This window comes from Lepidochelys kempii, chromosome 6, assembly GCF_965140285.1.
Source record: "Lepidochelys kempii isolate rLepKem1 chromosome 6, rLepKem1.hap1, whole genome shotgun sequence".
In the NCBI taxonomy this organism is placed as follows: Eukaryota; Metazoa; Chordata; order Testudines; family Cheloniidae; genus Lepidochelys; species Lepidochelys kempii.
In genome coordinates, this window is record NC_136385.1 from 98,730,831 (window position 1) to 98,875,009 (window position 144,179).

Below are 144,179 nucleotides of genomic sequence, written 5' to 3' on the forward strand. Positions count from 1 at the left end.
GCTTTACAAAAGGAGGAGCTGTAACAACCTAGGCTTGCATAACTCTGAAAAGTAAAGGGTTTGTTTGTCCCATTGTGCTTTTTGAAGAACAACAATGACAGGCCACTGGTAAAACAATGTCCAGGTACAAAATGGCAGGTTTCAGAGTAGCAGCCGTGTTAGTCTGTATCCGCAAAAAGAAAAGGAGGACTTGTGGCACCTTAGAGACTAACCAATTTATTTGAGCATAAGCTTTCGTGAGCTACAGCTCACTTCATCGGATGCATACCGTGGAAAATACAGTGAGGAGATTCATATACACACAGAACATGAAAAAATGTGTGTTATCATGACTCTCCTTACAGTGTGTTTGATAACACCCATTTTTTCATGTTCTGTGTGTATATAAATCTCCTCACTGTATTTTCCACTGAATGCATCCGATGAAGTGAGCTGTAGCTCACGAAAGCTTATGCTCAAATAAATTGGTTAGTCTCTAAGGTGCCACAAGTACTCCTTTTCTTTTCAGGTACAAAATGAACATGAAACAGTTCCCCTTCCTCCCCCATACATTCTGGTTTTCATACCTTTGAGTTTCCTTTCATGTTTCCTTCCTCATATTTCCTCTTAAGCAGGGGTTCTCAAACTGGGGGTAGTGACCCCTTGGGGGGGGTCACAAGGTTATTACATGGGGGGTTGCGAGCTGTCAGCCTCCACCTGCAAACCCCGCTTTGCCTCCAGCATTTATAATAGTGTTAAATATAAAAAAAAGTGTATAAGGGGGGGTCACACTCATAGGTTTGCTGTGTGAAAGGGGTCACCAATACAAAAATTTGAGAAACACTGCTCTTAAGAAGTGAGCTGTAGCTCACGAAAGCTTATGCTCTAATAAATTGGTTAGTCTCTAAGGTGCCACAAGTCCTCCTTTTCTTCTTACTGCTCTTAAGGATATGTGAATCATTGTCATTTACACCTTGCGCCTTTTCTTTTCCTTGGGAATATTTACCTTATTCATATTATTTACAGAGTAGCACCAAACCTTTGCATGGTGCTTCACAGACTTGTGAAAGAGGTGGAGTTCAGCCCCTCTCAGCCCTTTTATACGTCTCTCGTGGCACACAGGGGCCAGAAAGCCACCAGATTCTCCTTGCTGGGTATTACTTCATTATAGTGGGGAACTTGTATAGCCAGTTCCGATGATATACCCCTTGCAAACGTTCAGTGTACATGGTGTGCCAGGGATGGGAGGGGACATGCCAAGAATGCACTGCACTCCAGCAATTCCTTTTGGGCGGATCAAGTCTTGCAGCAACAGCCAGACAGACAGAGCTGCTCTGAACTATGCTAGCAGCTGGATTAGGATTTCCTCCTTCTTCTAAACCTAGCAGTTACTGGGCATAGCTGAGGGTTAAGCCTGAGGGCCCCATGATCTTATGTTCTATGTTTAGAACCAACAGCACAGGTGATAATGCACAAAGGGGAAGTTTAAAGGGAGGGGAGGACACAGATAAAAGAAGAAAATGTGATTTCTTGGACATGTGCATGTGCTCGGCCTGACTCTTCGTTCTGTTGCACCTTGGGCTATCATCCACACCCCAGCAAGGTGAGAGCAACATGGATATACAAGCTGATCTGGCAACATTTTACATTCACTTTGCACAGGTATCAATAATGTCCCAAGGTAGAGAAGAGGAGAACTGGGTGCCCTCTCCCTCTGTTGTTTACTTTGTAGCATATATCTGCGTGGTGTTTAAACAGGGCACCCTGTTCTATTGCACTGGTTATATGAAAAGAGCTGGGTATGGGATTAGGAGTGGAGAAAAGGGCAGTAGAAAGGAGGATAATAGAGGAGAACGGGTGAGGAGAGAGAAGAAGGTGGCATGATGAGACCCCGGGGGCAGAATACGATCATTTGGAGCAATGAGTAAGTCAAAGGGCAAAGTTAAAACTAATAATAAGGCAGAGAGTTAATTCAATGATAGAGATGACACAATTGCCAGGCTTAGTTACCCAAGCAGTAGCAATGGAGCAGTTGAGCCATTGGCAGGAAGGAGGCAAAAGCTTATAAGGGTAATTAAATGGCAGCAACAAGCAGGGAATGAAAGGACTGGATGAAAAAAACGGGTAACGTTCAAGCCATGGCAGCATCAGTGCTGTGTGTGAAGATGGCTGAGGCCAAAGTGCCAGCTGTGACACAGGCAGGAGGCAATGAAGATCCTTCCATCTGGTGCAGTTGAAACTGGGGGTTCTTATAGCCTGCCCAGCAGTGCTCGCGGGGCTGTTCCCATCCCCATGTTCCCATCCCCATACCCTCTTCCTGGTGGGAGGGTAGGGGAGTGATCAGTGGATCTAATTCACTCACCCAGTCATGCAGAGCTGGAAAGCAGTAGCTCGTTACTCTTATATGCTAGTATAACACAGTGATACCTTCTTATTGGCTTTGTGAACTCTGCAACAAGATGGGCTGAAATTCTGTGGTGAGATCCCTTCATATTTGAAGAAGAATGGCACCAAATTCTACACGAGGGAGCATAGGCTTGATGGGAAAAGACTAAACGCATAGTACTTAGCTAGCATGTTCCATCCCCAAAGTACTGTACAAGCATTAACTAAGGATTCCTCACAACACCCCTGTGAATCACCATGCCTCCACAAGACATCTCAAGATAAAAATTGCACCTAAAAAAATAACAAGGCTGTCAATGCATATTCATTCCCCACCCTCCACTGAGGTGGGAGAAGAAGTAGAGGGTAGGTGGTGGAAGAATATCCTTGCTCTCCACCTTCTCCCGTCTCTGGCATTAGGCATAAACAATAGAGAGGCCTGTCCAAGATGCTATATCTAAGGGGACACATGGCTAATTCTTCCAATTAGAAAACTGTTTGAACCAATATTAGGCTATTTAAGGGTACCTAATTTGTACCCAACTGTGAGATACCCTCCGCCTCCTGTACAGCCCAGAGCCATGAAATCTTCTGCACTGGCTCCTGCAGCACCTCCTCTGAAGTAGTATTTCAGCCAGTGCAAAGGATCTCAGGGTGTGGTTTTGAAGCATTGAACCTTTCCATTATCTAAATCACCAACATATACAGAGGCAACCTTGGCTTCCTATGGTGAAGGCTAGGTGGCGTGGACATAGTCGAAGTACTGCTTTCCATTTCTAGGGATTTTCCAAATTTCCTTCCTGCAGGAAAACGTGACACCTGACAGGACCCCCCCCCCCCAATCCCCCCAGGTATCCATACCCTCAGGACTCTTCCTGCTACAGGAGACATACAAATTGGCTGTGAAATAAATGAAACAAAAGATTAGTTTGGGTAGCAGAATTCTGTACTGATCTCTAAGATTCAGAAGTATCCCATCCTAGGCCAATGAAGATCTGTACAAGTACCTTTTCTTGATACTTTGCATGTATAAAACTGAATTGAAGATAGTCACACCTGGTAGTTGGACCAGTGGCAGTCAGGCCGAGGGTCAGAGCCAGAATCAGGCATAAAAATCAAGATTGGAACAAAGTAAAAGTAGAGGCTGGAATTAGGCTGCTGCGAGAGCAGGGCTGCCGCAGGATTAGGAACAAGACTGGAGTAGGATAAAGAGTCCATCACCACTCTTAAGCAGCAGAGAGTTCCAGGCCACAAAGCAACTGCTGTCTATCTTCTGAGGCTTATAAACCTGCTCTCAGAGTCACCAGACCAGCTCCTGGTTTGTGGATTGACTAGACTCTAGTTCGAGGATGACTCATCACCTCCCAGCACAGAGGGAAGAATGGCAGTGTTGATAGCAGGTGATGCATTCTGTTCGTTTGAATGTAAAATGAAAACCAGTGGCAGCTGGGGAGCGTGGGTGGGTGAAGTGCTAGTTGACAGGGAACTGGTGGCCAACAAAATTTGAAAAAGGAAAGAACAAAGAGAGAGAAAGAAACGAATGTGTGATGTTTTATTAAATTGCATTCTAGGGATGGGTAAAACCTTGAAAGACTTGTAGAGTTCCATCTCCTTTACTTATTGAAGAGAAGGTTGGAAGATCACTTGATCACAGTCTATAAGTAACTACATAGGGGAAAGATGCGAGAAGACTCTTTATTCTAGCAAATAAAAAAGACATGACAGGTTTTAATGGCTGGAATTTGAAGCTAGACAAACATAAACTGGAAATAAGGCACATATTTTTTAACCCTGAGGAAAATTAATCATTGGAACAGCTTATCAAAGGAGCAGATGTCTTTTTGAAAGATATTCTGTAGGTCAACCACATTTTATTGAGATAATTAAAGTATTGCTGGTTGAAATTTTATTGCCTGGGTTATGCTGAAGAGCAAATTAGATTATAATAATAGTCCCTTTCTGGCAATAAAATCTAGGAATCTTGTTTGGATAAAATAAGAACCAATACAAACATTTGCCCATAAGTCAAAATAGACGGAAACCAAAGCTTTTGCAAAATAGGAAAAATGTCCAGTTAAGTTTTACTTCACTTTTGTGATCGCCTCTGCTCTCCTTGATGCCAGGTAGAAGTGCCCCGAATACTATGAGAAAGGTCAACTCCATATAACAACAGAAGAAAAAATAAATAGCAATTGAATGTGAAAGAAAACTTGTCCTAGTCAGATTTCTAGCTGAATATTTCAGTCCCAAGGGGTTAGTAACCTTCTAGCTGGAGAAACATGAGAATATTGTGGTGTTCCTCTGAACCCAAACAATGACGCTCTCCTGCTTTTTAAAACACTTTGGGATCTACTGATGTAAAATGCTATATAAGAACTAGGTATTGTTATTATCAATTAAAGTGAAATTCCAAGGTTTTTGAAGTCAGCCTTATTGACTTGTGACAAATTTGCTTAAATCTATGTTAAAATAAGACATTCAAGACCATATCCTCAGTATGTGTAAATCAGCGTAGCTCTACTAATTCCAATTTACATCATCTAAGTTTCTGGACCACAATTTAGAATATTTTGCCCCCCTTTTGTGTGTTTTATCTGATTATCTCAAGCTTCTTTCCAAAAAGTCTCAGAATACTCCTGGGAAATAAGTGAGCATCATTATTTTCATTTTACAGATGATGACCCCAAAGATTAAGGGCCTGCTCTCAGAGAAGTAAATGGGAAAACCCACATTGACTTCAGTGGGGGCAGGAGGTACGTATCTACTATTTGCTTTACAGTAGCCTTCAAAGGCTCCATTGTGCTAGGTGCTGTACAAACACATGTTCAATGACCCACTGTCACACAACATTTGCCATCTGAATTAAGTCAAGACATAGCAAATGCTGTAACCAACACTTGGAGGGAGGGGCATCAGAGGGAGGGAGGACAACTGTAACATTACTATGAACACCTTTTATCAGCTATGGGACAATTAGCAGATGACATATTTATAATTAACTATATTATAAACCAGAATTACGAATTCTAAAAATAAACCCAAATCAGAAATTATATCAGCAGTCCTTAATCCTTACTGGCCACCTCTCTAACCATTGTTAGTTGATAATTTATCATAGGCATCACAGTAGAAGAGAGTTTTGAGGAAGGATTTGGAAGAGGTTTTGACTTCACCAGTTACTTCAGAGAGGGTGCTCCATGCGTAAAGGGAAGCTTGGGGGAAAAAATGGGAAGGTGTTTGTTTGGTCTGGGATCGCATGATTCCGACTTGTGTTGCTTAACAAAACTTCCTCCCTTCTTTTGGCAGATTATGTTAGCAGACTGGTCATGTAGATAAACATCAGTGCTATTAGTATAAACAATATATTTTAGTACATTTGCAAAATTAAAATACAAAAAAGCATCACCATGTTTCTGGTTTGGAACAGCTAGAAGGTTAAACACAGTGTTAATAACAGGTCAAAAAAATTAAAGGCAGAGAGAGCAGAAAGAAGTTAACAATCGGTAGTGGATGATGGAGGAGCAGTAAATAATGAGGAAGAATGCAGACAAATGCAGAAAGACATATAGCACATTCAAATGCTAACATATGACAGACAGTTCAATGCAGACAAAAGAAATATAATTATGACTTTGATGAGCCTTTGCCGCACAAGACTACTTTTTGTTCACAATGAAACATGAGGAGTAAAGAAATAGATTTTTAAATAATGTGGGGAGGCAAGTCATTGTGTATCCTTTAATGAATGATGAGAAAAAGAAAGAAGAAAGACAAAACAATGCATCTATTGAGTCTTAATAGCCCAATTGTGTGTGTTCATGTGTGTGCACGCACATGCTTCACAAAATATGAGCATTTAAAAAAACAGTTCAAAACAAAAGAGAACTCCTCCATGTCCAATTAATACAATGTGCCTTGCTGGCTACTCAACCGGAATAAGATCATCAATATCTTTGACTTCTGTTTCTTCACTCTTAGCTTTTTATTATTATTTTATTGTTTAATCCAGAACTGTAGCTTGTACAATTAGCCAGGTTCTTTACAGATTAGTGCACATTGCTCTTAAACTTCAGATACTGGCCATTTTCAGAAGTAGCAGGATGCTGTCCTAGGTGTACTAGAGGCCTGATCCATCACAGCAAAAGCTACGTTCTCTGCTGGTATAAATGGGCACAGCTCCACTGACTTCAATAGAGTTTCACCTACTTACCCCAGTAGAGAAATTTTCCCCATTTATCTGCACTCACATATGTATAAGTCCATATAGATGGTCATTACTAAGTTGACAGGGAATAACTGTAAGGACATCCCCCCCCCCCCAGATTCCTGATTAGGACTTTGGAACAATTAAAGAAGAAACTTTCCCAGAGAATCCATCCCAGTGTCTGGGACAAGATTTTGAGGCCCAGATTCAGTAATCATCTACCCTCATCAAGAATAAGTCAAGTCAAGTCAGTTGAGTTCCATCAATGTAAAAGCTGTGTAAGGAAGAGCAAAAACCAGACCATGAGAGTTTAGGCAGTGCTATGTGAAAACTCATATAGCGAAGGCATGATTTAAACAGTCTATGGTTCACGTATCTCATTTTTTATCCTCAGTGCCTTGAACTAAGAAGTTCCCCTGTTCCTTGAAACATAACAGCATCTTCAGGTAATTATCATTATACTGAACTGTCTAATGATGAAATATTTGTGGATATAGTTGATTTATAATGAGAAGATTTTCATCTTGGGGCATCTGGATTAAAATGTCAAGGTGGCCCTGTTCCTTGTGGGTGAAGTGATAGAAAATGCTAAAGATAGTAGTGAAGCAGCGTGCATGGATTTGCACACTGGCTACTGAAAAATAATTGAGAATCAGGGACAGATTATGTACCATGGTGATGGATAACTGAGAAATACCTGGGATAGAGATAACAGCAGAACTGCCAAATCCAAGCATTTACAACTCACATCTCCATAAATCATGAGACTGGATTTAAAATAATGAGATATTAAAAATAACATTGTCTGAGTTCTTTTTACTTGCCATCTGGGTTTTGAGCCTCTAGGGTTCACATTTTCAAGCTTTTCTGAGCAACAGAAACTTATTCTTTAAAAACAAGAGCTGTGATTCTCATATAATCAGCTGACTCCAGAAACTAGGGCTTTAAAATAAACATTAAATATCATGAAATTCATGATAAAATTGTGAAAGTTGGCACCAGTGCCTCTTAGAACTCTGAGTGTAAAGTATAGTAATAAAATAAATGAAACCTTTCCCTCTCTCCCTCCCTCCCTCCCATCATTTTGCCTCACGCAAAGTTCCAATAAACTATTAAATACTCAAGCCGCTCAGTTTTCTTCAGAAAGGACTTTATTGCCTCCTCCTGACCCACAAAAAAAAAAAAAATATTAAGTTCTTAGTATTCTTTCTGCCTGAGACAAAGAAAGGAAGAAGATTTTATGATTCAAATGAGAAGCTCAACTTATCCTGAGGATATTCTCATGACTGTTCCTAATAACTACTCGGCTTGTGACACAGTGTCTATGTAGTGTTTGACTAAATGAGCCCACTGTAATTCACTCCTGGTAACATTAATAGCTACCAAAGAAGCAGCACTAACTGAAGACAAAAAAAAAAAAAAAAACTTACTGTGATTTGAGGAAGATGCCTTTTGAGTTAAACGCAAGAAATCAGATTGAAATAAGTACAGTGTTTCACTGGTCAAGGTGATGGGGAAAAAATAATGGTTTGTGATCCATGTGAACACTACACATAGAACTGGTTTCTTTGAATATAATGATCCTCTCTCTATCACATATTGCACCAATGTATAAAATGTACAGTGGGAATAGGCTGTTCCCCAGAGACTTGTGGGTTTGGGAACTGCAGAGGCTGAGAGAAGAAGAAACAAGAGAGACAAAATTATCATTTGATGCCTTCCCGAAGCTTAATTAAGCTCACTCTAAGCTTGCAGTCCCGGTAAGCTTTTGTAAATGAGTTTGCTCACCAGACAGATTCTCTCAGTATCCCAAAGGCCAAATAAAATACAGCATCTTTCCCAGTCCCTTCTAAAGAATGGGAATGACATTATGAGAAATGTGATTCATATCAATGACAAAAATATTCTTCATAATATCAACACAAGTAGCCTCATACGTTTCAGCAGTGTATTTCCACTTCCATATAGTACTCATACCTCATTAAACTACATCCCTTCCATCTTTCAGCCATAAAGGAACATTTTCCTGAATGCATGATGAATGTTTCACTGGTTAAGTAGAACTAGTCAGAGTTCTAACCTCCTTCATTCTATCAACAGTTCCCTAAGTCTAAAATGCAAAATTTTCCTGGCTATAAAGAGACTATTAAAGTGGCATAAACGTTCTTTTACCAGATCTTGAAAACAAGTTTGGGATTGAGAGAAATGAAACCAGTGCATCAGCCAGGTCATTTGTTTTAATGCAGATTGAAAAGGTGCTGACTACTCTGACTACCTTTCTATCTCTCATTATCTACAAATTTGTAACATGGGTGCTTTGTACTGCTGAAAAGCTAAACAAATTGTTTCACAAGACGTTTTCATTACCTCAGAATCCTCTCAAAGATCTGAAAATTTAGTGTCAATTTATCAGGATGCCAAATAGATACCATCTGCTAGGTAATTTTGCTTGCTTTTTAGCTTTTCTTTCAGGTGATCAGTCTGCAGCAGAATGACATACTTTTCTGCCCTCAAGTAATAGACATTGGAACAGGGACCTTCTGGAGAAGCAGCATAATGTGATTCTTGTTTATTTATCTCTGTGCTCTGCTCTGTACTGGCATCAAATACCTCCTGAGCGATGCAAGTTTCAATGCTGTAAAGAGGCAGTTTAGACAGTGCTACAGTGCTGGGATCCGCGATCCCAGCACTGGTAGCTATTCCCCCCATGGAGGTGGTTTTATTACAGTGTGGGGAGAACTCTCTCCCAGCACTGGAACCGTGACTACACAGCCACATTAAAACATCGGCTGTATAGACATACCCTCAGAAGGGAAAGATTCTTGGTATGTGCTCTCTGATGCTCAAGTTATTTTCTTTATGTTTTCTTCTTAAGGAAGCTGACATTGTGTCTGATTTTCTTTTTCACCTGTTTTGCAGTAACATTTTTCTTTAAAAAACAAAACCAAATATAAAATGTCCACCATCTTCACAAAATGTCATCTGTGTTCTGTCATAAATAGGCAGTGTTCCAGAAAAGACTCCTTCAGAATGGATTTCAACATGAAAGCTATATTTTTTCCCCTGCAGACACTGCTACATAAGATTAACTATCTCTGGCACTGAATACTGGTTTGCCACCAGCTAGTGGAAAGAGCTCAATATTTCAGAAATCTCTCAAAGCTATGGGAAAACCCTGCTTGTCTTATGTCAGTAGGTCCATGGAAATTAGGATTATTCACATGAGTAATGCTAGCAGGACAGGGCTCTATACTGTATCTATAACACATTTCTGTTGATGGTACCACTTTGAAGAAGACCTTTAACATTCCAAGGGGGACTTTGGCCATACTGGTATTTTGAGGTCAGTTGTTGTTCTTCTGTGTCCTCTCTGAATCCTCACACTTCCTAACTGGTCTTTTAATAAGTAGAGACCTCACTCCTTCTTTACCCTTAACCAATAACGATGAGTACTGACCAATTTTACCTACCTCTGGCCAAGAGAGAGGAGTGATATAGTCTTAGACATATCAATACCTTGCCCCAACTAAATTAACTACAGCAAACACTTTAAAAAATTCTCTTCTGTAACCTACTTGCTATTAAAGGTCCAGTTTAGGGTTGTTGGTTTTTGTAAAGTTAAACTTTTAACAACTCTAAGCATCTGATAGGTTTCGGGAAACTATTCTAGTTTCAAAATGGACAAGACCTATTATTTAAGGCATTTAAAGATTTAAACTATGAATTATTCTTGTGGAACCCATAGTCCCCTGCCTACTGTGATCTTCTGCAGTCTATGTTCTGCCCTCAAAATGGAGTCTCTTTCTGACATTCTCAAGACATTCTCTTGACTCTGAGACGGTCTTCCTGTCTCAATCTCCCAGCTCACATAAAGGAATCTCCCCCTCAGCTTCCCAGGGAGAAGATGGGAATTAATCCTTTTGTGTACATATAAGGCCATTTCCTTTTGCTTACACTGATATAAATCATACATTATTCCGCGATGTCAATGGAGTGTAAAATGGGTGTAAGTAAGAGTTTTTATTAGAATACCTGGTGTTTGGTCAACAGTCATTTCCCTTCAAACTATCCATTGCTCCTAAGATGTTCTGATGCTAAGGGATAGTTTTGTTTCTTCTTTATTTCAGGATTTCAATGTGATTCAGTATGGTACTCCTCTGGAATTATCAGATGGAGTTTTCAGAGAAGCCTATGGGAGTTAAGTGCTCAATTTCCACTGAATTTAAATGGGATTTGCGTGCTTAGCTCCACTGACAATCCCAACCATTACCTTCATTGTATTATCTGGGTCTTCAGAAAGTGATATCTGAGTCACACTGGTTCAAAATATTTCAAAAGTACAATGAACATTCAAAATACCCCAGACCATTAAGACTTCAGTGTGTCATGTGACTTTTCCAACCTCATAGAGGAATCAAAATCATTATTCCTCAAATCTAGTAGTACAGCTTTTATCAATGCTTGTAGCACAGTTACAATATTTGACTCATAAGCAGAGATATATATACTTTCAAAAGGGGATTGAACTTCTCTCTTTTGCTTTGTTTACTGAGCTGTAAGCATAGTGGATCCTGTTAAATCATTTGAAATGTCCCTTTCATAACAATGGCCCCTTGGAAATACTAAAGTTCATTGAGATCAGCTGAAAACAGACAGAATGATACAGAAAAGAAGGAAGGATTTCTGCCTCTTTAATCTATGAATATGCAAATAAAAATGAACATGACTTTTTAATCAGTAGAAAATTAGAATCAATAGGCTTTTGAGATTATTTGGGAAGTAGGGCAGATGGCCTTGTTGATCAAAAGCTGGTGTTGTTTCTAGATCTGTACTGATTGTCTGTCTTCTAGCCCTTCTCCCCTTAAAGTGAAAGAGGAGAGATGAAGGCACAGGAGACAACATAATGAATTTGATGGAGTGACTTTTATTGTAGTTCACTTTTTCAGTTCTGTACATGGCCAGCAGAGTGTCTCTCTGATAGGCATGTGCTGGGTGGCTTGGTGAATGGATAAAGATTCCCTCACAGAGCCAGAGATGGACAACTTCCCTACTTAATTCAATGGCTTGTTTTAATAGATATAAGAGTTTCTATGCTGTTTCAGGAACAACCCACAAGGGCCATTTTTCATCATGGAGAAAGGGCTTTTCTTACACTTCCAGCTTCTACCATGCTAGGTAGTGAAGTAACAAATAAGCTCTCTTTCTCTCTCATCTCAGGTAGGGGCCATCTTGTTTATCAGTCTTCCATTTTCACTTGAGATTTTGGGCACACAAATAACACGCAGGAGCAATTCATATGCCTGTTGATTCTTAGCCAGCTTCTTGTCCTCACAAGCCAGTTATTTAGATAACTAAGTGACCTGAATTTCAGGTGCAAATTATTGGCCAAAACTGAACCTGTGATTATTTGAATACACTATTTGTTGCACAAAAGTGGACATCAGTGATTCTCTGACTACAATTTGTCCTGAGTTACACTGGGCACAAATCATGCCAGCTAATAATGGGTAAAGGGCCTCTCCTCAAACATAGAATCATAGGGTAACCGCAAGGGTCATCGAGTCTAACCACCTGCCAAGACAGATGGCTATCCAGCCTCCTTTTGAACATAATAACATTTTGCATTGTAGTCTAGTTTTATCTGTCTGGGTATCTGTCTAATTTCTAGTGTATCTCTCTTCACATACTATCTAGCTACATCTCTTCAGGCTTTAACAGTCTTTGACAAGGTGTCTCTAAGGTGTCCACAACAACTATCACTAAATAAATACAATTAAATACATATATAAATAAAAGCAAATATTTTCAGGAGACTTTGATCTTAGAATGACTTTGCCCAGCTTATTTCCTGGTTTTATTGGAAGAACAAGACTAACAAAGACATTGCAAACCGAAAACATTGAAACATTGAAACATTGTCATGCTTAGACAAGAGGACATCCACGGAACTCCCCAGATGCCTGTGTCTATTGGAAATAGATGGTGAGGAATGGCCTGAAGGCAATTCTCAGAAACAGGTTGTCATGATTTTGTCAAAAGCTAATTGCAGAAACCTCCAAGAGGAAAGAACGGAGGATCTCTGCTAGGGCAAACCCGTGAAGTGAAGTGCAGCACCCTAATGCAGTGTGCACACTATTACTTGGTGATACCAAAGTGACCCTTCCAGTCAATATATAGCAGATAACTATGAATTGGGAAGGCAATTAAGAAAAGAAAGAAATAAAAGCCTCCAAAATAGATAAATTTTATATTTGGAAATTGCAGGACCTTATCCTGCAGGTCAGTAATAGTTTACAGGTTCAGTATCAGATCCTGTCCTTGTTCACATAAATGACCCAAGTTCAGAACACAAATGGTACTTTTACATTACATTAATTCACTCTAAAATTAAGAGCTCAGAGAAAACCTGGTAATCCAATGCAGCCTTCCAAGTTTATATAACTCTAACCAAACTGTTTTAATGGAGGATAGGTCCATCAATGGCTATTAGCCAACATGATCAGGGATGCAACCCTATGCTCTGTGTGTCCCTAAGCCTCAACTGGTAGATATGGGACTGGACAACAGGGGAACGATCATTCAATAATTGCCCTATTCTGTTCATTCCTTCTGAAGCATGTGGCACTGGCCACTGCTGGAAGAAAGATACTGGGCTCGGTGGACCATTGATCTGTCCCAATATGGCCACCGTTATGTTCTTAATTGTTTTATTAATTTGCAGACAAACAGTTTTATACTGTCATTCTTTCCCAGAATTCAAAATACAATATAGTAATGATTAAAAAACATAATGGCCTGTCACTGCACAGATTTTTCTTCTTTTAGGTATCTGGGGAAATTACTGAATTCTTTTTCTTTCTTTCTTTCTTTCTTTCTTTCTTTCTTTCTTTCTTTCTTTCTTTCTTTCTTTCTTTCTTTCTTTCTTTCTTTCTTTCTTTCTTTTCAAACCACAGTGATAAAAGTAAAAAATGTTCCTAAGTAAAAAGCACATATTTTATTTGCCAGAAACTGACTACAGTCCCAATTTCCCCTTCTGTCTCCTGTGAATTCAGGATCCAAAGCCCATTGAAGTAAATGAGTACACTTCAGTGGATTTTTTATCAGATTCTGTGACAGAATGGAGTAAGCCTAAGGGTGACTCACACTCTGCAAGCTTCCACTCTGCAGGAGCCAAATTGGGGAGATACTTGAGTAAGGGTGGGGTTCTTAACTAGTTAACAAGGGGATTCAATATATCCAGTGGGCACTGTTAAAGGGTAGACAGGAAGGGAAGCTGTAAGGAAGGGTAAAGAAGCCCAGGATCTCAGTAGTGAGACTTTTCTTCCCACTCTTTCAGCCTGTGCTTGGGAAAAGCCTTGTGGGGCTGGGACATGAAGTTGAATGAGGTATTATAAATGAAGTACACTGCGGTGAACTTACAAAGAGTGTGTGAAGAATGTTTGCAAAGAGAAATCCAGGGTGAGGGAAGGCATTCTGTGACAGATTCATTTATTTGAATCAAGAGAAATATCTGGAGCTCCCTTTACCCTTTCTTCCACTTATAATGTACAAATATCACTCTAATGCCACCTCTTCAAAATAAGCTCTTTTGTTTTGTTTTTTTATGTTATATCGTTTCTGTCACTCTTAAAAGTAATTGCATCAGCGGGCCTTTAGTATGGATCACTGGCACATCACTCTAGGCTAGCCCCACTTATAATCACAGATCATTTAAGAAGTATATATTTCTGTGTTCTCCTTTCAGGTGATTTCCTTTACAACCATATAAAGAAAAGAAAAACAATTTTAGAAAAAGACACTGTTTAAGGTCTAAGCAATCAGGCTATAACCAAGATTAATCATTCAAAGGAGGGAAATAAATAAATAAATTAAATAAATAAATCAGCCTAAAATAGGTGGGGGGAGGTTTTAAAAGCTGGTAGGTTAAAGCACTCCTCAGCTATCCCACAATGTGTTCTTGAATGTTGATGTTTCTTGTGTTCCTCCAAGGAGCCTAACCCTGTGCTATGCTGCCACCTTGGCAAAGCAAAGAGACTTACAAGCAATTCCACAACAGCATAGTGCTTGTCTTGCTGTTTAATGCTTCTCTGGGCATTGATGTGTAATTTTTCCCTTTTAGAAAGCTTCCTGTTTGTACATAAGTGGGATGATAGAAATGATAATCATATTTGTGAGACTTGACTCATTCTGGCATAATCACAGTATTTATGCCATCCGCTTTTTTTTTTTATAACTGTCTCCGGAATATTTCATGCGTTTTATAAAGTCTTTCAAGGAGGCTTGTTTGATTTTGTGTATACATCAAAGACATTAAAGAGATGGGGGGATAAACTTGATCTATCCCTTGGCAAGTACAGCATGATTCCCTTCTGTGTTTTGTCCAGTCTTGTTTTAAAGTCTTAATGAAAAGAAAAAGCAGATTAGATGTATTGACCTGACTATCAGTTTGGAGTTCTGGAAAAGACTTTCTAACAGAATCTTTACTCCTTTTAATCGATGGGTTTCGTTCAACTGATGTTAGCTCTTTAAAGGGGGACACGATCCGTTATTGGGAAGTTGTTTTTAAAATGCACATTAAAAATCGGTGGAGCGTTGATAATGCCTCTGCCTGTCGGTTTCTTTCTCTCTCTTTTTCCTCCGTGTTTAAAGCTTTACAAAGCAGTGGAAGTGTCCCGGAGCAGAATCGAGCCCGGTGGGATCTAGTTTTGAAAGATTCGCCTGCCCCCGCGATTGTCTTTGTGACTTACACAAGACTTAGCTCTCCCATTTCAAAATACCCTTCCCCCCCCCGAAGGCAACGTGTCCCCACATGTTCAAGTTTAATGGTGGTGGTAAAGCTTTCCTTTGAACACTGGCGAATTGCCTACGTGGGACTCTCACTTTTTTCTTCTGGGTACTTTTACTTGTCCCAGTTGAAGCTACTATAAATAACCTTGAATGGAGCTTGAATGGAGTACTATTTCCAAATACGTACTTTCGGCTCCATCACCCTCCTCGATGGGGAAAGTGCCAGAGGTGGGACAGAGGGAGAAATAGCAAAGAGGGAGGACTTGTCTGAAGTTTTGCATGCTAGATTCGAGACCTCTCCCAAGCCAGGGACAAAAGATGTGGTCCCCACAGGGGTCTGTTTTTAACTAGAGGATCCAGTAAGTCCCTAAACACAGAGAAGAAATATTTGTCTCCCAAGCTAGAACGGAGTTACACTGTCTGTTTAAAGCAAACTAAGAGTAGAAACGGACACGCTATAAAAAGACATAAGCCAAGCATCTTTGCTGTTGACCTTCAATAGGCAATCCCAGCTGGGTTGGGGTTTCCCAGTGACCTGTGCGACTGCTCTTCTGTGAGGCTGCAAAGGGTTAAACCGCTAGACACAGTTTGAGGAAGACTATGTCTAAGGCTGGGTGCGCCGCAGCCATACGTTGGAACGCTGTCACACTCACTTAGGAGTTCTGCGGCTCTGCTTGTCACCAGTGAGTAATGATCACACATCGATAAGATCGCTCAGCCTTGTTGAGCTGGAAGCGCTGGGGGAAGGGGGAAGAAAATAAATAAATAAAAAAATTAAAAAGGGCGTTTTAACCACTTCAGCCGTGAGCTCGTCCGTGCCCAGCCAGTGGGGTGTCAGGGTTCAGTGACCGGCTGGACAGCAGCTCCGGAAGCTCCTTTCCGTCCTCCCTTTCCTTAAGAGGAAGCTAGGGTGATGGTGACCATTGCCAGCTATGAAAAAAAGGAGACCTTGGTGGTGATCCTTAAAACAATACCATGCAGGAGTCCCTCTCTTCTGTAAGTTTCTCTCTTTTCAACCTTCCTGACCCAGTGGGGTTTGGGGGAGATTCCCTAGGAGGAACCTCCGCTACAGCAGGTAACAGCTGGGTCAGTTGCATCTTTCCTTCTGGGATGGGATGAGCTAGAATTGACGACTGTGTTGGTCTATATACTTCTCTCTCTCTCTCTCTCTCTCTCTCTCTCTCTCTCTTTGACCTTAACTTGAGATGGGGGAACCAGACATAACTCTATGGCTACTCTCTGTGCCTACAAGTCAGAGCAGCAAGCTCCAACATTGCTACGCAAAGCAGATCTCACCAAGTCAGGCGGGGGTGTTGGAACAATTTGTGTAGTGGGGGTGGCTGAGAGCCATTGAACCAAACTGCAAACCCTGTCTAGAAAGGAAACCGCTTCAAGCCTGGAGGTGCTTCAGCATCTATAGTTCCAGCACCTACAGCCAGGCATTTGTGAAGAGCGGCTCTATCCTGGGGTGGGGGGCGCGGGGGTGGAGATAGTGCAGCAAACCTCCCTTGCAATTAGTCCCACTGATAGCTTTTTAAAAGAGGCTATTTGTAAGGGCTGGCAAGGAGAAAATGTCTCTCACCTTGTATCAGTCACTCAGCTTCAGTAAAACTAACTTTAAAATAATTACCTTTAAAAGCCCCCCATCGCCCTAACAGGGCTCCTGGTCCTTTAAAAAAGACTCCGAATCGAGCTTTGAAAGACTCTGTCCATTCTCTGGAATGTTTAGGTCCCATTTAACCCCTTAGGGCTGGCGCTACTTTCATTCCTCGGGGCCAGCATGAAGCTGCACGCAGAGAGTAGGTTTGATGGCGGCAGCCCTTCTCCTCATTAGTGATTATTTCCACCCTGCCTTGAACGGGGCCAGCTCTGCGCTTCAGCTTTCCCTGGCTTGCACAGTACTCCTGTCTGAGCCCGGGCGAACTCGCGGCACAAGCGCCTTGGCCATGGTTTGTGACCAGAATCCTACTGATCCCTGTGGGACTCTGGAGAAGACACCTGCTGCCACCCCTGTGCTGCAAAGGTAATAAAGCCGCTAGGCGTTTGCCATCATGCAGACAACTCTTGTCACCCCCAAGCCCCTACAGAAGGGCAGGATATTCTCGTCTCCCCCCTCCCCGGTCGCGGCACTGCACCGGTGTAGAGAAATGTGTCATCTGGAAGCAAGATCAAGGTCGGGGGGAGGAGGGTGGCGGTAACAGGCGGCTTCTGCTGTGCTCCGGAAAACAAAGCTCCGGCACTGGGCAGTGCAGTGAGCAGCAAAGCTTTGATGTGGCATCCGCGGAGGGAAGTTCCTGGCAAGATGGCACAGGCAGGCAGGCTGCCCTTCGCCCCTGATTTGCCCCTTGGCATTCTTTAGAGCGCACTTCTGCAATACAATCTGTCTGGGCTGCGGTCTACTCCAGGGCGCTATAATTGTAACCTTTCTCTACCCACCTTTAAGGGCCCTACACTGTGGGGAAAGGTTGGCGGGTGGAAGGGAAGGTCCAAGTGGTGGTGGTGTGTGACAGGGTTTATAAAGGAGAGAGGGGCACAGAGTAAGGCGCACAAGTCCATTCTCTAAACATTGGCCATCTCTGTTTAGTGCATCAAATAGTTTCCCCCATCAAGGGGCCTCAGGATGAGGTATGCCCTTGAAAAGGGGGGGGAATAATTTAGACCCCCAAATGAATTTAGAATAAGATTCAGAAACCGATGTCAAATGGCTCCACTTTTAAACTACAGATGAACAGACATTTCAAGTTCATCATGCAGTCAAAAGCAACGAATAAATACATCCCGAGACACTTCAATTGCCTTTCCCGGCTAATAGACACATGGAATGGATCGAATTCGCCTATTCTCCCCTCTCTTTTCCTCTCTACCCTCCCCTGTAATAACTTAAAACACAATCTGTGTCCTGCACTTTCCAGGTAGCCGTCCCCCCGCTGCCCGCCCCCGAAAGTCTATATTGTAACTTGCTCTTCAAAATTAAATAACACAGCTTTTATCTTTACTTGTTAGAACATGGCAGGCACTTACTAGTGAACTAGGAAGGGTTTGGTGTTTTTTTTTTTTCTTCTTTCCCACTGAAAGAAATGCAGACAATCTGGAACGTGTGCAAAAAAAAACAAACCCAAAACTAAAGGGGTTCTTGGCTCCGTCCAAGACATCAGTATGGGGTTTATTTGATATGCATGACAAGACATAGTTGGCCATAAAATACATCCCCAGGTTTCTCCAGCAGTTTTAAAGTCTGGCTGGCTGATCAGGGCAATCAGACAGAGTATTTAAAAAGATCCGTCTCTTTCCCCAAGGATATGATTGTATTGTTTTGTTGTTATTTCCCAGATAAAAGTTCTTAGAGAGGGGAAAAGAGAAAGAGAGAGAAAGAAATCGTCAGAGGTTGCCTGCAAGTGAAATAACGCCATGTTGGCGGAGAGGATTATTATAATTTGGGGGGAACCTCTCCTTTTGGATCACTGGCCCCGGGAGTTTCTTTTATTTAAACCAATCCCCATTGATAGGATCCAATAGCCCTCAGACAGGAGACAGGAACAGTCGCAGATCACACGGTGGCCTTATTCCTAACGGGGGGAGGAGGGGGATTCATTATGCAAGAATAGCGCTATGTTGCCAGTGTTACCTTCTTTGGCACAGCTATTTGGCGAGAGGGCTGCAAGGAGAGCCCCTCTTTGCCATTAAAACAACTAAAGCACGCACATCGGCCCGGATCTAGACTGTAACCCTTCTAGCGCGCTTCGCAATGCCAACGCTCCATATAGTGAGCTGCGCGTAGGCACTAATCTGATGGGGCAGACACCGCTTTCGGCAAGGGGTGGGTTAAAAAACAAAACAAAACAAAACAAAAAAAAAACACCCAACCCTCAGAGCCTGACTTTGCCTCTTGGAAAGCTCTAAGTTGCAGCCCTGCGCTGCCTTCCAAGCATTCTTTAAACTAGCAATGTGGGAGGGACTCCAGGAGAGGGGGAGAGAGAGATGGCTATCAACTGAATTCATTACTGTAAACATCTCCCTGGGGTGTCAGGCGGGGGGGGGGGGGGGGAGGGAAAGAGAGAGGAAAAAGCACGACTTACATTAGCAGGGAATAGTCAGATCTGGGGCATCATAACGGCTAAGGTCAGCCTGCAAGCCCGGCTGAAAGCAAGCCCAGGACGAGGAGCGAGAAGGAGACAGACGGACCCGCGTATATTCATACATAGGTGTCCGGTCCCTCCGGAGGCTGCACGGGGTCCTGGGTCTCTGTGGCTCCTCCTCATGCGATCCACGCGTCTCCAGCGGAGAAAAGACCAGGCTTGATCCGGTTCCTTCGGCTTCTCCTTCCCTTCCTTCCTCCCTTCATTTATTTATTGGGGGGCAGCGGGAGGGCAGGGAGAGAAGCGCGGAGAGCAAGCGTGCTGGGGATGCCCGCGCCCTGGGCTGCGCGTTGGAGGAGGAGGTGGAGGAGAAAGGGGGAGGATGATGCCGCTGCCTCCTAAGGGAGGAAGGAGAGAGAAGGGGAACGGAGCGCTCCGGGGAGGAGGCACAGGCAAGCGCCAGCCTGCGGGGAAGCGGAGCCTGCAGGGCGGGCTCGGGCTCCGGCAGCTTTTCGCCCGCACTGCATTGGATACTGCCAGAGGCGACCGGCCCGGCCACCACCACGGAGAAGCGCCGTCAGCTGCTGCAAAAGTTTTGGTGTGGGGGGCAAAAGGCGCAGAGGGGGATTATGATCGGTGCCGGAGAAGGACTCCCAGCCCTGCCAGGTACGGATGAGATTTCATTTCTCCCCTTTTCCTCCCTGCTAATTCCAGTTCCCCAGTAGTTTGCAGCTACCCCCAACCTCAATAGAAGGAGGTAAGAAGTTAATGATCCAGGATCGGGTTCTATACTAGAAATATCACCCTCCATCTCATTAGAGACCGTGTGTGTGTGTGTGTGTGACACACACACACACACACATTTATGAATGGTATGTGACAAGTGTCAGGAGGGATGCTCGGTTATTTTACGCCTGTTAGTGAATTGCAGTGTAAGTTTCCTGGCCTTGGTTTGTTTCAATCAGAGTGTATTTTGAGTAGATCTCAAAGCTTTCATCCCCATCATCGCAAATCCTTTTGATGACCATAGATTGTCCGCTACCATTTTAGAATCCATACAAAAAACAACCCCCCTCCCCGGGCACGTATGTGCACCCCAACCTCTCCATGATCGAGAAACAAGGCTCCAGCTTTCAACGGAAACACCTAGAAGATCAGTAGAAACGAACCTCTGAGTTATAATCTCGAGGGGTGGGAGTGGTGTTTGATTATTTTGGGGGGCAGCGGGGGGGATCTTTTTGGCAACTGGAATTTTAACAGATGAGCTAGGTTCGGAGGAGATAGCAGATTGCTCACTGCTGACAAGCATTAAGAAATCCAAATGAACAGCCAAGGGGAGAAAAGGGAACTAACTGTACAAGCATCAGAATTCATCAGATCCCTAAGGCGACTTGACCAGGGGTGGGTGCATGAGTAAGAGCAAGAAAGAAAAAAAAATGCATCAAGTCTTCCAAATAGACAGCAGCCTCGAATGTAAATAGTCAAATCATGATGATTTAAAAAAACAAAAACAAAACAAAAAACAAAAAAAACCCACCTCTCCATCGTGTGAGGATAAAAACAAAAACAAAACACCGGCTGTAAAGCAGATGCTGCTTTTTGGTCATGCAAAGCCACTGCTAAACAGCAAAGAAGAGTCTGGTTGCATTTTCTGGGAAGCGGGAGAGATACTAAACCCAGTCAGAGCGCTCTCTCTCTCTCTCTCTCTCTTTCTCTCTCTCACACACACACTTTTATCTACTGCATCTAACTTCTCAAAGCTTGCAAACTAATAGAATCTAATAGATCTCAAGCTTGAGTTAACGTGTGGAGCCGAATCCTGCAGTCTTTACTCAGAAAAAAACCCCAACAACCCCTAAACCTCCCATGCACCTCATTCATGGCTTCATTGAATAATGTGATTTTTACCCAAAGGCACCTTTTATTCAATCATGAATTCAGAGAAAAGTCACTGAGAAGTCTTTATATCTATATGGAAATGAAAGTGTGCATGGCGGCGGGGGGGGGGGAACAGCACTAGCCTTCTGTCATTTTTCCAAATTAATTTAAAGGTACCGCACCAATAAATCTTTTCTCTCTCTCTTTGAAATAAAGAGTCGTAATGTGCATGGCTGTCATTGAGGCATGGCTCTGCAGCACCCTGATACAACAGATGCGTCTAAAAGCCAGGATTACTAAATTTAAAAAGTGACTTGTAGAAAAAAAAAAAAATACAATACTGATTTATTCCAGGTTGATGTTGCTCTTGAAAATGAATCCAGAATGAAACATTGCAAAATATATATGTGGGCTATGATGGGGCATTGCATATGCACCTTGAACTTCTCTATTTGTAGAGGAATTTCTGTCTAAATTGCTGTTCTCCCTCCTGACTGGGTAACCAGGCAGTTAAAAGAATGATCATGCAGGCCAGAAACTGTGTAAATGAAGCAATTCTAATCCCCGTGCTAATGCAGTGCTTGTAAAATTATCTGTGATTAGAACACTCCTCACACTTTTCAAAGTCCAAGGCTGTAACAAAGAGGAATTGTGTTGGAATGCACATGGTATTCTAAAAAGATTCCCTCCTGACACACACACATACACCCTATATTTCTTATGTTGATATTTTATCCTGGTTTGCCTCTGTCTGGATCTAATCTGAGTCACTGTTACAGGTCACATTTATATCCTGGCCTGTTGGATAGCTTGATTTAGGATTTAGGCATATCACCCTATAGCAACTCTACACCCTCCCAGTTGGAATCTGCATTACATGGGGTATGGTTTCAATCCAGAATCAAGAATGTGCTAGTCTTGAATTGCTTAAAATAGCAGATCTCCAAAGTGTAGCATCTTATCAGGTTTGATTTTTCCATACTTTTTAACAGAAGAAAAAGGTAAACTGAGGTTTACAAACTCAAAAACAAGCAGGGGTTCAAATGTCCAACTCTATCAGGCTTTCCCATTATGGCACTGTCTGTTTAACAGACTGGAAAGAGGGTGGCTTTAGGATAACATTGTTTCTGTGAAGGTGAGGGCTTTTCTTAATCATCTCTGCTACCTCTTCTTTAATCTCAAAATGAGTTCATTTTCCCCTAGATTACTTCCATATAACTTTGCGGTTTCTACCACATTGATTCAAATTCAGTCCATTAGTGACCTCTATCTGTGAGAAGTGTAGGATCAATGGTGTGTGTTTTTTCCCTCTCTTTTCTTCTCTAAAGTAGATTGAAAACATGGTATATGAATTGCTTTGCTTTTTGATACCTAGAAGTCATCTAACTTTCCTTCAATCTTCCCAAAGTAGTGTCCTCTGTTGGTAATGTAATATAACAACTATTTAAGCAAACAAAACAAACCCAAGTCCCAGTCAGGACTGTACTAGTAATTTAAAGAACAGGAGACATCTAGACACCTATTCCAGAGAGCACTGAGAATACGATCAGCGTTAAAAAAATTAATCAAGTACTGCCCTATGTGAATAAAGAAAGCAGTGCCGTCCATCTGATGTTTTAATACTTACTCCAAAGCCTGATGATTGTAAGTGAAATTTTATTGCCCCAGAGTGCTGACATAACAACTGAAACTTGAGACAAACATTCATACCAGATATACTGTAGGTAGGACTTTATAGTATCAGGGTATTTATAAAAGGAAAAAAAAATCCAGCTGTGTCTATATTATGAATACATGTCAGAGATCAAGGAAAAAAGGGTCTTTATAAACAGATGGTCTCTTTTAGGTGATTGTTAAACACAGTTTCTCAATACTAATTTGTCTCTTGCTTGGATCCATATTCATATTTCATGTTTTAGTTAATTATTGTTAACAGCAACTGAGGATTTAGATTAGCACATTTCTTAGGTGGGTGGATACCATTGTTTGACATGTTCCGGATTGTATTTGGTGCATTAATGCTTGGTAATATGGTGGTTTTAGGAGGTTTTTTTTTTCCTCCCTCCCCTTGGGCAGTCTTTACTCAGGAGCTTTTATGTTTTTTTTTTTATTTATTTATTTGCTAAAGAAATTAAAAGAGCTTATATTTGCAGTAGAAATATACAGATCTGCATTTACTTGTGGAAAATATTTCTGTTCTTTATTTAAATGGAGCAGAAAGATACAACAGTAAAGTTACTATTTTAAAGAAGGCTAAATTAGCTTATATTGAAGACACTAGGTTTATTTCTCCTCGAGCAATGTTTTACTTTGTCCTTTCAATTAACTGACAAAGAAAAATGACCATTAAGCATCATTATTAAACCCTATTCCTTTTTTGAGCTGTTTTATTAAAACAAACTGATTTAAAAAACCCAGCAGAACCGCCACCACTAACCCTATGAAAAATATTTTAAATAAAAACTATTCTCCCTTCAACAAATATATTCTAGTTGCATCAAACAATAAAATCTTGTTTTAGTACAATAAACTTTTTTATTTTCAGTTGATGGCAAAGTTGTTGGAACCTTCATGTTCCCTCTCATTTTTACTTGTGATTTACGCAACTAACTGCCTTTATTTTCTTCTTTCTGACATGGCACTTTGAAGTGAATCTAAACTAAATACTAGAACCTTTTAAAACAAATCCATCATGCTGTGGTTAGGATTCCAGAAACCTTAATGATGCATAAAGAGTTCTGCAAACATCATTTTTAAAAAAGAAAAAGAAATCTTGTGCTCGTAGTTCTATTGCTTAAAAGTCTTCGGTATGTTTTACCTCAAATGTTATTAATGTATTTTAAAAGAAACTTTCTTTGACTTAGTTTAACATGAGGATGTATTTATATAAGTGTGCAGACCTTGTGGTTCATTCAAGAGACCAATGTCATTGAAATTGACCTCGCAGACCTTGTTCAGGTAAAACTCCCAGAAACTTCCAATAATGCAGGATCAGGTCCATCCTGCTCAATCCTGCAAGGTGCTGAGTGCTCTTCAGCCCCCATTGAAGTTCATGCAAGGCAAAGGGTATGCTGCATGTCACAGGAGCTGATTGGCACATTGGAGGATCTGGCCCTTACAGAGCATGAGTACCGAAAGGTCAAAGAAAATTTTCTGACATGGCTTTCAAGTCAAAAGGTCACCTTCGTAATTATTAATCATGGGCCAGCTATTCAACTGATTAATATTGTAATTCTCTGTGACAGTTATGGGTTAAAGACCACAGTCACAGAAATTAAAACAAAAAGAATAATTCTGAAATATATTTGGAGCGATAACCTTTAAATACCCATGATAATCTGATCCTGCAAGTCCTTACTCATGTGGGGCCAGATCCTGACTAAGAGTTAAGCAGGAGAGGACCCTTTGTTCCTTTTATCACTCTTCTTCTCAAATGGTACCATATTAGAACTACTTGGATTGAGGGGGCCAGAAGGTGTGTGGCGGGCCGGGGGGCGGGGAGAGGGATGATTTCTCCTCTGTTCAAAAGGCTGTTTTATGTATAATTTAATTGGGATTCTCTAAAAATAAAACAGCTCCCAGACTGGCAGACATCCAATCAGTTGCTTTTTGAAATAATGAAATAAGCCAATGGCCCTGTTCTGCACTTTTTGCTCAGGCAATATTCCTGTTAATATCAATGAATTTGAGTGAGAAGTGCAGGATTAGGCCACATGATTTTAAAATATCACCCCCTCCCATCAAAAAATTCCAGGTAAAGCTATTGGGCCTCTACTCGCAATGATTTCTGCCTAGAGTAATACTTGTGCAAGCTGGTGTTAGGCACTTCTCCCACAGCAGCTATTAAAAACTGTACACAAATATTACATGATCCATTAAAGCCAGAAAAGGTCAGATCCCTGCATGGAAAGCATTAACAGCACCTTATCAGGACTGAAATAGGCTCATACTGTAAGATTGTGTCTTTCCCTACTGAAGTTGGCAGCTCATATCACTGCTTAATCAAAAAACAACAGGGAAAGTTTAAATTAGAGCAAAGAGAATTTTTCACTTCTTAACCAAAGGCACAGTCTTACACCATTTAGTGACACAAATAGTTCTTAGCTGTTTGGGTAGTTCCATAGAAGTAAATGAGACTTCTCTAATGCATAAGGGTTACTTGTGTGAGATGTAGAATTGATTGCATGTGTTCTAGTATTTTATATAGATATTCAAGATGTAGATACACAGACACCAATCCTCAGGGTCATAGATTGCAACTTGATCACAACTTAGCAATCATAAGGTAAAATGCCCCCTCGGTTAAAAATTACAAACATTTCCCTCACTTTTACTCTCCTGTACTTTCTTCACATAGAAGAAAAGCAACTGCAGTAACAATGAAAGTGCAACCCTACAGTGAAGATATGTTTTTTTTTTCAAGAATGTCTCCTCTGAACTGTTCTACAAAACCTCTCATGATTGAGTAAAGTTACTGTCAGTTAAAAAAAAAATATTAAATTGATTTTGTCAGTACAAACGCAACCCCAAGAAAAAGATAATTTAGAAACATTTTTTTTTCTTTACTGTAAGTTTCCAGAACATGGTGTTGAGTCTTCTAGGTGCTGAACGCTCTCAGCTCTCATTAATATCAGTCGAATTGGGAGTCAGGTCAGCACTATGAACATTCCATCTGGATTTATGTGCCTTGCTTTTGGTGATTTATTTGGTAGACTCTCTAGAAAATGATACATACAACTGCTAAACAAAACTCTATGGATGAAAAACGATGTCGTAATTTTTTTTGACTGTGGGCCCCATCCTGCTACCCTGATATATGCAAGTTGATTTTATACTGGGATAGCTAAAGCAATACAATTCCCCTAGTGTGGTTACAGTAATACCAATATAAACGTGCCCACACCGACAGGGGAGTAATCTACACTGGCTCACGGCACATTTATACTGATATAACTGTGTCCACACTTGGGGTTATACAAGTATTTCAGTGAAATCCCACACCCCCTAACCAACAGAGTTATACCTGTACACAAGCTGTGTGTAGGCCAGGCTTTAGGTTTGCAAAGCTCTCTTTGGGTTATTTTTTTATTGGCAAGCTGGATGTAGTGAACTATTTTGTATATGAAATTATGTTAGTTAAAGAGCTGGAGTATCTGTAAAAGTGGGAATATTTGTCAGCAGTATTTTAGCATCTCATCGTAATTTTGTTTTTGGGAGTGAAGGCGTCCCTGAGTGTGAGCGATAGTTGCACCAGCACTGAAAGGTTTCTGCAGGGCTAAGTTATGCCAGTCTATGTGACTAGCTTCCTGGGCCAAATCTAGTTTGCCTCATTTTCATGAGCAATCCCCTAGAAAACAATGGCCAAGCTGGATTTGGCCTGTGATAGCTTTTGGTCTTATCCCTTATCCCTTCAGGGCTATTTACAAGCTCCATCAGGCTGAATTTTCTTTCTTAAGTCCTATCAGTTGAGAAAGTTAATGATTGCTTTATTACAAATAATAAGCATAGAAAAAATGCTTAAGGCGGTGTGAAATCAGTACTTCCAATGTTTGCTCTGGATCACAGTTAGAAGACTCCAACCAAATATAGTAATGTTCCAGTTGCATATTGCATCTCTCTTTACTGATTTACTACTGTTAGCCCCATATTATTCACTGAATCATAAAAGAGAGAGATGGAGAAGACCTATTAGGTCATCTTGTCTAGCTTAGGATTGTCCTCTGTAAATCATCCAGTCTTGTTTTAAATGTCTCAAATGTCACTTGAGACACTTTCCCCTCTCAAGTTCCCACAGAAAATGAATTGCACTTTTTAAATTTATGTACAATTATGTATTTGAAAAGGGTTATTGTCCAGCATACATTTCAGTAGCTTTAAAATGAAATTAACAAAGCCAGTCTAAAAACAAAGTTGTCTAATGCTGCAGATGTGTATACATGTAACACTGCATGAATGTAGCAGCACACTTACATGAATAAATGAATAAATAAAAGCCCTTTCAAACTGTGTCATTTAACTCTTTGTATCAAATTGGTATATGCCCAACAGTGACCTTTGAAATATCTGGCTCTGGCTCTACACCACAGTGCTTAGGGAGGACACTTTTGTTTTGTTTTGTTATTGTTTTTTAGTTGATCTGCAGTTCAGCGGAAAACTGTAAAATGCATCCTGCCAGTAGCACACACTTTTTGTCTGAGAAATTACTTTCACCTTTTGACAAAATTAATTTCAGAACCACTAGCTTTAGCAGTGGGGTATAACACAATAACAGTCTTTACTCAGAGAAAAGTGTCTACTATTATAGCTTTGAAAATAGGCAATAAAAGAATATAAGGTATATCTCTCTTTGTCAAATTTGTACTCTGAAGGCCGTGAACAGTGTTGGATCTCCCATCACCATATACACACACTTTTCATAATCTCTGTAGCAGACCAGCTAACGTACTATTGCTTTAATTGCTTTATCCATGAACTGTTTTAACAAAATCTTCCATGTATATGATATTGTGTGTACAGAATTATATTTAGGGCAGAAAGAATACCCTTTAAGCAAATTTGAATTACAGAGGCTCATTTGGCAAGTTCATTTCCTTCTGATTTTGGAGACTAATTAGTTCAGACCTTCCACATAACTGTTTATTGGACTAGGTTACATAGGTGTTACCACAGAATTTAGAGATGGAAAAGATGCCTTCAGTTTTGTCTATTCTCCTTTTTGCTCTACTTTGCTGTGATAGCCAATACAGGATTGCTCCCAAAAGTAGTACTTAGTCCAGTACAGTTTTAAATGACTTATGCAGCTGGGTTATTATCATTTCCTTTGGAAGACTATGGATCTGAGTCGCCTCCCTGATATACCAATGTCAGATTGGTATATTTCCACTGAAATCATATCACATTACATAGATGTAAAACCAGTGTAACAGAGTAGAGAATCGGGCCCCATGGAAAACTAAATGCTAACAAGCTTTAATTCCAAATTGGGATAGTATGATCAATATCCTTTTAACTTGATATTTACCATCACATATGGTGTGTGGGTATACATTCTGTTACCATAGCTGTTAAATGCTCAGCTCTACTCTCAGATCTACACAGTGGACCTTTATACATCTGGAATAAATGAGGTGTTAGAGTTCCTGCCAGCAGCCCTGGAAATAAAACTGTTATCTGTCCAGATGCTCTTTTCCTGCAAAAATTTCTTATCAGCAGATCCACACATCCTTCATGCTGTGATTGGGGATTTACAGATAAAGGGGCTGTTTGATTAAAAGTAGATGGATTGGGCATCAGCATAAGTAGATCATGCGCTACCAGCTGAAACCTCTAGATCTTGAACTACTATAAGTTTCAGCAGCCACCCTAAGGATAAGGAGTAGTCGGATTGGAATTTTTTGGTATGAGTTCTTTGCCCTTTTCAAAGTTGGAAGTGTATAAATAAGTTTCTAGGGGCAATGATGACTCTGAATTTCACAGCCACTCATATTTCTGTGACACTGATGGAAACTGTATTAAATCAAATACATGGGAATTCTAATTATGAGTCTCTATTATCCAGAACTTCCCTTAGGGCAGACTACCAATATCTCCTATGCAATCATATTTTACAAGTTGCAGGATGATGATTTGGTTATACATGTACCGACCAAGAGAAGATGTCCCACACCCTAACCTACTCCCTGAATATTAGTAAGAAAACAAACATAACCGAATTTCAAAAATATCGGTCTGAGTTCATAGGCTGCTTTGTGTTATATCTGGTGAGAAAACAGTCAGGGATTTTAAGGAGTTGTGTAAGTATAATCTATGTATTGGTTTGGGTTGAATGATGACCATGATTGGCAAGAGATTACCTTTGTGAACCCATCTCATGGCAGGCAGAAAGAAGAGCTATTGTGCCATGGAAGGAAACAAATGATAGGCTTAGCAGCCCTTACCATTAAAGGGGTGGAATTTATGTTCCTTTGCACTAACTGGGGTTAATTTATTGTTGCATGTTCATATTTAGATAGTATGACTCTCTCTTATTCTACACAACACAGTCTGAGACAGGACTTTGGAAGTATTTAGTTAGTTGTGTATAGACATCCAGCCAGAAAGGATCTGGTGAATAAAGCTGCCAGTTCTTTAGGCAAATTAGAAACCTCAATTAGGTTTTGTAAAGCCAAGTTTTTTACAAAAGCTAAGATAAAAATAAATATTTCATTTTTTATTTTAAATTCCAATTAAACAATCTTTTTATTTGGATTTAAATATTGCCCATGTTGTGTTTGTAACTCAAACACTGCAGCATTGTACCTGTATAGGATGAGAGCCAGCAGGGGAAAGTGGCTAGAAAATGACCAGGGAAAACAGGATGAAAGTGAGTAATCTGTAATGACTGGCCAAGCCCAGTGAAATGAAGAGGTAAACAATCAGCGTTCAAAGCAACAAGTACATCTGAGTTTCATAATGTCCACAGTTTTAATAATGTAAGCTGTTACTAATAATCCATTCGCCCCACCCCTCCCCAAAAAAAAAAGTAAAAGAAAAAAGGTTGGAGTCAAGAGAGGAGGAAAAGTCTGTGAGATTCCCCCAAATCATTCTCTTGAGGAATGAGCACATAGTATCAGGTTCTATTAACTTCAGATGTGACTCCTTACCAGGTTGGTGGGTTATTCTGTGTCCCCATCCCTAACCCTATTCTACCTCCTCATTCTCCCTTCCTAGGCATACTTCCTTGAAAGGTCTCTGTAGTATCTGGGACGTAGGGGGGATAATGGCAGAGATATAGCTGATCCCTACCTTTTCTTGAAAACATGGGAGATCTGTGTACAGAAAGTCCACCCCACATATGTGGATCAAAGGGGCATGATATGACTCATACTAATTAAATAAATATGTTATTTAAAATACATAATTTATAACCTAACAACATTTCTTGTCAATTGATTTCAGACTTTTGATGATTTTGATATATGTCACCTACTTTCCTGGAGCCAGGTAGATTTCTAGTGTCATTAAGCCTCTCATTTGACATTGAAAAGAATTCCATTTAAATCAGAAGAAAGCTGGAGATAATACACTGGGGCCGCAAAGGATGAAAACAATGCTAAAATTTGTAGTTACTGCTTCTTCTTTATAAGTAAATTGCTAAAAGAAGTTATCATCATGCACTTAAACATATAGCATTGTCATGTTATTTCCTGTTTCGTGCTGTCCTGTTGATTAAACCCCTGGTAGGTCAAATGTTGATCAAAATCTATAAGGATGTTATGAGATCTCTCTTTCCGCCCTCTCAGTTGAAGGTGAGGTAGAACCTGACATTGCATTCTGAACACAGTGAAGTGATGAAAAGTAGTGCATACAATGGATTAAATCTACATTGTGTGTAGGGATCTCTTTCTTTATGCAGTACAAATTCCCTCTTATGTCAATGCCAGTTATGGGTTCATAAGGAGAAGGGAACCGACCCTTCAGGAGTAAGGATATCCTATTGATGGATGTACCTGTTGTGCGTATGAGGCTTTGTCACTTATACGATTTGTGTGTTCTCCAGGGACTGTCAGTAGTATCTGGGACAATATGCATGTGTACTTGGTGCCAGGCAATCTTGTAGAGTGTGACCAGGATCCAGTTACTACAGCCCTAAAAGAGGTAGGGGGAAAAGGCCAATGGAAAGGTGTCACTGTGTGGGTTAATACACTAGCCCTTCATACTATGAGATCCATGTTCCAGGATGATTTAAATTACAAATGAAAAGAGTTTGGCTCATCTCAGCTAAGCCTGTAGTGGATATTTTCCTACATGGGAAAAGCACTTCACAAATTAGAACCATTGAACGGTTTCAAGACAGGTGTGTGACTGAGCTGCATTGGCAGTGCCTCAGGAAACTTGTGTACCTGGCCATACTATGCCTGATTCATTATTATGTGTCTCCCATTTTCAAAACACTAAAATGCACCTAGAATAGTTTTTTTTTTTTAAATCTTTTCATGTGTTTGTAAGAAACCTGCATTCTGGCAGATTTTCAGAAGTCTTCTCTTCTGTGTTCCATAAAACCAGGCATGAATAAAAAATAGAACAATATAAATTTTCTATATATTTTCTGTCAGTATGTTTTTCTTTAGTTCAAGAAAAGTATCATAACTGAACTTTGTGTTCAGTTCCAATGTTTCATCCACAAGACCATCCTTCCTTCGTCCTTAGTGAGGTGTATTTGCATTGGAGAGGAGATGTATTCTGGAAGCTTCCACTGCAAGTATTTCTGCCCTTTTTGTCCTTTAAATAAACAGAGGACTTTAGGCTTCAGGGCTGTGAATATAGCATCATTCTTTCACTCTAAACACAGTGGTTATTTGTCTGTTTTGTGAAGACAAACCCTTTTCCTCTTTTAAAGGCCATGGACTCAAGTAGATGCTGGGACTTTTCACCTGGAGATCATTTAAGATCAATTTTAACATTGTCCTAATAGTTTTCTCTGGGTAGCTTGCAGACTTCAGAAAGAAATGTAGAAATTTAGTAATTTAATTTACTGAGGAATCTTTGTATCTTTTAATTCATGTTTCTTATATCAGTTGTATAACAATTGCTAGATCCTTTGCAATTCATGGATTTTCTGTGACATTTTTAGGCTCTCCTTTAGTTGCTACATCTATTGAGTCTTGCTTCTCATGTGTGTTTGATCAGCATGGGCATATAATAAGCCTTTGAAAAATTTACTGGCCTAACCTTCATCTCCTTGTGTCAGAAGACTGCAGACATAATGATTTTATCGATGCAGCTCTAGACATTTGGCACTTGTATTAAATTGTAACTGATCGGTTTTAGTGAATTAAATACTTTGTCTTGCCATAGGAACACTATTGGGAGCGGCGGGGAGAGGAAGATAGCAGATGTCCTCTACTCATTTGCTACTTCCTTTTAGTTCAATTAAAACTGGAAGTGTCTGTATTCTGATATAGAGTTGTCTAAGTGAGATATTAATCATGTGAGCAACTTGCTGTTATGATGCTAAAGATAATCCATCTGTCAATAACACACAAAAGCAACTCTGCTACTTTGTGAGAGAATGTTTAACTTTAGAATTTAGGGCAAGACTTTGTATCATAGCTGTGAAACAGCAGTGGGAAGCAAAGCATGGGTGGTTTGCTAACTGGTAACTGGGGAGAGGGCTTAGTAGGTAAAAACTGGTTGGCCATTGCCATCACAGACTCAAATGATATCCAAGGTGTAGATAACCTAGGAGAGTGAAGATTAGGACATTTTGATTCAATATTGATTGTATAAAAACTACTATTTTCTTAGTCAGGGCTAAAATCATTGTAGCTAAATTAGGCAAATCCTGCTCTATTCTATTCTATTCTATTAGCTTCTTATATCATACTCATTACTGTAGTATCCTGATGCCACTTTGTAAAATTGAAGTGCATGGACCAAAAGAGTAGAATACTGGAGTATTTTTTATGTGCTGAAAGAATATTTTTTTCATCCCGAGTGTCATCTATATATGCAATGGGAAACCTATGGACATAGGCAGAGTTTTAAGGTCAAGAATCCCTTCCCTGCACTTGCAAGTTAGTACTGACAAGTATAAGACGGGTAGCCGTGTTAGTCTGTATCCACAAAAATAACGAGGAGTCCAGTGGCACCTTAAAGACTAACAGATTTATTGGGGCATAAGCTTTTGTGGCATCTGAGGAAGTGCGGGCTTTTTACCCATGAAACCTTGTGCCGAAATAAATCTATTAGTATTTTTATTGCCGACAATTATTTGTGGGAGCAATGGATAATATTCAGACACCTAGTGACCTAATAATAGACTGATTAGTTAGACATCAAATTACAGCTGTAATTATTAGTGCTCCAAATTCCTACTGTTAATCTTTTAAAACTAGAATGAACAGTATTTTTATCTTCCCCCACCCTCCCAAATTCACAGCACCTCCTGACTATCAAAATCATTGCATTCATAGCCATAAATATACTGGTCTTCTTGACAACATACAAGAGATCTGCTTACATGGACTTGTGATTTTGTCTATCCCACCATTTCTCATGTGTGAGAACTGAACCAGGAAAGAATATCCAGGATCACTTATAGATATATGGACAAAACTGGTTTAATGTACGCTGTTAAGAAAAGCTCTGGGTTGATCTGGCAAGAGGAAAATCTTTTTTTCTTATCTCTAAAAATCTAATTAATTGTTTTGCATGCAGTTAATTCCTTGCTTTGCAGGCTATTTCCACCAACATGCTTTGCCTCAGAGTGTGAGTTTTTGCGAGTATGTGTGTACAAGTGCATTTTTTAATTTTTTTTTTTATATTTATATTTGCTGCAACACAGAGAATGCAATGGTGCGTATTAATCACTTTTCTCATTATCTCGTAATACTTACCTGACACAGCTGAAAATTATTCTCTCCATATAATTTAAATCCTATGAGACTTCAGGTCCTGATAAAGGCAAAAGGCCAATAAGTGCAGACATGAAGGTAGAGGAGTGAAAACCAGAGTTTTGCTAACAATACTTAAAATCTTCTCTTATTTACAATGATGCAAATCTAGATTAACTTCATCAAAGCCTGTGCAATTACTTCAAAATTTACACAGCTATAATTGAGGGAAGACTCTGGCCCCTAGTTTCAAATCTTTGCTTAAAGAATAGATAAAAAGGAGCTTAGGGATCTCATCCGTGTTGATGGTGGATATGTATCTATATCAGAAAAATATTGTATAATACAGAAAAATTAGCAGTCTGACTCCAGGAAAGATTCAGCACTACTGGAGACTAGGACTGCAGTGCAGTAGCAGAGCTATGGGAAAGCCCTGAACTGGAATAGCAGGTGCCAATGGAAATACTGTGGGGCATAAAGAGAGGTGACAGGAGAGATGCTTATATGCTCCATATATTAAACTAATCAATGGGCTTGCAGATGCCGTGTGATCATGCAATGCATCAGTCATTTGCAAGCTTTATTTATATATAGGACCTACACATAATTTTCTTTCTATTTGCTTATTCAGTGGTAACTTTTAAAATTCAGTGGCAGAGTGACCAGTATTTTAAAATGAAGGGGTGTAGCCAAAGGCACATTTGCTAACAATGGACAATATTATAATTGGGATCTTACATGGGTGCACATGGGTCCATCCCTTGCCTGAGCAACAGGAGTCTCTGTGCTCTGGGAAGAAAAGATGAACTGCTCCCTCCATGCACTGCAATGGGGGCTGAGAGGAAGCAAGGATATATCCCTGTGTCCCATCCCCTTCCCCTCTGCTGCAGTGGGTCACAGAGCAGGCCAGGAAAACAAAGGAGCAAGATGAACAAACCTGAGTTAACCAGGGTGCTCAGTTCTGCCCTGTCACATAATACTTTCAGGAGCTTCCCTTGGGGCAAAGTCGTTCAGCATCACCAGTAGCGAGCACAAGGCTGCGCCTTAAAGAAACGATCTAGCCCAGAATATTCAGTTCAACAAAACTAATTTAAAATCATGCTAAAGCTGAGACACAAACGAGGCCAAGAAAGGCCTTCACAAACACATTAAACTGTGTACAGGACCTAAATATCTCAGCACATAGACTATGGGCCCTCTGTGGTTTGAGATAGAGGATGAAAATTGTAAAGACTCAGAAAATATGAATGGGTGTCGTTCCTATTATACAATGAAAGCAGATACTGCATGCCCTCTCTGTACAGAATTCTCATTGAAATCCAGGGAAGTGTTATACATAGATGTCTTCCAGGCACCATTCACAGCTGGTAACTTAACAGAATTACTCTTCCTCGGGAAGGGTCTATGTCTGGGAAACTGCTGCTTCACTGCCCTGGAGTTTGCAGTGCACAAGCAAAAAGAGGGCTGGTGGCATATGGGAGCAGGACTTTGTGTAACGGACCAGCAGCCACAGCAAAGACCTGGGGAGACCTTAAAAGAGGAATAATAATAATAAACCTTAACACTTACGTAGCATTTTGCATTGTGAGAGCACTTTATCAGCATAAAATAATTAGTGGAGCTAGAATGAGTTTCAGTGTACCTAAAGTTGTCACTGCTGTTTTCTCAAGGCCAGATTCTGTTCGCAGTTATATTAGAGTAATTCCATTGATTGCAGTGTACGTAGAATACTGTATGTGAGAATTTAATCCAAACTTAGTTTGCTTATGCCAGGGACTGAATTTATTGTCCATAAGCCTGAGCTGATTTTGCTTACACCAGAGACTGAATTTATTTCCCATAAGCCTTGAGAATGGTGCACCTACACTCATTTTTCAGAGCCACCAGAAGAAACAATCCTTTGTCCACAACTGAGCCCCAGTCATGCAGGATGCTGAGCACCTTTAACTCCAGTTAAAGTCAATCGGTTTTGAACATGTTAAGCAGCTCACAGGATCTGGCCTTTTTGATGTATTTTAAATTGCAGCCACCGCACATTATTTGCAATTGTCTTTATCATGTACAAAAGGTAACATTACACATAATGATGCCAGGTTCTCTCTGAGATAGATCTCACTGAAAAGCATTCATTCAGATATGCTAAATTTTAAATCTAAGCCTGTTTGAAATGGGGAGAAACCACTTCATCCCCCCTGCTAAAAATCCAGGTTTCTCATGAAAATGCCAGTTCGCTCTTTAATTGTAGTGGCATTACTGGCATGGACCACAAAATAACTGGCAAACAATAGGAGTCATAAGAAGAGAAAGTAAGTTGGCAGACATACAATGTGAATTAAAGCACAGAAAGATCTCCCTGGATGAATGTTGATCTGCATTATTAAATGAAACAGTGGTAAAATATAGACTACCAAAATGTTTTCCTTCCAGAAACATGGGAGGCATTGCAATATATTTTCAAAGGATAAGCCTTTCTATGTTCCTACAAGAGCTTTGTTTTTTGTTCGTTTGAAGCAAAATTACATTGTTACTCTTTCCCTAGCCTAAAGCTTTCAGCATGAAACCAGGTCACCGGACAAGAGAAGGGCCACAGATAATTTCCCAAATGAATATTGAAGTATTTCTCTGAGGGCTTTTGCCAGCTGATGCACCTCAGACCCAATGCCCTGGTGCATCCTGTTGAGTAGTTATATCAGTGCTGGATATTCTATCTCTAAAAGTAAGACCTGAGAGATTGCACTGCAGTATCTGCCATTGCCTTACTGAGTCAGTAATTTCATGAGTGGCATAAAAATATAGCAGCCAGCTACTGATTTATCTCTTGGTAAATCAAATAATTAGAGTATGCCTGAGTACACTCAGGAGAAGTGGATGTTCCAATACCCATTTCCAACTAATCTGATATTAGCATATGGACTGTGTAATTTACACATGTTAAGTCAGATTCTTAGCTGGTGTATATTGGCATACGTCTGTTGGCTTTCTGGAGCTATGTTGATTCACACCAGTGCAGAATCTGGCACTATGAATGTATGACTAGTCAGCTGCAAAATCCTCCTAGATTATTCGGGGTAGAAGAAAAAAGCATATAACACTAGTTAGGTAATTCTTTTAGGCCTGGTCTACGCTGCTGCTTAAGGAAATACTCTCCTGCTGATTTAGCTTCCGCCTCTTGGAAAGGTGGAGTACTGAAGTTGACAGGAGAGTGCTCTGCCATCGACTTATTGTGTCTTCACCACACTCGCTAAATCAACACTGATACGACCGATTGCAGTGGCACTGATTTAGCGTGCCAGTGTAGACAAACCTTTAGATTTACCATAAGGTCATCAATTTGACCTATGGTTTTAGCATAATGAGTACAGCTGGCTGAAAATTTTGTGAAAGAACATTTTTCTGTGGGAAAATGCCATTTTGTCAAAATCAAAACTTCCCATAGGAATGTATCACTTTTGTTGAAATTTTATTTTGAAACAATTTTTTTTAAAAGTGCTTCAATAAGGACAATTTCAGAATGGAACATTTTGATTTTTCATTGTGAAATTACTTTTCATTTAATATTTCTTTCCTTTTTCTTTTTAAGTCAAAAGACAATTGAAATATTTTGATTTCAAAATTATTTATTTTTCTTCTGATTTGGAATGAATTTTTTTTCTGAAATTGGGGAATTTTCTGTGAAATGGAATTTCCAGTTCCTGCACCGCACTAATTATGCATTATAATCATATATAACATTCAATCTTTTTCAATAATTAGTGTCTGTCTGTCTGGGCACATATCTGACCACCAGAACTATAATATATAAGTGTGAACTTTAAATTCATTATTTAACACAAGTGACAATAATCTGTGTTTCTGGAGTCAAAGGCCCTGAGTGAAATAATGGCCCCAATGGGTATGTCTACACAGACCACAAAAGTAAGCCTCCTAGCCCAGGTCAACAGGCTTGAGCTAGCAGGGCTCATGATAATATTCTAAAAGTAGTGTAGACAGTGCTTTAAGTTCCAGCTCAGGCTCTGAAACCAATTTCCCTTCCTAGGCTTCAGAGCCCAGCTCTAGCCCAAGCTGCTACTTCAAAGGACTATCTACACAACTATTTTTAGTGTGCTAGAGTGAGCTCTGCAAAGCCCGAATTTATTGGCTCTGATTGGGAGGCTCACTGCTGTGGGCTGTGTAAACATATCCAATAAGGTCAATGGACCAACTCACATGGACTTCAATGGTGCAATGGGGCCAGGATTTCACACCTTGAGTTCTTATCCTGTGTGTGGGATGGCTGACTATGACTTCTATAGGGAATTATAAAATGAGAGGCACTTTTACTTTGGCTTCTCCACTGTGAAAATTGTAAAACCCCTATTACTATATTATTCTCCCAGTTTTAATTGTAACCTTGTCACCTTCCACATCATTCATGAAATGCACTAAAAGTATAAAATCCAAGCAGCAGAAATATTTGAACTCTTTCTTTTATTAGTAATTTATTATAAAGGTTAAGACATTGAGTTCTTTACATTTTTTTTCTCATATGCAAAAGAGTATTCATCTGGCTGCTTTGTATCAGTAAGATTGTAAGTCCACTGCAAAGTTCCACCAGCCATCTAACAAGGTATACGTTATTCACTCCTTGATAACCATTACATTAATGGCACATATATACATGCTGAGACGAGAAGATACCCCAAAGTCAGAATGAAAAAAAGGTATAAAAGGTAGATGTAATCTTGACTGGTGTACAACGTTATTGTACATTTTTCAGAGTGTCAATGCCGGGTTTTTCTCAGCAACCGTCAACATACCATAAGTAACAATAATTTGGAACTTAACAGATGTTGGCCAAGAGTTTCACAAATGGGTGCCTAAAAGTAGGCTCCTAAGCACATGTTTCACCATAGATAAGCCCTGATTAAGCATGTAAGTCATCCCCTTGAAATAATTGGGACCCTATATAACCTAATTTTCAAAAGCGTTAGGTCTCCAGAAGATCACATTGAAATGAAAGGGAGCTCCTGAGTATTCAGCAGCTTTGAAAATCTGGACTTTTTTTCACTACAGTATCTCTGATTTCCTTCCTTTGTAACTGTTTTCAACTAAGCTGAATATCAGGATAATTTTCTTAATGGTGAGATCTGTGGAACAGTCTCTAAAGGGAACTTGTGAAAGCCCTATTGCTGGACACAATTAGATTTAGACATGGCAAAGCACTGGCAAACAGTGTTGGAAACAAGCCTGGAATGGCAGAGGTTGATGTAGTTGGCATACAAAGTCTAATTTCTATGATTTTATGATAAAAATGATTAAATCTATGTTGGTCATTTGGCGTAGCGGTAATGAAGTCTGTAGGATAGATGGTTTTCACAGGATTCAGATCTCCTGCTTCAAAAAGCCATGCCCGACCTTCAGTGTCTTTGTCTCCAATGAGAGCTATGTATGAGTAATTGAGAGAATAATGGAGCCAAGGAGATCATTGTCCTTTGACAGAGTTCTTCTCCAAACTCCAGCTGATATGATCTGTTATGTATATATTCCAGATCCAATATCCATGGGGTCCAAACAACCCACCATTTATGAGCACCCAAGCTCCCATTCACTTTAATGAGGCCAGGTATATGTAAGTAAAGAGATGATTGTGCTTCTGTTGTAGATATGCCAAATCCACCATTATTAGATTGCCATGCAGAATTGTGTAGCAATAAACTTAAGGGGAAATGTGATGGTCTTTTTTGTTATCAAGTTCTGCACACATACCCCCATATACACCTCTCTCCCTCTCTTTTTCTCTCATGGAGTTTAAATGCAATAAATCATTTTAAAACAGATCTTATTGCAACAGAAGTAATGCCTCACTGACATAAACTGCTACACTACATACAATATGTGGTGGTATATTTTGTACTTGCATACTCTAGATGGCATTAATAACATCAATATTTATATAGTCATAAACTTAGCTTGCTCCGTAGTGTCATTTATATAGTATTATATTTCTCACAAGTACTCTTCCTGTCAAATTCATTTCTGGCCCTTTGAAGGTAAATGTACAGTAGTACAAAGTCATGTGTGGAGTTTCCTGTTCTTTTTAATGTTCTACAGCCATCCATGACTTTATGCAGTGGCTCCAAATGCAGCAGTTCTTCAAGACTATTAATAGCAATAACATTATCTTAGTAATGTAAGCACCTTAGTTAGATTTAATGTCAGTGGCAGTATCAAAAATGTACCGCGGAAATATACCTGTCAGTGTTACCAACTCTTGCATTTTTGGTTTAAAAATATATGTGTTAAATAAAAAAAATCACTATTGTTGTTTGAAATACTTGTAGGGTATTTGGAGGAAAGAAAAGCAACTCAGTGGAAATGCTATAAAAGCAAAGGCATATGATTAGAAGAATATCATTAGTACTATCATAAAAGTCTTAAGGGCATCAAGGAGCCAGCATCCAGGTGGAGCAGTCAGTGATTTATATATGTTCTAAAACATTGGGGGGGGGGAGAGGGCTGAGACGTTTGGAGCTTGTGAATGGTATTTGTTCTAAAATGAGTAAGTTTTTAAAAAAAGAAGAAAAACTCAAGTGAAAAAGTTATGATAAAGGAGAACCTAGATAACTTTGTTGCTACTTGAAGAAGGAAGATATAGATCTCCTGGTAGATTTGAGTTTCTGGTGATGGAACAGAAATGAAATACCTTCACACCATATTTGTTTGTTTGTTTATTTTAAAATTTGCCAGAATATAGGACAGATTATATTAGTTTAAATCTTTTACAACGCAAACAAAACCTGTCAAAACACTGCTTAGTGAGGTACAGCAATTGTGTACACTATCATCATGCTCTTTGGTTCAAATAGCTGTAATGAGGTCTGGCTTTCTCCTCAGATTTTATTTATAGTTTACTTGGTTTTATTTTGTTTCTATACTGTCATTTTCATTCCCTTTAGTAAACTGATATTACAATGGAATTATTTAATGGATTATAGTGCTGGCATATTTTGACCAAGCTACTAGCCTAAAGTTCATATAGTTGTAATAGTGTGTGATGAGCACTTCTGTGAAATCATATTGAAAATACAATGGGGGAGGGTGGAAGGGATAGACATTTAAACTTATATTCACTTAAACAGATTGTGCTCTCGTGATTACACCAGGGACAGGATTGGGATTACTCAGGTGAAATCCTGGCTCCGCTGAAGTCAATGGGAGTTTTGCCATTTACTTTCAGTGGCCAGGATTTCACCCTTGGTTTTTATTCCTCCCTGTGGCACTGACTCATTGAGTTTACTTGGACAAGACATTTAACCTTTTGCTATCTCTCTTTACCCTTCTGTGAATTATGGTTAATAACACCAGCCTACAACAGAGTGGCATTGTGGGGCCTAATTGATTCATGTTTGTAAGAAGCTTTGAGATCCTTGTATTAAAGATGCTGTAAGTGTATTATCAATTGTCATTTATAGATATACATTTCTACAAGTTCACACAAAATTTAACTCAGTAGCAAAAAGATAAAGTTTCTATTAATCTCATTTTTATAAGGAAACCTATGGATCAAATAAGGCTTGGTTTATATTTCAAGCATCCACATTGAGTTTAGATATGAGGAGAAATTTAAAAGGTTAGGCCTATTTAGTTTTAGAAAGGAGTTTAAAGAGAGGAGATATAACAGAAATATATAATATAATGAATGGTCCAGAGAGTATAAACTGAATATTTCAATTTACCTTTTTCATTATACAAGAACAAAAAAACAATCAAATGAAACCAAAAGGCAGCACATTTTGAAAATACCTAAAATACCTTTTACACAATGGGGAATTAAACTATGGCGCTTACTGGCACAAGATAGTATTGAAGCCAAGAGCTTATGATTAAAAAAAAGGACAAGGCATTTATGTGGATAATGAGATTTTCCACAGTTACGTAGGTAAGATAAAAAATGCAAAGGTATTTCTCCCAAACTCATTAAGGTAAACAAACAGTACTACAAAGACATATATGTTTAGTATGTGTATATATATAGCCTTATGAATAACTAACTGCTCAGGAATTAAGATGAAATTTCCCCTACGGATAGCTTATATACGTGGTATTCCATTAGAGGTTTCTTGCACCTTCCACAATGCAGTGACAGGATACTGAACTAGATAGACCTCTTTTCTGAACCAACATGCTACAATTTTTGTTCCTATATTCCAGCATTACTCCATATATCTCTGATATTAAAGAATAGATTTTTGTATCCAGGTGCTGAAACTTGGCAACTGCATTATTTAAAACTTTATATTAGCTTCTTTTTCATATATTTTTAGCACTAATCCTCTCATTCAGTCTAATACCATGTAGCCTTTTCCAGTGCCTACTTATCAGGTTTAGCATTGATTAAAGCTCCTTTATTTGAGCTGCTGCTTTGTATTACATGCAGTTATCTCTTGCAGAGATGTTTATACATCTATAATGCTATACAAACTAGTTCCTTCATGTTTGGATTTTGACCAAACTTGAGCCAATATTATAGCGGTCCTTCCTTTTCACCTGTTTTAATCAATTATGAATCAATAGTAGCAAAATGATAGTCATTTTTAACACTATGGCATTAGTCACTGGTTCACAGGTAACATCAGGATATTTTATAGTGGTATGCAGTAGCAAAAAGGCACTGTAGTGTTACCAGCTATTCTTATAACTAGTAAATATTTAAATAAGTGACAGGCATTACATCCTACTGAGTCTCTGACAGACACAGTCTCAGAGTGGGATTATGTTAGGATTATGATGCTGCTACATCACTTATAAGGTGATACTGTTCTTAATGTTTTTCATACTCAAAACTTGACAAACACGAACACATTGAAACTCACAATACCATTGTGAGTGGGTAATTACCACTATTCCTGATTTACCTATGGGGAAACTAAAGAACAGAAAGGTTTGTGTGACCTCCTGCCAAGTCACTTCATAGATGCATAGATTCATAGATTAAAAGGCCAGAAGGAACCATTGTTATAATCTAGTCTGGCCTTCTGTATAACACAGGCCAGAGGATTTCCCTGGATTAATTCCTGTTTGAACTAGAAAAACACCTTTTTAGACAAACTTTCAATCTTGATTTTAAAATCACCAGTGATGGAGAATCCATCACAATCCTCGATAAAATGTTCCAATGGTTAATTACGCTCACTGTTAAAAATTGCACCTTATTTCCAGGCTGAATAATTCAGTGTCAGACCCAGGATTAAAATTCAGGCACTGATGACACTGATGACTACACAGCAAGACATGTCTCTATGATTAGTTGGTTATTTTCTGCTGAGAATCCATTCAACACTATCTACTCTTTCCTCAGTTCTTGGTTCCAGCTCTGACACAGGCAGGGAGGCGATGTTGGTTTTTCCTCTCTTCCTCTCATGACCCTTCCTTTTTGGTTTTAAGGTATGGAATAAAGAGGATAATGATCCTGTTCATCACATGTACTCAGAGCTGGTTCATGTGTTTTAGGCAAAACAAAGGGAGCCCTACTGAAAGCATTGGGTTTCACGAGACCTAGATTGTAAACTCTTATGACTGGAGACTGTCTCTCCCTTAAGGTATAGACAGCCCCCAGAACATTGTACATGCTATTGTACTCCTACTTCAACTACTTCAAATAATAATAAAGCTATCCACAGGGCCCTAAGGAGTTTCTTTTAGTAGAGCAACAAGTTCAGTATCACTGACTTATGCACAAGAGTAACCTGGAAATTCCTTTGGTAAAGACTATGTCGGAGGTCACCAAACATAATAGCACTATGTGCAGAAGGGCACACACCTGGTAAAAGCCAGTCTCAAATCCCTCTTCATCACTTGAAGAGCTTCTTTTCACCTGATACTTTCTCACATTTGCAAACAACTGGGCAGAAATAGAGAGAACTTTTGGGGCGAAGAATTGACACTGATGCGTGGATTGCAGACCTAGGTGGGAGGAAGAGAAGAGAGTGCTGGGGGTGGAGGGCTAGAGAAATGCCAAATCCTATGTCCACCCACTCTATGTTGTCAGTGGTGATGATAAACCCACTAGTAAAAGTGCTCATCTTCATCTTTCCACTACCGAACATGTGTGCTGGATTCTGCTCTCCCTTACAATGATGTAAATCAGTAGTAACTTCAGTGATGTCAAAGGAGTTACAAGAACATAAAACTAGTCTGAGAGCACAATCACACAAAAGTGAGCAATGGTCTGTGTTAAATCACACCCCATGCTACCTCCCTGAGCCTAATGATACTGTGTGAGGTATGATGCTACATAGATTTTGCCCCAGGGTATTCACAAGGGCTTGCTATTCTTTTTCTCAGGGAAACTCCTAATGATTTAGTTCAAGGAGGGTTTTGCCTGAGGAAGGATTGCGGGATTTAGCCTCATAGAAACAATAGTATCACAAAATATTCTTATTTCCACTGAAATTAAGGGTGATGGTTAACAGTAGCAGCATATTTATTGTATGATAGTACAGTATCTACATTAATAGCCACCACATAACAGTTGAAAAGCACTCCTTTTCTGTCTGGGCACATTGTGTTTGTGCATTAGCAAAGGCTCAAGAACAGGCTTTCATACAGAATCATGCTGTTGTAACAACAGCCTCTCCTGTACCATAGCTTCTGGCACTAAAACCCACCATACCTTCATAGATTGCTGATGGATGTGCTGTAGTATAAGCATTATGTCCTTAACCCATTTTGTGTTGGAGCCCTGGCTAAGTTTGTGTCTATGTTAAAGGTGAGTGCAAAAGACTTTAAGAGGGGAGGAGCGGACTGGTTCAAATCAACAATAGAATAAATGCATAGATTTCAATACTACAGTGAAATGCCTGAGATTGTCTGATTGTCCGCTCACACTGAGCATATTAGTGTAATTATGCTTTATCTACGCTGAGGTAAGTGAAAGGAGAATCAGACACCATGTATTTAAAAATCAGTTCCTTCTTCACTACCTGCCAGTTACACAGCCGAAGATCAGTGTTGCCTTCAAAAACAGCTGAACTTACAAGCACCAACTGATACAGAGCAGGGAGTACCAGTTAATGTACTGTTCAACTGTTCCAGGGCAAACCTCTCCCACCTTGACTACTGCAATGCTCTTTTCAATGGTGTCCTCAGACCCCAGTTTTTTCTACCTATCTAATGTTCTTATAATGTCATCCACCACCACCCAGGCTCAAACAACTCTACCGACGCTTGAGTCATAAAATAAAATAGCTACCTGTACATATGTGTGAAGAGGGTTAGAGTGGAGCCAGAATGATGGTTTATGAGAGGAGCCAGCTGGAGGTAACTGAGCCTGATTACAGAAGTTGGGGTAAACTTATGGCTCAATGACGAGTGGAAGATGAGTTTGAATAAATATAGAATGGTACTACCAGCTAGTGAAGTAAGAAAAAAAGAAGAAGAAAAAGAAAACAAAACAGGATAAGCCACTCAGGGCCTCTGTTTTCCAGTGACAACTCATCTATTGGTCACAGAAAATCAGATAACAAATCTCAAAATGCAGCACAAAAGTATTCCCCATCTCTGGATTTTTCAGCATAGGCTCACAGCTCTAGGCTCAGAGAATACCATTCTCCCAAACAGGCTCCCCCTTCCTTCTCCTGTACAAGCTGCTTTGATGCCCCTTCCTTGGAGCACCTGTTTGAACCTGAGTTCTATTCATGCCTCATTTGCCAGGGACATGGCAGGACCCTTACATTCTGTCACAGGTATATAAAAGGTTGGGAATACTGCATCACAAAGTGTGTAGTTGGACTGCTTTAACCTACACCTACCTATACCCTCCACACAGTTGTTTTTCCTGTTATACCTCTTGTATTCCTGTAAATTATGCCATCTTAGACTCCTTTAGATTTAGTTTGGCTTTAGCTAAATTCAAAGGTGATTACGTGTAAACTGATATAAATTAGATTATCCACCCCACCTTTCCCATATAGATTTCCATTGTACTCAGTTTGGGCCAAATTGATCCAGTGATGCAAGTATAATTCATTTCTTACCGGCACGCTGCAGCAGCTAACAGGGAGGGAGCTAACAGACTTCCTCACGTGACCCCTCACATGACCCCACCCCACCCCAGCCCGGGCCCTGCACTCTCCCATTCCCGCCCCCATGATACATCCCACATTACCTGGCGGGGAGCCTCTGTCCTCCTCCCACTGCGCCGAAGACTTCTCAACCGCAGGGCTCTCCGGAACTACAGCGACAAAAGGAGCAGAATGTGGGGCTGCTGGGCAGCCCCATGCCAGCAGCTCCTCTGGCTTGGCTGTCCTGCCCCCTGCCCTGTCCTCTGGCGTGGCTGCTGTACAGACCCCGGACAGGAGACGCAGGCATGCAGCTGCGTGGAAAGTCGGGGGGGGGGGGCATACAGCCGCCCTGGAGGAGCTGCCAGTGTGGGGCGCCCAGCAGCCCCATGGTCTGCTCCTCTGTGGCTCTCCGGTATGCAGTACCAGCTATAAATAGCTTACTGCTGTCATGTCCCAGAGCAGACCACCCTACTTGCACCACTGAATTGATCCCTGGTTTAGTCTCCCTAAAATTCTTATGGTATGTAGGGAGTCTAAGTTGACATACCTTCAAGATATTGGACTGAAGATGGGGAGGTAAAAGTTGATGTAAAATATATCAGCTTAGACTACCTAAGACTCACTTAAATACTTCCCTGAATTTATCTCATTTTCTTTCAAAGCCCATTTACTGTGGAGAAAGGAATTCATCTGGTGATAACAGGAATAAAGGAAATGTAAAAATATCAAATGGCTATTGCAGAGTAGAACAGTATTTGATGTACAGTCAGCAGTAATTAGATCTTGTCTGTTTCACCATATTTTTTCATGTTGTTTGCCAGAAAAAAACCCTGATTCCTGATACAAGAGTAATTGTGTGTGTGTGTGTGTGTATTTAATATTTCATTTGCTCAAACAGGGACAGATACATTGCATTCCAGCTAGGCAGTTATGCATTGATGTAACACAGGGTGCAGATGTAAGGTTATCACCTCAGTTCAGCCCAGGAAAATACCAGAAGGTCTTTCATTGAGGACTATCACAGAAGGGCTCTGCAACTACTTTGTGGGGAGGGGAGGAGGGGCTTGCCAGGCTGCCAGCCTTCTGCAGCTGCTAAGGTCCCAGTATGTGTCACTACTAGAATCCCTCTTTTATACAAGCTTTGCTTTTTGTGTGTGTGTGTGTGTGTGTGTGTATCGGTGGGAGGCAGGGGGAAATCATGTGCTTTGGAGTCTCAGAAGAATGTTCTTCCTTTGCAAACAGCAAACTGCTCCAGTGGATTTTCACTGGCACTCTCTTGATCACAATTCTGGTAACTATATTGCTTCTGGTGTGTTGTTACTGGTTGGCACCATCTTCACAGTTCTTACCTAAATTATATAGGGAGTAAGGTTTTAGCCACATGGCTTCCATTATTGCTAATAGAAGCTAAATCCCTGTGCAACATAAAGAAATCTTACCCCATGATTTTATGGTTTTCTCATGAAGAATCATGACACAGATTTTTTGGAAACCTTATTAAGAAAAAAAATAAGGACTAGTAAATAGATTCACATTTTAGTACAGAAGAAGAAAGTTTATTGAAGTGCTTGCACTGTAGTTTGTATTTACCCCCTTGTCACTTTCCTGAATAAGAAAGATATATTTTATTTACTCCTTTGCAATGTTTAGTGATTCCAGTGCTAGTAAAAGGAGCCAGAATGACTGCCCAGAAAAATTGAAAACCTCTATTTATCCATAGAAGAGGTGTAAACCCATCACATCCACATCCACCATGTGCCTCAACCTTGACCCAGAGCAACCATTTTTAGGAATGAGTGGGTAATTCAGTCTTCATGCCTATTAAATTTTTGGCCTCACAAGGAACCAGTTATTGCAAATGGGGACTCTGATTTTGTGCTTTGCGCACCTATCCAAAAAGAGCTGTCCTGAGATTCACCTACTCATTTCATACAGGGCAATGAATTGCCATCAGATTGTAATGACATTAGGATGGTTAGTGTTAATCTGAACTGGATTGGAACTAATAAAACAAATGTTAAAGGGACCATTTTCAAGACCTTTAGTCAGCTAATCCCTCACAATTTTATTATTCTAATACCACAGCTGCATCCTATGTTCTTATCAGATCAAAAGCTCCATTCTAGACATTTATAAAAGGAATCTAAGAATGAATCAAGAGGAAAACAATTATTGCTATTACTACATTATGATAATTTCCTATATTTTCTGACAAAATCAATACATTCCCCCCAAACATTTCAGTTTTGTCAAACCAGCATTTTCCAATGGGCAAATTTCTGACCAGCTGTAGTACTAAGCACCCAGAATTCCAGCAGAAGTTACTGGAAGCTATGAGTGCTCAGCACCTCTGAAAATTTCTGTCTCAATTTGCCTAATTATCTCCAAAAGGCAATGATAACACTTACCCATCTTACAGAAGCTGTGATGCCTAGTTAACAATAACATGCTTTGTGATATAACATGCTACATAATCTAAGTATTGTTATAATATATATTTTGTTGAACAGCTCAGAGCCTGAAAAACCTTATGACCTCACTCAAGGTCTGATTCCTGTAGCTCTAACTTTCATTAATTTTGACTTTCATTCTGGAGATCAGAAACGTCTTATTTTCCTAACACAGCCACAACTTCTAAATGGCAGAAATAATGATTTGGCATTTAGAAAGTGCTAAAGCATTAGCATTGTTATAATTATACGACTGAAAACTAGGAACTTTATTAAAATCTTCAGACACTTTCCTCTGGGACACATGCACAATATTACTTGCCTCTATTGTTAAACAGAACTAAGGATTTGCTTTTCCATCTCCAGAATTCTGCTCTTGGTAACAATACAGTGATTACATGGGGAGCTGGTTGTCCTAAGCCCTATATATAAGTTGCCGAACAATTTCCATTATAAACAATTCTTGTGATTTTTTCTTTCGGAAGCTCTCTCTTCATTTTTTTTCAGAAAGACTTGGTATTTTGCAGGGGGGTAGCCAAGTGCCTTTTCTGTGTCCCATGAAATTCCTTTCACGTGTAGTTGAGTTATAAAGTGTTCAAAATGATCATTTCCCTTCTCTCGCTTGTGTTCCCAAGGGGAAAAATTGACAGAGTACCCAAATCAGTGAACACTCCAGGGCCAAGGCCAGGCTAATGGTGCCACCAAAGCCAAGGTGGCAGCAGCAGCAGATACTGCACTGAGAACAGCTGTGAGCTTCCAGAGCAACAGTTTTAAGAGGAGTTGGGAGAGCCAGGCTTCCTGCACCCACAAGCTCGCCTCCTCCTTCCTCCAGATGTGGCATGTACCCCCAGTGTCCTCTCCTACCCAGCAGGTACCAGATGGAGCATGAACTCTGACTTTGAGGGAAGGGGAAGAGAAAGAAACAAGTTGGGCTCCCTTGCTCACAACTTCCCCTCCCCAGACCTAGCATATGGCCCCAACTTCCCATCCTTCCCTTCCTTTTCCCTGGGGACACCAAATGGGGCAAGAGCTCTCCCAACTCCAAAGTTGGGGACAGAGAGCTGAGCTAGGCTCCCCACATAAAGTCCAGGGTCCCAGCAGCCCATCCTCCCATCTGGGAGCTCCACATGGGGCATAAGCTCACCACCATCTGGGGTGAGGAAGAGAAAAAGCCATGTCAGGGATCCTCCTGACCATCCTTGTTCAGTGCACAGGTTTGACACACAAGATTGAATGAGCAACCAACCATAAATTGTTCATTTCCCAACTTTTGAGTGCTTGACATTACAACCTAAATAAAGTTATTTTAACATAGCTTTTTGTATGTAATATACTAGGTATAATATAAGTATAAGGTCAGGTCCTCTTTTACAATCCAGCCTTACTCTGGTGGCACAAATGAGTTTAAAAGGGTTGGATCTTCCCAACTACTAATTTCTCTACCACCACCGAATAGTGGGGCATGCTGAGGATCACTGAGGGCAGCTGGGCCAGAGTGTTCCAACTAGTCTCAGATGGTAGATGGCCACTTGAAGGCTGTTACCAGCTGGCTGAGTTTACAGCAGCCCTGAGGTTCCTCTAAACTATGCTTGACCTATTGCTGCCTTAAAGAAAAGGTGTTGGGGCATCCATAGTGCCATCCTGAGAATCAGGAAGCTGCATCCAACTCCTTTGTGCACTCCTAGTACTCCCAGTGGAGACTAAGGGCTTGTCTACATTACCTGCTCCATCGACGGGCAGCGATCAATCCAGCGGGGGTCGATTTATCATGTCTAGTCTGGATGCGATAAATCGACCGCTGAGCACTCTCCTGTCAACTCCGATACTCCACCAGGGCAAGAGGCACAGGCGGAGTGGACGGGAGAGCATCAGCCATTGACTAACCACAGTGAAGACATCACAGTAAGTTATTCACGTAGCTGAAGTTGAGTAACTTAAATCGATCACCCCCCCTCCCCACCAATGTAGACCAGGCCTAAGCACTGAATATGATCTATCATCTTTGAAACTCATGTCTTCCATGAAGCCTTCCTACACTTGTCTTCTCTCTTCCTTTCTATGATACATTTCTTTTTCTAAGTACATTTCCTTTTCTCTGGTTTTTATATTTCTGTGGTGGTCTATTAATCTTTGTCATGAAGGGAAGTCTATTTGAATGCATTTAATCTTTTACTATATGGGCTGTTTTAATAGTATATTTTTTCCTTTTGTTTTGAGTCTTGTGAGGATCTTTCATTCCTTAGCTCCACGACTCTCCTCTTATACCCTTTTACCAACATATTATCAATGACTGATGTTGCCTAAATCTCAACATCACTATCTTCCACTTATTTTACTCTACTGTCTGGGATGCTGAGAAACAGACATTAGAACATTTAAAAAGTAACATTTTAAACAAGCATTTGATTAAAATCAGTAGAAGGTCAAGAGATTCCACGCACATTCAGCTCCCAGCAGGTGGGTGTCTGTTGGATATTATGGTTCAGAGTAGTTTGAAGTTAGTCTGAATTGAATGAACTGGCTTACCTGCACATCTGGGTTTGGATAGGTTTTCTAATTTTTATTGTTGTCTTAATTCTCTCTTTCTTGTTTTCCTATTGGACTATAGCTTCATTAGTTATAAAGTGCTTGAAAGACAGAAAGCCCTGTACAATTACTGTAAGTGCTAAGTATTGTTATTATCTGAGAGGGGGAGAGTCAGGTTGTCCTTACAGCCATTTATTTAGTACAGAGGATCAGTTTTAGGGAGATGGGGGATATTTTCTATGCCTTTATCCTGCCATCTTGGAGAAATATCTATATGCTAAAGAAAACAGTTCACAAGACTAAGGGGAGCTTAGTTAAAGCTAATAGAGTCTCTCAGTCTCTTTAATGTTCAAAAGAAGGAAAAGATGTACAAGTGCTGTTTTGAAACATTGTGCATCAAAGAAATATTTAATTGCCAGCCACACAGAGTGATTATTTCTCTCTGAGAAACAGGGTACCACTTTGATTTGTACCAGTCACAGGGAGGGAGAGAGCAATGACCAGCTCCCACTGAAATAAGTGAGAGTATTTATATGGACTGTATTTGGATTTTTTGTTGAGGAAGAGAAGAGGGAAAAGGGGATGAGAACAGTGAGGAAAGGAACAGATGGGAACATGGAAAAAACTGCTCCTCTTCATTTAGGGGACACAGGATCATGGGTTGGGGACAAGGGATTATTCAGATAATCATTTATTTCTGTGACGATTGGGGTTTTCCTGGCTGCTTTGCTATTATTGATTTATTTTTCAGAGAGGAAAAGAACATTCAAGTTCTTTGTTTAGAAAATGGAACTGACTGCACATTAAAAAAAAAAAGACATTGACTTTGAAAAAAGATTCAAGGACAAAAAAAAAGAAAGAATAAAAAGCCACCAGCAGGTTAAAATTTGGGCTCACGAACACTGAGAAAGTCACTTTAACATGCAGCCCTGTTTTATCCTCACTTCAAACTACATCAAACCATGGCTGTTAGATTTTATACAGTGTGTGATGGTGTACTGCATCACTCGCTGAAACTTCAGGGTAAATTTTCATTTCGAACAGTGAATTAAACACTTAAGTATTCTGAGTAACTGACGGAGCCCATTACTTTGTTTTATTATTCAAGTCTTTAAGAATCCCTTGATGCAGCAGTAATTGCCTGCCAGAATCAACTGACTTTATGGAACCAAAGTTTTAGATGTTTTCTTCAAAATATTGTTCTTAAACCTATTATGCCTAACATAATTCAGATCAGTCCCAGAAAGTTGGAGGAAATTGCCTTTTTGTTTGCTTTCTAATGTATCAAAAGTGCTCTGTTATAGTTGTATTTCCTTGTCATTTTATGGGGGTGACACAACTTATTAACTGTGTTTTCAAGAACTGCCACTGTTCACAATATATTTATTGCATAGGCTGCTGGGTTATATACTTTGAATTATAAAGTGGACTGGGGAAATCAAGTGATGTGACTGGCCTCCCATGCAGTTAACGGAATGTAACAAGATGAGTGGGAACCTGGGATCCAATGCTGCAGTCCTGACTAACGTGAGCAATCCTTACTGATACAAATAGTCTCAGTGTCTTCAGTGGGTCTACTTATGTGCATAAAGATTCTTTCAAGAACAGGCCTTAGGTGATAGCCTGTGCAATACACAGAGGCCGATTTGTAAGGGAAACACTCAACAAGGTATTTCAAAAATAAAACAGGGGGCACTCAGCTCCAGCTGAAATTGATTGGATTTTTTTCCATTGATTCAGTGGGAGCAGCATAGGACCCAAAACTATGGGAGCTTCAAACCTGGCCACAGGGGAAGGAATCCATGACTGCTGACTTATATCGGCACACAATAATACTTTTATTTGTAAAGCTCCTCTTCCAACCCACTCCACTCATCTTCTGAGGCACTTGGGATGTGGCCGAAATTTCTTCAAAGCCCAGTACAAGTAAAAACAACATGAAATAAATAATGTAAGAAAACCTAATATCTTTTGAAAGCTAAACAATTAAATACCTATGATGAACAACAAATCAATAGGCATTTGCTTTATGCTCTAATAACAACACTTAGATTCTGGAAGGATTTAGGACTAGATTCTAATCTAAATTACTCAAAAGTTACCATATACCACTGTAACTGAGATAAGAATTTGTTACTTAGTTTTCAGCCTCATACCTCACAACCAGAATTGTGCCAACAGCTTCAGAAAGAATAACAAATCCTTCACCATGCATGTTAGACGGTTTTAGAATTGAGCCTGAAATGAACTTTTTGGAAGGTTCTAAAAAGTATAGGGATGTCTGTTCTCCATTTTGATCTACCTCTTTATTTCCTGAGTCTGGACACAATTATAAATGAAAATCCCAAAACATTGTGGGTCAAGTTCTAGGCTTGTGTTAATCAGTGCACAATTAATTGTACCACCTATGCCAACTGGGTATTTGGCCCTGTGGCCATAAGTGTATGTAAACTGCCAAGAAATTGCTATGAATATTTGTATGAATTTTCTCACAAAGTCACTTTGGATGTACTCACACCTCTTTTCTTCTTGATCTCTACGTATATTTGTGTGACTGAGTTTTGCAAAAGCTGTTGGAGTGTGAACAGAACTCTTCCACATGACTACTATGACCAATCACAACTAAGCAACACCATTTAGCACAATCAGATGTTTAGTAATAAGTAATTCACAGAAGATGTAATGGAATAACTTTAAATGATTAATACTTTTCAGAAGATCATATGTTGAATCATGAGCATTCCATGAACAGAAAAAGAAGGGCAATTTGTCAGTAAGCTGTTACAGTTTATTTGTTCACGTCTGATGGTAAGGAAGACTTTTGTTTTGATATTTCTGGCCATACTAGAATCAGGAATTTCTAGAGATCTTAAAACAAAATTTGTTCTTGACACAATGTTTCCAGCCATTTTTTTTTTCAAGAGATTGGAGCAAGATTTGGAAAGTTACCTGGACATCTGAACTAAACGCATGTTCTGACATCCTGGCATTACTTACTCTGCGCACAAGGCATGTTGTTACTATAATACAATGTCTGCATGTTGAATCTACTGCTACATGTTATAGCATCTTCAGTTTCTGGCTGCACTGAAGTCTGACTGCAGTAGGAAGATTAGGAACTTTGCCTCAGAACCTCAAACATTTAGGTCCCTAACTCCCATTGGTTTCAATGGGCATGAGGTGCATAAATATCTTTGAGCATCTAGACCTCTGATATAATCCATGTGACCTCAATATCCAAGAGCTAAGCTTTCCAACCTCTGCCCATTTTACCATAGTATGAGGAAGTTCTCTGTTTGGCTTTGGTTTCACAATTCCATTCAAAATCCAACAAATACAGATTCTTCCTGTATGTCAGAGAAGTGACAGGTGCAAATTTTCAACATTTCAGTGTGTTTTTGGCTCACACTGTCAGATAGAACAAGGTGAAAGCATTGTGATAACTCCAAAAACAGGTACTTAAAACAAAGAAGTAGTTAGACACTGACTCTCGGAGGTGTGTGTGCATGCATTGTTCCATCACACCATACAGTAATTTCCAGGCTATCTTAACCACAACTCAGAGGAAGTTGTGCACTCGTTTCACTCTAACCTTGTAAGTCATACTGTCCATTTTTGTGCTTTCTATAACCAGAAGAATTTCTGCAAGTGCTTTCATTAAGTTGAATTCCCCACTGCAACTCCAAGCCTCTGCCCTACACTTGCATTAAATGACTCTGTCTGAGGTTGGTACTAGAGACTGAAGGAAGAAAAGCAGCAAAGCTGGAGCATTCACAGCTCAGTCCATTAAGAACCAAGTTTTCAAAGGGTAATGACTAAGTAGAGAGGAAATGTGGTTTAGTTGATTTAACATGGGGCTAGAAGATGGGAACTTGTGACTTTTAATCCTAGTTCTCCTCTAGTCCAGCCATCCTCCCCCCCTCAGCCCCCGCCAGTTCTGCTAGTGACTCATTCTGTGACCTTGAGCAAGCCCCTTTAATAATCTCAGGTCGATTTTGGGCTGTGCCTCTGAGAAGCACAGCACAAACCTTATGTGGGGAAAGGTGGCTTTAAGCCACTTTTTGAGCCCTCCTGATTATGGGCCGCTCCAGGAGTGAAAGAGACCCGGAGACAGTCCAACTTAAGCAGCCTACGGGCAACCCTACTCAGAACAGCTGTAGAATGTGTCACTGCTGCCTCACCCCCTATAACCCGTGGCCCCACAAGCAGTACAGCCTATATCCCGGGGTTTACAGAAGAAGGGCTTGTAGTGTAGCCAAGACTGTCTGACTGTTCTCCATGGTAGGCTCTGGGGGTTTTTACAGCCCCTATATGTTGCCACAGCAAGGTGTGGCGGTTGTAGTGGGACCCACAATCACACTCCCTGTCTGCAACCATGCAATCGGCTTCTCTGGCTGCAAAATGAAGTTAATAACATCACACCATGGTTTTGTGAGGAACAGTTAAGTCTTAGGACAAAAATCCCACTGAAGCACGGGGCTTTGTCCCCAGCAGGAGAATGGAAGGGCCAGTTGGCATTCACTGCAGGAAAAAATTATCACCCATCATCTACGAACTAATGTAGCACCCTTTAATGGCTCCCAACCACTAAAGGAATTAGTCAGTCCTCTGGTGACAGCCATCTAGTTATAAACCCAGTAGAAGTATCTCAGTGTTGCAGCTCCAAATACTGAGCCCATGAATCCTGAATTTGTACATACAGCTGGGCATTTACTTAAGTAAATCTGACAACTTTATGTTAAATCTCAAACCATTTCCTGTGAATGCCTGTGCAGTGGGGTGCATATGCCAGTTTTGGGAGGGTTCAACTTAGGCTCCCAGTTTTTATAATTCAATCCCAAGAAGAGAGAGAAACATGAAGAAATTCACCCGAAAACACATGAGCTCCATTTGGATGGTGATACTAACATAAGCATGGTCCTTTTCAATGCAGGCTTTGCCTTGTTGAACACTAGCCAGCAAAGGATACTTTATCTTGTTTGTTTTCGTCACCCTTGTAGTGAAATATCTGGGACAGGCTGCCCATGTAGTTTAATAGGGGATGTTTTTAGGTGCTTGGCTTCATTTTACCTTCTATTATGCTCGGGGGGATAGAGTTTTCATAAATATTCCAGTGAGGAGCCAAGTGGGATAATTGGATTGATCAGTCACATTTACTTAATGTTCACATTGAGCTTAAGAAACGTCACTGGTTTTATGGCTGATTACAATTTCTTCCTTGCAGTGTTGCCAATCTTCATGATTTTATTGTGAATCTTGTAATATTTGGCACTTTTATTAAAGCTCCAGTTCCTGGAATCATGTGATACAGGGAGAATTTCAGCTTTCTATGTTTTTAACTAAAATATAACTTTCTAGCCCATATGGTTGCAAACAAAAGCTTTAAAATGTGAACCCTATTATTTACTATTTGTATTACAATCATAGAATATCAGGGTTGGAAGGGACCTCAGGAGGTCATCTAGTCTAACCCCCTGCTCAAAGCAGGACCAATCCCCATTTTTTGCCCCAGATCCCTAAATGGCCCCCTCAAGGATTGAACTCATAACCCTGGGTTTAGCAGGCCAATGCTCAAACCCCTGAGCTCTCTCTCCTCCCCCAATAGCTAGAGGCTCCAGCTAAGACTGGACCACACTGTGCATAACACAGGAAGAGACTGTCTTACTGCCCTGCCTGAAGAGCCAGTTACAATATAAACAGAACTCAGGTCTCTATCCACTTAACTGTCCCTCAGAAAGTGAAATGAATACTTAACAAAATGCCACTTGGAGCTCCCTGATGTTCAGGGGTAATGTGCTCCTTGCACTGCCTCTTAGCAGGATTTGCTTTTCTTTGAATCCAGTCACCTCCTTCCACTGTTTAAGCCCAGTAGATGGTGACTTCTATCCCAGGAGCTGTAAGAGGAAAGCCATAATTGCAATCATTAGAATGTGGAGGCTGAAATTGTGTTTTATCTCTGAGGAGTGTTAAGGGGAAGAGCTCCTCCTGCCTTCCCCACCCCCTTTGTGTATCTGCACAGGGGGACAACCACAATCTGCCCCAAAGTTACTTGCTCAGTATCACACAGTCTGTGGTAGATTCAGCAAGAGAAGTCTGATCTTCTGACTCTCAGTCTCCTTGTGAATAACAACACTACCCTTTATATAGTGCTCCTTATCAATAGATCTCAGCAGTCTTTAGAAAGATCAATATTATTAGCCCTATTTTGCAAGTGGGGAAACTGAGGCACAGAGACTCACCCATGGTTACCCAACAAGGCAATAGCAAAAATGGAACCCATTTTTTTTTCAGGCCAGTGCCCTACCCACTAGACCATCCTACCTCCATGCTGTACTTTTACTAATAAATGCACTGAAACCACTAGCCTCAAATCACCATTTCTAATGAATTCTGGTTGGACACTACTGACCCAGACTAGATTTTAAAAGGAGATCTACAGGGGAAAGACAATGACTTATTCCCAATTACCCTTGACCATCATGTCCCCAAATGCACTTATTCTTTAGTGATAAGGCAGTTTATAAGGCACTGTGGTTTGGTTACCATTATCAATGAGATCATCTTTGAAGTGTGTTGCAGTCATTGAAGCAAAGGCTGGGTTTGTTCTTACTGAAAGGAATTTGAAGTGGAAGAGAGGGAAATTCACATTTCTGAGCCCAGACTTTGTGTGTGTGTGTGTGTGTGTAGGGAGGTCGCTCACAAGCCTTTTTGCTCTCCATTTATTGATTGGCAGAGCCAGAGGTGTCAAGAGACCATGTCTAGAATACTATATTCATTCTGGAGACCTCAATAGCAGAAATATAGTGATTAATTGGAAGTAATTCAAAAAAGAGCAACAAAAATGATTTAAGGGGGTGGTGAGATTGAGCTGGGAGGAGAGATTTAAAAGAATGAAGTAGGTATAGCTTGGATAAAAAAATGACAGAGGTGTATTCATATTTGAAGGGTTTAGTCACCCAGGAAGGAGAAGAATTATTAGAGTGGTCCACAGGGTATGACTAGACGTAATTACATGTAATTGAATATTGGATCAGTGGGAGCAGGACCGCTTCCGGTCTGTTTTTTTCTTTTTTTTTGGGGGGGGGGGGAGGGGGCGTTCCTCCTCATTCCAATTCCTCTGAATGTTGGTCTGGCAAAATAATCAAAGTTAGAGAGAATTAACCTTTTCTCTAGCCTTTCTCTGCACAACAAGCCATGTGCCAGGAAAACAGTTGCAGACTCCACACTTTAGTAAGAAATGAGGCTTCTTTAAGAAACCTAAGCTTAGGGAAAATGAGCAAGTAGTTGTTCTTACAAAAGGTTCCATCCTTTAAGAACTTTAGCCCAGTTGAAAAATGAAACACATAAGTTAACCCATTCAGAGGCAGAAACTGCATTTGGTGACGGAGCCAGTGATTCCTCTCTCCAAAGTTTGAGAAGGAAACTGAAAGAAAAGGGCTCCCTTCCATATCGGAAACTGAATTGGGGGGTGGAGGAAGAGTTTAATACTGCTTTAGCAAAGATTTGAGAGACTGAAAATTATACATGTGTTCAAACCCAACCCCCAAATTGAAAGCCTTCTTAACTTCAAGAGAGTTCAGATCCCATACTAAAAGGGTCATTGAAGACATGACTCCAGACCATGATGATAAAGTTTCAGTTCCTCCTGTGGTCAATGCTTCATTCTACAAGGTTTCTAATCCACCAGAGCTAAACTGAGAAGTAGCTATTTATGGAATCAGAACTCAAAGTAGCACTAGTAAGCATCTGTAAGATCTTTGCTTCACCATTTTATTTTATTTATTTTTTTCTTCAGAAACACATGGCCTCAGAAGCAATAAACTCTCCCCTAAAGGTAACCTCCCACCCGCACCTCAGATTTATTCTTCATTTGAATAATGTTTGGGTTAATTTTGTGTCTATGTTCATTAGCAGTTACCTGAGACCTTCTATATTCAGAATTCAAGCTGTGCCAGTTAGCTGTGATTCATCAGATAAGCCACATGCTGTTGTATCTTGTCCTTCACTGGAAGAAGTGTAACCTTCTGGTCAATGGGTGTTATGTTTCCACCACGGTGCCCAATCCACAGAGGAGGTGTGTCTATTACAGCCCCTAACTACACAGCCTGCTTCGTTAACTCAAGTGATAGAACTTAACCATATTAGCTCTGGAGGGCCCCATGTTCAGTCTTTGGTGTTAGTCAAAATAGCAGCATTACACATGAACATCTCATGAGAAAATTTGTGCCTTGCAAATTTAGAATTCACTTTCTATGGATACATGCACAAGCCACTCTAAAATTAGCTTTCTCATAGCAGCATAACTCTATCACTCCAATGTTCATGGAAAGGGATTCTAAAAAGGGGATTAGCACAGCCAAAGGAATTCATTAAAATACGGTGATTATTCACTGAAAATATTTTTCTGTATGCACCTACATCTATGGAAAAAAACTGTTTGATTCCTCCCTACTATAATCTCTCAGTAGAGGATTTGAGTAAAATGGATTGTTTTAAAAAATGTTTAAAATATTTGCATTGAATATGAAGACAGAGTTTTTTCCTCTTGGATACAAGGTGTTTTTCTGCTTCAATGGCAAATAGGAGGGCAACATCTCCCCAGAGGCTTGAAAACCTTGAAGATAATTGCTGCAAGGGTGGGTTAGTTTTAGCTTGTGTTTGGATAGAGCAGTATCTCTCAGGAAGCATAGAATTAGGAAATACAGTTCATTTTGATTCAGCAAGCAAGGAAAGGATTTTTATGATAATACTATACAGTAAACAAACCCAATTGCACCGGATAGCGCTGATTCAAATTCTTTGGAGCCAGGGAATTTATTACTGTGTTGAATGCTTGCAATGATTTACTTTTTGTCCTTTGTTATTTTACTACTACCCTCTGAGCTGAATGCAGATACAAATGAGTCCAGATAAAACGGAAATGGAACTTCTGACTCATATTTGTACCAAATCCAAACTGAAGTAAGTGTGGGGGGGGGGAGAGGTGGGAGAGAGAGAGAGAGAGAGAGAGAGAGAATGTACATTCAGATAACTTTTCGCCTTGTATTTTTCGTTTCTGTACTCGTAGGTTTAAGGTTAGAAGGGACAATCATGATCATCTAGTCTGATCTCTTGCACATCACAGGCCACAGAACCTCACCCTCCCACTACAGTAATAGACCCTAAACCTCTGGCTGAGTTACTGAAGTCCTCAAATTTTGATTTAAAGACTTCAAGCTACAGAGACTCCACCATTTAGTTTAGTTCAAACCTGCACATGACCCAGGCCCCACACCAGCAGAGGAAGGCAAAACCTTCCCAGAGTCTCTGTCAATCTGATCTGGGGGGAAATTCCCTCCCAACCCAAAACACGGCAATCAGTTAAACCCTAAGCATGTGTCGAGACCCACCAGTGAGACACCTCGGAAGGAATTCCCTGTAGTAACTAAGAGCCCTCCCCATCTAGTGTCCCATCTCTAGTCATTGGAGATATTTGCTAATAGCCATCATGGATGGGTGCCAGTGCAGGCAATCTCAATCTCCCCTCCATGAATTTTTCAAGCTTGGTCTTGAAACAAGTTAGGTTTTTTACCCCACTACTCCCCTTGACAGGCTGTTCCAAAATTTCCCTTCCCTGATGGCTAGAAAGCTTTGTCTAATTTCATACCTAAACTTATTGATGACCCGTGTATATCCATGTGTTCCTGTGCCAACGTTGGCTCTTAACTTAAATAACTCCTTCCCCTCCCTGGTGTTTAAAATATTTTATCCCTCTGATGTATTTATAGAGAGCAATCATACCTCCCCTCAGCCTTTGTTTTGTTAGGCTAACCCAGCCAAGCTCCCTAAGTCTCCACACATAAGGTAGATTCTCCAATCAGCCTAGTAGCCCTTCTCTGCACCTGTTCCAGTTTGAATTCATCTTTTTTAAACGTGGATACCAGAACTGCACACAATATTCCAGATAAGGTCACCCTCCAGGCTGTGTCATCTAAGACAGTGGTTCTCAAAGCCGGACTGCCGACCCCTGGCGGGCCGGACGGGTTTGTTTACCTGCCACGACCTTTGGCTGATCGCGGCTCCCACGGGCTGTGGTTCGCCACTCCAGGCCAATGGGGGCTGCAGGAAGGGCAGCCAGCACGTCCCTTGGCCCGCGCCGCTTCCTGTAACCCCCATTGGCCTGGAGCAGCGAACTGCAGCCAGTGGGAGCCGCAATCAGCCGAACGTGCGGACGCGGCAGGTAAACAAACCCGTCCAGCCCGCCAGGGGTTTTCCCTGAACAACCAGCAGACCGGCTTTGAGAACCACTGATCTAAGAGACACAGCAAAGGAGGAGTAGCCCAGAGAGAGGGGAGGAGTAAAAGTGGCTTTATACCACATTAGCTTTGCAGGGATTCCAGGCTGCTGTTGGGAACAAAACAGTCCCTGGTATAATCTACAGCAGCATGAATGGCAGTTCTAACTTACAGCTGCCTTTCCCAGGCTGCCTATGGATTGTAATGCAGCCAAGAATCTCCACTCCCTTCCACCTCCAGTGTGCACGCTCCCTCCCATGCACAATTTATCATGCTTCTACCCCAGGGCTTGCAAGGGGAGGGTCAGCATAGGATTGCTTACATTAGCCCTATGCTGTTCCTGTGCTGGGGAAATTCTGCCTTCGCCCCCTATGGCTTGTTTAAAGCCTCTATATGCTGCTGGAGTGGGGTATAGAGACTGGGCAGAGACCAGAACTGGGCAGGGTCAGAAGTAGAAGTGGTAAAATATCATGGACCTGAGTCTGGTCTATTGGTTTTACATCAGGATACTTCCACTAGCTACCATGGAGTTGTTCCTGATTTACACCAGTGTAAGTTCAGAATCAAGTCCTATGACTGACTGTAAGCTACACCATTTGGATGTAGAACTGGATCCAGATCCAAACTTTCAACAACGTGGGGTTCCCAGTGCTAGGGACTATATCTCTTTTCCGGTCCAACCACAAGAAGGAAGTGTAAGAAATCTCTCACTAAAGCTTCTTCTCATGAGATTACCATCCCCATTTGACAGATCCAAGAGGTCCACAGGAGCAACCAGAACTTGTGACCTTTTTATTAATGATTAATATAATGGCCGCAGGATGCTGGGTGTTTTGCAGACAGGCAGGAAGACATGTATGATATTCACAGCAAATACTATTCTGAGGCCAGAGGGATCTCTTTAAACTCACCACCTCCCATTTTCTTCTATACGGTACAAATGTCTCCCTACTTGACGTGATCAGGTTTTATGGTGTGGTGTCTACCCACCTTTATTAAGTGCTTGGAGCTCCATGGATGTCCAGTGCTGCACAAAATATTAATTATTATTATGATGCCCTAAAATAATCACCATTATTTTAAATAACATAGGGCAGAACTTTTGCAACCAGTCCATTTGCCTGGAATGCTTTGGCATATTCAGACTGCAATTGACTCTTGAGCAGAAGGCCAACATAAGCCCTAGGCACCATTTAACTCTCACATAAAAGCCACTAAGAGAGTGTAAATGGTATACAGGCCTCCATTGTTCAGGACTAGCTGCAGAGCAGTCCCACTCTGCTGCTGTACGGTGCCATTTGTGGGACCATCGGCAATTTGGATCTCACTAATGCAACCAAACACAGCTTCCTAGGGTGGGGAGAGAAGCTGAAAAACAAAGCTGAATTCCTTTCTGCTTCCTTCTGTCTCTGTCAGGCTTCATTCAGTGAGAAGACCGTGAGTTGAGATGAGCCTAGCAAGGCTTTTTAGCAAGCAGTTTCAGAATTGTTATTGGGCAAACATAAGGATAGTTTAAAAGTCTAGAATTGAATAGCAAGGGCTAATTTTGGTGCTAGATGCGTATGTGTAAACATGCATGGACAGCAGAGACCTTTCTATCGCTGAATGCAGCCGGCAGCCTTACAGAATATGTCTACACTGCAATTGGGGCGTGTGGTGGGGATCGCAGCATGTGCAGACACTGCACTAGATTTAATCTAGATAGCTTGAGTACCAATAGCACTAAAGCTACTGCAGCTGTACACAGCTGCCCAGAACCCTGGATGTGTACTCAGGCAGCTAGCCCATGCTGAAAACTCTACTGCCACAGCTTCAATGCTAATGGTACCTGAGCGAGCTAAATTAGAGCTAGCTTGGGGATGTCTACATGTGCTGCAATCACAACCCCAATGGCAGCATAGACATACCCACAGGCTAGATATTTACCTGTTGCTGTTACTATATCCTCTCTTCTCTACTCATGGCCAGAAACTCATTTTACTGTACTGTTTACAAAATTAGAAACTAGATTTGGCAAAGCAATGAAGAATGTACTGTAGAGAATAAACTTGTACTGGCCTTCTTGTACTTTCTTCTTCTTCAACTTTATTATGTGTACTGCTATTAATTGTACTTGTAGCTGAGATCAGGGCCCCATGGTGCTAAGCACTGTATGTGCACACAGAAAGCGAGACAGTTTCTGCCCAAAGACCTTACCAGTAAAATAGACAATGCAGAGCAAACGTTGGGGGAAATGAAGTGTAATTTGACCAATGGAGAACTGAGGCACAGTAAGATTAAAGACCAGATCTGTGAAGGTATTAGGCACCTAACATCCATACAAATCAATGGCAGTTAGGAGAACTTGGTTCAGTTCCTAGTCCTGCCAGAGATTTTCTTTGTGATGTTGGGCAAGTCAAACGGGGCCAGATTTGTAAAGATCCTTATCTGAATACCCAACAAGTGTTTTAAGCACAGATAAAAAACAAGGAGGGAAATTACTATACCAACAAAATTAACTGTATCATTTAAAAAAAAAACACATAAAAAGTTATCAGTAGAGCTACAAGAATCCTCTTTAAAATGGTGACTATTCATCGAAATTTCTAAAGTGATTCACTTCAGCTGTCTCTTTGGTGTTTCCTTACCACAAATATTCTAGAGAATGTCATCGCTGGTAGGAGAGTCCACAAACAGAAGGTTTTATGAGAATGCCACCGAATGTGTGAGGTAACAGTCAGTCTGTAAAATGGGCTTGGAAACGAGGTTTGTTATTTCTGACTTGTGTTGTGATAGCACCTAGAAGCCGCAGTCATGGAGCAGGACTCCATTGTGCTTGGTATTGGGACAGTGGAAGAATTGCACTTTTCACCATGTGGGTGTGAAGAATTTTTGTAGAGTCTCTAGGAAAACATTACAAAACCAAACCATTTCTAGCCACAGTTGGTGCAGAGCTACTGTACAGCTCATGAATAATTCAGTTACTCAGAGGCTAGCTGGGGTTGCAAAGACTTTTTGTACATTCTTCATCCACCTTTTTAATACTTTCCCTTTTCTGCTAAACAGATTATCTAATTATAATCATTTTAAAAAAAACCCTCAATTTCTTTCTTTCAAGAACGTCACCTTTGCCTGTTCCAGAGGCAGTGTAATGTACAGGAGGATTCAGGCTTTACCTGGGGAACACCTTCTCTTCAGTAGGCCCATAAATGTTTAGAGCATCAGTGATGGGCTCCTCTCCGTTAGGGTGCAGGAAATATTATTTTTTCTTAATAATTCCTCAGCAGTGCTTATGGAGTGGTGCTGAAAGCTGGGAAGGAGCTGTGTGCCAAGCAACATGGAAGGGGGAAGTGATGGGCTCCATTTGACTGGGATGGTATGAGATATGTGTAGCTGTGGAGCTTATTTATATCAAGGTGTCCTAGTCCAGTGTTTCTCAACCTTTCTGATACCAGGGACCGGCTTGCTGCCTTCCTAAACTGTGTCAGGGAGAATTCAGATAATGGCAGTGGAGAAACACTGTCCCACAGGTTGGAGTGTGGTTGGAGTACACCCTTTGCCCCATGTCATAAGGAAGATAAGAAAGAGGCAGCCACACTCATTTTCCACAAAAAGAACAGGAGGACTTGTGGCACCTTAGAGACTACCAAATTTGTTAGAGCATAAGCTTTCATGGGTTACAGCCCACTTGATTGGATGCATAGAATGGAACATATGGTAAGAAGATATATATATATACATACAGAGAAGGTGAAAGTTGCCATACAAACTGTAAGAGGCTAATTAATTAAGATGAGCTATTAGCATCAGGAGAAAAAAAAAACTTTTGTAGTGATAATCAAGATGGCCCATTTAGACAGTTGACAAGAAGGTGTGAGGATACTTAACATAGGAAAATAGATTCAATATGTGTAATGACCCGGTCACTCCCAGTCTCTATTCAAACCCAAGTTAATGGTAACTAGTTTGCATCTTAATTCAAGCTCAGCAGTTTCTCGTTGGAGTCTGTTTCTGAAGCTTTTCTGTTGCAAAATTGCCACCCTTAAGTCTTTTACTGAGTGGCCAGAGAGGTTGAAGTGTTCTCCTACCGGTTTTTGAACGTTATGATTCCTGATGTCAAATTTGTGTCCATTTATTCTTTTGCGTAGAGACTGTCCGGTTTGGCCAATGTACATGACAGAGGGGCATTGCTGGCACATGATGGCATATATCACATTGGTGATGTGCAGGTGAACGAGCCCCTGATGATGTGGCTGATGTGATTAGGTCCTATGATGCAAAAAGAAAAGGAGTATTTGTGGCACCTTAGAGACTAACCAATTTATTTGAGCATAAGCTTTCGTGAGCTATAGCTCACTTCATCGGATAAATTCAGTGGATCCGATGAAGTAAGCTGTAGCTCACAAAAGCTTATGCTCAAATAAATTTGTTAGTCTCTAAGGTGCCACAAGTACTCCTTTTCTTTTTGTGAATACAGACTAACACAGCTGCTACTCTGAAACCGGTCCTATGATGGTGACCCTTGAATAGATATGTGGACAGAGTTGGCATTGGGCTTTGTTGCAAGGATAGGTTCCTGGGTTAGGGTTTTTGTTTAGTGGTGTGTGGTTGCTGGAGAGTATTTGCTTCAGGTTGGGGGGCTGTCTGTAAGTGAGGACAGGTCTGTCTCCCAAGATCTGTGAGAGTTAGGGATCATTTTTTAGGATAGGTTGTAGATCTTTGATGATGCACTGGAGAGGTTTTAGTTGGGGGCTGAAGGTGACAGCTAGTGGCGTTCTGTTATTTTCTTTTTGGGGCCTGTCCTGTAGTAGGTGACTTCTGGGTACTCTTTTAGCTCACTTCAGCAGGTGGGTATCGTAGTTTTAAGAATGCTTGATAGAAATCTTGTAGGTGTTTGTCTCTGAGGGATTGGAGCAAATGAGGTTGTATCTTAGAGCTTGGCTGTAGACAATGGATCATGTGGTGTGTCCTGGATGGAACCTGGAGGCACGTAGATAAGTATAGCGGTCAGTAGGTTTCTGGTATATTTTCCACAGACCCTGACTGAACGATACCCTCACCTAGGTTAATGTGATACAGTGCAGAATCTCATCAATGATGTAACACACCATGCAACACTTTTAAAATGTGTCAAGATGTTGCCTCCACAGAAGCAATGTTTCGTCGTTTAGGTCACTAAAAGTAGCTTTTTCAAATTATCCACAGATTTTTTTTTGCCAGGCTTCCCACATATCTCTAGATAAAAGCAAATTGTTTGCTTCACTGTGTAGAATAATTTATAGGTAGAGACCAATTTGCTTGCAAAGAAACAGCAGGTTGTCTTCTTTTTTCTCAGTACAAAATTCATTATGCTAAATTCAGTACAGAGTGTTTGTGTTCAGAGAGGGGGATTCTTTTAATTAATTTGGTGTTATTCGTTTTACCAAACAGACATGCCAAGTTTTTGTCATAGAAAGATCTAAGCTCTCTGGAGAAGGATCAAGAAAGCAAACAAAAGGACTCACTTTTACTCTCTTGCCATGCAAATAGAGCTGGCTAGAAGATGACAACTACATTTTGCAACAACTTTTGAGTTTCTAAATTGTTGTTGTTCCACATTGGAATGTAAACAAAACCTTTTGAATGTTTCCATGAAATGGAATTGTGTCAAAATACCCATTTTCAAATAAAAAAGGACAGGTTTTTTGATTTCTCTCTCTTTCTGGTCAGAAGTGACCAGGGAGTCTTGGATCTGAGAAAACTTTCCACTCAAAATTTTGATAAAGTAGATATGTCTTTGTGAAACATTTCAGTTTGATGTAACAGCATATTTCAATGAACATACATTTCACTGAAAATATTCAACCAGTTCTGCACGACAGCTTCATTTTTTCTCCAACTCCCACTTCCACACACTCTCATTCCAGAGATCCATCATCATACCCTCTTGATAGTCTAATTTTCAGTTTCAACTGGGTGGAAAGTATCAGGCAAGAAGCTAAGGTGAGACCTATCAAACCCATTTAATCTATTTTGGAATCCAGATAAGAAATCAAATCTTCTGAGTGAAAGATTTGTATAATAAATCACCAACTTAATCTGCTCAACACACACACATTTACAAAGTTTGAAGCTGTAAAGGGTTAAAGTGATGAAGAGTCTGACAAACTTGGCCTTGGGGAAAGGTTAATAGAGACACCAACTGGTCTGTTGAGTAGCATTATCCTATGAGATGTGGATCTCCATTTAATATCAGTCATGGAGTTCCTCTCTGCATGCTGGAGTGAAAATAGCATGGAAGTGACCATCTGGAGTAAGACTGGCAAAGGGCGCAGCACTCAGCAGTTTTATAGTGAAAATATAGATATTTCCTTATACAATGGTGCTTGGGTCATCACAGACTTGGGGCTGTCACTGAATACCATGCAGAAATTTCTGCTAGTGCAAAACGTGGCAGCCTATTTGGTCTGCCTGTGCTTGGTATGCTACATTGACTTCATATGTGCTTATAAGTGGTTTTAATTTAAAACGTGATATATTATTATCTGTGGCCTCACTGGATCTCTCTCTGCTCTGACAATTGAGATCAGCTGAGGTAGCTCCTGTTGACGGTCCCTAGATTTGAACTCTGGATACTACAGGCAGGAACTTCTGGGTACAGTATTTTCAGATTTAGAACTCACTCCCCTTCTGGCTCTTCTAGGGCCTCAAACTGTAAATCTTTAAAGCATGGTGTAAGGTTTGTTTGTGTATCCAGTCATTTATCTGAGAGTGGGTAAGATCTGAAGGAGATTTAAAAGATAAATTGGGATGGACAATAGGTCAATGTCCATTAATGGTGCTTATGGTAGGCCATATGTTGTGTCTTTGATATTTAATGATTTTTTTTACTATGTAAAGGTGTTCAGAGGCTTGTGCAGTGGACTCCTATTTTTGAAATTCAAAGTGTGTGTTTGTGTGTTTGTGTTTGTGTGTGAGAGAGAGAGAGTCAATAGAAAGAGTGGCACTGCATAGAGTCTACAGTATTTTTGTCAACTTTGAACTTCCTGTTTTATCTTAACCCTTTATAGCACAGCTTCTGCTCCTGCTTCTGCTTCATCCTGCTCTGTGAGGTGTAATGACCAATGGAACCACATAGCTATGGATTCACTGGTCTCCTCTCTGTTGGCTTGCCATCATTTTCTACCAGGGAAATGAAAATCCTGATGTATCTGGGCTCCATTAGGAATGCAAACCACTTGCACAAGGCCCCCAAATCCAGCATCTTCCTACTTCCCCCTCTCCCCCATACACACAACCCCAAACACACAGAGAGACAGACACACAAACTACACAGTGGAAATATAATTTTTTTTTATGCAGAAAATGCCCTCATTGACATGGAGGATGGGACAGCATAAATAAATAAAAGCAAAATATATTTATTATATAATAACAGTAGAAAGATTCATTTTTATTGATTAAATGGGTTGTCTATAGAGCTGGTCAGAAAATGGATTTTCTATCTCATGAAAATTTTTGAGATTTCAAAGAAAAAATACTCCCTCAATCAAAACTTTTTGCTAAATAGAAGTAAAAAAAATAAATCAAGCCCCCTTTCCCCTCACAATTCTTCAATTGCAATCTCTTTATTTTAAAAAAAAAATCAAATAAAATACATTTCAAAATAAAGTTATTTCAAAATGAAAAATTAAAACAAGATATTTTGACATTTTGGGCACTTGTTTTCCATTTTTTGTTTTTTTTTCAAAACTAATGTTCATTGAAATCAATACCATTTTATGAAGAAAGGTTTTATTGAAACAGCTTTTTCCAATGGAAAACTGTTTCAACATTTTTTTTCTGAGTAGCTCTAATAGTCCATCATGTAGCTTACACCAGATAACTTGGTTGAGAGCAATTTCTCAAAGCTAACATTCCAAGATATTTTTTGCGATCAATCAGTAAGTAGGCGGTTGGAGGGGAGAAACAAGAGAGAGGGGGAAGTAAAATATCCATAGATGTGCATAAGAACGGCCATACTGGGTCAGACCAAAGGTCCATCTAGCCCAGTATCCTGTCTTCCGACAGTGGCCAATGCCAGATGTTCCAGAGGGAATGAACAGAATAGGTAATCATCAAGTGATCCACCCCTTGTTGCCCATTCCCACTTCTGGCACACGGAGGCTAGGGACACCATCCCTGCCCATCCTGGCTAATAGCCATGGATGGACTTATCATCCATGAATTTATCTAGTTCTTTTTTGAACCCTGTTATAATCTTGGCCTTCCCAACATCCTCTGGCAAGGAGTTCCACAGGTTGACTGTGCATTGTGTGAAGAAATACTTACTTTTGTTTGTTTTAAACCTGCTGCCTATTAATTTCATTTAGTGACCCCTAGTTTTTGAGTTATGAGAAGGAGTAAATAACAATTCCTTATTTACTTTCTCCACACCAGTCATGATTTTATAGACTTCTATCATATCCCCCCTTAATCGTCTCTTTTCCAAGCTGAAAAGATGCAGTTTTATTAATCTCTCCTCATAGGAAAGCCTTTCCAGATCCCTAATCATTTTTGTTGCCCCTTTCTGAACCTTTTCCAATTCTAATATAACTTTTTGAGATGGGGTGACCATATCTGCATGCCTTATTAAAGATGTGGGCGTGCCATGGATTTATATAGCAGCAACATGATATTTTCTGTCTTATTATCTATCTCTTTCTTAATGATTCCTCTCCGCCTTACTAGAACATAGAGAATCTCCATTAATAGATCCTCCCATAAGGGATGTCTCTACCTGCTCCTCCGCACCTGTTGGCTTCCCCCAGCCCTTAGTTTGAAAACTGTTCTATGACCTTTTTAATTTTAAGAGCCAGCAAACTGATTCAATTTTGGTTTAGGTGGAGCCCATCCTTCCTGTATAGCCTCCCCTTTTCCCAAAGTATTTTAGGATGTGTTTTGTTTTATTTTGTTTTGGTGGAGTAAAAAAAAGTTTGCTGCTGTAATAGGTCCCCCTAGTGGCAGCTACAAAGATAGTGGGTTGCTGTCGTTTGGCAATTTTAGGGAATCTGAACATGGCCTGAATTTCAAAAGATAAAGCTTTTGTCAATGATAACATCATGCTTTGTTTTGTTTTTAATGAAGGGATTTCCTGAAGCTTGTGTCTTTATAAGAAATTTCTCTTTTAAAAAAAATTGTATGGCTATAGTTTGATAGAGATAAAAGGAGTAGAAAGATGCTCTGTCTGAAGTCTCCTTAAATATATTTTATCATTAGCACCATTTCTTAAATTGTCTCCAAGAATATGCTGACGTTTCCACAACAATGCCAGCCCAAATCCATTTAAATTTCCTCCAGCCAGGTGCTGCATCAGTGTTTATGAGAAAAATTGCCAGTGCTGGTTGGCAAGCAAAAGCAGAACATAAACATAAGAACATAAGAATGGCCATACTGGGTCAGACCAAGGGTCCATCCAGCCCAGTATCCTGTCTACCGACAGTGGCCGATGCCAGGTGCCCCAGAGGGAGTGAACCTAACAGGTAATGACAAAGTGATCTCTCTCCTGCCATCCATCTCTACCCTCTGACAAACAGAGGCTAGGGACACCATTCCTTACCCATCTTGGCTAATAGCCATTAATGGACTTAACCTCCATGAATTTATCCAGTTCTCTTTTAAACCCTGTTATAGTCCTAGCCTTCACAACCTCCTCAGGCAAGGAGTTCCACAGGTTGACTGTGCGGTGAGTGAAGAAGAACTTCCTTTTATTTGTTTTAAACCTGCTACTCATTAATTTCATTTCGTGGCCCCTAGTCGTTTTATTATGGGAGCAAGTAAATAACTTTTCCTTATTCACTTTCTCCACACCACTCATGATTTTATATACCTCTATCATATCCCCCCTTAGTCTCCTCTTTTCCAAGCTGAAAAGTCCTAGCCTCTTTAATCTCTCCTCATATGGGACCCGTTCCAAATCCCTAATCATTTTAGTTGCCCTTTTCTGATCTTTTTCTAATGCCAGTATATCTTTTTTGAGATGAGGGGACCATATCTGTATGCAGTATTCAAGATGTGGGTGTACCATGGATTTATATAACGGCAATAAGATATTCTTCATCTTATTCTCTATCCCTTTTTTAATGATTCCTAACATCCTGTTTGCTTTTTTGATTGCTGCTGCACACTGTGTGGACGTCTTCAGAGAACTATCCACGATGACTCCAAGATCTTTCTCCTGATAAGTTGTAGCTAAATTAGCCCCCATCATCTTGTATGTATAGTTGTACAGAAAAAATGTATATTTTTTTCAATGTGCATTACTTTACATTTATCCACATTAAATTTCATTTGCCATTTTGTTGCCCATCAGTTAGTTTTGTGAGATCTTTTTGAAGTTCTTCACAATCTGCTTTGGTCTTAACTATCTTGAGCAGTTTAGTATCATCTTCAAACTTTGTCACCTCACTGTTTATCCCTTTCTCCAGATCATTTATGAATAAGTTGAATAAGAAATGTCCTCAGCAATTAAACAGGTGTGAAAAGACGGAGATTTGGGGGTAGAAATATCTACTTATCTCTGCTGAGTCATTTTGATAACAGCCTCAGTATTGCTATGGGACTGATACCTTGCTTACAGAAAATCTGCCTCCATTGACTTCACTGTGTCTGCTCTACAGCAGCTGCAAGGAGATACCTTATGTTTTCCTTTCCCCAGAAGATGGTCATGACAAGGGTTGTCTCCTTTAGGATAAGGGGAGATCAAGGATGGAACATCTTTCCACTCCTGCCTTTCTCCTCCTCTCCTCTACATTTAGAGAGAGAGAGAGAGAGAGAGAGAGAGAGACTATCCATGGATACATGTGATAAGGCTTATTACAAAGGCACGCTGGTTCTTTGATAATGTGTCCATTTATATTCTAATCAACTCCTTTGATGCATAGATCTTATGCCATGAATTTTCCAATTCCAGTTTCAAAACCAAATAACTCATATGGAAAGACGTGCAATAAATCGTCTTCTTAGGCTCTTAATCAATTTAGGAGAACATAATGTCCATTCATTTGTAGATGTGCATTGAGAATGAGCATATACAGGATTTATATAGACAGAGGGCTGTAGCATGTATTATTCCATAATTATCTTTTGTTATCAGATGATATAAAAACAGGTCCAAGTTACTGTAACAGAGACTATTCTAGGCTCCAAAGGAATGTAATTAGGTTTTTTTCTTCTTGCTGTTATTCAGTTCTGTACATAATAGTCTGAACATACTGTACATGATAAAGGTTTGAGGTGAGATCATGACTTGATTATGACCTTATTCTACTCTAGGATACAATAGATGTATTCAGAATAGATTTATGCTGAATAGGATTGATTCACTTGTAATAATTCTAAACGAGGGTGGATTTATCATTGAACTTTTTGGTTGCTGCTGGCATTGTCACCTATAATGTGCAAGGTACAGAGACAGTCAGGATAGGTTTAGAAAAATGTAAGCATCTCCAGGCAAATTGGTGCTGGGTGATTGGAATATTGGACAAGGAGTCAGGATTTCTAAGTTCTCATATAGATTTTTGGGGGGAGTGGATAAGTCATTTGGGGGCCTGATTCTGTACCACTGAAAGAGTAGTAGCAGTTATAGTACTGTGATGGCACCTAGGAGCCCTAGTCATGGACCTGGACCCTATTGTGCTAGGCACTGTATAAATGCAGAACAAAGAAACAGTCCTTGCCACAAAGAGCTTACAAGTGAAGTATAAGACAAGCGAAGTATAAGATAACAGGTGGATGCAGATAGATGGGGGAGCAGAAGGAAACAATAAGATAATATTGGGCAGGATGACAAGCTTTGATCTCTGCACAAAAGGTGCCTAACTATTAACCTGTAGCCATCTTGTCTGGAAATGAAGGAGGACAATAAGGTAGCTTTGAGGATGTTTAAGGTGCGCTCCCCCCAAGAAGCGAATGGCAGCTTTGCTATTGACTTCAGTGGTTGCAGGATCAGGCCCTTAAGCTGCAATTTTCAAACATGGGTGCATAAAGTGTGTGTATGTGTGTTCTTATTTATTCCAAACCAGTTCATTCATCCCTATTATTTGACCCTTTGTATCTTCTGAGTGTTTATTATTTCTACTGCACTAGGGTCTGAAACGTGCTGGACCCTTTCCAGAGTAGAAGAAACAGTCCCTGCCGTGAAAGATAAAGGTTGTGGAGGTATACAGCAGTGATTAGGATGATGACAGGCACATGTATTTATTTAGTTATTGATGGTTCTATTTTAACCTAAACACCCTAGATCCCCTCTCCCTACCCTTTCTCCACAGTTCCCTCCAGCAGCAAATCTCAGCTTCAGATCCAGTGTCTGAGTTTTTCCAACCACAAGCATTTGTAATTCATGAATCATTTGCCCCCAAATAATGAAACTGGCTAAAATAAAGTGCTGAGCTTTGGCCATGCAGAGTGCCTCGATTTTCCTCCCTCCCAACATTTGACCTCCACAAATGAGAAGTTTACTAGCAGATGGTAAGCTAGTTTCTTGTACACCTCATGAAAGAAGGTCTTTGGGATGGACAGATCTGAATGAGGAAACAATAGTTGCCTTCCTGAGTACAGCACAGCAATGGGAGAACGTGTGAGTATTTGTTAGTATTCTACCTGCCTTCAGTGTTGAAAATTAGCCACAGATCAACTGCTTCAGCTTTTCCAATTCCTTGGAGTTTGCTTAGGCCTGGATTGAACTATGACTGTAACCCCTGCAGTGTTATTTTGTTTAACCAAGCAGACTGCCTATTCTTTAACTGAAAGCCTCAACTTACATTTTCAGCAATTTGGGGTAGAGACCTATAGTACAGTTCCTACCATAAAGGAGCTTCCATTTGGATTGAGGCCTCTGAGTTCTACTGTAAAATACATATCTAACACTAATAATAACAATTGCAGCATGATAATGGGATAAACTATTTCCCTTAGAATTCCATTAAACACTTTCATTTGCACCTTTTCTCCTATTCTTTTCGTCTGTCACACCACAGTCAACACTGAAGTCATAAATGTCTGATTAGATTTGTCCTTGTGCTGTTGCTTAATACAATCAGCCGTGGTTACTGACTGAGTGACAATGCCTATTTTCTGTACTATGAGTTTTATAGTCTCAGTTTATTAACCACCACTGGCTGGAGTTTAGTATCCTGGATTTAATAAAACAGAGTCATTTCCACAGCAGTTAAAAGGGGAGAAAACATGTTGCAGGAAACTTTTCAAAGATTTATGAAGGCAAAACCTGTATAACCACAACAAGAGATAAACCCCAAAGCACCAGCTTCTTGTGAGCACAGCCAGTGCTGGTATTCTTAAATGACTGGTCAATCGAAGGTCTTCTAAGTGTATTACCTAATGAGCAGCATTGCGTGTGTTGCTTTTCTTTAATAGGTAGGAATTATAATATCTTTTTTTGTGTGCTTCCTCTGTGAGGGTGAAATTCATCCCATTGCTTGGGGCCAATACAAGGCCTATATACCAGTTACACTTACTTTCAGTGTGACTGTGACCCCCTGTGGGCTTCTTGTGAAGGCAGACAGTACGATTGACTGTCAATCCCTCTACAGGTGGGTTCTCCAACATATTCCAGGGCTGAATTAAACCCAATTTCTTTAGCAAGTGGAGGAAAAACCACAGTACCCTGTGATTTCTCCTTTAGACTCTGCTGACACACACAGGCTACTTCCAATCACAGAATAGGCTTGTGGGAGCCACTGTCACGCTGTGTGGTCCCAAGCATCTCGAAAAAGACTCTGTGAGCCCTTCATCATTTTATGTAGAAATTGTCCTGACTGATTAGGACAGCATGATCTAGATGGGAGCCTGGCCATATTAAAGGAGGATAAACTGTCACACTCAGACTCATGTTAGAATGTAATCCTGTTAGAGTTTCTCTACAGCATCACGTCATCTTACATAATTGAAAAGCAACCGCTCTTGACGGAAATAGGCCTGCAAGAAAGCAAAGCCTTGAGCAGCAGGTTAGCTAATCTTTCTGTTTCTATAGGAGCATGGCATACAGTAAAGGTATGTGGTAAATTTATCATTTGGATGCATAATAAGAAGCTAGGAGACTATTCTGGTGCTTGCTTTTTAGCTCTAACTGTTTTAGCCTAGGGGCTGACACCTGATGAGCCTTCCAAATAACCACAATAATCTTCAAGTACAAAGTTTCCTGTTGTAAGGCTATAATATCTCGGCTCCGAAACACAGTTACTAAACTCCCAAACCGTAGCGTTCCCAAGGGCAGCATTTGGGACACACTGTGCATTCTATGGCAGTAGTACAGGTATAAGCTTTAAGATGCTGTTTGCTCCTGAATTAAAGTTCTTGCACTACATTTAGAGATGAATGCCACTATGCTATTTGAAAAGAGACAAGAGTTTTTAAAGAGGATATCCTTATTCAGCTAGGTTTTCCTGTCCCCCTCAATACCATACTGAGTGCCTGTTGTAATTACTCATATTTCTTTTTGAAGAGACATTCTTTCAACAGGTTTCAGAGTAACAGCCGTGTTAGTCTGTATTCGCAAAAAGAAAAGGAGTACTTGTGGCACCTTAGAGACTAACCAATTTATTTGAGCATGAGCTTTCGTGAGCTACAGCTCACTTCATCGGATGCATACCGTGGAAACTGCAGCAGACTTTATATACACACAGAGAATATGAAACAATACCTCCTCCCACCCCACTGTCCTGCTGGTAATAGCTTATCTAAAGTGATCATCAGGTTGGGCCATTTCCAGCATAAATCCAGGTTTTCTCACCCTCCACCCCCCCCCACAAATTCACTCTCCTGCTGGTGATAGCCCTTAGTCTCTAAGGTGCCACAAGTACTCCTATTCTTTCAACAGTTGTCTTTTGGTCCAAATCCTGAAAAGAACTGAGTACCCGCAATTTCAGCTGAGATCAATGGATGATCAGCACCTCAGTATTTGGCTCATGAATTTCAGATTGCATTAAGCAAGGTGTGGTAGGGTAATGCAATTATTTAAGACATCTGTACTGAGGCTTAAGTATTAGGGACAGGGTAGCTTTAACAAGGCAACACTACCTTATGTATAAGCTCCTTTGTTTTCAGTTTACACAGATTTTTTCTGAAAAATTACTGGGTTTTACAAAAAGTATTATTCATTTTTATCTGATTTTCACCCTACTTTTGTATAATTCAAATATATAAAATGTACTTGTTTTATTAGGAAAATACAATACATTTTTCATGAGATATATGTATTACAATAATACATTAGTCTGTGTGTATATGCAAAGCTGCCTGTTGAAGTAAGGCTATGTGTTAGTTTAGAAGATGCACACAATAAACAAACAGGCACGCACACAAGCTTCGAAGTGTGTGAGCATCTGAATGTACTGATGAATCTCACTCCCATCACATACACATTTCAAGCTGTTAACAGATAACAGTTTAAAGATCTGACACACTAAAATGGGAAGAAAACAAAAGTCTGTATCAGAATACGATTCAGAACACAAGGAAGTACATGAAAGTTTTAAAAAGACAAAAACAGGAGAAAAGGCTGAAGTTGAGTGAATGTGCTGCTAATGGTGTGGACCAATTATTAAATATTTATAGGCTAATAGTTCTAAGTCGACAACAATAAACTGTTTATTCAAATGAAAAGTTTTATTTGGGGATTAGAGCTATATTGTTTTCTTAAACTCAGAGGTGGCCTAGTGTTTTGAGTTCTGTTTTTGTTCTGCAGCAAATTACATTGATCATCGGAATTCAAAGTGTTAATCTACTAAATACTTTTTCCCGTCTTTCCATCCACCAAAATAAACCCTGATATTTACCCAGAACAATTATTAATAGTTTTTTGCACTGATTTTCACCTGTTTTTGTCGTAATAAACACTGATAAATTCCCAGGAAAAATTAAATAAAATAAAAACTGAAAATGAAGGACCCTACTCATGAAGTATCTTTCATAGCTACTGTATTCCAAATCATAGAATCATAGATATTAGGGTTGGAAAAGACCTCAGGAGGTCATCTAGTCCAATCCCCTGCTCAAATTGCTTTACAGAGTTAAAAAATTCAGTTATAAAGTTGAACAATAAATAATACCATAAGGAGAGAGAAATTAAGAGGCACAAGCCAGGGAGAAAAACATATGTTCAAAATCTCATGTATTCTAGTGCAAAGGAATTTTCTGCAGAATCCACCCACTGTCATAGACCTATGTAGCAGAATCTAAGCTTCATTTTAAATAAAATAAGTGTCTAACTTTCATGGTTGCAAAGAAAACCCTCCAAATATGAACTGCTACAGTGTTGCATTTCTGAATCTGTGCTGATATCATAAAATAATAACTTTGACTTGTGTAAACTACCTTGTTCCTCTCAATGGAATATTAGTTCTTAAGTCTAATGATGTCAGTGTGAGTGCCAGCATTATTAACTATTTCGCTGCTGATAGGTTTAGTAAAAATACTCAGATGATCTGCTGATAATCCATTAAGGTGAAGTGGTAGATACTTAGGGCTTGGCTACACTTGCAGATGTAGAGCGCTGGGAGTTAAACCAGCCTTCAGAGACCTCAGCAGGGAAAACGCTGCCGTGTGTTTACACTGTCAGCTGCAAGTGCACTGGTGTGGCCACGTTAGCAGCTCTTGCAACATGCCACAAACAGCAGTGCATTGCGGTAGCTATCCCAGTGTACAAGTGGCTGCAGCGTGCTGTTCAAATGCAGGAGGGAGTGTGACAGGGAGCGTGTTGTGTGCATGTGGGGGGAGAGACAGTGTGTTTTGGGGGACAGAGAGTGTATCAGCATGCTGTCTTGTAAGTTCAGACAGCAGCAGACCGTCCTCCGCTCCCCTGCCTCTCTCTCTCTCAAACACACTCACAGCAGCAGCATTCCACAGTAATGGTTTGCTTTGTCCTGGAGCAGATAAGCATGCCGGCTGTCAGAAATGGAGCTTTGAAGGGGGATATGTGCATGCCTGCAACCGAGTTCAAAACAATGAGAAGAGTAGCCACTTGACTTCAGGGGATTATGGGACATTTCCAGAGGCCAATCACAGCGCAGTAATGCAACATGTCAACCACACTGACACCCAGGTGCTTCAGCCGGGGTGCAGCAATCTTTATGCTTCTCATGGAGGTGGATTAACAGGAGCGCTCCAGCTGCAGAGTTCAAACGCTCTACCAGCCTTACCAGTGTGGACACCTCAAGAGTTAGGGCACCTGGGGCTGATTTAATGCACTCTAACTTGCAAGTGTAGCCAAGCCCTTAGAGTGTACTGGGGCAGAGAAGGAAATACATGGGAACATGGAGAGATCTGAACAGAACAGATCAGAAAAGGAGATTAAATGAAAAGAAAAAGTATACAGTGTGATTCATTAATTAGGGCTTGATCCTCTTCCCATTGATGTCAATGACATAACTCTTATTGACTCACAGGGGCAGAGTCAATTTCTTTTTCTTTTTTTTCAAAACGAGAAAATACTTAAGCCTTTTTAAATTAAAATGTATGAGTTTTAATATGAGAATGTTATATGCAAACATAAGGAACTGATCCAAACCTCACTGAAATCATGGATTGTACATATTCATTAGGGTCTGTGCGCTCAGGAGTTGGACTTGTGCACAAATGAATGTCTGAACCATTTTTTACAATAAACCCATTCACCTCATGTGAATATATAGAACAGATCACTGCGGGGAATAAAAAGGGTTGAAATGAAATGATGTAAATTAAATATGAAAAATCACAACATCTATGATTTGTACTCACTGCATTGGTTTTCCAAAGACTTTTTTCTTTACAAACTAGTCCCAATTTTCATATACTCTGTCAACGTAACAAACATTCGCAGCATGTAGCTTAAAACGAACACCTGGTGGTTACACATCTTTAAGCTGTATGGCTTGTATTTAGAAGGCCATCCATGGACTCCTTTGTAAGAATATTTATGTTCTGTACTCCCCTGTTCCCCCTGGCTGAAAATAGATTAGGAGTTTTCCTTGTGGGACAATAAATGGATAAAACAAATCCGATATCAAATATGATAAGAAAGTAGCTAATGCCACAGTTCCATTTGCTACTGGATCAGCTCACTTTTCCCCCCAATCATTTTATGTCTTTATCAGAGTGAGAAAATTCATCCATCTGGGGAAAGAATCGCTCCTAATATTGCAAGCAAAGAAATCCAATTCTTAATGTGTTTTTCGTGTAGCCTTCAGGGGACTGAATAATGTGCTTTATTAGTGACGCTAACTAGCACTTTCAATCTCAGCTTTTGACAGTGAAGTGGTTAATTTTCATTGAGCTTCCATCACTGCAAAGGAGTTTGGATCTAATATATTATTAGAATATTTCTGAAGTAATATTAACTCACTGTTTAATAGCATAGCTATTTCCAAAACTCCAAAGAGTTATATGTTGTGTGAACAGAATATTCTTCCATTGATGTTCTTCTCTACTAAACATATCATGTTATTTAATTTCCTCTCTTGTTTTTCTTTAACAGGCTTTTCATATCCATCATCAAGCTGAAATGAAGACCTTGGAGGCTGAAGAAAGCTGAGTGCACCACTACCTTGCTTCAGAGAAAGGAACTACGGTCCAGTCAACCTTTCTCCTGACGACTTTTGGTAGCTTTAAATTGACGGTTGCCTACCTTGAAAGACACAGCTACTGCTTCTTTCAGTACACATGGAGGAAGGCAGCAAAGTGTGTAACCCTGGCTAATAAGACTGTGGCTTTCCTATGAAGAGCAGAAGGCAGGCCAATCATAAAAGGATTATTTCACAGTTAGCCTCCAAGACTTTACCTCTGACCTGATCACTGGACACAAATACAAGGCAATTCCAGTAACCTGAGTTTTCACTACCTGTTCTTTATCATTGTTTTAATTTCTTTTTCTTTGGTATTCCATTTCTTTAAGTTCAAAATGGGCCCGTGGACGAGAATGTGGTCCAAAGATTGGGCTGCTTTCCTGAAATCCTGGCTAATAATTTTCCTGGGGCTCTGCATGCAGGTCTCCAAAACTTTGGCCTGTCCAAATGTGTGCCGCTGTGACCGAAACTTTGTCTACTGTAATGAGCGAAGCTTGACCTCAGTGCCTCTTGGGATACCGGAGGGTGTAACCGTACTCTACCTCCACAATAACCAAATTAATAATGCTGGCTTCCCTGCAGAGCTGCACAATGTCCAGTCTGTGCACACGGTCTACCTGTATGGTAACCAATTGGATGAGTTTCCCATGAACCTGCCCAAGAATGTCAGGGTTCTCCACCTGCAGGAAAACAACATTCAAACCATTTCTCGGGCTGCCCTGGCCCAGCTACTGAAGCTGGAAGAGCTGCACCTAGATGACAACTCCATCTCTACTGTAGGGGTTGAGGATGGAGCATTTCGGGAAGCTGTCAGCCTCAAGCTTCTGTTCTTGTCTAAGAATCACTTGAGCAGTGTACCTGTTGGCCTTCCAGTGGACTTACAAGAATTACGAGTTGATGAAAACCGAATTGCCATAATTTCAGACATGGCCTTCCAGAATCTCACGAGCTTGGAACGTCTTATTGTGGATGGCAATCTCCTTACAAATAAAGGTATAGCTGAGGGTACCTTCAGCCATCTGACCAAGCTCAAGGAATTCTCAATAGTACGGAATTCACTATCCTATCCTCCCCCTGATCTTCCAGGTACACATCTGCTGAGGCTCTATCTGCAGGACAACCAGATAACCCACATACCACTTTCAGCCTTTTCAAACCTCCACAAGCTGGAGCGGCTCGATATTTCCAACAATCAGCTCCGGATGCTGGTGAAAGGGGTCTTTGATAACCTCCACAACCTGAAGCAGCTCACTGCGCGGAATAATCCCTGGTTATGTGACTGCAGTATTAAATGGGTCACTGAATGGCTCAAATTTATTCCCTCATCCATCAATGTCCGGGGTTTTATGTGCCAGGGACCAGAACAGGTCCGAGGTATGGCTGTCAGGGAGCTCAACATGAATATGTTGTCATGCCCCACCACCACTCCTGGTCTGCCACTTATCACCCCAGCCCCTGCTGCCACCTTGCCAACTACACTGGTTCCCACTTCATCAGTTCCAACTCCAAGTGATAAATACAGTCCTCTCCCGCCCACCACATCCACACTCCCCACTGTGCCTGACAGGGAGGGTGGAGAAATGGTGACCCCTCCCATTTCCGAACGGATCCAACTCTCCATCCATTTTGTGAATGACACTTGCATCCAGGTCAACTGGCTGTCCCTTTTTACTGTGATGGCGTACAAACTCACATGGGTTAAAATGGGCCACAGCCTGGTAGGGGGCATTGTTCAAGAACGGATAGTAAGTGGTGAGAAACAACATGTAAGCTTGGTGAATCTCGAACCCAAATCCACTTATCGGATTTGTTTGGTTCCACTGGATGCTTTTAATAATTACCGAGCTGGAGAAGACACTGTCTGTTCAGAAGCCACAACCAAGGCTTCCCACTTAAACAATGGCAGCAACACAGCCTCCAGCCATGAGCAGACGACTTCTCAGAATATGGGCTCCCCCTTTTTGCTGGCAGGCTTGATTGGGGGTGCAGTGATATTTGTGCTCGTGGTCCTGCTCAGCATCTTTTGCTGGCACATGCATAAAAAGGGGCGCTACACCTCCCAGAAGTGGAAATACAACCGGGGCCGGCGGAAAGATGACTATTGCGAGGCGGGGACCAAGAAGGACAACTCCATCCTGGAGATGACGGAAACCAGCTTCCAGATTGTCTCCTTAAATAATGATCAGCTCCTTAAAGGAGATTTCAGACTGCAGCCCATTTATACCCCAAACGGGGGAATTAACTACACAGACTGCCACATCCCCAACAGCATGCGGTACTGCAACAGCAGTGTCTCAGATCTGGACCACTGTCATACGTGATAGTGAGGGGAAAGCGAGATGCATAGAACTATGAGCAAAAACTCTGGAGAAAAAAAAATCCACACACAACAAATTACATTTGATAAATGTTACACAGATGCATTTGTGCATTTGAATACTCTGTAATTTATACGGTGTACTATATAATGGGATTTAAAAAAAAGTGCTATCTTTTCTATTTCAAGTTAATTGCAAATAGTTTTGTAACTCTTTGCTTTTTAAATCTTTAAAAAATATTGCTGAAGTACTGTACAGGGTTGTACAATAAGAACCCAATGCCATGGCAAAGGATAGAAAAACTCATTCTTCAAACATTAACCACTTTGCTGTCGAAGTTGTCTGAAGGATGTAGGTCCCTAGGTAGTCCCCTGGTACAGGACATAAGTGTTCATTAAAACAGGGTCACTAGGGATGGGCAAAGCCAGTTCTAATAAAATGAGTACAACCCTCTCACCCAAACTCATAATGAACTTCTTCTGGGGTTCAAACAAGTTGGAGTAACTCTGTTCCTTATCTGTCACTTTCACCTGCCTCTGTATTTCCTGGTTCCACCTAGAAGTGGGAGTTCTGAAGTGCTACCAGAGAGGCTGTTTCAGTGGTGTATTTTTTTTTTTAATATGGATGGAAACAAAGTATCAAACACTTTCTGCAAGATTCAGAGTTCCCTGTATTTCTATTCATAAGAGCTAGTCAGAAAATGGTCCCAAAATATCAGATACATTTTCATGAGAATTTTTTTCCCAATTTTTCATTAAAATTAAGAAGTTTTACACATTTTCTAACCAATTTCAATGGGAAATGAGGGTGCTCACTAGCTATCAGGTGGCTCTCATCATATCACATCACCTTCTGAGAGAGCAACTTTCGCAGAACTAGCATGTTCAGATAAGGCCTGCACCTATGACTTGCTAAGTGCCGTCAACTCCTATTGACATGAAAAGTCCAAATCCTATGGTATTTGCCATGACTTAGTGGCAATATACCCTTCCAAATCACTGAAAACCTCATGCAAAAATCCAAGGAGATCCATAGAAAGTCTTCCACTGGCTTCTGTGGATTTTGGATTAGGCCCTGAGTGATTTAGTGGCTTGAATAAAGTTCAGTACAGAGAACTAGGAAGAAACCACCTGGCAAGCGAGAAAGCTTTTGTTTGTTTGTTTGTGTGTTTGTTTTTTGAAAGGCTCTCAGACCTACTATGAACTGAATTAACTTCAGTGAAATAATCACATCAAAGTCCTGTTGTTTTAAGTGAATGAAGATAGGCACTAACTAAACATTTGGTGAGTTGAGGGATTTGCATGGATACTAGTCCACGCTACCCCTTTTACTCTCCCTTCTTCAATCCTTAGTCTGTTGGCCACTTTTTCAACAATGATCTGTGCTTTAAAAGTAGCATTTGGGCCTAGATTTTGCTCACTTTTGCCCTCAGCTCTTCAGTTGGAATCAATTCTGCATCCCTGAGCTTGACACATGCTATATGGAACATCGTGCTTCTACTAAAATCATGATGTTTCTCTGAAAGTTACATAACGTTCCAGCAACTCCTGACTCCTGTGCTTGCCAAAAGCTCTGGTTCTCTTGCCAGCTCAGTGATGGATTTGATTTTTTTTTAATTCTATTTTTTAACACTTTGGCTCACTCTGTCTCCTGAGCGTAGGGAACACACACACGTTCACAACAAAGAGGAAGAAGGCCACACAAATATCCGTAAGCCCCTCATACAAAAAGCTCACAGGGCTTGTTTTCTAAATGTTTTCCAAGGGAGAAGGGAATGCATGCATGCATGCTTGCCACAGAGAGCACAGAAAGGTCCAGCAAAAGTTGGTATTCCACTAAAAATGGCTCATTAATTAGAGATTTAACAAAATCACTCTGAAAAATTTAGGATTATATGATCATTGGTGGCTTCTTATGTTGGGAGAGAGAGCTGTGGTCCCTTCCTCCATGAATTTCACCATGCCCATCCCTGAATCCCAGCAGTCTTTAAGCGTGCAACTTCTAAAATGCCATAAAAACATTTCTCTTCTGCACTGAAGAGATTAATCTGATCTTTAGTTGTAGATGGCAGAGTACAATCATTATCTGAGGAACTACGCCCTCCCCGCCGACACCTTTTATAATCCCATTTTGGAATTCCATTCTATATTCTGTATATTTGCTATTTTGTCAGGCTATAACCGGTATTTTAGGCAACCTGTGTGGCTACTGTAATAGTAAAGTCACTGAAATTTTGCTGAATAAAAGGCTGCCATATGATCTCAAATTGTGTAATTTTAGCTAGAAAAGTCTATGCAAAGTGTTTTTTCTTAGTATGTGACCTATTTACTCAAGATAACTGAGAGCAGGCTGTATTTTTTTGTTTGTTTTGTTTAATATGTTTTAGCTGCCAAGGCCCCACACGACGAGCAGTAGGACATGTGCATGTGCACACACCTGTGGCATGCGGTATACATGAACGTTTATTTTAGATTAAGTAGAGTTAGTGAATTCATTCTGGGCATGGATGTAGTTTTTAATTTCACTGAACTAGCTAGTTATATGTTTGGTTTGAAAAAGCCATCTCACATATTTAATAATGGTTCCCAATCATTGGTATGTATACCAGTACTGGTACTTCATGCTTCGATGTCTGATGCCGTAAATACTTTTCTCTTCTGTAATTATAATCAGCTGTACTGTAGTATATCATACAGCTTAGTATATCATAGTTACTAGAGCTAGGTGAATTATTCACACCAAATTACTTCTTCAGTGAGTTTAGCCCTTTATTTCCCATTGTGAATTATCTATGCACAGATTGATTGATATGATTGTGCTTGCTATTTAAAAATTGTTTGATGAATACTCATGTGAATGTGATCCAGACTAGGGGTTGTTCACAAACTGTTCAGTTTGACTACCTCTTGGATTATTCATGGTGCGTGACTGGGCCTGCTAAATCACATGTCATTAATTCTGCTCCCTGTCTGATGATGGGAACTTTTATAAACAGCAGGAGGGAAATCCAAGAAATTTTAAAAATGACAGAGTTTGGGCTTCGGGTAGTGAACCCTTGTGCAAACATATTGGCATGGAGTGTTCATTGGACTCATTTTACATGAACGTTATGTTGAAAAAAAAAATCTGTACCAGATTTCCCTGAAAAACAAATTGAAAGAACTGGGAGTACTAGCTAAACAAATGTTTAGATATATGTTTTGGAAGTATTTTTGTTACCTCTAACTGTTACCCACCTCTCCTCCATTTGAGCACTCTCCAACACACAACAAAGTTTGGATTGTTTCCAATTCGGTTCCACAGTTATACAAACAGCTCAAACTCCATTTTAGTACATAGTTGACAAAGCTTCATTTGGTGGAGGTTTTCAAAAGAGGCTGGATCACCATCTGTCTTGGATGGTTTAGACACCACAAATCCTGCATCTTGGCAGGGGGTTAGACTAGATGACCCTTGTGTTCCCTTCGATTCTATGATTCTAAGCAGGTGATAGGCACTAGCTGAAGTCTGAGTCTGGTAAAATGCCTGAAAAGATTGGGAACCTCTCAGCTAAAAATAAATGTTGACAAAGATATTTTTTGTGATTGGACATTTAATATTAAAATAATATCACAAGCTTTCATCTTGTACACAGTATATTCCAAACAGGCTTCATTAATGCTGCAGATTATGGGATCTGCCTCAATTAGCGTAAGATCTGCATACTTACATTAGCTAGCATACACCATGGAGAAAAGTTTCAAATGTGTACACACAAAACCCAAGCAGAACCTCTGAAATGTGCATTTGCTAATCCTGATTTCCATAGATCTGGGTTGTACACATTTATTAGGGTCTATGTGCTCAGGAGTTGGACTTGCGCATGAATGAAAATCTGATCCATTTTTTTATAATAGACCCATTCACCTCATGTGAATATATAGAACAGATCACTGTGGGGAATAAAAAAGGGTTGAAATGAAATGATGTAAATTAAATATCATGAAAACATCACAACAGCTGTTATTTGTAGTCACTGCATTGGTTTTCCAAAGACTTTTTTCTTTACAGACTAGTCTCAATTTTCATATACTCTGTCAATGTGACAAACATTCACAGCATGTAGCTTAAAAGCAGAAACAAACAGCTGGAGGTCACACATCTTTAAACTGTATGGTTTGCATTGAAGAGGCTGTCCATGGACTCCTTTGTAAGAATATTTATGTTCTGTATTCCTCGCTTCCCCTGGCTGAAAATACATTAGGAGTTTTCTTCATGGGACAATAAATACATAAAATGAACCTGATATCAAATATGACAATGAAGTAGCTAATGCTACAGTTCCATTTGCTACTGGACCAGCTCACTTTTTCTTTTCTTTTTTTTTTTTCAATCATTTTATATCTTTATCAGAGTGAGAAAAATCCTCCGTCTGAGGAAAGAATCCTGCCTAAAATTGCAAGCAAAGAAATCCAATTCTTAATGTATAATTGGTGTAGTCTTCAGGGAACTAAGTAAGACACTTTTTTAGTGACACTAAATAGCAGTTTCAGTCTCAGCTTTTGACAGTGAAGTGGTTAATTTTCATTGAGTCCTTAGTTTATAGCATTTCTTTGCTCTAACTTATAACAGGGACATTAAAGTTTTACTTTAGAATATAAGAATAATGGTTTTACTCATGACTTATCTTTCCAGCTGCATGAAAAAACAAAACAGAAATTAGTGCCAAAACCAAAAGTAGCTAGCTCTAAACTTCATCAAATCCTGTCTGATGCTCTCCTTTTTACACAAAGGATAATTCTAGGAAGCTGAAGCTGACATCCTTCCCTAAGATCTACAGGAGAGGTCAGTTTGGACCACAGAAGACACTAGGGGATGCTTGTAAAAGATTTATTTGTGAAGTTTTTGCACAAGCATGGTACTGTATTTTTTCTTCAATAAGACAGTTCTTTCTAGTAGCACACCCAGCAGTCTAGCACAAACGGGATGCAGCAAACATTGACTATATTGGGGACTCTGAAGAAACACAACCCATTAGAGTTAAATTCTGATCCTCTTGAATACACACAAGGCATGGAACAAATTGTCATGAATACTGAGTCCCAGATATTAATTGAAAAATAATCATAAAACATTGTTATTAATTGAGACATATGCAAATTTCGTTCTTTGTGTTTGGTATATTTTATCTATAACAAGAGAGTACAAGTGGTTTGAAGCCTGCATTATCCATCTTTGAGACCTGCCATGTCAAAACTCCATTCTACATTATATAGTATCTTGTTGGCTTAATCGGTAAAGACTTATTGGAAAGAAAAACCACCACAAAACCCTGCTGTGTTTATATGAGTACCTGCATTAAAATTCAGACATCTCATCTTGTCCAAAACTTCATCCAAAAGGGAATGGAGTAAAAAAAATATGGTCAGGATTCCAAATTTTCATTTTTGCTTATTTTTTAAAAAGTGTTTTGCTGTACTCTGCTCTCTCTTTAAATTCTAACCAACTGACTTGTTTGTTTTATCTCTTTGTATTCAAAGCAGTTTTGCCCCTATAATGAGAACTACTTGTTTGCGTCATTTTCTGAAAGATTATTTTAGCTATAGACACATTCTCATCTTGATATGTATTTACGAAATCACTGTTCAAGAAGACAAGAATGTAACAATGTTTGCATATAGTGTGTGTGTGAGAGAGAGTATGTGTATATACATAAATGCTAAGTATGTATGCAGAGGTAATATCCAATCCATGTGAGAAATTGTAGAGCCACAGGAGAAATGCCTAACCTGCCCTTTTACCCATTAATCTATTTTCCAGGAATGAAATATTCCTCCTCCTCCAGTTTCTCCCAGAAAATTCAGTTCTGGTTGAGACCCAAGAAGAACAGGATTCAGCTATAGGATAGTTGGCAGCTTTTCTACACCTAGTACCTAGTATATGTGTATACAGGAGGTTTAGAGAGACAAGGTGGGTGAGGTAATGCCTTTTATTGGACCAACTTCTGTTGTTGAGGGAGACAAACTTTCGAGCCACACAGAGCTCTTCTTCAGGTTTGGGAAATGTACTCCCAGTGTCACAGCAAAATGCAAGGTGGAATAGTTTGTTTAGGATGAGTGGTTAGCACATATTGTAAGGGACCATTTAAGGTGGAGTGACCCATTAACACCTGTGCAATCATAGGACAAAAAGAGGGGGTTAGTGGGTTACAGATTGTTGTAATAAGCCATAAATCCAGTGTCTCTGTTAAGTTCATGATTTTTAATGTCTAGCAAAGTAAAGTATTTAAGCTCGTTTTTTGAAGCCCAGCCTCGTCTTTTGAAAGTGTTATATACCTTTCCTTCGAGGATATGGACTGAGATTGTCACATGTAGAGTGATTGCTTTGTGAAAAGTGTTCACCCAGAGGTGATAGGGTGTTTTTGTCTTTTTATCATTTTTCTGCCTGAGTTTAGAATGGTCCTTTACAATATGTGCTAACTACTTAACAAAATGCAAGGTGAAACAGATTGTTTAGCATGTCATGCTGGGATTACCTTTCCCAGACCTGAAAAAGAGCTCTGTGTGGCTCAGAAGCTTGTCTCTTTCACAACCGAAGGTGGTCCAGTAAAATATATTACTTCTCGCACCTTGTCTCTTTAATGTCCTAGGACTGACACAGCTACAACTACACTGCAGAAAGGAAATTTATACATTTGAGAAGATTCCCAACTTCCAATGATATACACAGCACTCACTTCTGGCCCTGGAAGGGCCTGCGATATCAAACCTATAATTGTGTCATTTTTTATGTTGAGAAAAAAGTTTCTTTTCAAGAGTTTTGCACTTCACTGATGAGTTCTTTTTTTCTCTGTAAGCCCTGCAAAGTTCAAGTCACGGTATAAGGATGTGTGTGACTTAACACACACATTGCTGCTCACCCACCAGGATTCCCCAGTCTGTCTCCTACAGAAGCAACTCCTATTCTCTTTTCTAAGCAACCTGTCTCACCAGGGGTAGATGAGAATACAGAGAGATGGGATAGACAGCAGGATAGAGGTTTATGAAAAAAAACCCAGAAATAAAATAGAAACATTTTCAAAGTTTATTTTTGTTGTCTGTCAGAATGGAAGTAGTTGATGGATGGGCACTGTTACTTTCATGAGCTAATCTTTGTGTAGCCAAAAACTGTTAATCTGAATAAGGGAAACAATCCTTTAAATGTTCAGTTTGAATATTTCAAAAGTGGCTGGTATCTGACATGTTATCAGAATGTGATATGTATATTTGCCTGTGTGTAGTGTTTCTAGTTTATGACAACTGTGGTTGCCTAACAAGAGGAACCCAAAGAAACAAGAAAACAGAGCAAATTTTAATACAGGGAACACTTCTCAATGTTTCCTCAGCAAAAATTAGTGAATGTGTTCCTTTAAAAAGTATATAAAAGTTCAGTTGTCCTAGGAAGAATTATTCTGTGAGATTTGGAGTCTGTGTTCAACCAGGTATGAAACATGGATGGATGTGCAACTCTCAATAAGATCTTAAATATGGAGTCACTGTTGATGGCTCCATTATACACCGTACACACACATATATATATATAGTCTCTCTCTCTCTCTCGCACACACACACACATTAAAAAAGTTTCCATTAGTGAAATATATATATATACTCATAAGGTATAATCCTGGCCCCATTGATCTCACTCATAGATTTTGAGGTCTGAAGGGATTATTAAAATAACCTAGTCTGACGACCTGCATAACACAGGCCAGTGAATTCCCATATGAAAATAAATAAGATTACTAAATAAGGCAATATGACCATATACTGCATTATAAAGAGACAATGTGGGTGATGTAATATCTTTTAATTGGACCAACATCTGTCGGTGAAAGAGACAAGCTTTTGAGCTAGACAGAACACTTTGTCAATATGCCGCCTTGTAATTTTGGTTATCTTCCTTGGGTTTCAGGAAGAATTAAATGCAACACTAAAAATTTGTACAGAAAAAAACAAATAGCTTGATCCACGTTTTCAAATTTAAAGCTGCACACATAAAATGGGGGCATGTGTGAGTGGAAACAGTCAATGAGTGCACAGAAGATGCAGTTTTATGAACACACACAAGCACACAGTGTATGCTTGTATCTTCATAACTTGCCCAAGTATTCCCTAGTTGCACGGATCCACCCATGTTTTCTGAACACAACTCAGATAAATGTTAGACGTTTGATGTGCATATCATACAGGCCACATGCTGTTTGACTTATACAAGTCTTATATATTACTTTAGGGCTTCTCACCCTGAAGAAGGAGTATAGGATTTGACAATGTGCATCAAGGTATAAATTATTTTTCTCACTCTGTAGAGAAAGAATTCATACACTAAAGAACTGATATACTCATTTTATTTTCACAAGTTGTTGTGAACATTGTGATTGAAATGTTTGCTATAACCAGTGAAAACAAAAATCGGGCTCAACACCCTGTTTTCTATTCCATAAGTGTGGAGTGTCTTGAAGAATGAACACAGTACAGAATCTAGATGAAGTTTCAACCCAAGTGTCTTATGCGTCTACAACGCTGACAATCTCGGTGCTTGTGTTAGACTTCTCAATGATAGATACCAGCCCGGGTGCTAAATTAGATACAAATCTGGTTGGTAGGGGACATTTGCCACAATGATTCCCTCAAAAAGGCATATTTCTTGTACAATGTAAGTAAGTCCACATCACTAGATAATGAGCCAATGGTCACATGAGGTGTCACTGTGAAATGGGACCAGGTGAATGTCTCCAAAGAAACAGTGTTATGATTTGTGTGCTGTGAATGATGAGATCTCAGTGAAAAATGACAGTTATATTTTCCTATGAAGATGAAATACAGTTATCATGGGCAGAGTTCATAGTGCATTTTTATTGAATGAATATACAAATCATGCCACATGGATGAAATATACAGATACGTACTGTGGAAATGTATATATATATTAGAGATAGGTCTGGTTTGATTCAAATCTCCCTCCTCCCCACCCCCATCCCAGTTTCTGCGGTGTTCAGATCAGATCCACTTATGGTACATATAGGACATTCCAAACTGTGAACTCTGGTTCATGAAGTTTTCATAGGGACAATTAAAATGAATTGCATTCCTATAAGATATAAGTGATTATTTGCTTGACTACAACCATGGAAATGAAATGATAAAATAGTCTCCGAAAATGCAAAGTACTTTCTCAAACACTTGAAAAAAATTAAGAAAAAAAAAGTGTGTGGTTAAAAAAGAGACAGTAAAATGAAACCTCTTCATTCCAATATTATTCTTTCTATTGCTCCTTCAACATATCTAAATTGCTTTTAAGTCAAACCAGGATTCCATTCTCAGTGGCAGTGCTATAAGCTCAACCTTGTCTCATCATCATAAACTGATTCATATATCCACAGTTTCATTTGTTAACAATAAAAACTCTGGAATCACCTGGCAAATGTTTTGTGATGCAAGGAATGATATAGCATACAGTTCTCTCTGCTTTGCGATACTGACGAGAGGAATTTTTTCTCCATTAAAATAAAGTTACATAAGAATGGACATACTGGATCAGATTAATGGTCCATCCAGCCCAGTATCCTGTCTTCCAACTGTGATCAATCACAGGTGCTTCAGAGTGAACAGGCAATCATTGAGTGGTCCATTCCCTATCATCCACTCCCAGCTTCTGGTGATCAGAGGCTAGAGACACTCAGAACAAGGGGTTGCATCCCTGCCCATCTTGGCTAATAGCCATGGCTGGACGTATCCTCCATGAATTTATATAGTTCTTTTTTTGAATCTGGTTACAGTTTTGGCCTTTACATCGTCCCCTGGCTATGAGTTCCACAGATTGACTGTGCATTGTGTGAAAAAGTACTTCCTTTCATTTGTTTTAAACCTGCTGTCCATTTATTTCATTGGGTCACCCCTGGTTCTTGTGTTATGTGAAGGAGTAAATAACATTCCTTATTCAGGTTTCAGAATAGCAGCCGTGTTAGTCTGTATCTGCAAAAAGAAAAGGAGTACTTGTGGCACCTTAGAGACTAACAAATTTATTTGAGCATAAACTTTTGTAAGCTACTGCTCACTTCATCAGATTAAATTTGTTAGTCTCTAAGGTGCCACAAGTACTCCTTTTCTTATTCCTTATTCACTTTCACCACACAATTCATGATTTTATAGACCTCTGTCTTATCCCCTCTTAGTCTTCTCTTTTCCAAGATGAAATGTCCTGATCTTCTTAATCTCTCCTCATACAGAACCTATTCCATACCCGTGATCATTTTTCTTGCCATTTTCTGTAGTTTTTCCAATTCTAATATATTTTTTTGAGATGGAGTCTAGAACTGCACTCAGTATTCAAGGGTTGGGCGTACCATGGATTTATATAGTGTCATTATATATTATCTGTCTTATTATCTATCCCTTTCCTAATTGTTCCTATCATTTGGTTAGGGTTTTTGACTGCCACTGCGGTTAAGAATTGGAAAAAACAAACATGAGGTGACATAGTGTCCAATACTGCAACATATGTTAATATAGGCAGTCCCATGTATTTTAGTTAGATTTAAGAGTGGCTTGTGTAGAGTAAGGATTTCAGGAGCAAGTCCATGTAGAGTAACTATGTGCCATTTTAAAACAGCTACTTTTCTGACAAGTATCACACCTGATATTACACTTGACTGTAAATAGGACTGTATTGTACTGTTCCTCATGACAGGTTTATATTACTTCTCTAAAAACATTAGAAGATATTACCTACCTATCCCATTCATAGGAGCTCACCATTCCCACCATAGGTACTCATAGGACTAGGATGTACAATGCATATTCAATTTACACTTATCTGGACTGGCAAGAAAAGAGAAAAGAAATGGAAATCTGGAGGACACACTGAGTGAATCTAATAGTATCTACTGAGTACTTTGGGCATTTAAAGAAATCCCACAGAAGCACTGAAGCATTGGATATTGAAAGAATGTGACTGAACACGCATTCCAACTACTTTCATTTTATAAGTATTGCATCTAGGCACACTTGTGTGTGTGTGTGGGGGGGGGGGGTCTGTTCACCTCCTTTCATATGTAGGCCCAGTCCTGAAGGCAATGGTATTTATGCCTGAGCAAAGAGGATAGCATCAGACCCATGGTACCTTATCATCTGCCAGGTGGGTAATGATGTGCATCTGGAAGTTACTCTGCATGCATTTTTACATGACCATCCAGGAGCCCTCTGAAGGAGAAGTTATTTTATAATTTGTCTACTCGCCTCCTTGACAGATTTGTATTTCTGGTACTTCATTCTTATTTTTTGTTTTGTTATGTCTGTATCCTTTATCAATTAGCATTGAAAACAATATAAAGAAAATGGAGTCAGGAGAGCCAATTTAAACCAGCACCTGTTAAGGAAATAGGAATGGTCAGAAATATATTTCCTATGAATTCCCCAATTAAAGATTTATTCAAGACGACCACAATGGCAAGAAAGCCCTTTTCTACCCAATTTCAGTTCTACATTTGTTAACACTTCATAAGAGTACAAATGTTTACAGTAAATCATTGCTGTGGGTGACTGAGGGCTTGCAGAGTCATGGCCTGTACTTCTATGGGTGAGGATGTTAATAGTTCTAGCACAAGTGCACAAGGAAACGAGGGGGATAAATGATTCCTTTCCCTTTACTGAGGAGTATTAGGATGGCCTACATCATGGCTTCCAGCACTGGAGAACAACAACTGCACCATACATTCCCTCAAACAAATGGGGTGTCAAAGAGAGGGAGAATAGGTGGAGCCATATCTCCAGCCCCTATTTGCCAACCAATGGGGCTCGTAGATGTGTATGTGGCGGGGGAGGGAGGAGCAACAAACTGCACACAGTAAAAGGATGTAGGAAATTACCATCTCAGTGAAAAATGGGAACTCTGTGTTGGCAGTCTCTGAGGCACAATGCTTCCCGCTGCTCCTCACTGGGGTGGTATGCCTAAATCCTTCTGTTTACAAGAGATGTGTCAAAGAGACAATCCGGCCTTATAGAAGCAGGGCAAGGAGGGGTGGGGCAAAGGTTTGTTTGTTTCATTTTGTTTTTTGTTGGGTTTTTTTGGTGGAGGGGAGTGTCTTGAATATTCAAATATTTTCCTGGAGTGAAAAAATTCCAGACACAGCCATGCTGCATTGTTGCTCAAGAACAAAAAATTGTGTCTGTAAATCAAGCTGAATTATTCAAAAAGAGTGAAGTGCCATAATAAATGGACATTATAAATGGTGAAAAGTCTTCCAGATTGCACAATTCTTCTAGCTGGAATAATTTCAGCTGTCATTAGTAAAGGGGGGGCATGTATTCATTTTCTGCCTTGACAATATTCCTTTAAATAAATATTTGACAAAGGAAAATACATGAAAAATGAAGACAATTTCAGTGCAACAAAAAGGAAAATACCAAAGGGAGTGGAGGTGTCAGTCTGATTTTACAGTAGATTTCAGGGATAAAACTGCATTGACTTAACTGCAGTTATTCCTGATTTACACCACTGTAACTGAGATTAGAATCAGGCCTGGAAAATGGTAGCAGAAAAGAATAGATTTGTTAATCTGATAGAATTCAGGTGAAATTTTTAGTGTCCCAGTCTACTTTTATTGATAAAATCTTAGTAATCAGAGGTGTTAATAAGCCATAACACCCTGAATGGTTCCTTATAATATGTGCTAACTACTTATGCTAAACTATCTGTTCAACCTTGTATTTAGCTGTAACAACATGAGTTCCTTTCCCAGATCCGAGAAAGAGCTCTGTATAGGTTGAAAGCTTGTCTCTCTCACCAACATAATTTAGTCCAATAAACGATATTACCTCCCCCACCTTCTCTCTCTCCATATCTAATTAAGTAGTTGCAAATCACAGTAGATACCATATACAATGTTACAAATCAGAGGTCTGCTGTAAGGCCTCTTGAAGTAATAGAAAGACTCCCATTGACTTCAATGGGCTTTGGATCAGGCCCTAAATATATACCTGCTAAGATTTCTTGTCTCCACCGCTCTGTGGTTTGATTTTAAAGCTGTTTTTGGCAACATTATTAAATAAACGTTTAATACCCATTACAGTCACAAGGCAAGGAATAAGCACCCTGGAAGCAAGTAAAGCCCAACACCCAGAGCCAGCATCAGCTAAGTTAAACTAAAAAAAAACAATGAGAAGTCTGGTGGCACCTTAAAGACTAACAGATTTATTTGAATATAAGCTTTCGTGGGTAAAAAAACAATTTGGGCATAAGCTTTTGTGGTTTTTTTACCCACGAAAGCTTAGGCCCAAATAAATCTGTTAGTCTTTAAGGTGCCACTGGATTCCTCGTTGTTTTTGTGGATACAGACTAACACGGCTACTCCTCTGATACTTAAGCTAAACTAGACACTCTCAATGAAATCAAACAATTGTCACAGAGTAATGGTCTGCTACTGTGACCTCAGTTCAGAGGTGAAGTCAAGGCATTTTTAATATCCAAACTATGACACTGATCATCTCACTATTTTCTCTTGCAGTCTTATTACTTCTATTATACCACATGGATGTTGTAAATTTAACCTTTTTATAAGTTAGACATTGGTGAAGTAGGATGCATGACAGTTGCATTCTCACTCATTATCAAGCTCCTTCAGTATGATAGGCTTAGAAAACAGATCTCTAATTGATTTAGCTATTAAGAGACAAATTTATTGAAAAAGAAAAGAAAGAAAGAAAGAAAGAAAGAAAGAAAGAAAGAAAGAAAGAAAGAAAGAAAGAAAGAAAGAAAGAAAGAAAGAAAGAAAGAAAGAAAGAAAGAAAGAAAGAAAGCTGGGTTCTGACAGACTAAATATTTGGCTGTACTGTAGTAGTAATTTGCTATATGGCCTCCACTCCATCATTGGTCTTTTGCCCACATATTAAATATATGTGCTAGTTCACACTACATATACCTATAGGGTGAGATTTACCCCTCTACAGAATCTATGCTCATGATTTATGCACCATTTAGATTTAGCACATTATAACAGTGTTTTCTAAAAATTACTCTTTTTTTTTTCAAGTTTGGAAAGATGTTTGTTTTCAGCAGTGGTAATGCACAACCTGTCAACTATAAACACAAAGCTTGTACTGGGGAAATTCAGAGGATAATTGTGACATCAAAGGTAGCTCTTAAACCCCATTTTCCCCTTCCCACATAACTCTTCCCTCCTTCCTTTTCACACATTTTTTCTCTTATCCTTCTCTTTTCTTCCAGCTCTTTCTTCTCCTTATGTTACTGCTTACAAAGAGCTTCTTGTTAATTAATGGTACTGTGATACCTGAATTAAGTCACCTCTCACTCATGCTCCAGCTCTTCAGCTCACTTACCTACTGTAGTTCAGTTGGTCCAAATAAGTCCCTCTTCTGTTCATGAATCCCATCTCCTCCTCAATTTATTTGCATAATGGTTGAAATAACATTGAACAGAGATAGAGTAACATGGATAAACATACTGTGCATTATTCTATGGGGAACAGGTAGTGATCATGTCTTAAAGTTGCCTAACAATTTCCATTTATGAAGAATTTTCCCAACCTTTTATTTCAGACATCTTCACTTCTCCCTTGTTTGCAGTACTGCTCTGATGTGCCACAAGGGGATAAGCCTCAGGTTACAGAAGTGGCTTTTCTTTGTCCCATGAAATTCCCTTCACCTTTTGCTGATATATAAGCTGTTAGATGCGCCCATCTCCCTTCACTTACATTTGTTCAGCAGGAATATGTTGTCCGCATGCCAAAATAATAACTGAACACAAACAATCTAAGGCCAAGCCCATGTTGATGCCAAAGTAGCAGCACACACTATACTGGGGACAGGAGCTGCCAGAACAGGTATACTAGGGTCCTAGTGGGGTAGGGTGATAGCCAGGCTTCATTGACTCAGCACATACCTTCAGTGACTTATGCACCACTCTGGGGGCACTGCCTGGGGCAAGAAATAGGTTAGACACATCCCCTTCAAATCCTTCCAGCAACCCATCCCTTCCCTCTTTGGGTACCACATGGTGCTGGAGCTCTCCCAACTCCTGGTGGGGAAGAAGAGAGCCAATCTGTGCCCGCACTGCCAACCACCCTCTTGGACCTGTAATCCATCCTCCCTCTGGCAGAACAGCTTTCTCCTGCTGCCAGTTAATGAGATTAGCCTTGTAGTTGAAGGGGTAAAATAATGTCTGTTGCCATGATAAAAGTTCAGGCTGCAGATTTTGCTGTTGATGCATTATGGAGAGATTGGTACAGTTGCATGTAATATAAATTATTTTCCCCTTAAAAATAAAACTAGGAAATGCATTAAAAGAACATGAAAATTGTAAAATCAAGCATTTGAAAGTTAGGATTTATTATTTGCCAAGAAACCTCAGTTCATCCCCCTTGTGCATAGGCATTCTGAAACTTCCATTAATTACATGATCATCTACTATTTTTTTTCCACAGGAGCCTTGCCTCATTCAGTGCTCAGGTTGGAGGAACAACAGGGAATAATTAAAGTTGCAAGGCAAGAGTAAATTTCATTTCATTTCATCCCTTTTGAGTGATTAACTTTGCAACCTAAGTACTGGTTTTTTTTAATGCAGGTTTTCTGTATGTAGTAATGTGTATATGCTGCTGGATATACCATATGTATTAATTGAAGAAGTATAAACTCTCCAGCACACAACATGCATATTAACCTCAGAAATCTTTAGTGAGCTCCTTTGTCCTTGTTTTCCAGATACTAGAGCAATATACTTGTTCACTAATGAAATAATACAAATAACCACCTCTGTCCCTATCTAGATGTTTCCATCAAACCCATTGCTGTGGTATCTGTATGGAATCAAAGAAATGGTCTAATACTTAATACTTATATTTGACAAGTGTCTAGTTTTTATTTGTCTTCATTGAAAGTACATTTTTCATTTTCTTCAGACAATATAAGTGTCCTCTTCCTGGTAATATTTTGAATCCGTTTATAGCAAATTTGGAAAACTAGGCTCATGCAGGTAAAAATAAACAAACAATTACATAGATAATCCATATAGCAGGAATTGTTCTTCCTTTACGATGGATATTTGTCTTTCGGAGAAAAATTGTTGCATGCTCCAATAATCCACAAAAAGGAGTTTGATCGGGGGATGCAATGGATCTGTGGGTTTCAAAGGCCTAACTTAATTTGAAATTGCACAGAAATGTATTGTCAGATGTGGTCCTTAACTGCATTGTCCTTAAGTGCACACGGATGGATCTGACTTTTGACAAATGCTGCAAGAATGTGATTGAAATGACCATAAGAGATAAAAAAGTTATGAGCAATATACATTATAATATTGCTTTGCTCTTACATTTGGTTTATATAGCAGAAATAACTGAATTTCCTTTATGTCAGAATTTGCTACTTTGCTAGCCAATTACATTATCTAACGACTATAGTGACCCTTGCAATTTTATTCATGGGATATATACCCTAATTATTTAAGTAGCGCAATATACTTGGTTCTATCATTCATACACTTCAGTAAAATGTATCAAACATGCTGATTTTCTCTTCGTCCTTGTCCAAACTTTCTTTAATCTTGCTGGGTTATTATTATTATTTCAGTTTTGCTCTTGTTGTGGAAGCAGCTCATATAGGAAGACTGTATTGGACCCTTTTTGCCATATGCCGGAGCTCCGCTCAAGACAGGAAGGGTGCGGGGGGAATGTGAAAGCCAGTTCTGGTTGCCTGAATCTAAGGGCTTTCCCAGGCTCGACACAACTTGCCTACATTACACCACAGATATAGGGTTCTGTGGAGGATTAGAGTAGTGAAGTGGAGCTGTGTCAAACGCTCTCCCCACCACAGACATGCCCTAACACACGCCATTTGATACCCTTCTTCCTGCTTCCTACACCCAGTCTTGGAGATGGCACTGATGCACCAGCAGGCAGTTCTCCTACAGTTTGAGCATCTTCTGCTGGGTCTTTGCAGTGAAATGTTGTCCCGTTTGCACAATCTGAATGGTGCACAGGGAACTCTATAAACTGGTTTGGGAATCTGGCTCCATATATTCCACTTTTTATTCATTAACCACAAATTGTGTTGTTCAAATTCTGTTAAGGGCCTAACTTAAATTCACGAAAGCAACAGCATTTAAAGCAAACAAGAGGATTTGAACCTTGCTTTGACTATTCTTGCTTTTTTTTTTTTTTTAAGGCAAATCGAGATCCTTCAAGATTATTGGAATGTATCTGTGGTGTTTGAGATTTCATTTTTTAATAGTACCATCAAATACATAATTCACATGAGAGTTTAAAAGAGCAAAAGGAATATTGTGTAAGGGCCTGCTCCAAAAACATTGGGGTCAATGGCAGTTTTTGTATTTACTTCAATGGGGTTCGGATTGAGCCCTAACTGAGAAATTCAACTTTAGACAAAAGCTTATCTTGATCACCTGATTACAACACCATTTTGGAGACATTCTGATCCTCTGGATGTTTTTCTTGTAATTTGAAGGATGCAGTACTTATACAGTTAGATCAGTTATGAGCTCTTCTGTAAATCCATATTTAGGGGCTGGAGTAGGTTCTGATGAGCAGTGTTTCCTAGTGAATATAGCACTGGACTGGGACTCAAGAGACCAGGGTTCTGCTCCTGGTTATGTCACCAGCCTGCTGAGTGACCAGGGCAAATCACCTCCCCTTCTTGTGCCTCAGTTTCCCCCTCTGTAAAATGGAGATAACAGTATTGACTTCCCTGTATAAAGTACTTTTGAGCTGATATGTAAGTGGCATATAAGAACTAGGCATTATTATTATTATTATTACTACACCAGCATAAACGTAGATGAACTCAACTGAAATCCATGGGATTCACCCAGATACATGCTGGTGTAATTAAGACTTGGCTACTGATTTAACAAAGTAAATTTCTTTGATCCAACAGATAGGCTCCAAAAGGACCTCAGCCATGATACCCCTAGTGTTCCCTCTCATGGAATGGAGTTATGATGTCACAATATCAGTAAAGATCATGTATGTGTATTAAAAATTTTATGCAAAAGAAAAAGTCACTGGGCATGCTCACCAAATACAGTTCAACTGTAATAATTTTGCTGTTAGAAATCAAACAAACAAACGACGGCCTGCTTAAAAACCCCCAAATGATACCACAGTTGAACACATACAAAGTGGCCTAAACAGGGTGAAAGAAACTTTTCTACCAATTTTAGAAATGGTCAAATGGATTATTTCTATTTTGCACTGGTATCTAGCTCCAAGTGAAGATATGTGATTGAGGAACTCCATATAAACCCTTTTAAAAGAAAAGTTCCTAGCGGACCTAAGCCTTTGTTGTACTAGTGTCATTAGATCCCAGACTATTAAAGCTTGGCGTTAGAGATTCTGCTATCTCAGGCGGGGCAGGAAACAGCTTTTTCCCATTAGTCTCCTCTTTTCTCACTGAGCTGCTACAAGTTGTTGAATTTCCCTTTTAGAAGTGGTGTCTTCTGCTCTATGATACTTTTCTGCTCCATCAAGGAAAAATTTCTCATAAGATTTTGCCGATGTGTTATTCCCAGGCACATTTTGGCTGGAATTTTCTTCGCTTAATTAAAAATAAATAACTAAATCATTGCTATTCTGAGGTTGTAGGTATTTTAGATTAAGATTAATATTGAGATAGTCACCTGTAAGTAACAAAAGTGTGGTAAATCATTGCTTATTCCTAAGAGAATAGATACATAGATAGACTCTCTAGGCCACTGCCTTCTTTACTTTTTCTGATTTTAACAGAGATGTTGCCTCCTACTGTTACATTTTATATGCCAACTCCCCACTCCTTCACAAAGGCATAGGAACTATCTGGCCAGTTGCAGGCTGAATGCAGTAAGAAGTATATATATAATAGGAAGTTATATTATGTTTATATAAGGTCATCAGTGCATCTTCACTTTCTCACAAAAGCTTTATAGGATGCACTGACCAATTTTATTAATTAAACAAAATTCTTAGTTTCTTTGATAAAACAGGTCTAGTTCCCAGTCTTTAAATCAAGGACATTCTCAAAGACTGTAAGTTTGAGGCTTTGAAATCTCTCTCTCTTTTTCAGTTTTCATAGGCATATCATAATGAACTGTTCTTTTGTTTTTTCTATCTCATAGACACACAGTGTATTTGTAAATTCACAGTAGGTTAAAGGTCTTTTGTTTTGATCTAATTAAGTATTATCAGGTGATGAACAACAAAGAATACACATTTCACATATTAAAGTAATGTGCAAGGATGAAAAACCCACAGATTCAAAATAAAGGAACCTCAAGTCTATTATTAACCTCATTAAAAACTAAAGATTTTCTGCCCTAATGAAAAAAAAATCCTAATGAAGTTAATAATGATGAAACAAATAGGCGTCTATAGAAATCACTCTACGCAGCCTATAGAATTTAATAAAGAATGAGATCCTTCCTGTAGAATTTCCAAACCAACTGATAGAATGTGCTACATAATTATATCTCTGCTATAAAATTCCACAAGCTGAATTTTAAAAGGATTGTCTGTCAAATTTTGTGGGCTTTTTCTATAAGAGTGGGTGTTTCTCTCCTTCATTATATCATTAAGTGAAATTATTTGAACTTGTTTACCAAACAGAATTTAGCAGAGCAAAAACAAACTCATTAATATGCTCTGGGTTTTGCTTCTGATCACTGATCAGCTGGGTGGCCTCCTTATGCTTTTTTCCCCCCTTTTATCCTTGAATGTGACTTTATGATACCAAAAAATATTTTTTTAAAAAACTTGGAATATTCTGTTTTTATCTAGCAGAAGAATGCAGTCTAGTTACAATAATAATACACTACACAGCTTCATTTACCATATTAGATCATCTGTTTTCTTCTAAAGGACTTCACATTTCTTAACGTCTTTTGTTGACCAAGTACCAGAATTCCATCCCAGAATACACCATGGCATGATGAAACCCTGAAGTGTGCAAGCTCCCAGCTATCCATTCCAACAACAAAAAATGGTAAATTCAGAAGGATGGAGAAAAAACAGAGGAGGAAAAAATAATCAGAGAATCATAATTTTTGTATCTGGAAGGAACCTCAAAAGGACATCTGGTCCAGCCATCTGTACAGAGACAGATATACCTAGACCATCCCTGACAGGTGTTTGTCTAATCTGTTCTCAGGGGTGAAAATAACTTAAAGGACTTACCAGTACTCCAGAGTCCTGAGCAGGGGTGTGTGGCCTCAACCAGAAGAGGCGAGGCTGGGTCCTTTAAATCAAGATTTAAGGCCCCAGGGCTCTGGCTGTGGCTAGGAGCCCTGGTGCCTTTAAATCACCCCCAAAACTACCAGCTGCAGAGGCGGTTGGGAGCCCCGGGGCTCAGGGGCGATTTAAAGGGCTCCGGACTCCAGCAGCCGCTACTGCAGCGGAGCCCTGGGCCGTTTAAAGCGCTGCTGGAGCCTTGCCGCCACTACCCCAGGGGCTCCGGCAGCTGAGCTCGGGCGGCCCTTTAAAGCACCAGCCCGGGGAAGCCGGTCCGGTCTGGCACAGCGTACTGGCTCTTGCTGGTACACTGGACCGGACCAGCTTACTTTCACCTCTGCCTGTTCTTCAAAACCTCCAGTGATGGGAATTCCACAATCTCCCTTGACAGCGTATTCCAGTTCTTAACTATCCTTATTGTTAGAAGTTTTTCCCAGTATCTAACCTAAATCTCCCTTTCTACAGATTAAGCCTGTGACTTCTTGTCCTACCTTCAATGGACACAGACAACAGTAGATCATTGTCCTCTTTATAACAGACCCTAATATATCTAAAGACTCTGATCAGGTCCTCCCCCCCCACCACGCACACCACAGTCTTCTTTTCTCAAGACAAAACATGCCTAGTTTTTTTTAACCTTTCCTCACAGGTCAGGTTTTCTAGACCTTTGATTATTTTTGTTGCGGTCCAACAGACTCGCTCCAAATTGTCGACATCTTTCTCTAAAGTGTGCTGTCCAGAACTGGACACAGTACTCCAGCTGAGGCCTCACCAGTGCCAGTTACCTCCCATATCTTAATTATTACACTCTTGTTAATACACCCCAGGATGATATTGAGCTTTTTCCACAAATATATTGCACGGCTGCCTCATATTCAGTTTGTGCTCCATTATAACCTCTCCCCCCATTTTCAGCAATACTACTGCCTAACAAGTTATTCTCCATTTTGGAGCTGATTTTTTCTTCCTAAGTGTAGTACTTTTCACTTGTCTTTACTGAATTTCATCTTGGTGATTTCAGAGCAATTCTCCAATTTGCCAAATTTTCTAAGCATAATGGGAAAACCTGCCAGTTTAATCCAGTTGTCTTTATCACTGATCGTGCTTATACTTCTCAAGTCAAAGTGTTCACTCAGGAATTGTTACAGATTATTAAAGAAAAAATCAGGAAAGTAGTAACTGAGGGTGAAATTCATTCAGTGCAAAAGCCTGTGCAGCACTCAAGTCTCAACTCATTCTTGTTTTAAGGGGGTTAAGTGGGATTTAAGTGACATATAGCTCTTGTGTTAGCCCTATGCACAGCAGTGAATGTCACTAAGTTTTTTTTAAAAGAAACAGTCTAGTTTATGCTTGACAAATTAGACAAAAGAAATGGGCACAAACTAATTCAGATTTAAATGTGGATCCAAACTAGCCCATAGTTTGAGGGGACTCACAACTGGAGAATTCAAATGAAAAACCAAAAAAACCTTAACAATTTTGCATTTTTTTCTGACCCAAATTCATGCAATTTTCAATAGTTCAAACTCAGTTTTCCTATGAACCTTTGAGGTAATTTAAACCTGAAACTTAGAGTAAAACTCTCACAGGCAAATGATTACAAAGCATTTTTTAAAACTGCACCGAAGCCCCAGGGAAGCATAATTGCTCTTTGGCATAGCTCTGAGGAGGACCAGGAGACAGCCAGGTCCTGATGTGTGGTTGGGCAAACAGATTGCAATAAAACAACAGTCCAGATGTTCAAAAAAACATGGATCAGGCTTCCTATAACAATTAAATCAATTAAAATCATGAGATTTTTTTATATATATGTTGTATTTTTTTATTTGCCTTTGGTTTTTGAACATTTTATGTACACTCAGGTCATAATGTTGTGCTTTTCTCTGAAATCATTTAAATGAAAGTTGAGATTCTCACACAATTGTTTGATCCAAGAGCTGACGCTTTAACAAAAATACCAAGTGTCATGAGATTCATGATAAAATCATAAATTTTGGCTACATTGAAATCCCAGCATTCTTCCAGAGCAGGATCTAATACTGATTTCTCTGGCATACTATAAATCAGGAATAACTCCACTGAAATCAAGAGGGTAACATCTAGAGCTGGTCAAAAACTGAAATTCTCATCCTGCAGGAAATTATGAGATTTCAAAATGTTATTTTGTTCTGAATCAGAACAAAACATAGGAATCTTGGAATTTTTCATGAAACAAAATATTCTGAAAAATGTCATCAGACCTTATTGAAATGTTTCAGTATGGTGGGAAAGTTTTGTTTTGACTAAAATAGAACATTGAAATGACAAAGTCAAAAATGAAACTTTCCATCCTTTTCCAAACAAAATGTTCCAAATTTCCTGTTGACAATTTTGACCGAATCAATACACCCCTGTAAAACATTTTGATTTTGCTGAACTGACATTTTCCAGTGAAAAACTACTCCATCAGAAAATTTTCAGCCAGGTCTAGTCACACCATTATAACATCAGTATATATGAAATCAGCACCGGGCTTTTCAGGAAAGCTGAACTGAGCTGCAAAGGGAATTTAGCTGAGCAAAATGGAATTTCATAACATGGAAATTTTGCCAGGAAACTCTAGACATTTGCAAAAAATCACAAACAGCAACAACAAAATCATCATGGAATCTTAAATTACCATAAGTAATTACCATAAGTACCAGAACTACAGTTTTATGTGTCATACTAAAGATAGGACTTCTAACAACACACAGCCCCTTAACAAATAATGGAGTTTTAATTACAAGTGACCCAGAAAGCACCACCTGCTGAGTCATCAACAAAGTTTCTTCAGCATCATTTTCTGTGAGAAAATCCACAGAAAAGCTACACTAGGGTCAGTATAATTGTGAATTAAGACAGAGTTTTTCAAGGGCACAAATGAGAATTGGATGCCTAATTACCCTTTGTGCCTTTGACAATCTCCCCCAAAACCTTTTGGGTTAACTCTAATGAGTTAGCATAACCTGGCTTCACCGTAGCATCATTACCAGTGGACATGCAAGGTGAAGACCGGTGGTTTAGTTACGGCTTTTCCAACAGCAGAATCAGTGAAATTTCAAAGCCTGTGAGCATGGATGATGTTTCCTTTAGAGACCAGCTCTGGTGTTTATTTCACTCAATCATCTGGAACATAAAAATGCAAGTTTAAACCTTCTTCTATAGGGCAAGGCATAAAAACCAGATCCCATCCCTCCTGCATGTGATTAAGAAAGACTGCCTGATGATTCTGATAGTGGTCTGGGAGAAAGGGGTAGTTTGTATTTCAGCATTCGAGATCTGATGCTCTGAAAATAAATCCCAGCCTTTGGGATCCTTGGTTTATATGTGGGTAAGGAACACAAATCATAGCTTGTGCCCTCAGTATAAACTGCTGGCAGAATTTCAAGCCCAAGAAGTAGAGAGAGTGAGCAGTTTTATTTTGCATTAAAGACAGAGGGGATAAAAGTAACCTAAACTCTGTATTCTTGTAATAAAGTTTGATATTGTAGAAACATGGGGTCATATTCTGGACCAACTGAAGTCAATAAAAGTTTTGCTATGGACTTCAGTGGAGCCAGAATTTCAACAAGAAAATCATGGAAGGCCTGGCATTTTAGGTTCAGACAAATCAGACTTTATGTTCACCAGTTTAATTTTATTCTCCTGTCTTTAGAAAGAAACCTGAACAGAAACAGAGCTATTTCTCTCCATGCAAGTGATGCAAGAAGGATGATATAAAAGAGACACTTGACATTTATTTATATACAAAAATGTGCTCCTCTCTTGGTCCTTGGCTGAATTTCAGGAGCTGGTTTTAAACTGCTTGATATTTCCATTAATAACATGTTTCTATTTAAGACAGGTGGCTCAAATTCCAGCTTGTAAAATTAAGGCAATAATTGGCTAGAGCTGTATTAGATTTGTCCTTGTTAAGACTATATTAAGGGACTTTTTAACAGATGTCTGAATTACACCTTGTTAATAATAAGAGAAATGCACAATATGAAGAGGAGTCTTTAAGACTCATTTCTGGAATAAACCCCAAACACACAGAACAGAAGCTTTAGGCAAATAAAAGAAGGAAGAAGGAAATAGATTCAATCCATGGGTCCATAGTCTACCTACAAATCAGATCTATTATCTTTGCTTACCTTATGGCTGAGATATCATTTGTAAACCAACTTTATTGCTGAGCAGAGACAAAAAGTATACATTAAAAATACATTATAGCTTATCTCTCACAAACAGGTGAAGAATGTTCTTCTTTAAAAAAATAGGGCATGCATTTTTCCTCCATTTATTTAATTGCAACACACAGTAAAAACATAACTAACATAAAATATCAACCACTTCATCCCAGGCACAGTATTCACCATCTGCTCAGCCTAAGAAATACCAACCCAGAATCAGTCTACCCTCCCTAGGTACCTGAATATCAGAATTCAATTACACCGCAAAATTATTAAATCAAAGGGTTGGAAAGGTCAAAACTAACATCCCCCAAGGCTAAAAACTATCCAGTCTAGTTCAACAGCTGACAGCTTGGAAGCTCTTTTTAATGGTTGGGAAGAATGTTGAGTGTTGGTTTTGTTTGTTTGTTTGTTTTTCAGCAGATGTTATTTCTAATTCCATAAATACTGCTGGGTTCAGAAATTACTCCAGTTCACAAATGTCAGAAAAGCTAATTCTCATAGGTTTTCCTAATTGTTTTCTAATCTAAACCTGTGCTCACCCACTAAACTCTGCCCATTTTTAAAAGCTATCAGTGTTGGTGAAAGATCACAGAATCATAAAAGATTAGGGTTGGAAGCAACCTCAGGAGGTCATCTAGTCAATCCCCTGCTCAAAGCAGGACCAACCCCAACTAAATCATCCCAGCCAGGGCTTTGTCAAGCCAGGCCTTAAAAAGATCTAAGGTTGGAGATTCGACCACCTCCCTAGATAACCCATTCCAGTGCTTCACCACTCTCCTAGTGAAAAAGTTTTTTCCTAATATCCAACCTAGACCTCCCCCACTACAACTTGAAACCATTGCTTCTTGTTCTGTCATCTGCCACCACTGAGAATAGACTAGCTCCATCCTCTTTAGAAACCCCCTTCAGGTAGTTGAAGGTGCTGTCAAATCCCCCCTCACTCTTCTCTTCTGCAGACTAAATAAGCCCAGTTTCCTCAGCCTTTCCTCATAAGTCATGTGCTCCAGTCCCCTAATAATTTTTGTTGCCCTCCTCTGGACTCTCTCCAATTTGTCCACATCCTTTCTGTAGTGGGGGGACCAAAACTGGACGCAATACTCCAGATGTGGCCTCACCAGTGCCGAATAGAGGGGAATAATCACTTCCCTAGATCTGCTGGCAATGCTCCTACTAATGCAGCCCAATATGCCGTTAGCCTTCTTGGTAACAAGGGCACACTGTTGACTCATATCCAGCTTCTTGTCCACTGTAATCCCCAGTGCCCTTTTCTGCAGAAGTGCTTAGCAAGTCGGTTCCCAGCCTATAGCACTGCATGGGATTCTTCCATTCTAAGTGCAGGACTCTGCACTTGTCCTTGTTGAGGCTCATCAGATATATTTTGGCCCAAACCTCCAATTTATCTAGGTCACTCTGGACCCCATCCCTACCCTCCAGCATATCTACCTCTTCCCCCAGTTTATTGTCATCTGCAAACTTGCTGAGGGTGCAATCCATCCCATCATCCAGATCATTAATGAAGATGTTGAACAAAATAAAGATGACATATTGACAGCCCTTGAGAATTAAGTCTTACATTTTTCCATTACCTTGGGGAGGACTTGTGGGGAAGACACAGGTCCCAGAGTCAGGAGCACTGGGATAATGTCCTGATTATGTTATAGACTTTCTAGGTGTCCTTAATCTTTCTCTGTAACAGTAAGGTCTGGCGTTAGTGGATACTGACCCCCTGTTATGTGATAGATCTACAGTGACTTGTACCACAGTCTCTGCTTCAGTTTCCTGATCTGTAAAATGAGGGTGATGATGCCTACTTTACAAGGGCTGTGAAACAAAATCTGTTAATGGCTATACATTGTTTTGGAAGCACAATTATTCTAGCATGGGAAGCAGCAGGACAAACTTCTATCTTTCTACTTTTCCAGTGTATACCTTACTGTACATATAGTACCATAGACTACTCGCCAAGTAATATGCTGCATAGCATGAATAATGGTGGCACAATCAACCCTTAATATTTGGCCTTTCTTCTGACCCTGCCAATAAGGGTGTCAAATGTGCGGTGGTTTCCAGTGTGATTACCTGTCTATTAAGCATACTGAAACAACCAAAAACTAACAGAGACATCAAATGGAAATGACTTTCCATTCCTAGCAACCTGGGCTGGGTTTGAACTAGTGACTTACAGATAACAGATTCTGTATTGCATTGTTGCTATGTCTGTTGCTCTTCACACAAACACTATGAAAAAAAAAAACCCTCCATGGGCACAGTGGGGCCCAAATAACTATTTTCATAACTTTCATAACTTTTAAGGCATAAGCACATATAATACACCAATGTGCTAGTGGGATTCTGATGGCTTCTGAAACATAGAAGGCAGTGAGGACCACGAAAGAGCTCACAAGCTATTTAAAGGGATATTAGCCATATCCTACACAATCCAATATACAGTTCCCCAAGCCACCTAGTCTTACCGCTTTCCTCTAAAGACATTTCCTTTCCCACTCTAAGTTTGTGGTTAGGGTGTTTGTTTTGTTTTGTTTTGTTCAGGGAGCCAGTTTTGCAGTTCCAGTTTTGTCATCCGCGGATGGTATCACTTTAAGGAGAAAATGCCCTGTGCTCAAAGGCCAGGGAAATGCCAGTGCTAGTTAAAATAAATAAATAAATCACATGCTAGCTGAGAAAAGCTTTCCCTGCCTCCTATCAGTGGATTCAATGGGTGAGCAAGAAAGAGAGAGAGCAAGCGACAGTTCACACAGCAGTAATAACAATATTCATTTTCCCCAACTCCACTCAGCAATCACCGTTGCAATTACCAAGATCCATTTCACTGGACTTTATAACTGGGATTGAAATGAAAGAAATATGAGAATCCCTAATGATGACACAGTCCCCACCCATTGATTTATCATTGCATTCCACCTACTCCAACATTCAGCCTCTGACTTTCAAATTTGCAGCTTATTTTTTCACTGCTCCCCATGTGACTCCTTTACATTTGCTTTATTGTCCGTTAAATACATACACAGAGAGGGAGAAATAAGATTTCAAATCCGATACACTTGGCTTTAGGGTTTTTGTTTGTTTTTGGGCGGGTTGTTTTGTTGCTTCGCTTATTTATCTCTTGTGCCCAGAATGGCTGTCTACAGTGCTTCATTTAATTTAGCATGTCAAACTGCTTCCTTCAAATGAGACTCTTAAGGGTTTTATATCGGATGCTATTACAAATGCACAATGAGCAATATGGAGCAAAGGAACATAAATGAGAAAGAACGAAAACAGAGGCCGAGCTACAGAACTGCCAAATTGGCTGAATATTTAGTCCCTGTGTTCTGCAAAGAATATGGGCAAATGCTCCACTGTCTAGTTCTTTTTTTCCTGTTAGAAAATCTTCATGTAAAGAAGGAAGGGCAGGCTAGTGGTTAGGGCACTGGACTTAGATTCAAAACACCTGCATTTAATTTCCACCTCAGCAACAGACATCTTGTGAGATCTTGGGAAAATCATTTAGTCTACTCTGTGCCTCATCTGTAAAATGGGGGTTGTATTTCCCTGACTCAGTGGGCTGTTGTTAGGACAAAATACATTAATTATGAGTTACTCTGATGCAGGACTGGGTGGAAAATTGATGCTATATTGATGAGGGCTATATCAAGGGACTGAGGTGAGGCAGCTTGTGCCACCTCTATTCTGGAGTTGTTTTGGGCAGCTCAGCCCTAGTGTAGATTAGAGCAGCCCTAAGGGTGACCCTAAATTGTGCTTCTGTTGCAGTGGATCCTTACGGGATTTGTAGGAGCACAGAATCACCAGGGTCTAAGAACACCTCAGCTGCATTCTCTAATTCACCTGCTGAACACCTATGCCACATCTTCAAATGTTCCTTAGCCTGGGGCTTCCCACAACGAAACTGGGGGGAGGGGAATTAAACCAGCTCTGCAGTCACCACACAGAGCCTCTGGCATCAGATTCCCCAAAGGAGGACTTTTGTCTGCACTGTGGCCTCCTTGCACCACTTAATTAATTTCACCTTTTTTGGGGGGTTCTTTGAAGATCAAAATACTAATGGATTTTCAATAAGCAACTGAAAAATGGTCAATTGCCAGCAAGTCTTTAGTTAAATGGCTAATTCAAAAAAAAAAAAAAAAAAAAAAAGGAGTTGAGCTGCTGATCTGTAGTTTCTTCCTTATCCAAAGTAAATGGCCTATGTGGACACAGAGCCAAATGCAACTCTACCTTTGGTATAAATCACTTTGCACAGGAGTTTGATGGGGTGGTAGGAGTCAGCAGTTACTGTACATTAAAGAATGCACTATGTATGCACTTATTTACAGTAGCCAATTCCTCTTCTTTCTTTCTTTCCTTCTTGCTACAAAACCTTGCTTAATGCCAGCTTTAGAAGTTATGTCGAGTATCAATTTCCAGCAAAAACAGAGTGGGGAGTAGAAAGAATCAGTAAATAATCCTGCAAAACTAGTCTGCTTAAACTGATTACTTTGTCATAGTGAGGTGGCTAGTCAAAGGTAGTTTAAAAAGGTATGTTACCAGGCAAGGAAAAAATAACTCTTTCAAAGAGGCAGAGCCATAGCAGAGTGATTGGTCTGTCTTTCAAAACTCATCCCTGTGAGCATTTGGGCTGAGCACCTTGTTCAGGGGAATGAATTTTCAGAAATCCCTGTTGATGCAAAATCTCACTCTTCTTATTTTTTTGTTTTAGAAGCGGGATGCTAGAGGAAATGACCCTGCACGATTTGTAATATCTGACAGCATTGTGTGAAGCAGGCTAAATGTCATGGCTGCAGAGGCAGAGTGATGAGGGGATGAATGTTATTCGCATGAAGGATGGCTACAGATGATCTCATTAATCTTTCATTTTATGGACACTGGTTTCAAAGGCAGACAAAAGTGACTCAGAATGCACAAATGACAGAAAGTCTGGTCTCGGACCACTCAGGGTACAAGCCAGCACAGCAAAGTTTCCTGAAATGTCACACCATGTTATTATCCCTGGCTTGCAAGGGCTCTTCAATTGGTTGCAGGAAGTAGGGCTCACATAGACACAAAGTGAGATGCTCACATTTTATTCCAGGCAAGGAACATTATTGGGTCACCAGCTGCAGCATTCTAGGACTACAAGGTCATTTGAACACTCTGAGAATGGTCCTGCCCAGCACTGGTGCAGAGTGTTACCTGTATAAATGCAGTCAAAAGTAGTGAACAGGGTGCAAAGTGAAACAGAAACTGCTCATGCATTAGTGAAAGCACTGCTGTGTTGATGCCAGGTTACTCCTGTCCAGTAACAGGAATACATCTTAAGGAGCAAAGCACCTTATTAGTATGACTATAGCCCATGTCTCTTCAGATACACACAGTCACCATTCACTCTGCCCCATTTTTCTCCTGGTCTCTTGAAAATGTGTTCACAGGGGGCTTGAGACATACCACTGCTTTGTGGAGGATCAAACCTAGTGCTTAGCCTTACTTGTACTCGCACATAGCTCCTACTCACACTTGTGTCAGAGCGCAATAGCCTTGTGCTCCCTGCTGAGCACCTCACAAGGACTTACAGCCTGGGTTCTCACACTTCATTGCACCGTGACCCCCTTCTGACAACAAAAATTACTACATGACCACAGGAGTGGGGGGACCAAAGCCTGAGTCTGCCTGATTTCCACTGCCTTGGGTGGGGGAGCCAAAGCCTGAGCCCCACTGCCCTGGGCAATGTAGGGGTCAAAGCCGGAGCCCAAGGGCTTCAGCCACAGTCAGGGGTCCTGTATCCTGAGCCCCGTCACACAGGACTGAATCCCTCGGGCTTCGGCTTTGGCCCCAGGAAGTGCGGCTCAGGCTTCAGCCCCAAGCCCCAGCAAGTCTAAGCTAGCCCTGCTGACCCCTTTAAAAGGGGGTTGTGACCTACTTTGGGGTCCCGACCCACAGTTTGAGAACTGCTGACTTACAAAATCAGTGCCTGTGTGCACACATAGTGACAATGCTGACAAATTTTACAGACCCCCTTTCCTGAAGATCTACCTCACATAAACTCTGACTTTTACAAAATACAGCTGTCATAAATATAAAGGGAAGGGTTATAACCTTCCTGTATACAGTACTATAAAATCCCTCCTGGCCAGAGGCACAAAATCCTTTTACCTGTAAAGGGTTAAGACGCTCAGGTAAGCTGGCTGGCACCTGACCAAAAGGACCAATAAGGGGACAAGATACTTTCAAATCTGTGGGGGGGTGGGGGTGGGGAAGGTTTTGGTCTGTCTGTCCTGTGTGTTTGCTGGACACAGATCAAGGAAGCAATCAATCCAACTCCATTAAAATTAGTAAGTACTAGCAAGGGAATGCGTTAGCTTATTTTTGTTTTGGCTTGTGATTTTACTCTGTGCTGAGAGGAAGGTGTATTCCTGGTTTTCTTTTTTGTAACTTTAAAGTTTGGCACAGAAGGAAATCCTCTGTGTTTTTGAATCTGATTGCCCTGTAAGATTATCTTCCCTTTTAATTTTACAGAGGTGCTTCTTTTACGTTTTTTCTTTCTAATAAAGTTCTGTTTCTTTTAGAATCTGATTGGGGTTTTTTGTGTGTGTCCTAAAAAAACCCAAGGTTGGTCTGTGCTCATCTTGTTTATTCTCAAGCCTCCCCAAGAAAGGGGGTGTGGGAGCTTGGGGGGATATTACTGGGGAGTAGGAACTCCAAGTGGTCCTTTCCCTGAGTTTGTCTAAATCACTTGGTGGTGGCGGTGTTACCTAATCCAAGGCACAAATTCTCCCTTCTAATGGAGTTGGATTGCTTGCTTCCTTGATCTGTGTCTAGCAAGCACACAGAACAGACAGACCAAAACCTTCCCTCTCTCGCCCCGCTCCAGATTTGAAAGTATCTTGTCCCCTTATTGGTCCTTTTGGTCAGGTGTCAGCCAGTGTTGACCAGTGGTTTTCTCTCTCATACAGTTTCTTGCTGAGAAACACAACAGGATGGAATTCTTGATCCAGTCCTTCTTGCATTAAAACTGCTCCCACACCATGCTCGGATGCATCTGTGGTTACTAGGAATGGATTGTCAAAGTCTGGGGCCCTTAGCACAGGGTCAGACATGAGTGTCGCTTTAAGCTGGTTAAAGGCCTTCTGACACTCTTCAGTCCACTGAACTGCATTTGGCTGTTTCTGTTTGGTTAGTTCTGTCAGTGGGGCGGCGATTTGGCTGTATTGTGGTACAAATCACCTGTAATACCTGGCCAACCCTAAGAAGGATTGGACCTGTTTTTTTGACTTTGGGACAGGTCACTTTTGGATAGCATCCACTTTGGCCTGTAGGGGGTTGATAGTTCCTTGATGCAGCCGGTGTCCAAGATAAGTCACTCTGTTTAGGCCTGTTTGACACTTTTTAGTCTTAACAGTTACTCCTGCCTCCCTTATGCACTCAAAGACTTTTTGTAGATGCTCCAGGTGTTCTGCCCATGAATCAGAAAAGATGGCCACAACATCAAGGTAGGTGACTGCAGATTCTCCCAATCCCACTAGGAGACCATCTACAAGTTTTTGGAAGATGACAGGTGCATTTCGCAGCCTGAAAGGGAGCACATTAAATTCATACAGCCCAACGTGTGGTGAAGGCTGACCTTTCCTTGGCAGATTCATCCAGCAGTACTTGCCAGTACCCCTTGGTTAAGTCTAAGTAGAGATGAACTGGGCACGTCCCAGTTTCTCCAATAGCTCATCTGTGCATGGCATTGGATAGTTGGCTGGGGGAGTCACAGCATTTAGCTTATGGTAGTCCATACAAAAGTGTATTTCCCCTATCTGGTTTGGGAACTAGAACCACTGGAGATGCCCATACACCATCTGTAGCATATCCTGGATCTTCCGTTCTATAGCAGTTTTGGTTTGAGGAGACACCCGGTAAGTTTGGGCTCTAATTGAGCGAGCATTACCTGTGTCAATGGAGTGGTATGCCCATTCGGTCCATCCTGGTGTGGCTGAGAACATCGGCGTGATGGGGTGGTACTTAATGCAAGCTTCACAGTGTACTGAACTCTGTAAACAATCCTAGTTAACAACACCTCACGGATAACTGAAAGTGGGCATTGGGAGTCTATAGGTTAATCAGATAGTATTTGAAAACTAAAATCACTCAAGAATTCAGTCCCCAAAATATATAATCTTAACCCCACCCCCAAAAAAACTAACTAATTTTGGCTTCTAGCTGTGCCACCTTAGACTGTCATTTTGTCAGATCTCCCCAATTAAGCAGGGGAGACCTCAATGGTATTTGAATCAAAGACCCTCAAGGAAAACCCAGCATATTTCAGGACAAGGTACTGATTATTCAATAAACAATGTTCTACCTTGGTGTCATTACTACACAAATAGTGGGAGATAATATTTGTTCTTTCAGTTACACAGGAAAGATATGTTATTAGAGTATCCTTAAGTTTCTTTACTGTGGCATCTATACCACCCCAAAAATACTGAGCAGCCACTCCACCTCCCCAAAAGATACAGAGCAGCACTCACATGTGATTGAGGAAGCAGTGTCATGCCTACAGTGTATGTTCAACCTATGAGAAGTTTTTAGATGATGTAACACCTCCATCATGTATATCTCTACTTAGATGAGGGTTTCCTACTGGCAATGTTGGGTTGGTGCAGCTCTGGAATAAGCGAGGACATTTCTTTTTGTAGTTGAACTAAGCTTCTTAATATAACAATTGTTATTCTTTTGAGTGTGCAGTCAGACCTTCTATGTCTATTACTCCAAACACTGTATTTACTTGGATCCAGCTTGTATCTATTCCTTGCATGGGTATGCAGCGTGGGAGGAAGATGGCAGGAATCATCTCCTGCTTCTGCAGCTTGTGTAAGGAACATATACAACACTGATATTGCAGAAACATTCCTTGTTCTTCAAAACATATTGTGGCATGCCTTATTGCCAGCAGGGAACTGAGGCCGACATCCTCAAAGGTATTTAGGCACCTATCTACCTCTTTAGGCACTAAGTCCAGCATTTATGCTTCAGTGACATTTTCAAAACCACCACTCTGCTGCTACCTAAACCAATAAGCACATCCTGCTGATCAGCATCCTCAAAGCCACCTAAGCCCGGACACTGCCCCATCGCTAATGAGCAGCTTAGAGCCCTTGCTCAAGCTGAATACCCAGAGGCCCCAAAGCAGGATTCTCAAACCAGGGAGGGGAATGCCTATCTCATCTGGGGACCCGATTAGGGAGGCCACTCATGAATCCCCAGAATACCAGACCTTTCAATACTTCTTGAAATGCGTGGGCCCTCCCAGCCAACATGACCTTGCATGCACTGTGTGAGATCACGCCAGTGGGGGTAAGTTAGTGCACAATACAAAATGGCATCTCCCGTTCAATACTAGACAAAACCAAATCCAGTTTGGTCTCAGTACTGGACGGGGGAAAACCTTAGAAAAGCAAGACGGTCTTAAACTTGGACAAATGGCCTGCCTAGGCCAAATCCTGTTAGCATTCTTTGAGCATGCCTAAGACCTGATACCATTTACACCCAGTTAGAGCAGGATGGCTGGAGCCAGGCCACCTGTTGGTAGGGGGCAGAACAGTATTCACACAAAAGACATTCAACGAGAGCACGATAGAGGTATCAAGTGTGAGCAGGAGACACACACACACACACAGAATGATAGTTTCAGATGCCAACACATGGGCTCCCTAAGGAGCTGACTGGACTCAGGTGCCTAACTCCAGCAGGAGGTTTGTGGCTGAGGATCCCCAAAGAGGGAGGCTCCTAACTTTGGCTTGTCAGTCAGGTGTACCTGGTTAGTCATTTAGGCAACAAAGCCCCATTCCTCTCCTGGACCCTCTCCTCTGCATTACACTCCTGGCTAGTTTATGTGGTACCTTAGGTTCCTGCTCAGCCTGCTGGCTTGTGAGGATCCCTTTCTTAGGTGCCTAAGTCACCCTATGCTGTGTATGGGGAGCTTAGGTACCTAGCTTGGGGGCTGAGGACACCACTAAGTGGCAGGTCACTTAGGAGCTAGGCATTCCAATGCTTAGCAGAGCAACATCTAAGTACCTTTAAGGATCTGGACCTAAGAGACCAGACTCCTCATTCTCCCACTGTTTTCTTGAACAAGTCACTAACTTTTTTGCACCTCCATTTCCTGTAAAATAGGTAGGCAATACTGCACTGGCATCCCATTGGGATTGCAAATTTTAGCTAGTAAGTATTTGTAAAGCGCTTGGAGAGCATTGGCTGTGAGAAGCTATATAAGTGCTATTTATTGCTATTATGGTCTATACATCTCCATTCATGCACATACTAACTCCTACTAACATAAATTGCAAATTATATGTAATAAAATGAGAATGGCTTCCCCCATATATTTTATTATTTGTTTCCTCCAGAAGGTTTCAAGTGACTTACCCAAGCCCAAGGTCTATACAATTTATAGGTGCCATGCTTTTATCTCCCTTTCCAAAATACTTTAAATTATTTTATGGATAGAACACCAGTCACTTTTACCCCTAGACTAAATGTGTTAAACTTTCAGGCCTTATATAATTAAGGAAATTTGCATCAGTGTAACAATGTTGATGTGGTTACAGTGGTTCAAATCCCTAATGAGGACATAATGTATTGGCAGAAAGCAGGGTTTACATTCAGAGCAGCTTAATCGGCTAGCATAGCCAAGCCTTAGTAGCACATCACCAGTAGAAGTTTGCACGGATGAAATCCTGCACTTAGGACGGAAGAATCCCATGCACCGCTACAGACTAGAGACTGAATGGCAAGGCAGCAGTTCTGCAGAAAAGGACATAGGGGTTATAGTGGATGAGAAGCTGGATATGAGTCAACAGTGTGCCCTTGTTGCCAAGAAGGCTAACGACATTTTGGGCTGTATAAGTAGGGGCATTGCCAGCAGATAGAGGGACGTGATTGTTCCCCTTTATTTGACATTGGTGAGGCCTCATCTGGAGTATTGTGTCCAGTTTGGGCCTCACACTATAAGAAGGATGTGGAAAAATTGGAAAGCGTCCAGCGGAGGGCAACAAACATGATTAGGGGACTGGAACACATGACTTATGAAGAGAGGCTGAGGGAACTGGGATTGTTTAGTCTGCAGAAGAGAAGAATGAGGGGGGATTTGGTAGCTGCTTTCAACTACCTGAAAGGGGGTTCCAAAGAGGATGGATCTAGACTGTTCTCAGTGGTGGCAGATGACAAAACAAGAAGCAATGGTTTCAAGTTGTAGTGGGGAAGGTTTAGGTCGGATATTAGGAAAAACTTTTTCTCTAGGAGAGTGGTGAAGCACTGGAATGGATTACCTAGGGAGGTGGTGGAATCTCCTTCCTTTGAGGTTTTTAAGGTCAGGCTTGACAAAGCCCTGACTGGGATGATTTATCTGGGGATTGGTTCTGTTTTGAGCAGGGAGTTGGACTAGATGACCTCCTCAGGTCCCTTCCAATCCTGTTATTCTATGATTCTAAGGCCGGGATGTCAGCATTTGGCCCTTTGTCATCAGTAATTTTAAAGTAGAGCAACTCAGGATGTTCACTCACAAAAGTTTCTTATGGACTCAATGCTCAGGCAAACCTTTCATCTACCAGCAGTTACCAGCATCAATACAGCATTGTGCCAAGTGATTTTCAAGAACTGAACATTCTTTTCCTGTGAAGCTATAAAGTGAAAATGAGATTGATGAAATGTGATAGACAGTCAGAGAAAAGGATTTGCAGATCAACCAACCAATTCATAAGCACTCTGTCTCTCTCTTACTCTCTCTCTCACACACACACACAGACTCATACACACACACACACAGAGATGTGGGTTTTTTTCTGTGTTGCACTTGCTAAATTACAGAACTATATGTCATGTGCTCTTAGAATCAAAGAGTTTATTATCAGATAAATGTCTGAAACCTCTATCCCTCTCTCTTTCTCTCTTGCAATGTTTTAAAAAAGGATGATTAGCAAATGAATTAAGTACTGTACAGATGTTTAACATACATTTTGTTGTCAAAACTTCTGCATGGCAATAATAATAGCTCATTTAATATCATATCTGTCAGAGTGCTTTGTGTGTTATATAATTATTTGGTATTTTGAGTGGGAAGACTCTGTGTGTGTGCACGCATGTGCATGTGTGTGAGAGAAGGAGAGAGAGAGAGAGATCTCTGGATTTGTAGCCAAGTAGGTACAAGTGGAGAGAAGCCCCTGCATCCAATTAACTCCTTTTAAATCTTTGGGATTTTTGACAGGTTTCAGAGCACATCTATTCAACTTTTGATGATGAAAATGCATGAAAAATCACACCACAAGTCAGTGGAAAATTAAAACGTTAGCAGCATCAAATGTAAGAAAACAGTCAGAAGAAGATCTTGAGTCATCATCTCATCTTATGTAGGATTTTTTTGTTGACTGTGGGGTAAGGTTAAGGCCCGTACCGGTGTCTGCTTGGGACAACAGGAGAGGGCATACAGCATTCTAAAACTCATATCTATGCAGGGGAAATCAAATGACAGTCTGCAACTCCATCTCGGGCTAGGATCACACCAACTCTCATAAATTAAGCAGGATGAAGCCTAGCGAAGAGGAGATCTCTGTGACATTGCACTCCATATGCTTTATGAATATATGCTTGGAATGTGAATATAATGTAACTGGAATATGCTTTATACAAAAGGTCTCTGTAAGGTATCATTACAAAGCTTATAATCTACTGAATGTGTTCATCCTATTTCTATGTATGTATCATTCTTGTATCTAAAACGAGAAATATGAAGTTAACTCTGAGATCCTATTGTAATTATGCAAGATGTGGGACATTGATGGTGGTTTAGAATCTTGATGGCACCCATTGACTAGGACAATTGGCTGTAAATGGCTCTGTTTACCTTCAAGCCTTCCTCTGTAATGGGTAATGAAGAATGAGGTCTCACAGGACATGTGACCAGGTTACATGGTATTGAAATTCATCTTAAATCTGGTGCTTTTCCATTTAGCACCCAGAGAGTGGGGACCCAGAGAGACAAAAGATTCCCGCCTTATGCCAAAGATATAAAAGGGGGTGGAACAGAACAAAGGGGGGCCCAGTCATGTGAAATCCCCTGCTTTTCACCTAAGATGCTTGTTGGAACTAATAAGAACAGTACCGGGGAAAGGATTGGGCCCAGTCTAAGAAGGAGTCTAGTCTGTGAAAGAAGAGAATTGGAACATCTCTGCGGGCGAGGGTTACCTGTATTCAGCTTCTTAAATGTATTACGCTTAGACTTGCGTGTTTTTTTTTTATTTTGCTTGGTAACTTACTTTGTTCTGCTGTTATTACTTGAAACCACTTAAATCCTACTTTTTACACCTAATAAAATCACTTTTGTTTCTTAATTAACCCAGAGTAAGTGATTAATATCTGGGGCAGCAAACAGCTGTGCATATCTCTGTATCCGCGTTATAGAGGGTGAACAATTTATGAGTTTATCCTGTATAAACTTTATACAGAGTAAAACTGATTTATTTGGGGTTTGGATCCCATTGGGAACTGGATGTCTGGGTGCTGGAAATAAGTGACTTGCTGAGCAGTTTTTGGTTAAAGTCTTCAGCTTTGGGGGCATGGACCAGACCCGAGTCTGTGTTGCAGTAGGCAAGCGTGTCTGGCTCAACAAGGCAGGTTTCTGGAGTCCCAAGCTGGCAGTGGAAAACGGGATTTGATTTAATTCCAGCATGTCAGGTGATAGGCCCAAGGGGGTCTCTGTGACCAAACCCATCAAAGTGTCATCAAGGAAAACTCAGTGTAATGTTGGAATAATAAGGTGATTATTAATAATGAGGTGGGTGATTTAATAGGTAGCACCATTCTCCTGAGGAAGGACTAAACCAGTGCCCCACCTCTCTGTTATTGGAGGTGCCATCATTCAGATGAAACACAAAATCAAGTTTCTGACCACCTATGATCACTAAAGATCCCATGGACCATTATGCAAGAAGGGTAGTATTACACTTAAAACAAATTAGTCAATGTTTAATGACCTTCCTGAGCGGCAGTTGGGGATAATCAATACTTATTTGTATGTTACTACAAAACAACAATAAATCAATAAAATCTCTCTCCCTCACATTCACACACTTGTCTTGTTAGATGAAAGCTGCTCAGAGCAGGACCAAGTCATTGTTTATATTTTTATAGAGCCTGGCACAATGGAGCCTAGATCTTGACTGAATCCTCAGGCACTATTGTAATAAAACTGTTATATAATAACATCAATATTAAGCATCATAATAATCACTGAAAACTTCCTTCCCTCATCTGACTCTAGTTCAGAAACTCATTGGCATAGTGCAGGTTTCAGGCAGACCAGAATAAAGTCAATAATCTTTGGAACCCTACAATTTCTACTGCTACCAAAATTAGCTTATCTAGCAAAGTGCTTTGCACATGTTCCTCAGGAATTGCCAGAATGTAGCCCGATTCTGACCTTGATCCCTTTTCTCCAGACATCCCCGTTATGATGGAGGCTGCAGGGTTGGCAGAGAGGTCACTGTGGTGGTCTTACTCCATCAAAGAATTCTTTGTGACAGGATAAGCTGGCTGAAGGGAATATTAAGCCAAAAGATGAATGCAAAATTACCTTGAGGGCATCAAGATTTGGACCTCTGATTTACCCTGGTGTAAGTGGGATCATAATGAGGTGCCAAAACTCTACATCTTGTGGTCTAGAGGACATTACTATAAGATGGTTGCATAGTTTATAAGACTGATGGTATTCAAAGAGTAGTTGGTATTCACTGTTAAACTAGGAGGATGTATCTAGTGGGGTCCCTCAGAGGTCTCTCCTAGGTCTGGTTCTATTCAATAATTTCATTAATGACTTGGATAATAGAGTGGAGAGTATGCTTATAAAAATTATGGATGACACCAAGCTGGGAGAGGTTACAAGAGCTTTGGAGGACAGGAATAGAATTTGAAATGATCTTGATATATTGGATAATTGGTCTGAAATCAGCAAAACAAAATGCAATTAAGACAGGTGCAAGTACTACACATGGGAAAGAAAAATCGCATCCAAAAACAAAAAATGGGGAATAAATGGCTAGGAAGTAGTTCTTCAGAAAAGGTTCTGGAGATTTTAATGGATCACAAATTGAATATGACCCAACAATGTTATTCAGTTGCAAAACAGAGCTAATATCATTCTTGGGTATATTAACAGGAATGTCATGTGTAAGACATGGGAGGTAATGGTTCTGCTCTGCTCAGAGCTGGAGTATTGTGTCCAGTTTGGGATGCTTCATTTTTAAGTGACATAGATGAATTGGAAAGAGTTCAGAGGAGAGCAACAAAAAGTTTAGGAAAATGATCTGTGAGGAAAAGTTTAAAAACTACTAGGCATGTTTAGTCTTGAGGAAAAAAGACTGACAGGGGGACCTGATAACAGTCTTCAAATATTTTAACGGCTGTTATAAAGAGGATTATGATCAATTGTTCTCCATGTCTACAGAAGTTAGGACAAGAAGTAATCAGTTTAATCTGCAGAAAGGGGGATTTAGGTTAGATGTTAAGATTTTTTTTTTTTAACAATTAGAATAGTTAAGTGCTGGAATATGTTATGAAGGGAGGTTGTGGAATCTCCATCACTGGAGGTTTTTAAGAACAAGTTAGACAAATACCTGTCAGGGATGGTCTAGGTGTATTTGGTTTTGCCTCAGCACAGGTGGATAGACTAGATGATTTCTCATGGTCCCTTGCAGTCTTACATTTCTATGATTCTATGAGCTTTCAGAGCCTTGGTTAGTAACTAGGCTGTGCAGTAGGCAGTTCAAGCCTTCTGATCAGCTCATTATCTTTCACCTGTTCTACCAGATGCAGGGGTTGTATGTGCAACACATTAAAATCCTGGCTTCCCCAAAGCTGCAGTTTTACTCCTTTACATAATTTGTACCTTGGCACTAAAATATATATATATATATTTTATAATAAATGAAGTGCTGCTTTCAACATTTCAGACATGGAGAATTCTTTTTTTTTTATCCTGTTTGGCTTTAATTTGACTTTCAGACGTGCAAAAATCCATCTCCCTTAGAAGTTAGTCAAACTATTAATTTTGTTGCAAAGACAACAGAGAACAGTAAAATGGTTTCACGAAGCCAGACAGCTTAAACTAATTAGATGGCTGTTTTGACAGGCGGTTTAACATAGAATAAACGCTGCAGAGAATGGCTACAGAGTTGTGTTTGATGAGTGTGTTTGTGTGTGCAGGTGAAAATTTGACTGCAAGAGGGGCGATGATGGGTCTGTGTCCATAAAGCATTTTTCAAAAACCTGCAGCTGTTCCATGTTTGTAGATTTGTTTCAATTAATGTTGTCAGATATATTGACTCAAGTGAACACTTACACCTGGAAGACAGTGACAGAGGGACATTTACAAGGATACATGAAGTGATTCATCAGGGAGCATGGGATGTGCTCTTTACAAGGGGAAGTAGGCCTTTTAGGAAATTGATAAACATATTAGGAAACAGAGGAGAAGTAGGGATACTGGAGTTCTATTCATGATCACAAAAGGTCTGGGTCCTGCATGAACCCTTCTGAGATGGGTTAATAGTCCTTCCATTTCAAACGGAACATTGACAGTGCTCACTAGCCACCAAAAGGTACTCATTACTTTGGAGGACTGAGTTCAAAGATTAGCATTGTGGCCCTTCACTTAACAGTCTCTCCCCCTCCTCATGTACAAAGCATAGAATCCCAAACAAGTGTTTTGTTTTTTTTTTCTAGTGGCTGCTCACCTATCTATGCAACTAGTGCTTCTCCTGCCACATGAACTCCAAGGATAGGGGTTCCACAGTGCAAACATAACCTTTGTTCATTGTGTGCTGAGCATCCCTCTCTGTGCTTGACCCAGGGAGGATATATATGAATCTGCTACAGTTGCTATCTTGGAGGCTAGCTCAGAAACCACTGAAGTCAAAATGGGCCTATCAACTTTAGTGTGCCTTGGATAAGATCCTTATGTAAGCGGGGGAATAGTCTCGCTCTTGTGGGGAACTTTCCGGGCTTCTGCACTACCCCGGTGAAGTGGGCTAACAAAAGGATCTGAGTCCTCGCTCCCACTTCCTTTACCCAGTGGCCTCCCTGCCCTTGAGGACTCCCCTTCCACTCTCCTGTCTGGCAGAGTCCTTATAACCCCAACAAGGCTGGGCCCAGAATTCCTGGGGGACTCAACCCCCAACCCTGCTGTGGTCACCTAGGGCAGGGGCCAGGGTGTCCCCACTCCAGGGTACTCTGTCAGCACTGGGCACTTCTCTGACCCACTGACCATTACATACAAGTTAAAGCAAATGCAAGTTATTTAATCAACAATTAAATTTAAAAAGAATAAGGGAAAATGAGAAAGGTTAAAGGAAACACATCAGCCTGCCCTATGGCAGGGATCATCACAAATACTGTCTCGGAATGTCAGGGCAGTTCACAGTCTGTTCCTTGTAAGTCCCAGGCCTTCTTCTCCAGCCCTAGCTGTGCTGCAGGGATGCTGTGGGTTGGACACTTGCTCTGGTGGTGGCCACATGCTCTCAGACTCTAAGTGGTAGGACCCTTCTTCCCAGTGTTGCCCCCGCCCTGTCGGGGTTATGATCCAAGCCTGGCAATATGCTAGAATGGTCTCTGCTTCCCTTCTACAGTTACAGTAGTAAAAGAGACAGTGTTACCTAATGGATAAAACACTAGATTGGAATCTAAGAAGGTGGAGGAAGTCCTATTTCCAGCTCTGCTGCTATTTTGGGGAAGTTTCTGGGCAAGTCACTTCAACCTCTCTGTGTCACCATTCTCCCATGTGTGAAATGAGGATAATGATACTTTCCTCCTTCATAAAGCACTTTGAGATCTATTGATAGTATAAGAGCTCGGTGCTATTGGGAGACGAATTCTGGACTGATTGAAATCAATGGAAAATCTGCTATTGACATTAAACAGCATCCTTATGTGCAGACCTTACATCAGGGATTGGCAACCTTTGGCCTGCGGCCTGCCAGGGTAAGCCCCCTGGCAGGCTGGGCCGGTTTGTTTACCTGCCACGTCTGCAGGTTCAGCTGATCGCAGCTCCCACTGGCCACGGTCTGAGGTTCCATGGCCAGTGGGAGCTGCGGTTGTCCGAACCTGCAGACGCGTCAGGTAAACAAACTGACCCAGCCCACCAAGGGCCTTACCCTGGCGTGCCGCAAAGGTTGCTGATCCCTGCCTTACAGATTTGTTTGATAAGCTAGATACATCTTTTACCAAGTTATTTGTGAAATGGCTATATATATATATAAATTATATTGGTTCTTGAGAAATCTGTTGAATTGGCCATCCAGAGAATTGAAGTCCCAGGGGCAGAAATAGTCCCACAGCAGTACAGGCTTCCCCTCGAATACGCCTATATCTTAATGGTGCTGAGCCTTTAGAACCACCTCATGGTGCCATAGGGTTCAAGTCTCCTTAGCCTATTCAGTACTTGGCCTCTAGTCAGACGCTCCCAATAAGGTTGTGCATTTTAATGGTTACTTTGGGGTTATGGACACTTGTCTACTAGGTATGGGGCTGAGACCCATTCATTTATTTAATGTAGGACACCCAGCATCTGCCAGATGGTAATAATTTTCAGTGTGGACTTGATTTGGACTTCTGATTAAAATGTGATGGGATTTGATCACATCATAAATATACCTGATCCCTGTAGTCCACAACTAAAACTTGATTTGAGTATTTGTAGCATTTTATACTTAACTGATAAATGTTTTATATGCATCCTTTACAAGAGAGACAGTCTTAAATACAGAAAAAATCAATGACTTGTCACTCTGTTTGGGAAGTGAACATCTTTTATGTGTAACTGTTCAAATAGAGCTTGATCCTACTGCCATTGAGGTGAATAGTAATGTTCCCTTCACTTCAGTAGTACAGGATCAGGTCCATAGTGGATAATGAACTTTATCCCAGAAAGAGTGTACATGCTGGTCTCAGAGGCTAAAAACTGGCAATAAGCATTAATGACATTCCATTTGCTATTCAAACCCCAGCACTTAAAATGTAATCACAATAAGAATTGGGCAAACAAAACAAAAATCATATGGGTAAAAGAACAAAGAGAGAGAAAAATAGAAATAGGCCCTATGAAAAAAAGGATAGTAAAGTCTCCATGCAATACTATAAGTCTCTTCTGCCATTTGGATGTTCTTGATTTGCATGCACACATAAAGCTATCAGGTTTTTATAACTATGTCTGAATATTTTGTTCTAGGTGTGCGTATTTGTCATTCTCCTCAATACCAGACTGCCATTTGGATTTCCTCCAAGACATTTCAACTTTTTTTTCCCCCTTGAGTATCTGTCCATGAGGATCAAAATCATCTGTATTAAGAGACAAACTTCCATGCTCTTTTCATGGTGGGAGGCAGCGTCTATTTTTCATTCGCTGCTGTGAGACCTTTAGAGCAAATCCATTTCCTCAAAACCCTTAGAAAAAATGTCAGAAGGAATTTTGCACTGTATAGTGGGAATAAGAATCAAAGTTTTGCCTTCAGCTTTGCTGATCACACACACAAACACAAAACACCATCATGCTAACAAACCCAGCTACTCACTTCCATTATAATGACTTAAGTCCAGGGAACTATGTAGTCTACTTCAGTGTCTGAATGGAAAACATGGGCTCTGTATATCATTCAACCTAGGCTGGTGCAAAGGGGCTGGAAAGCAGATGTAAACCTCCCACAAGGGGAGGGCACAAGGACTCTTTTTGCTTGATGCAGAGCCATCTCCATCAGCTCTGTACCAGCTTTGCAGGAGCACTGGGTCCGGGGGATGGAGCATTTTAATATAAGCCAAGGATGGGGCTAAAGTGGTATATGAGGGAGAGAGGGAGCCTGGTCAGTGCAGAGCTGCACCACAGCAATTTTTCACCCTGGCAGCAGTCCACAGTTGCCACTGCAACTGAGGCAGCAAGTAAGAGTGCATCTTTGTTTCCAATGCATCTCTGCCCGCACCGAAAAAGAGACAAGTCTGGTCACATGGAAGCATGGAGTAAGCACCCAATCCTGTGAGATGCTGACTGGCTTCAGCTATTCAGCAGGAGTGGAAGAGTTTGGACACATCACAGACCTGAACTCTAACTTCATAAAGAGAAGAAAAGGAGTACTTGTGGCACCTTAGAGACTAACCAATTTAATTGAGCATAAGCTTTTGTGAGCTACAGCTCACTTCATCGGATGCATACTGTGGAAAATACAGAAGATGCTTTTATACATACAAACCATGAAAAAATGGGTGTTTACTACTACAAAAGGTTTTCTCTCCCCCCACCCCACTCTCCTGCTGGTAACAGCTTATCTAAAGTGATCACTCTCCTTACAATGTGTATGATAATCAAGGTGGGCCATTTACAGCACAAATCCAGGGTTTAACAAGAACGTCTAAGGAACGGGGAAGGGGTAGGAAAAAACAAGGGGAAATAGGTTACCTTGCATAATGACTTAGCCACTCCCAGTCTCTATTCAAGCCTAAGTTAATTGTATCCAATTTGCAAATGAATTCCAATTCAACAGTCTCTCCCTGGAGTCTGGTTTAGAAGTTTTTCTGTTGTAATATCACAACTTTCATGTCTGTAATCGCATGACAAGAGAGATTGAAGTGTTCTCCGACTGGTTTATGAATGTTATAATTCTTGTGTCCATTTGTGTCCAAATGGATTTGTGTCCATTTATTCTTTTACGTAGAGACTGTCCAGTTTGACCAATGTACATGGCAGAGGGGCATTGCTGGAACATGATGGCATATATCACATTGGTAGATGTGCAGGTGAACGAGCCTCTGATAGTGTGGCTGATATTATTAGGCCCTGTGATGGTGTCCCCTGAATAGATATGTGGGCACAGTTGGTAACGGGCTTTGTTGCAAGGATAGGTTCCTGGGTTAGTGGTTCTGTTGTGTGGTATGTGGTTGTTGGTGAGTATTTGCTTCAGGTTGGGGGGCTGTCTGTAGGCAAGGACTGACCTGTCTCCTAAGATTTGTGAGAGTGTTGGGTCATCCTTCAGGATAGGTTGTAGATCCTTAATAATGCATTGGAGGGGTTTTGGTTGGGGGCTGAAGGTGACGGCTAGTGGCGTTCTGTTATTTTCTTTGTTAGGCCTGTCCCATAGTAGGTGACTTCTGGGAACTCTTCTGGCCCTATCAATCTGTTTCTTCACTTCTGCAGGTGGGTATTGTAGTTGTAAGAATGCTTGATAGAGATCTTGTAGGTGTTTGTCTCTGTCTGAGGGGTTGGAGCAAATGCGGTTGTATCACAGAGCTTGGCTGTAGACAATGGATCATGTGTTGTGGTCTGGATGAAAGCTGGAGGCATGTAGGTAGGAATAGCGGTCAGTAGGTTTCCGGTATAGGGTGGTGTTTATGTGACCATCGTTTATTAGCACTGTAGTGTCCAGGAAGTGGATCTCTTGTGTGGACTGGTCCAGGCTGAGGTTGATGGTGGGATGGAAATTGTTGAAATCATGGTGGAATTCCTCAAGGGCTTCTTTTCCATGGGTCCAGATGATGAGGATGTCATCAATATAGCGCAAGTAGAGTAGGGGCGTTAGGGGACGACAGCTGAGGAAGCGTTGTTCTAAGTCAGCCATAAAAATGTTGGCATACTGTGGGGTCATGCGGGTACCCATAGCAGTGCCGCTGATTTGAAGGTATACATTGTCCCCAAATGTAAAATAGTTATGGGTAAAGACAAAGTCACAAAGTTAGCCGTGATTCAGAAAAGAAACTTCTCCTTATGGGGTAAATCCTGCCCCAACCTCTATGATTGCAGGCTTATTTGGCAGAAGGAACAGCATGATTTTGGGTGGGCAGGAGTCCTTCAGAACCTTGGCACACAGGCATGTAAGAAAGATGTGGAGACAAGGATGGGGCCAGAGGACCTTCTGGTAAGAGGAAGTTTGGCGAATTATTTCCTTCTCTCAGTGTAGCAAACTGCACAGAGTGAAACTCAGGCTGGGTGCTGCTGCCCAGGCTTTGGGCCTTAATCAAGTAAAGATTTTATGGTTTCTCTGCTATTTTCTCCTTTCAGGCACAACAGAGCGACTCCATATTGTGTTCGGTTCTCCATATCTGCTTGTCTCACAGCTCCAACCCTGACCTATTAGAGGAGATCTAAATCAAAAAGGCATTTAAAAATTTTGCCTTCACAGAACATCCTATCCAAAACAGGTGACCAGATGTCCTCATACATAGATACTTCTATAAATCACATGGGATTGCACTTGTGAAATTCATTTAATAATTTTCATTTCGTATTACAGGGCCATAGCCACTCTATAGTTAGAACTGATGACACATTCCCATTACAAGCTGGGTTTTCACCAAGTCTGTAAACTTACAAATCACCCCTGAGTGAAACCTGTTCCCCTGGTATTTAACATTCCCTATCTTAATTTCTTGGAGTTCTGGATATAAAATAAGAAAGGAACGGTGTTTCAAGTCCCTATCTTTGACTTTTTGTTTTTAAAAAACCCTAACTTTTGTTTTCATTTTGGCTCCTTTTTTGGCTCGGCCTGCAAACTCCAGATTTATTTTGTTGGCCTTTGTGAGTGTCTCAGTATTTTTGGAATGATGAGTGTAAGAAATATGAAGATACAAAGTGTTCTTTTTACATCTGTACAAAGCAACAGTTGAAAGATTAAAAAAAAATATAATCCCAAAATACTTTGGGGTTGATTCTTACTTACATAAAGGCCCCTTTACACAACTCTGGCAGTGGGAAGGGACCCTAATGACCACATATAAATGTATTTTTTTGCCCAATTTTAGGGCCCTGTATGCTGCCAGAGTTATGTAAATGAGAACCAGACCTATTATAGCTGAATTCTGTATTTTATATTTGTTTGGAAATCTTTACTGCACATGCCGGGCCTCACGTTTTGACTTCTCTGGGACTGCTCATGGAGTAAGGAACCAGCCAATATGGGTAAACATGTCAGAATCTGACCCTGAATCAGCCAAAATGAAAACAACAATAGACATCCAACAAATTATTTCCAGAACAGAATCAAATAAGGGAAGAAAGTCAAGATTGGATGGGTGGTCTAAACTGGGTGGAGTGATCTGCTAAATGACAGGTTTCAGAGTAACAGCCGTGTTAGTCTGTATTCGCAAAAAGAAAAGGAGTACTTGTGGCACCTTAGAGACTAACCAATTTATTTGAGCATAAGTTTTCGTGAGCTACAGCTCACTTCATCGGATGCATACTGTGGAAACTGCAGAAGACATTATACACACAGAGACCATGAAACAATACCTCCTCCCATCCCACTCTCCTGCTGGTAATAGCTTATCTAAAGTGATCACTCGCCTTACAATGTGTATGATAATCAAGTTGGGCCATTTCCAGCACAAATCCAGGTTTTCTCACCCTCCGTCCCCCACACACAAACTCACTCTCCTGCTGGTAATAGCCCATCCAAAGTGACCACTCTCTTTACAATGTGTATAATAATCAAGGTGGGCCATTTCCAGCACAAATCCAGGTTTTCTCACCCTCCACCCCCCACCTCCAAAACCCACACACACAAACTCACTCTCCTGCTGGTAATAGCTTATCCAAAGTGACCACTCTCCCTACAATGTGCATGATAATCAAGGTGGGCCATTTCCAGCACAAATCCAGGTTTTCTCACCTCCCTATCCCCATACACACACAAACTCACTCTCCCGCTGGTAATAGCTCATCCAAAGGGACCACTCTCCCTACAATGTGCATGAGTTTGTGTGTGTGCATGGGGTGTGTGTGAGAAAATCTGGATTTGTGCTGGAAATGGCCCACCTTGATTATCATGCACATTGTAGGGAGAGTGGTCACTTTAGATAAGCTATTACGAGCAGGATAGTGGGTTTGTGTGTGTGTTTGGGGAGGTGGGGGTGAGAAAACCTGGATTTGTGCTGGAAATGGCCCAACTTGATTATCATACACATTGTAAGGAGAGTGATCACTTTAGATAAGCTATTACTAGCAGGGGAGTGGGATGGGAGGAGGTATTGTTTCATGGTCTCTGTGTATATAATGTCTTCTGCAGTTTCCACAGTATGCATCCGATGAAGTGAGCTGTAGCTCACAAAAGCTTATGCTCAGATAAATTGGTTAGTCTCTAAGGTGCCACAAGTACTCCTTTTCTGATCTGCTAAAGTTGTCTTGGCAGTGGGAAACTGCCTGGATCCTTTTGAACAAAGTTTTTTAATTGTGAATAATCAGTGATTCTGAATTCCTTCCTAATGGACAAGTTGGGTTATTAATAATGTCTTTACTATTACTTGCTATATTAATGTCTTCAAATGACACCTTTATGGTGATTAGTAGGAAAAAGAGGAATGGCAAGAACTGAAGAATTTTCCGAACCCCATAATTCTATCTAGAAAGAAAAGTAGCATCACAATAACCCTGGATAAAATGGATTATCCTGATGAAGCACTGAAGGATACATTATGAGCAACTATGAAGACTAAAATTTATGGAGAAACTTTTGTCAAAGACCTCATAACTCAAATAGTGATGTAGCCACAATAAGTTATGAAGGTCTTTCCTATATGACAAGGGACAAGGAATCTGCTGTACCCTTCAAACATAATGCATTATACTTGCATTTTAGAATATTTCGCTTTAACAACACCTGAATGTATCACTAATGATTTTCTCTACGGGCTTAATAATCTACACGTTCATTTTTATTAATGGCGACCTTTAAAGTGTGTAATTAATTACATTTTTATAAAGTTTTCTTTTCTAGGCACGTCTTGGTAGTAAAATGAGTGAGCATGTTTCCCATGCAACGGCAACGCTGAACTACCTGATCAAAGCCTTAATACAGCAATTGTTAAATGAATCATGTTTAAAAGGCTTAGTATAAGAACATATTAACTTTTTGCAAAGGACAATTTTGTCAAAAGTTTTGAATGACTACAATGTAAAATAAAATGTATTGCTCTTCTATTAAAAAAGAAAAAGGAAATGGGGAAATGTAGCAGAGAATAATGTCAGAGTTTAGGTCAGAATACATTAAAGAATTGGTGGATGATTAAGTGGCTGGGAATAGGTAATGAGCTAAGGAGCCTTTCATCTGTAAAGTCACACTTTTGCATCTTGTCCTTGGGTTGCAGTGACTGCAGTTCAACTAATTATTATCTGATGGTTGCATAGTGGTTTGTGTGAAATGAACTGGATGGTCTCCTAGACCTTGTACTTAGTGGGCAGATGTCTCTATCAGATTTGCTGCCATGGTCAACAGTTTCAGAACAGAGGCCAAGGAATGACCTAGGATGGACCCAAAAGTACACAAAAAAGTCAGACTATCTATGAGGTTGTACAAAATTTCAGATGTCCAGTTTCTCACTGATATAAACCTTAAAAAAATTGTCTTGCACAATTCCTGAATCGAAGGATCTTTTAAAGTGGAGTAGCTTCCCCAGGGCAGGTCTGCTACTGTAGACACAGCTTTCACCCTATTAATGTTCATCAGTAATCTGAACTAATAGAAATGAAGGTAGAGGTGAAGCTAGTCATAAATAGAGTAATTGTCATATTATTGTAGAGTGACTTTACCTTCTACAGTTCAAATTTGCAGAGCGTGTAGGAAGAACTCAGTACAGTTAGTACACCTTTCCCTGTACAGCTCCAGTGCAAACCTTGCATGCTTATATCCTGAGCACAGTCCTGTGTGAAATACATATTACCGGCAGAAGCATTGTGGGTACACTAGGATACACTATGGAATAAACACATCAAGTGTCCTACTTTGTTTCTGAATTCTTGTGTCTATGCAGTAAGCTAATTATAGTGATAGAACAATTTTTTAAGTGGACTTGCTCACTCCAGGGAAGCAATACCTTGCATTTAAATTATCCCTGCCATGAAATGATATATCTATTTCACTGAATGGTAAACTGAGGCACAAAGCAGCTGCCTCATGATCAGGATCAAACAAATACATAAATGATAGGGCCTGAATTAGAACTCATAAATCCTGACTCCCAGGCCTTTCCTTTAACCACAAGATCTCTTTGCCTTATTCTTTTTGCTAAAAGTGACCTGAAAAGATAAAAAATAACTGGGTTTGTGCTCTTAATTTACATATTATTTATATTGCTCCCATGAAGAGCAAGGCCTGAAAGTTGCCACTTCCCCATCCCCCAAAAATCATCAACATCTGTTTTTTACCCCCTTTTATAAATATCAGGAATATCAAGTCGCCTCTCTTTCCCAGAGGGTTTTCCCTGGACCACCCAGGGATGTGGATTAGAATGTGGTTTACAGAGGAGGGGGTTAGCAAATGTAACCCTTCTGCCTGTCAGAGTTGGCAGCAACAAGGGCTGGGTTCAGTATCTCAGGGTTCCATTCCAATAACACAATGCAAAACCGGCTCGAGCTCCCACCCAGTGACCTGGGACAAATGTATACCACCCCCGCTGGGCGCCTCCAAGAGGCAATATTTCCCCTCTCGCAAGCGCAGAGTCTGAGTGTAGCAAAAAGCCTTTTAATAACAGAGAGAAACAATGTGACGCTATGTTGGGGAAACACCACCAACAGGATTCCTAACACAACCCATGAGCAAAAAACCCACCCCAAGCAAATTGGGGCGTGTCCTTTCCCTTTGGTTCTTGAGTCCAGCAACCCAAAATCACCCAAAGTCCCAAAAGTCCAACGATCCCAAAGTCTCTGTCCCTGGTCAGGGCAGCCCCAGAGTTCGAAAGTTTATCTGCGGAGTTTTACCTCCCAACCTGGGTGGAGATTGGGGGGGGCGGTTAAGGGGCACCTTTACGTGGTCCAAAGCTGATGGCCCCACCTCTCCATGGGGCTCTGCTCTGCCAGCCGCCCCATGAGCTGCTCTAGGCATCTGACAAACTGCTCTGCTCTGCTCCACCAGCTGCTCTGCTCGCCGTCCCGCAAACTGCTCCACCATATATCTTCAGGCTCCCCCACTACTTAACACAACACTCAGTGATTTCAGCTCTTAGTAAGTTTAGCTCTTTTGTGATTTCAGCTTGTAGTAGGGGAGCCTCAGTGCTGGTGCACCATTAGCCCAAAGTGAATTCAGCTCAGCAGCCTGTAACTAAACTCCTAATAGAGTCAAAATTAGCTCTGATACTCCACAGTGGAGAGAGGAGGAAGTGCAATTAGCATGTAAAGCCCTCACCAGGGGACCCATGCCTCTCTCAGTTCATAGAGTTTTGGAACCCATGTCCCTTGCCTAGCGAGTGCTACTTAGTTGATGGTGAGTCCCTCCATCATAACAAAAGGCCAAGTGCAGTTCCACTGTCCTTAATTCCCATAATCAGGGTAATAACAATTTATTCTTCCTGCCCTAATAACAGAGACACTGGGGATCCCACAGCAGCCAAAGTGACCATTTGGGCAGCTATGGCCTCATTCTAGGCGGGGTGGGTGTGCCTATGCAAATGAGATCAGCCCCTGAAGTTCTTTTCCACAACTTGCCACATCTCACCACCAGATGTCAGGGTGGAGCTCATCCTGACTCTGTTTACACAAAAGAAGAGGTAAGGGGGGACAGGATAGAGTAGAAGAGGCTAAGAGGAGCAAGTGTGGAGTGAAGCTGAGGTGAAGACACTGAGAAGAAGCAAGGGGAGAAGGATGGGGAAGGTTGGAGCAAACAGCCAATCAGCACAGGATAGAGAAAGTCTGAGGACATTCTACAGTTGGAACATGCAGATATCCCTGCTTTGGCTGCTTCTGCTCCTGCCACCAGAATCTCTGGCTGGCTCCTCCTCTCTGCAGTTCTCCCTAAGGGCCCTATTGTTTGGGAGGAGTCAGGGAGAGGCACCACCTAGGTCCTAGAGCCCCCAGAGTAGTGTGTGTGTGTGTATGTGTGTGTGTACTTCATTGCAGATAGGGGGGTTGCTGAATCTTTAACAAAGAGCTTTGTTTCTGCCTTAATCACTGCTGGATGCTAAGGGAGGCACCTGGCAGCCCCATGGTAGGGGAGGCCAAGTCACCTTTCCTTGCTTTAGTCTATGCATTTTCACAAAGATGAATTAGGCCCTCTCACAGTCCCAAGAATGGAGATAGTCTGAAAAGGATCAGAAGGGATGTGGGCCAATGGCCCCATGCCCTCCATCGTGCTACGTCTCTGTAGACTGGTGCGGTGGTGGGGTGCTTCTCCCTACTCAGGCCTGTGCATAACAGACCGTGAAGGTCTAACTGAGGCTCACAATACGCCTACGAGGGAGGTAAGCATTTCTTATATCCATTTCAAACTGCGGCATGGAACACTTAAGTGACTTATCAAAAGTTACACAACAATTCAAAGATAGAGCTGGGAACAGAATTCAGTGTCCTAAGAGGCAGTTCTCTGCCTAAACCGCTAGACATCACTGTCTCTGCAATAATTTATATCCCATCCACTCCTTATTGACATCTAGGGAAATGCAGGGGGAAAAATGATTTGTAGAAAGCAGGTCAAAAAGCGACCACACATCTATTTCAGAAGGTTGAATTTTGTCACATCTGCCCAGAAGGGGTCCAAGAGGCTAGAAAGCCTCCCAGTGTTCTACTTGAATGGTAAGAGAAGGAATGCAATTAACTTGTCATAGATCAGAGAAAGCCAAGGTTATTTCCCTTTGCTGATGGAGAGGTAAAGGAAGAAAGCAAATGCTTCCTTCATCTTTTTAGCTCTTAAATACTCCATTCTGAGAAGCAAAAGTATGCGAATTCTATGTTGAAAATGTAACCACTAGAGGGTCCTTGTGTTCAAAGTCACCACGCAAAATGTGCAAGGCTCTGAGCCCTGCTAAACGACACAGACTAATCTTGCATTGGAAAAGCAGCGTGAGTAAGATGAGGAGGGTGAATAATTAAGTGGCACTGCCTCCGCTGGCTACCCTCAACACCGATTCTTCTTCAGATTCTTGGCTGCCCTGTCAAAATGAAATTGCTTCTGTTAGAAAGTAAAATAAATGATTTCACTCTAAAAGTGCATGATTATATGTTGATACATACATGATCCTTGTCTGCGGGACTATTTAGCCTCAAAATAAAGGATTGGCACCTCATTTTCTTGGTTAACTCTTTAAGTGCTCATTGGGTTACAAGACTGATAAATACCAGCCAAAGAGTAGTGCTATGAGCCTGAAGCCTTCCCCATTGAGTCACTGAATGTTGTCATCAAGTGATGTCACAAACTGAATTTAACTGCTTTTTGCCTGCTCTATACACCATGGCATTCTGATTTTGTGATCTCATTTGGTTTTATGTGTAGCAATTTGGGGAGAACCTGCAATTGGCAGACAAAATATTATATGTTGATTTAGAGACATCAAGATCTAGCGAACTGAGTATGGGCCCGGGAGCCAGGCACCCCTAAACTCAAACTCACAGACTCATTGTGATACGTTAAGCAAACCACTGAACTCCAGTCCCCATCACCACTTCAATTTCCTCATCTGGACAACGTGGATAATATTACATAGTTACCTAGCTCAGAGGGGATTAATGGGACTGATAGTTATTGCACCTCTTTGAAGATGCAAATTGCTACACTATTCAGAGGACAATTATAATTATTTGAATTATTGAATACATGTTGCTCTCTAAGGGGTGGGTGAATGATACAGATCCACTCACCCCCAAATTTAGTGACTTTGCAGCACCTGGGCTGAATTCCAACAATACAGAATTACTCTGGCCAGTATATCCCGCCCTCTTTTATCCCCAGTGCTCCTATGATGAGCTGCCAGAACATGGTCTCCAATTCCTTTAGCTCTAGGTATGAGCTCCAGGAGCACAGGGTACTTTTGCTTCTAGCCTCAGGAAGGCAGCTGACCTTCACCATGGCTATGTCATGATATTTGTTTCATGAAGTTACACGACAGTGTCCCAGGACTGCAGTGCAAACACCACAGCAGCAGAAAGTATGGTGCCGCTCTGCTGAATCAAGCTGACAACATTTGGCATAGGCTGGGCAGAACTAGATGCAGAACTAGACTATCTGATGAGCCATACTGTTATAGCATTTATTTTTTTCTTGCACAGCACTCATTATATAAAGCCTCTGTGCCTTGGATTAAGGAGCTGTGTTGCTTCTTGTATGTCTTGTATGCTAGCACAGCACAAAGCTCACAGTGAATGGTCACTAACATTTAACATCCCTCCAAGCGCACTGTTTCTTTAAACTCAGAAAATAATCTAATGTACTCCTCTGAACAATATTTGGCCATTATTTCTTCTTTTAATTATTTTGTAAGAAACCATGTGTACCAAATGAGATTTGACTGTGTCTGGATCTATCTTATCAAATTCCTTTATTTGATATGAAATAATATCATTAAGAGGCAGGCGCAGCTGGGATGGATTCTGTCTCTTTAATAGCTCTCAGTACTTCCATTTCAGGAACTGGTATAATTACTAATTTAAGACGTGTTGGGCATTGATCAGTGACTAGGATATTTAGGAAACTACGGTAGCCGTTGGCATCAGAAGGGCTTAAGTTAAAAAGGGCTTGCAGCCAAATTGGCTTGGATAGCAGCTCTGGCCATGGACTAAAAACAGGCTTCAGCACTATTAATAAATGGCAATGTGTCAAGTTAGAGAGAGATATTAAAGGTGCTGCAGGCATCAGTGCTGGGTTGAGTTTTATTTAATGTCTTCATTGATTGTTTGGAAAAGGGGGGTAAGCAAAACAACACAGTAACACACAATTCAAGACTCATTTGAGGTGTTTCAAACACCACTGAGGACAGAGCAATCATGCCATAGAATCTAGAGGGAAAAATGGGCAGGATATAAAAAACGTTATTCGTCAAACTGTGTGACCATTTAGCACCAGATTTTCGAAAGAGCCCAGCTCCCATTGAGAGCATTATTGGGAACTGCTGGGTGCTGAACATTTTTGGAAATCTGGACACTTCACATAGATGCCTAAAAGGGAACTGAGCTCTTTTGAACATTTGGCTGCTAATACTTAGTAATACTTGTAGTCCCATTGACCTCAAAGGCACTACACACCTGTAAGCCCTTCTCAAGGCAAGTAAAGGCTGCAGAATCAGGCATACAATTCAAAAATTGAAAAACTGGAAAAATGTAAGCTAATACATTTTGGGGGGAAATTCATAACACACATATTCAATGAAAGAGAGAAAACTTGCAAGCAGTAAAGTCAAAAGAGATCAAGGGGGGATAAGTGGGGGACTGCAAAATGGAAATTAACTTGCAATGCTATCCAATGGCAAAAGAGGGAAAGGTCTTTTGGGACTGTATATAGAGGCAACATATCTCATAATACAGGTTCACAGATGATGATCCTCTCTATAACACTGGTGAGACCACAACTATGGTCTCTTGGGATCTCCATTGCAGAAATATGTCTGGAATAGCGTTTAGATACTATGGTGACTGGTGAGATAGATCAATCAATTGATAGATAGATGCAGGAAAGATGAAAATGAGTATGTGAAGTCTGGCCAAATGTTGACTCAGGAGTTTCTCCATCATCCTTCAAATCCTTCTCCATGGTCCACTTTTGCCTACCCAAAATCAGTGAACCAGTGATACCTGGGCTGAAGGGCAGTCAGGTAGAGCTGATTAATATATATATATAAATGACTTTCAGATTATTTGAAATCACCAGAAGCAAGCAATAACTAACTTGTAACTGCATGATTTTAGTTTGTTTACCTTTCTGCTGCCTCTTGTGTCACACTCACTTATTGGGTCATTTCAATTAGATTGTGAGCTTATTGGGATAAGGACTATGTCTTCCTTTATGTGTCTGGCACCCCTCACAATGGAGTCCTGAACCTGCATGGGTCCTTCAGGGACGAAATAATAAATAATAATAATAATACTGAAGGGTTTATTTATCAAAGAATGGGATACATTATTTAGGGGGGCTCCCGGGACATAACTAAGAGTAATAAGTTGAACCTGAGTAAAGGAAAATTTTGTTCACCATCAGGAAATTATCTCTACAAGTGAGATCTACAAGACTGCGGAATAATGTCCCAAAGGACAAAATAGAAATAATGTAAAACTCATTTGAGTCATTTGTAACTAGCCTGGAGAAGATGACCTAATAGGTATTCATCTCTAATTTCTATGATTCAATGATGTTGCTTTACTCTGCCTTTCAAAATAATGATAACAATAGTATATTTATTCTTTACCTTTCCTCCCAAACTGCTTACCAAATTGATAAACAGGAATTACTTCATCCATCAGTGAAACACAGCAACTGTATAATGGCAAACAGTGACTCCAAATTATTTTAGGGCAGGATGTGAACAATATCTCTTTCCAGTTACAACAACAGGGGGGATTTATATAAAAGGACTGTAATGACAGTTAGGAATTTGGCCAAAACACAAGGAATAAACCCTTTAGTCTTGATATTATGGCTAAACTCTATCCTTACAAAGAATTCCTGCTCCTGGAAATAATTTTACAAGGGGTTCTGATGTTCACTGTATGCCACATATGAAAGACAGCATAGGAGTAACACAGTAAAGACAGTAACACCATGCTGGAGTATTGGTTCAATACTGACTCCAAGAGTTTTCTGAACTACCTAGAGTACCAAATTTTTGCCCACCTGGGGTCTCACACCCAACTACCCAGACCCAAACCCACTCTGACTACTTTATGAGATCTGACAAAATGACAGCAAAAGGTGGCATGGCTGCTTAACACATCCCAGAATAATAAGTCATGGAGCAATGAAATCCATGAAGTATTACAAATTTTGTTTAAAGTTTTCAACTTCTTGTACAGAGTAGAACTGAAAGTAACTAGGTGCCCATTCTTTATGTGATCTAGAGTATGAGTATGGGAAAGGACCAAAAAATCTCTCCCAAAAGTCTGTTTAGTCCATGAACATACTGGCAGATTCAGAGGTAACCGAAATACCCCCACCAGACACCTAAACATCTGCAGCAGGAAGGAGATTAAGGAAAGGAAAACCAGGGAGGATCCACTGGTTGTTCTGTGAGGAGAAGCAAGGCTCCTTCCACTTGGTTTCCATTCCATTCCACTCCATGGGCTCAGAAGAGGTTTTGTTGAGCCAGCCACACTAGTGGCCTGCTCATTTCCCCATGCCATGCCTCTTCTGCTATTACAGCTTTGAACCCCACAGAGAGGCTTCTGTTGGCTGCAGCAGATGGAGTGACAGAGGGGTTATTCCCCCCATTCTGTGCCTAAGCAGGACATCTAGGTACGGAGGCTCCTCTCTGGGTCAAGATCTAGGCATGCAATCTTTGCCCAATTTCTGCCATAGCATGTGGTGCTGCTATGCACTGTTAAATAGTTTCCATATTGCATCTCAGGTGAGTGGTGCTTCATGTGATTCTGGAACATATCGTACAATATTTGGCAAGCACAACTGTATCCTTAGGGATCAACCTGTTCTAAATCTATAAATGCTTTCAAAATTCATTGGCAGTTCCAAAATGATTCTACCAGGTAAACTGGAGGATTCATTAGCCTTTTTCCCTATCAAGACCACTTTACTAAGAGCTGACATATATCCAGATGTTAGGATGTATAGGATATTAACAAGATATTAGGATGCATAAGGGATAGTCTGGTGAATAATAATACAACACCTTTTTGTAAAATCAATGATGCAGCCTGAACCTGGAATACTGGGTGAAGTTCTGGTCACCTCACCTCAAGAAGGATATTGCAGAACTGGAGGGGTTTAGAGATGAATAACAAAATGATCAAGGACATGGAAAACTCTCATACTTGAAGAGCGATGGAAAAGATTCAGATTGTTTATTTTAGCAAGGAGACAAATAAAAGTATATGCAGTAAATTAATGAATGGTCTCTAGAAGTCTGATAAGGAATTCCCCTTTTCCCTGTCCCATAACACAAGAACAAGGGGACACTCAATGAAATTAAATGGTGGGAAACCAAAACTCAGAAAAGGAACTGCTTTATCACACAATGTGTGGTTAAGCTCTAGAACTGACTACCACAGAAAATTGTTGAGGCCAAGAATTTAACAAGATTCAAAAAGGGATTGGCTATTTTTATGGATAATAAGAATACACAGAGTTATTCTAACTATAACAAAAATATTGGAAAGGATATTAAATGTTATACTTCATGGTTTAAAACAGTTTTGAACTCACAGAGATCAGGATGACACCTATGTGTGGGGCAGTTTAGCTTCCCTTTGCCTACTGTGGGGTTTTTAAAGTTTATTCTGAAACACTTGGTACTGTCCATTATCGTAGAAAGGATATTGGACTAGATGGATCTTGGATCTGGTCCAATCTGGGGATTTCTATGTTCCATTTATTCTTTCCTTTCCAATTTACATTGTCTTGATCTTTTTACTTAGTCTCTCCTTGGTTGACCTCTAGACTCTCAATCAGTGAGTAATTTCAGAGGATTGTTTTATTTGATACTTCATATGTTTTATATTTGTTATATTGTATTCGATCAGATTCACTCTCCCATTTAATATCTCATTCACTGGAATCTCTCTTGTTCTGGCTGCATTTTATATTGAAAATTTCATTCTATTTTTGTTCAAGCTCAATTAGTTTATTGACATTCTCTCATAGCTACACATTTCCTGTGTGAGGGGCACTGAATGTATGATTACTTGTGACTGCTATTTTCTCTCGCTTGGATGTGATTGGTTGCATGTCCCATGTTCCAGTCATAAACTGAAGATACAGCAGTTTGTCCTACTTCTCATTCATACTGTTTCTTATCTGCTTCTCAGATGAAAACATGAATTATTCACATACAAGATTAATTAACTCTACATGATGAAAGTTTCTTATACAAGCGCCTCAGATTGAATATGCATCACACTCTTACATCAACTTTGTGTCTCTGTTGGGAAGAGTGACAGCACCTGTGACACCAACGCCACTTTCTGGAAATCTTCCCTGCTCCTTAGGTGCTTCCCAGGCACATCGCAAAAAGGAAAGGAGGACTTGTGGCACCTTAGAGACTAACCAATTTATTTGAGCATAAGCTTTCGTGAGCTACAGCTCACTTCATCTGATGGATTCAGTGGAAAATACAGTGAGGAGATTTATATACACACGGAACATGAAAAATGGGTGTTTATCATGCACACTGTAAGGAGAATGATCACTTAAGATGAGCTATTACCAGCAGGAGAGTGGGGGCGGGGAAGAAAACCTTTTGTAGTGATAATCAAGGTGGACCATTTCCAGCAGTTGACAAGAACGTCTAAGGAACAGTGGGAGAGAGGGGAGGAAATAAACAAGGGGAAATAGTTTTACTTTGTGTAATGACTCAAGCACTCCCAGTCTCTATTCAAACCTAAGTTAATTGTATCCAATTTCCAAATTAATTCCAATTCAGCAGTCTCTCGTTGGAGTCATAGAATCATAGAATCATAGAATATCAGGGTTGGAAGGGACCTCAGGAGGTCATCTAGTCCAACCCCCTGCTCAAAAGCAGGACCCATCCCCAATTAAATCATCCCAGCCAGGGCTTTGTCAAGCCTGACCTTAAAAACTTCTAAGGAAGGAGATTCCACCACCTCCCTAGGCAACACATTCCAGTGTTTCACCACCCTCCTAGTGAAAAAGTTTTTCCTAATATCCAACCTAAACCTCCCCCACTGCAACTTGAGACCATTACTCCTTGTCCTGTCCTCTTCCACCACTGAGAATAGTCTAGAACCATCCTCTCTGGAGCCACCTCTCAGGTAGTTGAAAGCAGCTATCAAATCCCCCCTCATTCTTCTCTTCTGCAGACTAAACAACCCCAGTTCCCTCAGTCTCTCCTCATAAGTCATGTGTTCCAGACCCCTAATCATTTTTGTTGCCCTTCGCTGGACTCTTTCCAATTTATCCACATCCTTCTTGTAGTATGGGGCCCAAAACTGGACACAGTACTCCAGATGAGGCCTCACCAATGTCGAATAGAGGGGGACGATCACGTTTTTGAAGTATTTTTGTTGAACAATAGCCACTTTTAGGTCAGAAATTGAGTGACCAGAGTGATTGAAGTGTTCTCTGACTGGTTTATGAATGTTATAATTCTTGACATCTGATTTCTGTCCATTTATTCTTTTACGTAGAGACTATCCAGTTTGACCAATGTACATGGCAGAGAGGCATTGCTGGCACATGATGGCATATATCACATTGGTAGATGTGCAGGTGAACAAGCCTCTGATAGTGTGGCTGATGTGATTAGGTCCTATGATGGTGTCCCCTGAATAGATATGTGGACACAGTTGGCAACGGGCTTTGTTTCAAGGATAGGTTCCTGGGTTAGTGGTTCTATTGTGTGGTGTGTGGTTGCCCGTGAGTATTTGCTTCAGGTTGAGGGGCTGACTGTAGGCAAGGACTGGCCTGTCTCCCAAGATTTGTGAGAACGATGGGTCATCCTTCAGGATAGGTTGTAGATCCTTGATGATGCGTTGGAGAGGTTTTAGTTGCGGGTTGAAGGTGATGGCTAGTGGCGTTCTGTTATTTTCTTTGTTGGGCCTGTCCTGTAGTAGGTGACTTCTGGGTACTCTTCTGGCTCTGTCAATCTGTTTCTTCACTTCAGCAGGTGGGTATTGTAGTTGTAAGAATGCTTGATAGAGATCTTGTAGGCGTTTGTCTCTGTCTGAGGGTTTGGAGCAAATGCGGTTGTATCACAGAGCTTGGCTGTAGACAATGGATCGTGTGGTGTGGTCTGGATGAAAGCTGGAGGCATGTAGGTAGGAATAGCGGTCAGTAGGTTTCCGGTATAGGGTGGTGTTTATGTGACCATCGCTTATTAGCACCGTAGTGTCCAGGAAGTGGATCTCTTGTGTGGACTGGTCCAGGCTGAGGTTGATGGTGGGATGGAAATTGTTGAAATCATGGTGGAATTCCTCAAGGGCTTCTTTTCCATGGGTCCAGATGATGAAGATGTCATCAATATAGCGCAAGTAGAGTAGGGGCGTTAGGGGACGAGAGCTGAGGAAGCGTTGTTCTAAGTCAGCCATAAAAATGTTGGCATACTGTGGGGCCATGTGGGTACCCATAGCAGTGCCGCTGATTTGAAGGTATGCATTGTCTCCAAATGTGAAATAGTTATGGGTGAGGACAGAGTCACAAAGTTCAGCCACCAGGTTTGCCGTGACATTATCGAGGATAGTGTTCCTGACGGCTTATAGTCCATCTTTTTGTGGAATGTTGGTGTATAGGGCTTCTACATCCATAGTGGCCAGGATGTTTTTTTTTATGGAAGAACACCGATGGATTATAGTTTCCTCAGGAAGTCAGTGGTGTCTCAAAGATAGCTGGGCGTGCTGGTAGCGTAGGGCCTGAGGACGGAGTCTACATAGCCAGACAGTCCTGCTGTCAGGGTGCCAATGCTTGAGATGATGGGGCACCCAGGATTTCCAGGTTTATGGATTTTGGATAGCAGATAGAATACCCCAAGTCGGGGTTCCAGGGGTGTGTCTGTGTGGATTTGTTCTTGTGCTTTTTCAGGGAGTTTCTTGAGCAAATGCTGTAGTTTCTTTTGGTAACCCTCAATGGGATCAGAGGGTAATGGCTTGTAGAAAGTGGTGTTGGAGAGCTGCCAAGCAGCCTCTTGTTCATATTCCGACCTATTCATGATGACAACAGCACCTCCTTTGTCAGCCTTTTTGATTGTGATGTCAGAGTTGTTTCTGAGGCTGTGGATGGCATTGTGTTCTGCATGGCTGAGGTTATGGGGAAAGTGATGCTGCTTTTCCACAATTTCAGCCCGTGCACATCGGCGGAAGCACTCTATGTAGAAGTCCAGTCTGTTGTTTCGACCTTCAGGAGGAGTCCACCTAGAATCCTTCTTTTTGTAGTGTTGGTAGGAAGGTCTCTGTGGATTAGTATGTTGTTCAGAGGTGTGTTGGAAATATTCCTTGAGTCGGAGACGTC

At 40.6% G+C, this 144,179-nt stretch overlaps 1 protein-coding gene and 1 long non-coding RNA gene across 3 annotated transcripts; one reads left to right on the forward strand and one right to left on the reverse strand.

Annotated features, from left to right (window-relative positions):
- Window positions 1-12,798: 12,798 nt before the first annotated feature.
- LOC140913274 (uncharacterized) lies at window positions 12,799-20,023 on the reverse strand. Its single transcript, XR_012159512.2, has 2 exons — window positions 19,432-20,023; window positions 12,799-13,542 (listed from the first exon to the last, which is right to left on the reverse strand). It is a non-coding gene; the product is annotated as an uncharacterized LOC140913274 (long non-coding RNA).
- FLRT2 (fibronectin leucine rich transmembrane protein 2) lies at window positions 19,423-84,108 on the forward strand. 2 transcript variants are annotated; one of them, XM_073349358.2, is made up of 2 exons: window positions 19,423-20,097; window positions 79,444-84,108. In XM_073349358.2, exon 2 carries the CDS (start codon window positions 79,867-79,869, stop codon window positions 81,850-81,852), a length of 1,986 nt encoding a protein of 661 aa, XP_073205459.1. In that variant the 5' UTR covers window positions 19,423-20,097; window positions 79,444-79,866; the 3' UTR covers window positions 81,853-84,108. The 2 variants fall into 2 exon arrangements, with proteins under 2 accessions (XP_073205459.1, XP_073205460.1); XM_073349359.2 differs by lacking the exon at window positions 19,423-20,097 and adding an exon at window positions 58,502-58,534.
- The last annotated feature ends 60,071 nt before the right edge of the window (window positions 84,109-144,179 follow it).

Bases quoted from the DNA above. Each gene is read 5' to 3' on its own strand.
- FLRT2 (XM_073349358.2), top strand. From the start codon at position 79,867: ATGGGCCCGTGGACGAGAATGTGGTCCAAAGATTGGGCTGCTTTCCTG.